Source organism: Cyprinodon tularosa, unplaced genomic scaffold (assembly GCF_016077235.1).
Source record: "Cyprinodon tularosa strain WSP-4 unplaced genomic scaffold, ASM1607723v1 ctg1275, whole genome shotgun sequence".
Taxonomy (NCBI): domain Eukaryota; kingdom Metazoa; phylum Chordata; class Actinopteri; order Cyprinodontiformes; family Cyprinodontidae; genus Cyprinodon; species Cyprinodon tularosa.
The window spans coordinates 1-144179 of NW_024038087.1; the positions used below are offsets into that span (position 1 = coordinate 1).

General features: G+C 39.7%; 2 protein-coding genes and 1 long non-coding RNA gene across 3 annotated transcripts; all 3 read left to right on the top strand.

Annotated features, from left to right (window-relative positions):
* Positions 1–7718: 7718 nt before the first annotated feature.
* LOC119777814 (heat shock 70 kDa protein 12A-like) lies at positions 7719–94872 on the top strand. The gene is made up of 10 exons (XM_038276809.1): positions 7719–7851; positions 21364–21711; positions 33841–34176; positions 39427–39525; positions 66953–67276; positions 72971–73254; positions 88783–89004; positions 89082–89253; positions 92153–92263; positions 93967–94872. Exons 1-10 carry the CDS (start codon positions 7767–7769, stop codon positions 94614–94616), a joined length of 2631 nt encoding a protein of 876 aa, XP_038132737.1. The 5' UTR covers positions 7719–7766; the 3' UTR covers positions 94617–94872.
* Positions 94873–112446: 17574 nt separating this feature from the next.
* Positions 112447–114452, top strand: LOC119777815 (heat shock 70 kDa protein 12A-like). The gene is made up of 2 exons (XM_038276810.1): positions 112447–112666; positions 112776–114452. Exons 1-2 carry the CDS (start codon positions 112462–112464, stop codon positions 113798–113800), a joined length of 1230 nt encoding a protein of 409 aa, XP_038132738.1. The 5' UTR covers positions 112447–112461; the 3' UTR covers positions 113801–114452.
* A 4314-nt stretch (positions 114453–118766) lies between these two features.
* LOC119777816 lies at positions 118767–119519 on the top strand. The gene is made up of 3 exons (XR_005279977.1): positions 118767–118954; positions 119068–119288; positions 119379–119519. It is a non-coding gene; the product is annotated as an uncharacterized LOC119777816 (long non-coding RNA).
* Positions 119520–144179: the final 24660 nt, after the last annotated feature.

Consider the following 144179-nt stretch of genomic DNA (forward strand, 5'->3'; position numbering starts at 1 on the left):
TTCTTTTAGCCTCTAACTTCTCATGATATTTGTTTATCTTATCTTTAACATTTTTGTTTATTGCAACATTAAAAGAACCCTATTTTCTTTGCAATTGACCAAATATTTCTCCTTGGGCAGTTGACAATTCCCTGGAACCTTGCCTTTTGTTCTACTACCATACTGTAGAACTGCAAAACCTTTCCCATTATCTACAGGTAATTTACCGGTTTCCAATATGCACACCATTCCTCTGGTGCCGACCTGGATAACTGGGGGGAGATCCCACTCTAGATTACCGACGTCTCAGTAAAATTAAATGCCTTCTGGTGGCACCTACAACCTTCCTCTCACCCTTAGAGAGAGCCTCACGTTCCTATGCGAGGTCTTTTGGTTCACAGGTGGAACAAAACCCTGAACTGCCTTTCTGCTCCCCAAAAAAGAAAACTATCTGTTATTTCATATTTATAATCTTTAGTATTATACAAATTTTAGTGCATTAAAATGATTAACCTATTAATAAGTTTCTTGCTAGATTATAATTTTAATGTAGAAGAAGAGGACTTTGTTTGAACAAATTTTCCAGTATTTGATTTCTAATTGTCTTTAAATCTGTAAACAACCTGTTGTTTTGTAATTTAGTTTTTGAAATTTAATTTAAACTGTGCCGACAAAAGATAATCTCACCGTCTCAAAAAAATGGTTCGTTTTGATCCTCCTGCTGACCTCCAGGGACCTCGATGTCAGAAGTCCTCACTCCCTTAACCTTCTAACGGGGTATTGAGGCTGGAAGACTGCTTCCTCCAGGTGGTACCTGACACTTCTGACAATCGCTGTCCTCGGAAAAAATCTGTCAAAGAGAAGTGCCTTGACAACGCCAAATTGTCGTGGGAAGTAGTATTCAACTGTTCATCCTAGTTAAATAAACGGAGATCGATGGATTTCACTCAGTCGGCACATTTATTAATATCTTTGCAAAGAGAGAACAGTCATCATGGCACAGCATTCTGCTCTGTTCTGATCTGGGCAGGGTTCGTACCCCCCTAGTTACAACAATCGAAAGCAGTCAGTCATAACAAATTACACACACTTTGCTTAACAGTAACATGTTATGAATAAACCTTGAGAAAGAATCTGGATTGTTATGGGAAGAAGCTATGTCTGGTCTACAAACAACATTCTGCAGGGAATGGTGTGGCCTTGAGAGAGAAACAGACTGAGTGAAAACTTTTATAGTGAGTAAATATGAATATTAATATATAATGAGAGAAAGATATAAATTTTCCCACAACACCCCTCCAGGCTAACGCCGTTTTCCGGGATTGATGATGTGAGCCATGTCTCTGTCAGGATGAGAGCGCAGCAGTCTCTAAACTCCCTCTTTGCTGAGAGCTCGAGTTGAAGATGGTCAGTTTTGTTGTCCAGTGAACGTACGTTGGAGAGCAGGATGGATGGAAGCGATGGTCTGTAGGGGTTAGCCTTTAGCTTGGCTGCTAAACCTCTGCGACAGCCGCATTTCCTCAGCCGACTGCACCGCTTCTGCTTGGCTCTCCTCCAGCGTGAGCTGCTTGACGAGTCCACGGCATCGCAGGCCTCCGGGGCTTGATCCCGGAGCACTCCGGAGTCACATAAACAATCGAGCGTAGTGGTGGTTACAAGTCCAAATAAACTGCATGACCGTAACTCCAGCAGGCGCTGGCGGTCAAGTGATGATCTGCTGGTTTGATAAGTAGTTTGCAGCGAGTTTGGCGGCATTCTTAATGAAAATCTCTGCAAGTTGGTCGGAGCTGTATGCCAGCCGCTGCCACCAGGGGCGCTGCCGGAAGTTCTAAAATCTTTACTACTTCTTACTACTCTTGTGCATGAAAACACTGGTTAACAAAATTTGGAAAAAGACTAAGATAATGAGAGAAAATATTTTCAGTGTTTAAATTTTTAGGGCAAAGATCACCAAATTGCCCCCAGATGATGCCTCCACCCCTTGACAAAATGGCTGAGCCTAGGTACGCTATGGAGCCTGAGAAGAACACCTGAGAGCTGAGAGTGGTTTGACTATATTATTTCTCGTCTTTTCTTTTATAATCTAATTCCCATGTAAGTGGAACCTGTTTAAGGATCGCATTGTAAATTCAAATTATTATTTTACTCATGTTTTTTCTTTCCTTGTGTCATTAACATATAATTGGGGATTGATGCATTTCGAGGAAAAGGACCCAGGAACTCTGTGATGAGAAGGACCTTACAGAGGAATAGAAAAGGTGATGAAGTTTGACTGTATTTATCTCATACTTAGCTGTGTTAACTAGTATTTAAATTACAAGATTCCTGAAATAATTGTGGAGCGATTTGAAGATGTAACACCGATTGCACAGTAGGATTGGACTGCCATTTTCTTTGAGTAAAGTTTTCTCCTGTTTTTGTTATCTTAGGAAGGTAAGATGATTGTAATGTATTTCATGTTTCTTTAAACAGGTAAGATGATTCAACAAAAGATAGACTATTTGTTTGTTGTTTTGGCCTGAGGTCCAATCTGAAGTCCTACAATTGTGTTACATGATTTATTTCATTATTAACAGAAAGGTTAATTTTCTGAGATTTAAATTTTACAGATTATTGGAGGATATTTGGAAATATTAATAATTGCAGATAAGAGAGAAGATACACCAAGAGACAATGGGACATTACTGCAACAATCAAAAGTTCTCTTATTTAATTTGAACATTAATTACAGAAAATGGACTCATGAAAAACAGGATGTGTTACATCTCTAGATTTAGTTTCAAGATACTGGTCAGTTTTTATTTCCTCTCAGGATCACATCTGATAGTGAGATTTAAGGACACTGGGACAAGGACTGCCCTCACTCTGGATCAGCATCAGCCATGGACACATGAACGATATGCGAGGCCCAGGGGGCCAGGACAACCAAGGAGCAGACTGACTGAACTCAAATATTAAGGGAGGTACATCAAAGAGTAATGAAAGGACAAGAGGACCAGCGAACTCTAGCTACACGTCGAAAGAATGCAACTCCAAGGAGCGACCAGCAGATGGATGACCGAGAGGACCAGATGTGATGAAAGCATCACAGGAGGGAATGGGATCCTTCTCCAATTGAATTAGATAAGTCAAACACTACGTACTACAATAGGATTGGAATAATATGAATATTATTTTCTATGATTAGTTGATATTTGCTGATAAGAACACTAATTGTGGTTTATCTGTCTTACTCATTTTGAGAGGATTGATTGTAAAGACCTGTGACCCCAGGCATAAGACTGCAAACCTTCGACTTCCGCCTGCAAAATACTAAAGGCGGGAACCACTGATCCTGTGTTCATGCCTTTAAAAGCCAAGGACAGAGCCCTGAAGTGAAAGAACTATATTTTTGATTTTTTTCAACAGGAAAGAAGACAACACAAGTATCGATTATTCTTGTATTCTGCAAATATAAACCTGATGATTGTAACATGCCATTGCTTTGCATTATAACCTGTATTACTGTTTTATTATTTCACATTGTGAACCATCCATAGCAGGCTGTTTAGAGGAGTACTGACTGACTGACTTCTGACTGACTTTTATTATTAATTATGATACTTAGTAATGGTTAGTTAATGGTTTCATTTAAAGGTCTTTATCTCCCAACTTCCATCCATATAAGGCTGTGTCAGTAACCTTAAAGGCACACTATAGAACATTTTTCAGTTAATTAATGTGTTCCATAACGTTTTGGATGATTAAATGAGTCATTTCAGGTTGAACAAAGGTATTCTCGGCCGCCCTGGTGGTCAGTGGGGGAAATACCGCACTTGCAATTGCAGGAGTACCGACCCGCACCCACAGGCTCAGAAGTCACACGAGAGTCGGTCTTGCTTTACGGCGAGAACTGCTACACGCCCCCAGTAAAAGCATGCTCGTTGCTAGCACAGTGGCGATCTTTGTGCAGTTATGCTACGTTCACACCGGACGCAGCAAAAGCAGCAAAATCGCGTCTGCTGCTTCATTTTTGCTGCTTGTACCACTTAGTTCTGACGCGTGGCTGAAGCAGCTTTGCTGCTATGGCTGCGCGGTGCAAAAGTGTGTCTAACGCGCGTTGGGCGGAGCTTCACTATCCTTTCTCTGCCTTGCAGCTATATTTGCTGTGATCAGTGGGAATAAAGTAGTTTTAATATGTTTTTAAGTGAGAAAATACACCTGAAAACGTAGTCAGTGCAGTCAGTTCATTTAGATTATTATCCTGCCTTACAATATTTTTTCTGTGGGAGCCGCTCAGACCCCCACATACCAGCGGTGCTCCGACAGTAGGGATCCCTTCATCAGCAGCCTGTGGGCGGGTCGCCTCCTCACGGTTCACCGCGGCAGCTGGTAGGTGTTTTTCATCTAAATAATCCAAACTGCAGGCAGCAGGATAATAAAAGCCAACATATTCTGCCGGCAGATTTCTGCATTTTAAGTTAATTTAGGCGTCAATAAACTGTTTAAGAGGAGTGATCATAGCGCTCTGATCATCAGCGCTGTGTCTCTCTCCCTGCCAGCTCCCAGATCAGCTTCTCTGATTGGTTGACGTGGTGCGTAGAGTAGCAAAAATTCAATTTTCCATCTCGAGCAGCAGTGCGTTTGCTGCGCCTTGACGCGCGTCAACCATTGACTTTGCATGTAAACTCGCTGCTTCTGTCTCACCAGCTACGTCCAGTGTGAATGCAGCATTAGTCATTCGTTGCGTTCACCTGTCTGCTAAGCTCAAAACAACCGCGCCTGGCTTGACGGAGAAACCAGGAGAACAGCTGTGCATATTTACGACAGTGCACTTTTACTTTCGCCCTCTGGGGGGAGCCTCGCTGGAAAATCAACACCGGTTGCATAGTGTACCTTTAAAATTTCGTTTTTTCACTTAAACTTCAAACACATGTAAGTGCACTTAGTCGCGTAGTATTCACATCACCATGTAACATCACAAAGTATTTCATCTGCAATGAACTACAGGGGGGAATGGAGTAGCAGTTTTATTGTCTTATATCAGAAATCAGAATCAGAATATATCCTACAACATGGCCCTATACTTACTTAGCAACCAAACTGAAAGGTCAGTTTTGAGTCTTAGTAACACCATGGTCTCCAAGGCTGCATGAGGGGGTTTGGCAAAAACAGAGAACGTCTGTGTAAACACCTCTTGAGGGTCGCAGTGACTTTGACGCAAATCACCACACGTGAATTCCAGTAAGATGTTGACACAATATTCCTGTGCATGTGCAGTTACGTAATGCGATGTGGAAACTATAAAAGGCCGCCCAGAATGGATTGAAGGTGGGGGAATTAACTGAGACGCGACGATGCAGTGCTGAATGTATGAAGTTTTTAAGACAGCTGTATGAATTCGGTTTTGTAAATAAATGTTCCCCCCATTCAAATGATAGAATGGTGTGAATCGTTGGCCTTCTTTCTGTCATAAGGGAATTCTACCAATGAGCTTCCATACTTTAACCTTGACATGTAATAACTTCTAATTTAGCATTACAGCAATCTTTTTTTCTTACAATTCCTATGTAGTACTTCATGGTAAGCAACTTCTGGAATATTGTATGGAAGAGGGTTTTGAATTTCATATTTATTTCATTTGATTATAAAAAATTTGATTATAACTCAGACAGGTTTTAGTGCTGAATATGTCACTAGTTTTAGAGCTAGCTGAAAGATCAAGCTGGTATCCATGATTGCTACAGCACTGATATTGCATCACAATAACTGTGAAGAAACTAAGGACTTTTTGCTCAATTTGGGAACATTTGGCTCTGGTCCAAGATGCCCACACCAAGAAGCATGTTCATTAAAATCCAGTTGTTATTGTCATCTACTTTAATGTGTATTTGTGTGCATCTTATTTCCTGCAATTTTGTGGCTGATGTGTCAATTTCCGATCAATTTGAGCCCAAAAAATTTAAATCTTGCCTCAATTCAAAAGTATTTTGTGGTTGTTATTTAACATTTACAGATATGTTTATTTTCAAACATTGAATTTCTGCTTGGTTTATATAGTCAGAAATTGTAACCAAAAGTGAATCAGGTCTAGCTTTTTGTTTTTGCCTAGTTTTAATCGAGAATTTTCAAATTACAGTGCAGCTCATATAATGACACTTTGATTCACAAAAGTATAACTTTTAACCTCCCTCCCCCTCCCTATCCCCCAGCATCCCTCCTGAACTATCATCTGATTCAGGCAGATGATCATTCCATATATGCAATGTCTAACAAACTGTGCAGCCAATGCTTACATGACATGTCATTGGATGGTTTCTGTGTTTTTGCCAGGAGTTTTGTAGATTACGGTAAGGCCTGCTAGCCATATTTTCCATGTTCCTTCATGAAAACAAAGGTCAATGTCATCATTTAATTAATGTACAAAAGGCTCCAAGGGCAAAGACATTTTAGTTATTGTGTAAAGCTGGTCTATCACTTTAACCAATAATTCCTGAAACGCAGGACATTCCCACACAACATGCAAAAAGGAGCCCATGGTTCCTGGGGAACAGAATGAACAATAGGGATCAGGAACCACCCAATATTATGTCTATAAACAATCAGGTCGAGGTCTGTGATGGACTGGCGACCTGTCCAGGATGGACCCCGCCTCTCGCCCATTGACAGCTGGAGATAGACACCAGCACCCCTCACGACCCCAATTGGGACAAGCGTGTCAGATAATGGATGGATGGAAACAGGTCGAGGTTTGAAGAGTATTTCTCACAGCTTGTCAAAAGTGTTGTGCAGATTTCCTCTGGAAAGGGATCATTAGTTGGGTGTGGATCTGTTGGAGATGTTTTTCTTGTTTGTGTTCTTTTAGTTTCTAGAGAACAAGCTGTAAAGTTAAACAGAAACTTGGCATAAGTAAAGGTGGATCATGTCAGCACATGAACAAGTTTCAGTTTATTCAGGTATTTAATGTCTTCATCACTTTATCACGATATTTCCTCCTAGGTAAACTTTGTGTGTCACTGTCTTGGAGTAATATTATTCATTGTATACCATGTAATCATTTAATTGTTTAGTAAAGGATGACAAAAATAAATACACATAGATAAAGAGAAAAAGAAATTGTAATATATTTCTGTGTTAATTTAAGCATATACCACAACAGTTTCATATGCTCCATATTTTGCTCCACCTAATCAGCTGTCAGTGTATCATTATCTTCTTCTAAAACTGATGAAGTAGAAGCTCAATGTTTGTAATTCATAATGTTGAAAAACATGTGGTGAAGGTAGGAAGAAACACTTTTTTTCAGAATAGGAGCAAACCTGCAACATAACCAAAGTCAAGTGCCTCTAAATGACGCCTGCAATGAGGTTTATTTACAGCACCTATGTGCTGTAAATAAACTGAATGGTGTCGGGCATGAAGGACAGAAAGAGGATTAAATAAAAAAATACACACTGGGACACAAGAGCAACAACAGCAGTTAATTCTGCAAAACACTTTTTAACTTAGACTTTATATGACAAAGAATTAAGATTTTAAACTGATCACAAGTCCTTTCCTTTAGTATTCAGGTTCACATCTACAGAAACATTTTGATATCCAAAGGTATTACCCTGCAACACATATGTATACTGTAGTGAGCTCCACATCAATACCTGTCAGCGTATAACTAGCAGGAAGCAGGGAAACTAAACTGCCAGCATGAAAGTTGCTCAGCTGGTTTATCTACATTCCAACAGCTGCTTCCTTGCTGGAAACAGTCACAACCAAAAAGATCGACTGCCTCTTTGAGGTTATTTGAAAAAGTTATGTTCCTAAGAACAAGAGAAAAAGGTAGCGGTTGGATCTTGAAGAAAACTGAGATGCTTGTTATCTTTTTAATTTTTGTACAAGGTAAGAAATTCTTCTTTTCTTAAAGTTGCCAGGATGATTTTTAACCTTTTCTATTTAACAACCTCTATCAGACTGGTCGTTTAGTTGATGTCTGTGATGATTCCCTGATTTACAACAATAATATTAACTGATCACTTTGCACATATTTTTCTATGACATTTTACAAATCTTTAGAATCATCAAGCTTGACAACTAAAGTGACTAATAATCAAATATGGATTCATTAAATGAATTAATTTTAAAGGACACTATTGCATCAGGATGATTTAAAAATTATTCAAATTAATGATTTTTTAAAATAAATTCATTAACTAATTGAGTAAGATGTATTTTTAAAATAATTTAATAATGCATTCCTTCAATAAGTGTGCTTTCTATATGATGGTCTACCACAGGGTTTTTAGCATTAGATAATCAACATAGAAGATTCCATTCTAGAAAATAATAATCATTGTATTAATGAGAGATAAATTACTGATAAAATACCCAGTGTTTTAGAAGAGTCTCTTGTAATAATAATAATCTCAGCATTACAGGTATTTTGACCTAGTAAAGATGATAAGTTGGTTTAGGGACAGACAAGAAATTAACAATACTCAGAACAGTGAGCCTAATCAATTACATCTAATAGTAAAGTAGTACTTACACGAATATGCTATAAGGTTTCAATCTCAGTGTTCCAGATATTGCCATGTAACAACAAATAACACAGGTATAAGGAGTATAAATTAAGTCTAATGGTGAGGCAAACCCAGTAGGTTTCATATCCCATCTAGGTTTCAAGGGTTTGCCATGCTTACCTGCACTACCTCAGCCTGGAATAAACTATTGCTGCTGTTTTATTACTTTTATTGCTTTTATTGTAATGTCTATACTTTATATTTATCTTATCACTGTTACCTGTCATGTCCCGCACTTTATGTCAGTGTAAATGTCAGTCTTGTATATTTCTTGTATATTTGTATATTCTAGAGAGTAAAAATAATTTCATTTCCCTTGTATGTCTTGTACATATGAAGAAAGTGACAATAAAAGCTGACTTGACTTGACTTCATAAAGGGTCATGCTCAAAATAATCAGCTGTAATGCTATGTTCATACTGCAAGCACACACCAAAGCATCAAAAAAGACTCTGCTGCTTCATCTCTGATGCTCGTCCACATTAAGGTCAGCCTTCCAGTAAAGTGAGTCCAGATGCTTCTGCTGCTCCTGTGTTTGATGCCAGAGAGCAGCTTTGCTATATTAGCTGTGATCAGCGGGTAGAAAGTAGTTAGAATCTATGTTGAAGTGAGAAAGTCCTCCTGAAAACATGGTCTGTGCAGTCAGTTCATCCAGATTACCATCCTGCCTTCAAAGATTATTTCTCTGTGGGAGCCGCTCAGACCCCCACATACCGGCGCTGCGCTGTCACTGGGAATCCCCAGCAGCAGCTGCCTCAGGCCCGCTCGCCTCTCCAGGGTTTTCCCCTCCTGTTGGTGGCGGCTGGAAGTAGATGTTAGCGTTTTTCAGGTCTGTGCTACAAACTGCAGGCAGCAGGATAATAAAAGCCAACATATTCTGCCGGCAGGTTTCTACATTTGAAGTTAATTTAGGCGTTAATAAACTGTTTCAGAGGAGTGATCATAGCGCTCTGCATCAGCAGTGCTGCGTCTGACTCCCTGCCAGCTCCCAGATCAGCTTCTCTCATTAGATGATGAGGTGCGTCCAGCAGCTAAAGTTACATTTTTCCAACTCCAGCAGCTGCATCTGAAGCGCCTCAGATGCTCAGCAGCTCATGAGGTCCTGCTTCAGCTGCTGTAGATGCATTGCAGGACCTTTTGATGATGCCTTGATACATGTCAACCATAGACTCTGCATGTAAACCAGCTGCTTCTGCTGCTAATTTGCATGCAGTGTCTATGTGATTGTAGCATAATGCTGCGTTCACACCAGGCGTTATGAGCATAAAAAAATTAAACATAGAAGTTTGGATGCTGGGTCCAACACTGGTCAGTTCATATCAATTCTATTCAGTGTATTTCTATAGCTCCAGTTCACATCATGTCATCTCAGGTCACTTTCCAGTTCACCAGATCATCCAGTCAGATTGATTCAAAGTTTTCTATCTAAGGAAAACCAGCTGATTGCATCGACTCATTGACTCTTCAGCAATCCCTCACACTAAGCATGCTTGTAACGACAGTGGAGAGGAAAAACTCCCTTTGAACAGGAAGAAACCTCCAGCAGAACCAGGATCAGTGTGAGCGGCCATCTGCTGAGGCCCACTGGGGTTCAAGGAGACAGAAGCAGACATAGAAAAAGAAGCATAGATACAAAAGGAAACTGTTAACCAGCTCAGCACTCTGGGAACAGCCTATTGGTTCAGAAATATCTTTCTGTGTCATAGCCTCTTGCCTGAGGGTGTCAATGATGGCCTTCTGGACAGCAGCCAGGTCTGCAGTCTGACCCAAAATTTGGGTTTTGAGTGATGAACCAGGCTGGGAGTTTTAAATCCACCAGTGAAAAATGAACAATGAGCGCTCAGGAGAGCATTAGAATTTGGGGACGCTGGAAAAAATGGATTATTTCAGCTGCACAGGATGTCAGGTTCTGAGGCGGGCTAGCTAGAACAAAGAGGGATTAGAAAACTCACAATATGGCTGCTACCATAGTGCCGGCAATAAGGTAGCATGAAGGTAATGATGCTAGTCAGTTCAACTGTAGTAGCCTAACTATTCAAAAAAAACTGAAAAGACAAATAAAGCAGATAGCAACACATAGCATGGATGATTCAGTCAGCCTCAGTGAGCATTAACTTCAGTTCTCTCACTGTAAAACCATCAGCAGTTGAATCAGAAACACCTTCAGATTAAAAACAAACAGCACAATTAAAATATCTATTCTACCAATTTCTCACCCAAGCAGAGTTTGTTTGTTCATGGAATGGAGGGTGTGGAGCTTTGGCTCCATCTCAGTTCAGTTGGTTCAGTTCCCTGGAAACACATCCGCTCAACCAACAGGTAGCTCTCAAAGAGGTTTAACCTATTCTAAGGCAAACAAATGAATACGCAGGAAGGGTAGCTTTTAGCAGCAGCTCAGATGGCAGCAGCACAGCTCCAAACTGCAGCCTGACCCAGCAGTTTTACAGTTAAAGACACTGGCAGATCCAATGGGCATGGATCAGCAGGTTATCTAGCTCCTCACAGAACAGCAATTTGGGCCAGATGTTCCATATGTCTTCCAGAACCAGAGATTGTCTCATCCAATTCAGCGGGCAAGTTCAAAAAACACTGCCTTCAATCAGGTTGAAATGCAGGAAAACAAGACAGTACATTCAGCTCCTCAGGTCCATGGGCAGGGTGCAAACTGATTGAACTAATGAATACAAACGTTTCTCCGGAGGGGATTTGGAGACTATGTCGTAGCTTCAATGAAAACCTGGAGTGTGTCTCCTATTTAGAAGTCCAATAGCTGCAGGACAGAGACAGTTTGAATAGAGTTGGTTGCTTAAGTAAACTCTGTCACTGGGATGTGACATCAGGGAGAGTCACTCCTGCTTACATCATTGACATTTGATCCACAAAAAAGGAAGCCAATGAAGAGAAGCCAGGATAGGAGAGATATGATCTCTCTTTTTCATTTTCATCAGAACTCTGGCTGCAGCATTTTGGATCAGCTGAAGGCTTTTAACTACAGTTGTGGACTTCCTGATAGTAAAGAATTACAATAGTCCAGCCTTGAAGTAACAAATGCATGGACTAGTTTCTCAGCATCACCCCTGGACAGGAGATTGCTCTTTTTTGCAATATTCCTCAGATGAAAGAAGGAAATTCTAGAAACCTCTTTGATCTGGGATTTAAATGACAGGTCCTGATCAAAAATAACACCAAGATTTTTTACTTTATTATCTGAAATCAGTTTAATCCCATCCAAATGAAGTGACTGACTAATCAGTTTCTTTTTCAGAGACTCTGGTCCAAAGACTATAACTTCTGTTTTGTCTGCATTCAGAAGCAGAAAGTTAAGAGTCATCCAGGTTTTTCTGTCTTCAGACATGCCTGTAATCTATGTAATGGGTTAGCTTCATCTGGATTTATAGACAGATATAGCTGGGTATCATCAGCATAACAGTGGAAATTAATCCCATGCTGTCTAATAACTCTACCGATTGGGAGCATGTATAAAGTAAAGAGAATTGGTCCTAGCACTGATCCCTGTGGTACTCCACAGGTAACCTTTGATCATGTGGAAGATTTATCATTAACATGAACAAACTGAAATCTTTCATATATACATTTAAATCCGCCTAGTGTTAATCCTTTATTTTCCTATTGAGTAGAGATCACAGATTATTGGACCGCGGTCCCGATCAGCCCCACCTGCTGGCTAATCCGGACCCAAACCTGATTTAAAACATTTACAAATTACCGCATGTTGTCTAAGGACAGTGTTTTAACTTGAGCTGTCAGTCTGGGTTGCTGCTGCTGCTACTTTTAGACACAGCAGGCAAACCTGTGGCAAGCCGGGCGATGGGAAAGAAGGAGAAGACCATGAGAAAAAGAGAGCAGAGAAAGTGTGGACTGCTGGAAGAACTGCGGTGAACTGGTGAAAGAAAAGTGAAATGGCGTGCTCAAAGATGACCCTGCACATTTAGAGGATGTTTGGCTCAACCTGCTGCTGTGAAGCAGGATTCTCCACCATGAACAGAATCAACAATAAATCTGGATCCAGGCTCAAAATGAGCTCCTTGATATGTGCTTGAGAATGGCTTAGTCTCCGGTTAAACCCAGGTTTAAAGCCTTGCAGGGCAGCCTAAAGCCCACTGCCAACATTAAGACAGAAAAAAGAAAGAAAATAACAAACCATCAGTTCAGGGGTTTGAGAAAATATGGGAATCAGGAAATTATCTATAAACCAAACTGAACGATGGTTGTTCTCTACTTCAAAAAAGCTTCAGATTTTAAAATGGAAGAATTTTCTTTTTTCATGTAGTTTTTATTTAAAGATTCAATGTATAACATGGATGCATAAACACCTCATTTTATTTCAGTGTTAAATTCTGTTTAAAGTAACAGATCATAATTAAAAATTTCCCAGGACCTTTACTGGTTGATGATTTTCTTTATTTGGACCCCGATATTTTTTATTTAGTTAACCCTGCTATAGAGTGTTCAAACCTTTCCAAAAAATATCTTGTAACTAAATTTGACAAACAGCACTGAGATCTAACAGAAGATATAAGTCCATTATCTGAGGCTGAGAATGTCATTAGAAACTTTCAAAAAGGATTTTTCAGTGCTATAATAAGCTCTAATATCTGTCTGTAACTCTTCAAAAAGATCTTTGCGGTGTTAGTGGTCACACAACTTCTTTTGAAACTTTTTTAATAATCTATATTAGAAAGAAAAATTATAAATAGGTCTATAATTGACCAAGAAGGTTTCTTAACCTCTCCAAACCAAACGGATCCCCAGCGGCCCATTTTAAAGCATTTAAAACTAATAACTCAGAATGCCAATATAGATATGTTAGACATAATTGGAAAGCTTAGATTCTCAACAATTCAACCACCAAATTCACTTTACAAGTTCATAAGTTCGCAAAATGTAAACATGACAAAGCAGCCACAGCTACATTCCTTTGAAGGCGTCCAAAAGCCATTTTATAAATCCTTTCTTTAATTGTTTATACTCCATTCGTCCATTAGGGTCCACAGAAAAATATTCATAATAAAAATATTCCATGACGAAAAAATTGCCACATAACATCCGGTTTTTGATATCAGAAAAGTTAGCTGGTCATAGCTAATGCTTAAGATCTTAGTAATATTTACCTAGTAATATTTATTTCCTCATTTGTTTACCAATGATGTTTCCTATGCATTTACATCATTTTCTTACCTACAAGAAAAAAGTGTCTGCATCTTTGTATGATTCAATTTGACTCAGGGAGTAGAGCAATATTACGCCTCATAAAGTCCTGCTGTTATTGGTTAATACTGTGTCGGCTATTTGGGTTTTTAACCAATAAAATAAGGTTTCAAACAAGGGTAGACATGGCTGGGTTGCATAAAGCAGAGCCGCGGTACTGGCTTGCATAAGAGTGAAACAGCTGACTCTGAATCGATGCATGCAGATCGAAGCTGAATAATAACAAGGGTCCTATTTTTCTTAAGTTTGGACACTGATTTTTTTTTTTTTTATATTACAATGCCCAAGCCCAAAAAACAAACAAACAAACAAAAATACAGCTCAGACAAGGCACTGGGGCTTTGTAGGGTTTGCACTGCATAGGCAGAAACCTTCTGGACCTAAAATGGCCAGTGAGGCCCAGAAAACACACAGAAAAATAAAAAAAATAAAAAATTTAACTGGATCCAAAAAGTGTACAGGTCTTTATATATATATATATATATATATATATATATATATATATATATATATATATATATATATATATATATATATATATATATATATATATATATATATATATATATATATATATATATATATATATAAAATCTCTCTTCAATCACAGCAGAAAAAAAACAACACCCAGAAAAGAAAAAACACCCACATTTAAACGACCCATTATTCTGAAGTATCAGCCTGTACCATCTCTAAGGGATCAAAACTTAAACATTTCCATTTTCAGTTTAGGAAGAAGTGAACTACAATAAACCTCTAGAGAGAAAAAAAATGAATAAAATATAAACATTTACAATTAACTTAAGCAAACTGAAGCTAAGCAATACTCTGAATCCAAACAAAACCCAAAACATCTCCCATCACTCTCAGTCACTGTGGATTTCCCTTATGAGGCTGATTGGAAACACCAGGTCCTTGTGAGCACTGTTCATGGGCACGCTTCCATGGCAACACCTGACCAGGTAACCTTAGAGACAAAGAGTGTGGTGAGAACCAAAAGAAATAAGTTACATCAATAACAACAAAGACTTTTAACTCCCCCCAATAAGGCTTGGGATCTGCATTGCATTGTGGGACGTGGCGGCCATATTGACGGCTACGCAAACGTAAACATAGCTCTGATACAACGTTGTTGTTGAACGAAGAGGCATTGAAGTAGAGAGAAAAAAGATGTTAAAATTCCGAAAAGGATCTGGAATTTACCGGGACGCGTTAAATAGAGAAGCCAGGGACCGGTATGTTGACAAAATCAGCATTATTAATAATTTGGATCCATATGAAGTTCCAAACAATGAGTGGAGCACCGATGAGTGAGCGCCTATACTTCAAAACAGTTCCCAAGCTACAAGTCCTTGGAGTCTCATATGCAGTTCATGAATGGATGGGTTCAGGAGCTGCAGATCATAAAGCCAGCAAACAGTGGGAACACAGTAATCCGTACGAAGGTAAGCTGTGATCAGACGGGCTCTGGAACCTGCTAGTTTAGCAACTGCTAACCGCTAATGCTAACAACCACTCACGCATGTAATGTACTTTTAACTAGCTGCTATGTGTTTCAAAGGTGTAGTTAGTAACGTTAACTGCCAACCCTCCGGGTTTCTCACGTATTTCAGCCTTTTCCCGCTGCCGTTTTTATTATTTATATTTTTATAAAAGATCCAAACCTTTGAAGGAAAAAAACTAAGTAGGCTATAAAATAAAACCGTGAATCTTTAACAGAATGAAAATGCAGGGAACACACTCTCATTGACATCGGGATACTGTGGAAAGTTATGTTCGTCTTACAGCCGCGATCCAAGCTAGCTGACGACTCTGTGGTTGCGCCTCCAGGCAGGAGAGCGGTGGAAAGTTAACCCATTTTCTATGTTGTTCCCATGGCGATCATGTGTTGCGCTGTTACAGCCCACAATACAGCAACGGTTTACCATGGTTGAAATCAAGTTAAGGTGAAATTAATCAAATTAAAACACTGCTGAGAGGGAGTACAGTATGCGTAGTCATAGGCAGTAGTCTGAGGAGCGGTAAAGGAGGTCATCAAGATGGCGGCGAGAACAAATGTCTCATCATCGGGATTTGCTCCGTGATCAGAGGAAATGTTACTTGGCGCAGAACAGTTGTGAAAATTGAAAGTTCAGTTTAATATAATACAACTCAGTGAATAGTTCCGTCTGAGATTAATGAAAATAGTTGTTTTAATGGTTATTGAGTCAGATATGTGGCGGTAATGTTTGATTTATCTAAAGGTTTTTATCTGTTACTGATTAAATGGGTTTGGCTGGAATTAAAGGACAGATTCTAATATATCTGCAGGGTGGGAACTATAAATCTGATCGTTTTATTTTTTTATTGCTGTTTTGCACAATATGCTTAACTAAGTATTTTTTGTTGTTGAATATTAGAGATTTTGCAGATATATTTTGTAGATACATTGTTTAGATTTACTTATATATTTCTACCCCTTTTATAGAATAGAATAGAAAATCCCTTTATTGTCCCACAATGGGCAGATTTACAGCAGCAGAAAGATTATTGAAAATAGTCACACAAATGAGGACCTTAGAAAAATGTATAAGAATAACATAATAGGGAAGAGTTAAAATATAAACATTAAAATACTGTAAAGTGTTTTAACAATATAAAACTGGAGAATAAATAACCAATATGCAGCTATGGACATTTTTACAGTAATGGATATTTGAAAATAGCAGCAACATCAGAGATGTGCAAAATGACAGCAGCAGGTTATTTAACTGACTAAGGTTTCTATCATTATATTTGATTTGATTAGTTCCTGCTCCCGGTGGTTGGAACCTTTATTCCACTCTGGATTCTTGTGAGTGTAGTCTTTGTTCGCTTTAACTTTTTTTTTTTTAATAAATAAATAAACAAACAGTTTTGAAAACCTCGGTTTTCATTCTTTTCCTGCTTTGTGTGTCAACTTACACGGTTGCTAAGCAACAGAGCATATGCCGGTAAAACCCGCCGAAGGGAGGACCTGTTCGAATTTACAGACAAAACTCTTCTGGCCTCCTCATTTTCAAGGACTTCGAAGGATCCAGTCTAGGTAGACTGCGTCCTTGGAGGATGCAGCCCAGGTTTTTGAACAGAGCCACTGATTAAGAACAGGGCTGCCCGCACTGACGCGGCTCAGGGATTACGTCACACGGAGCGTTGTGCGCAGTGAAATCAGGACATTTCCTCACTTTCTAAAAAAAACCCGGGACGCCCGGGACCGGACGTGAAATACGGATATGTCCCGGGAAATACGGACGTTTGGTCACCCTAGATTTGTTATTGTAGGGTTATAAATGTTACATATTGTAATATACACTGATTCTGAAAAAAAAGTAGAAAATACTTGCTTCATAAATGTTTTGTAGCCATCAAAAGTCTTCAGGGTCAAATGGTTGAGTAAAAGCATTTGGGACAATTTGGCAAATTTGGAGAGATTTGGAAATGCTGGTGTCACCAATTGTCCAAAGTCCCACAGCTCTGGAACTGTTGTAGCCAGAAGTCTGAAATTTTCTGGGTTTGTGGTTGACATGATGAACACTGCAATACAATGAGACATGCCTATTGTCAAACAGGTCTCTATTACTGCTGTTAAAAATACCTATTATTTTTGAAAAAAAAAAAAAAACTTTGAGTAATGTTTGAACTGATGCAGCTTAGGCTTTGATTTACTCACACTATTTTAATTTAGATTTTCAGAAACTAGAACATTTTACCTTTCAAATGATGTATGTAATTTGGGCTTACAGTTCCTCAGTTATTTGGTTTTCCATTTCGATATGCAAAATAGGTGAGGATTACTTCAAAATGAGGTTTAAGTAAAGGTTTAATTACAGCAACCTTAAAGCTGCAGTCTGTAACATTGAGAAGAGAGCAGACTTCGACTGAAAATTTGAAGAAAAACAGGTTTCACGTCACTCCCCCACCCTCTCTGCTTCACTCATGCCCCACCTCCAAGCTCCACCCCTCTCACAGCATCTGCGCGGCTACCGCATGCGACCAGAAGCGTCCAAGCAGCGTACGCGGCATGGAGTGTGAACCGGTAAGAGCGATAACACTCACCTCCAAGCAGCTAGATATAAGATGCTGGTTATACCGAAGTTTGCCGTGTAAGCAGTTGTCGGTAGGGGCAGTAAGGGCAGTTTCTCTTTCACTGGTGGCTGTCGCTCCGCCATGACTTCCACGCGCGTCCTCCTGACTGCAGCAGCCGGGCGGCAGCGGCAGGTTCAGCGGTGAGAGGGAGGGGGCGGGATTCAGCGTGTGTGAGCTGTGATTGACACTCCATCAGCGCTCCTCTGGCTGTGATTGGTTGTTTTGACTCGTCCCGAATTATTCTTTTCAGATTGAAATACAGGCAGTAGGCGGGACCAATTGAAGCAGTTTTTTTCACAGGTTACATATCACATGTACTGCTGTCTGGGCATAGGGACAGTTTTAGCCAATATGACAAAAAAGTGATTTTTAAAAACTTACAGACTTCAGCTTTAAAGGCCTTTGGTACATATCCCTGTAACAGAGATAGATTAATCACATCTAAAATGGAGGAGGAGATCAAAGGGAATACCTCCTTAAATAACCTGGTTGGAACTGGATCTAACATCCAAGATGAAGGCTTAGATGAAGACAATAGTTTTGCCAACCAAGAAAGTTTAACTGGATCAAAGCAGTCTAAACTCGGTTCAGATTCCATGACTACCTCAGATGCTGCCCCACCTTCCAGTGACAAACCAATCATAGTTAGAGGAGTGCTAATGAACTTATTGTTAATAGAATCAATCTTATTTGTAAAAAATCCTATAAAATAATTACTGCTAAGAGCAGGTGTGATGGATATGTCAGGGTTTGGTCGAGGTTTTGAGGAGTCAAATGCAGACGCAGAGAGGCAGAGGTGAGTTCTTGAAGATTTAATTGAATGTTTACAAGCAACTGGGGCTCTCGAGGCCTGCTGAGAGGCTGGGTGTCAGGAGGACGGGTGAGAGGCCAGAGAGGGTTCTACCTGAGTTGAGATGGAAATAGGTTCAGATGGTGGAACTAGGACAATGGGTGGAGCTGGCTAAGTGGCTAGGACACTGGGGGAAGGTAACTGAGGAAAAGGAAGGACTGGTTAACATATGGGTTCTGGCTCAGTGACTGACCCACCAATCAGCTCTAGACCACTAATAGGCTCTAGTTCATTGACTGGCATGCTAGGGGGTTCTGGCTAGGGGACTGGCCCGCTAATGGGCTCTGGCTCGGTATCTGGCCAGCTAATGGGCTCTGGATCTACTGGCTGGCAGGGAGCTGATGGAGGTAGCAGTAAAGGGAAAAGGTTCTCCTTTTCCCCATAAAATAAGTCCCACTAATGAGATTCCCAAAATGAGGGGCTCTGACTGAAGGGGGTGTGATACTTGGACCTGACTTGAGTTTTCTTCTTTGTGAGGCTAGCTAATTGATCATGGCAGTGAAGACTGAGAACACTGGGAAAACTGACCTGGTTGGGAAGTGCCATAAGGCTAGCAGTAGGCTGAGCCATAGGAGTGGCAGCTTCAGGCTGACCCTCCAGAGGGGAAGTGGAGGCCTCAGGCTGACCAACCGAAGAGGAGGTGGCCTTCTTCCCCTGGTGGAGGTGCTTACACCTGGAAGAAGCAACAGCTGGTGTTGATGGAGGCAATAGCAGAGTCGGAAGGTGATGGAGTGATGGTTTGGGTGGTGTAGATCTACTGAAGGGTGGGGCAAAGGCAGCTTGACGGTTACACTCAAACTCTTTGAATAGTTCTGATGAAACTGGGGTAAAAAGGAGTGTGGAGTTAGAGAGGAAAATCTGCTTTAGTTGGCCAGCCGCACTTAGCCTCTTCCAACGCGGGCTGAGAGTGGCTATCGAGTCCAGAGTATTCCCTAGATTGAGAAAGAAGTGCCTCAGGCCATCTGGGCTGGGCTCTGCTGGGTCCATAATGGCTGGTTCCTTCTGTCAGGGTTTGGTTGAGGTTTTAACAACTCAAATGCATCGAGGCAGAGGTTAGTTCTTGAATATTTTATTGAATGTTTACAAGCACCTCAGGCAGGAATCCAAAAATCCAACATAAAAATGTAAAACAAACCAGAACCATGGAGACATCAGGGAAAAACAAGTACGAGGAAAGAGAAGGGAATGACAGATAAAGAAGAGGAACTAGCACTGAAGAACTGCACAGGGAGAGTTTATATGGGAGACTGAACAATGACAGTACTAATGAGATGATTAGGAGCAGGTGTGAAGAGAGGATTCTAGAAGGATTCTAAAAGGAGACCAACACAAAAGGGCAACAAAGGGCCACAAAAAAACATAAGAACTCAAATATATCCAGAAAACACAAAATAGTACTTAAACCAATAAAACTAGAAAACATGGAGCAAAGTAAAACTGAATACACTAAAGAAAACTTAACAGAACCATGACAGTGACAGGACATGTCAACATGGCTCTAGGATTATCTTATTCTCCTCTAATAATAAGGAAAAATATGCTACTCTTGTTTTACAAAGGTTCATTTAATATAGTAGTAAACTGTTTTTCCAGACTAGTAAGAGGTAGAGTGCCACTGTCTCTCCAGTTTCATAATATTATGTTTCAAAGTACACCGCTCTGTATTAAACCAGGGAGCTAAACTTCTTTTTTTAAACTATTTGTTTTCAAACGTGCTATGTTGTCTAAAACAGTACACAGAGAACTATCCAAACTATAGAGAACTACCCATCAACTAAATCGTCAGTATATGAAGAGGATTACATCAAATAAATGGTTGCCCTCTGCAAAGGGAAGAAGAACTCAGTTAAAGTAATTATTAAAGTTACTTAAAAGGGTCAGACGGTACAACGTTGTGGGGAAATATTGTTATTTATTCACAATAAATGCCACATTTCACCACAAAGTCAAATGTCTGAAGATGAGAATGGGTTATATACATCTAGAAAAATGCCAGTCAAGTCTAAGATAGTCTAAGATAGAAATACTTTAATTTCTTCACATCCAATGCCATATTTCACAAGGTCCAAAGTATGAAGATAAGAATGTGTGGGACTTCCGTAAAACTTCAAAAAATATCCACTGGACTTGGTTTCCAAGATTTGAAGACGTTTCGCCACCTCTCCAGGAATGTGTGGGACTGTTCACATTTTGAACAACGCCAGTGGTGTCTAAGATAGCATTAAATGCTGCACTTAAGCTACCAATGTCAGCATAGATGTTAAAATCCCCGATTATGATGACCCTGTAAATATTCAAAACCAAATCAAATAGGAACTCTGAAAACTCATCTAAACAATTCAGAGTAAGGACCTGGTGGGTAATACAAAGTTACAAAAAGAAGAGGTTTTGTGGCTTTGCAAACAAAAACTAAGGGTTAAATGTTCAAAAGAGTTGAAATTATTAACTGCCTTTGGAGCTATCACTAAGTCAGACTTAAAGGTTGTTGCTACTCTTGCCCCTCGCCTACTGGGTGTGTGTTAATTTTTAAATAACTAGTGGGAGGTGGCTCATTTATGCTCACATAATCCTCTTGCTGATGACTGATGCTCCAATTGATTTATGGTAATTGCCATATTTTGAAACATGTCCTATTTTTCTTCCTTTAAGCCTCCTCATATTCTTTGGCCTTTGGAGAATATGTTTTTGAGGGGGCAGACTCAGTTGTCCTGCCATGCCAGTACTCAGGTTTGTTACCTGAGGTAAACCCCACAGTGATCTGGAGACGCCATGATCTTAAACCACCAACTATCCACCTGCGGAGAGAGGAAGACGATCTTCGTGGACAGAATCAACGTTTCAGTGGGCGAACATCAATGAAACCTGATGCTTTAGACTCTGGTGTCTTCAGCCTCAGTCTGAAAAAACCTCACCTCTCTGACAGCGGGATCTACACCTGCAGCATCAGTGATGGCAGAGAAGAAAGAAGTATCACAGATGTTCAACTGGAGGTGAAAGGTCAGTAACTTATGGTACTGATTGAAAGTTCCATAATGCATGGGTGCTCCTAATAATTTACAAACACACAACAAAACATGGGAAAATATATCCAAAACAGTTATCCTACTTGGACACAGTCTTGTTCTTTTCAAGACACTTTATATGTAAGGTTCTTCAAAAAAATCTGCAGTTTGTTCTCAGACTGTTTTTAGTTGTTGATAGACTTATATATTACACTATTTGTCTGCTAGATAAATTAATCCCTATTTTTTTATGTTTGCTGGCCATTGAGATGGCATAGTACAACTATGTTTTGTTTTATTTCTGGAGCTCTGCAAGCAGTAATATACTGGTTGGTTTCAGAAATTTGATTACCTTATCTAGGCCAGCTGACAGCTTTGCCAGGGTCAAGGAAAGCCTTTTTGAGCTTGGAAGAGAATGTTTTAGTTTTGCCAATCATCTTAACTGATAAAAGCAAGACCTGACAATTGCTCTAATTTGCTTTCCCAATCTAAAATCACTGTCCACCTTAAAACCCAAGTTTGTGATGGTTGATTTAAAACATGTGTTTGGGGGTCTTAGGTCCATGATAGTGGACTCATTTCCAGACACTATAACCTCAGATTTCTTAATGTAAAATTAAAAAAGTTCAGGGCCAGCTAGGTTTAAAGGGATCCAAACTGTTCAATAAAGACTTTACTGAAAGACTATCTCCCAGCTTTAGGGGCAAATAGATTTGACAGTCATCAGCATAGAACTGGAAATCAATCCCATCTCAGAATGGAACTGCATGGCAACAAATACAGGGAAAAGAGCAGGGGCCCTAAAATTGAGCCTTGTGGGACCCCTTAGGATAGAGAAGCGCTAGATTATTCGACGTTGCCATTTTAATACAGAAAGATCAGTTGGTCAGATATGATCTGAACTTTTTAAGAGTGGTGTGCAGGATCCCTACCGATTGATTTAGAATATGATTTAGATTCAGAATATGATGATCAACAGTGTCAAAATCAGCCGTTAGATCAAGCAGAACTAAAATCTGCTTAAACTGTGATTCACTACCCGAGTCATAGGTTAAAAGAATATCATTAAAAACTCTTAGCAATTCTGATTCAGTACTACGACAAGCCTTAAACCCAAACTGTAATATTTCAAGCAGGTAATTTTCCTCAAGATAAGGTTTAACCTGAGAGAAAACAATCTTTTCCAATACTTTTTAAATAAATAGAGGTGTAACTACTGCATTTTTAATGAAGCAGGTTTAAGAAATTCCGATTTAAATCCCAACTCTAAATTGATGTAGTCTAAAGTCGGGAACTTTGTTTGGTTTTACAATGGCTGTTATGAATTAGTTCAATTAACTCTAAGTAGGTCCACTCAGAGTTAAGCTTGTGTGCAACAAGTTATCAGTCATTCATTATCATTATCAGTTGAGCACCGATTTGACCAGTGACCATGACATCACCTTATTTCATCACACTGGAACTAGAGATTTTAATGTAGAAAGGCAAAAAAATAAAACAAAAATGCAGAACATATTTGAAAGATAAAGAAACAGTGCTACAGCTGCAAAGGACAGGAAGATGGTGAAGAAGATTGTTACTCGAGTTAATTTATAGTTTATTCAAAGTTAATTCAAAGTTTATATGAAGTGGGCTATAGCAGGCTGTTTTTACATTAATTAAAAGTGCTCCTCTCTGTTTTTCCATTTGTAGATCACTAAAGTAAGATTCTTCCTGATCAAAATCACACTCCTACCCTAGCTGTAATATATTTATAATGTATAATAATATATTTTCTAAATTACATTTTTGTAGCAGAAACTAAATTTAAGAAAGTAAAAAAAAAATTATGCTAGTAGGACACATTTTAAGTGTGTTTATGATATCTGAAAAAGATTTTTTCATAGTCAAAATAATAGAAATGCTGACCAGTAATGTAAGAAATAAGGATATCTGAAATTAATTTCTAGACTTTCCGATTGTTTATTCTAGATGTTGAGAATTTCATTTTGTTTGAAATGGTCATTTAGAAAAAGAAAGAATGGTTTTTCAGATATCAGGAATACAAATTCAGCAAAACTAGTACCGATCAAAACGGCTTGCTATAGCCTGTTGTTACCGCGATAATATTGTAGGATTATTTCTTGAATGGTAGTAGATCAATGTATCTATTTAGGTGAAGTACTCTGTCTGCAGGTGAAGATGAAGAATCTGTTCATCATCTCTGTCATTATTCTATCCAAAGATCTGACCCACATGTAGAAAACCAAACAGAGAGACCAGGGGAAAGTTTAACAGCTTTATTGTGAGTTGGTAGAGAAGAGTCCAGTGCTGCTCTGAAGTCTGGCGAACCGGGACTGAAAAGTGAAGGGGAAGATCCTGCGGTTAGTGCAGGATTAGTGGGAAATTTGTGTCTTTGATTTGAAAAGGGAATAAAGGCAACAGGACTCCCGTTTCCAGAAAAAGGCGTCTTTCTTTAAATCCAGTCGCTGTGGGTTGTTCCAGTAATAGACTTGCTCGTTGGAGGGCGGACAGGGTTTACCCAGGTTGAGGTGTTTCCTTGAGGAACGGAGGAGCTGACTACCACTTAGATTTCCTGCGGTACTTGAACGGTTCCTTGTGGAGATTAATCCCCTGCTCAGAGAGAAGCCCAAACAATCCTTGGGGGAAAATTAGATCCAAACCACCAGTTTGAATCCTCAGCTCAGTTTGACACTAAGACAATCCTTTCAGGGGGCAGAAGGTCCGAAACATCGAGTTAGCAGGATGACTTCCTGCCGAGAGGCAAAAACAAAAACAACAAGGTTAAGACTCAGGTTGACAAAAATTCAGTTTGACTCAGCAAACTGAGGTTTTGTTTTTGGCAGTCAGCAGCTTAAGAGTCCTCAGGTAATAAGGCAAACCATCCGCAGGTGTGTGAGAAAGCCAACGAGAACCAGGCGCCACCTGGTGGTGGAGGAAAACAAACAAAAAAACACAACCCACACAAACTGGATTCCTAACAATCTCATGGTTCCTCCTCATATTGATTTGGTCTTATTTTACACAGTAAAGGGGCTGTTTGCAGTTGCGCTTCAGATTTTATCATCACAATAAAATTTCTTCCTGTTCAAAGGGAGTTTTTCCTCTCCACTGTCACTACAAGCATGCTTAGTGTGAGGGATTGCTGAAGAGTCAATGAGTCGATGCAATCATCTGGTTTTCCTTAGATAGAAAACTTTGTATCAATCTGACTGGATGATCTGGTTGAACTGTAAAGTGCCTTGAGATGACATGTGTTGTGAATTCTATATAAATAAACTGAATAGAATTTAATTAAAATAAATGGTTGTTATTAGCGGCTATCAGTCCCATCGATTGACCTCAGATTGTGCCAGTAGACTCATTAGGTTGTTATCACTGAGTGAATCTTAACCAAGACCCTAAAGTAAATCCTTTCCCCCAACAGAATTAATTAATCTATTTCTTTTCAATTCAGTCGCGCCAATTCACAACACTTTACAGTTCACCAGATCATCCAGTCAAATTGATTCAAAGTATTTGTGTTATCTGAAAATAATTTCAGTAGTTCTTCATGTGCTGTACAAATAACTAAATAAAAAGTAAAATAATCTGCATGTTGCTCATACTAAACAAACCAAAAACAAATAAATCTCGTGCCCATGCAATTGAGTTGTAGAATCCTCTCCCTATAAATATTTAATGCTCTGTGAAAAGGTGCCGATCATTCTTTAATAAGATCCTCCTAAACATGCACATGCAATGTTTGTTTTTAAACCTAATGTGTCTAACCTACTTATTGAAGGATATTTTTTTTTCTATTCACAAAACTACGACCAAAGATTGGACTAAATCAGGAAATAAAACAACATGATTGGCGGTAAGGCAAACAGAGACAGAGGACACTCTGTGTCAGGAGGCTCTAAACCTTGGATCCAATATTCAGACAGACAGAGCTGGAAGAGTTTAACAGACTTTATTTAGTAAGCAGCGTGAAAACGGCGCGTCAGCAGGGGCGGACTTCACGGATCCTCTGTGGAAACAGAAACTCAGGTCAGTGACTAAGAATGGATGGCTGGTGGCAGTTAAGCGCTAAAGTCACTGACCTGGTTCAAAGTTCAGTCCGATCCCAGAAGGAGGGGAGGAATCCACGAAGGAGACGGTCCTCCGCCGCAGATGGGAGCGGCCCCCGAAGCGCAGTGAGGTGAGCGGCGCTGAAGCCAAACGGCGCCGAGGAGCAGGTGTTGCCAGAAAGGGAGATCCAAGCCGAAGTCGAAACAGAACCAAGTTCGTTTACCAGGAGATCTGAGAGCCGATGAGGTACCGATGAGGGAGTCCAAGCCGTGGTCAGGAAAACAGTCCAGGTTCGGTAAGCCAGTTGCATCTAATACACAGTCCAGAGCCGATCAGACTAAATGAGCAGACAGGGGCGTAGCAAAACTCGGGATCCACAAGACAGAAACAGGTCACCATCAGAATAATCAGAAAAGTAGTTTAGTTCTAGTTCTAGTGAGAGTAACTCTCACTAGAACAGCTAGAATAATCTGGCACTGGAAGCTTGAAACCAAACAGTATATATAGGAGCTGGAACCAGGTGGAAGGGATAAGAAATGATGAGAACAGGCAGAGCTAAACAGGTGGGTGGAATAAGCAATCAAGCCACCAGTGCCAAGACCATGACACTCTGATTTTATTGAAGAAAATCTGCTACCAACCAGGTTAGCTCCGGGGAGAATGTTACAACAGTGACAGAAACAGAGGATGAGGAAACTCTCTTTGTGAAACGGAAAAATCAGAGTTTCCCTGTTTTAAGATTTTCGGTAAACCCGCTTCATTAACCGGACCTCAGTTGTTCAAGTGTAGCAAAAAAATCAGTGACTTGTCAGACACTGTGACCCAAGCAGGTGCTACGTGTATCTCAAGATAGACTTATTTAGGTTGAGGTATTAATCCAGTGAGGTTAGGGTTTGTAGATAACAGAATTATGAGGAGATTTTGGTGTAACATAAGTATAATCCCTTCATACATATCAAGATTAATATGATGATGGTGATTACTATTAATGTTGTTGTTATCTCACTTGATTAAATACTAAATAGGCTAATCACCAATATATTGGGAGCTAAAAGTAAAACAACCTAATAAATAAACATTAAACAGATGGTCATCTCTTCCTCCATTATTCTCAGATCATGCAGATCTTTTCTCATTCAGTTTTCCTTTTACTGCCTCTTATTCTTTATAATGAGGAACTTTTATTTATCCAAACTAAGTGATAGAAAAGAGACCTAAGCATGAAAGCCTATGCTCATATATCACAACCATAAAACAGCAAAACAACTTATAACTCTACTTTCAATAACTAAATATCTCGATATAACTAGATAGTTTCATATAACTATTTAGATATAAACTAAAGGTCACCAATCATTTCTACATACATCTTTAGATGAACCCTAGTTGATCCTGGAGAACCACTGAACCAGATTAGCTCCTTATGAGTTTTCAATCATTCTGGTTCATTTTATCTGAGTCTATTTCCTCCCGCAGCTGCAGCCAATGATCTGACTGACTTTTAGTTGATTAACTTGGTTTATGTAACATTGCCGGTTCTAATCTTTAGTAAAATAAACACATCAAAGCCTCTTTTTTAATTAACCAACTACACACCATAACCCACATTTATCACAATGATCAGCCCGATTCAATTCAAATGAACTGATTAACATGCTCACCATAACACAGGCCAGCTGCGACCGGTTCTGATGATGAACCTCCTCATCCGTTTCTGTGCTTAACATGCTCACACACTCTTTCTACCATAATAATAGTCGACACACAACATTTACCCCCACAAGCTTTAGCCGGGGACAGTTGGTCCAAAATGGGGAGTGTCCCCCGAAATCGGGGGGACATCTGGTCACCGTACTGTGAATGCTTCACACAATGGCATGATGCTTTGATGATTTATGCTTTGTTGTAAAAATAAAATAAAACTGCTACCTGTAGCTATTATAGGTTATATTAAAGGACAGGACACTCCTTTCAGACAAGCCAAGCTCCATCTGCTTCTATTGTTGTGTCCTTTGGCAAGACACTTCTCCCACCGTACCTGCTGCTGGTGGTAAGGGGGCCCAGCGGCATGGCAGCTTTTCCTCTATCAGACTCCAGAAGCTTTCCACCATCAGGGAGTGAAAGTCTAAATGCAGACATCCCAATTTCCAAAAACTAATCTCAGGGAGATCCTTATCGAAAGCCCCCCCCCCACCCCACCCGCCCCGACTTCCCCCCAGCCATAGACAACCGACCCGCACCATCCCTCATATATACACACTTTACCGTTCTTCAGCTTCACTAGACGTGGATATACTTTAGCATATTCTGCTGTAAAATGAGTCTTATACTTTTGTTTTATACTGGAGGATTCAACCTATTTCCCAGGATGCACAGCTTTGAGTGGTAACTAGGTAACTGTCAGAGAGTAAACCAAAACTTATTGGCTTATTTTTCTGACAACCAGTTGCCTGGAACGCTCGTTGAACAGAGCATCGCTTTGAATTGTTACGCTGCACAGGTTTCACAAGCAACCTCCTCCTCACACCCCGCTCTCTCTTGTTGTTTGCGCAATCACCGTAGTTCTAATCCGCATATATGCATGATGCAATTATTGTATTGCCTGCACACTCTCACCAACATTTAAAAGAACACCAGCTCCCATAGTCTAAGATCCGGAATAATTTATCCAACTTGCTGTGATGATCCTGGCACTGGAGCTGACTCTGGTTCAGTCTCCACCCCCATTGCAATCATCTCTACTGGTTTCACCTGTCTCCATCTGCATATAAGCTCCATCCTCATGAGTCTCCAGTGCCAGATCGTTTCAAGCCAATTCCGGTGAGAACCTTCCAGCCTTGTTTTTGAAAACCTGCCTGCCTGCCTGTTTTTGCTCCTTTTCTGTCCTCTGATTTTTGAGCCTGCCTTTCCCCTTCTTGGATTTGTCCGCCTGCCTGAGACCAGCTCTGTCTGTCTCTGGATTCCAGAATTATTACCCGTGCCTAAGACCCAAGTCTGTCTGAAAGTTAATGAGCCTGTCTGCCCCCTCTTCGTCCTGTGATACTGGAGATCATATCTGGATCAGGAACTTAACAAACCCGCTGAAATCCCCTCTGCTTATCAGCTGGATGTCTGAATCTACAACTGGACAAACTACCTGTTCCTGTCCGGTCCCTGACCTGTTGTGGTGAATCTTGGTTCCGTATCCGGTTCATTACACTCGCAGGCATCCGTGAACAACTATTGATAGCAGGGAGACTTCGGAACAACCCTGTCCTCTCTGACCACTTTCTAATAACCTTCAGGATTACTTTAACAGAGTTCTCCTCCCCCCAAAGAAGGTTACATTTTTGTAGATCTTTATCAGATAGTGCAGTTATACATTTTAAAGAATCTGCTTCACTTTCTCTCTCCTCTGTGTCGCTGAGCAGTGCTGCAGAGTGCAAAAGCATAGCTTATTTCCCTTCACAGGTTGATGATTTTGTTGATGGGGTTACTAGTTCTCTGCGTTCTGCCTTAGACAACGCAGCTCCTTTGAAAATGAAAACCGTTAAAAATAGAAAGCTTGCTCCTTGGTTTAATGCAGAGCTGCGTACTTTGAAGCAAAATGCTAGGAAACTGGAGAGAAAATATCGCTCCACAGGCCTGCGGGAGTCCTTCCTAGTCTGGAAAAATGGTTTACTGCTGTATAAGAGGACCCTTTGTAAAGCAAGAGCAGCATATTTCTCCTCATCAATAGAGGAGAATAAGAATAATCCTAGATTTCTTTTTAATCCAGTTGCCAAACTCACCCAGAGCCATAGCTCTGTTGAACCGTCCATTCCACCTGCTCTTAGCAGCAATGATTTTATGGGATTCTTTATAAATAAGATTGATCTTATTAAAAATAAGATCATTAGCACTCCTCTATCCGTGATTGTATCTGAGGTAGTCATGGAATCTGAACCGGGTTTAGACTGCTTTGATCCAGTTGAACTTTCAGAATTAGCAAAACTATTGTCTTCATCTAAGCCTTCAACTTGTATGTTAGATCCAGTTCCAACCAGGTTATTTAAGGAGGTATTCCCTTTGATCCGCTCCTCCATTTTAGATGTGATTAATCTATCTCTGTTACATGGATATGTACCTAAAGCTTTTAAGGTTGCTGGAATCAAACCTCTGCTTAAGAAACCGTCTCTTGACCCAGATGACTTGGTCAATTATAGACCTATATCCAATCTTCCTTTCTTGTCCAAAATTCTTGAGAAAATAGTTGCCAAACAAGTTTGCGATCACTTCCACCATAATGAACTTTTTGAAGAGTTTCAGTCTGGCTTTAGAGCTCATCATAGCACTGAAACAGCTCTGGTGAAAGTCACTAATGATATTCTCATGGCCTCAGATAATGGACTTGTATCTGTGCTCGTCCTGTTGGATCTCAGTGCTGCATTTGATCCAGTTGACCATAATATTCTTTTAGAAAGACTTGAATATTTTGTTGGAATTAAAGGAACAGCACTAGACCGGTTTAAATCTGATCTATCTGATCAAATTCAGTTTGTTCATGTTAATGACAGATCTTCCTCATGCTCAAAGGTTACCTGTGGATTACCACAGGGATCAGTGCTAGGACCAATTCTCTTTACTTTATATATGCTCTCAGTTGGTAGAGTTATTAGAGAGCATGGGATTAATTTCTGACTGTGACTAACTGGATGTGCTCTCTTCATCCTCTGACATGGGAGCTGGCTCAAAGCTCGTCTTCCTGGCTGTATGTTTCCTGGACGGGGCCGCCTGTGGACCTGGTATTTGTATCTCTGCTTCTGTCTCCTTGAACCCCAGTGGGCCTCAGCAGATGGCCGCTCACACTGAGCCTGGTTCTGCTGGAGGTTTCTTCCTGTTCAAAGGGAGTTTTTCCTCTCCACTGTCGCTACAAGCATGCTTAGTGTGAGGGATTGCTGAAGAGTCAATGAGTCGATGCAATCAGCTGGTTTTCCTTAAATAGAAAACTTTGAATCAATCTGACTGGAGGATCTGGTGAACTGGAAAGTGACCTGAGATGACATGATGTGAATTGGAGCTATAGAAATAAACTGAATAGAATTGACCAAGCTAAAGAAGACCAAAACCTGACCACTGTTGGAGAAGATACTTAAGAAACGTCAAGGCTGGGCCAAGACATATCTGAAGACTCAAGAAACTGACCAGCCTCCATGAAATGCAAACATAAGTGTTAAGGAAAAGAAGGAAAGGCTTTATTGGTCAGTGATTTATTTTCTAAATGCCAGAAATTTTTTGAGTTGTATGTTTAATATTCTTATTTTAACTGATTATATTAAACAAGACAGTAGCAAATAATCAAACAGACATAGATCCTTTTCAAGCAAAAATCTCACATTTACTTTCTTGAATATTCAGGTTTGAGAGGTTATTAACATTTTGGACCAAGAGTTCTGCAGTTGTTCAACAACAAAATAAATCCTCAAAACTAAAACTTGCGTAATAATTGTGCACATTTTTCAGTTTTTAGAGAAATATATTTGTTCCTTAAATTCAGGTGCCAATATAGATATTGTGAGATGGCTGTAGACGTCCATTCCTAAAAACTTCCTGAGCCATGGAAATTTGCTAGCGTCATTCCCATATTTAACCTATTGTGTTGAAGTGTGGGGCCACACTTACAAAACAAACATTCAACCACTGATTATTATGCAGAAGAAAGCAATACGAGTAACGAATAATAAACATTATAGAGATCACACTCACTGCTTATTCCTAGATTCAAGAGTTCTTAAATTTGTAGACCTGATCGATTTCAAAACTGCTCAAATTCTTTATAAAGCAAGAAATAAATTACTTCCTGCACACATACAAAAATTGTTTACAGATAGAGATGGAAAATATAATCTAAGAGGAAAATTACATTTCAAAACTAAGTGTGTTCGAACAACAAAAAGAACCTTCAGTTTATCAGTTAGTGGAGTGAAGCTCTGGAACAGCTTGCCTGAAAACATTAAACATTGTAAAAGCATCCAGCAATTCAAAAAACAATATAAGAAAAGTATTTTTGATGAATACAAAAAAGAATAATGCACAAAAAGTTATACTGTTTGTCTTACTGTAATCGTCCTTTACCACCATGACTTATGTAACTGAGGGGTAGGGTTTAATAAGCTTATGCTTCATCCTGCTCCTTTTTGAAACATGCTGTATGTTTAGGTAGCATTCTATGCAAACATTGTAAAATCATGTCATGTTTCAAAATAAATGAAATGAAATGAAATGAAATGAAAGGTGGTAACTCTCTTCTGACATCTAATTATCGACCTATTAGCATTTTGCCAACAGTATCTAAAGTTTTTGAAAAACTGGTTGCTAAACAAATCATTAATCATCTTAATTGCAGTTCCTTTCCTTTACACTCAATGCAGTTTGGATTTAGGGTTAATCATTCTACAGAGACGGCAACAAGTTATTTTCTGGAAAAGGTTAAATCCAATATGGACAAAGGAAGGATAGTGGGAGCAATTTTTTTAGACCTTCTTAAAGCTTTTGATACAGTTAATCATTCCATTTTACTGTACAAACTCAGTGCATTTAATTTTTCCTCCAAATTCATTAGCCTCATTAGTTCATACCTTTCATCTCGTTCTCAAAGTGTAAGAATTGACCAATACAATTCCACCCCCTTACTATTATCAACTGGTGTTCCACAGGGATCAATTGTAGGACCAATTCTTTTCAGTCTATATATTAATGATTTACCATCTGTGTGCAAGAACTGTGACACTTTGATGTATGCAGACGACACAGCTATCTTGGCTTATGGAAAATCCACAGAGAAAGTTGCTGCAAAACTAACTGAGGCCATGTCACTGATCTCAACCTGGCTTGAGCAATCCTGTCTGCATCTGAACATATCTAAAACAGTTACCATGTTTTTTTCAAAAAACAACCTCATAAATATAGAACCGGAAATTTTAATATCTGGAGAAAGATTACAGGTCGTCACTGAATATAAATATTTAGGTATTACATATAGATTCGCATCTCAATTTCAAAACTCATATCCAAAAGGTTCATAATAGGATTAAGTTTAGTTTAGCAAACTTCAGATTCATTAGAGATTTTCTTTCAACTGAAGCTGCTAAATCATATTTTTTCTCCATGATTTTATCCCATATAACATATTGTATAATAAGTTGGTCCAATACTCACTCTACTACAATAAAACCATTAGAAACATTATATAAACAAGCATTAAAAATACTGGATAAAAAAACCTTACCACTACCACCATTGTAGTATTCGGAGGAAATATCAGTTACTTACCTGGAACAATCTTATCAAGTTGAAAAACATCTGTTTAATTTATAAAATCAGACATGGTTTAGCACCACCTCCACTATGTGACTTTGTACAGTTCAGATCCAGTGAGGTCAGGGTAACCAGAGGGGCAGTGAGGGAAGACTGCATCATCCCCCAGAGAAAAACAGCCTTTGGTCAGGCTGTCTTCTCCGTAAGAGCATCTCAGCAATGGAACACAGTGCCAGAAACCATCAGAGACTCTTTGTCATTCTCTTCATTTAAAAAGAATGCAAAAAAAATGGCTTGTAGAGAGCCAAATTTGTGGGCACTAAGGTTTTTAGTGTGTATTCAAATAATTTTACAATAAATTTTTAATAATTTTACATACATTTTACTTCTTAACCATAATGTTTTTATGTAATTGGTATTGTAATTTAATCTTGTGATTTTATACTTGTGTTTATTTTTAAGGTTGCCTTTTTAATATCTGGCTGGGGGACTACCGATGAAAATTAGCACTCCTTAGCTAACTCGGGTATATTTACATTGTTTTAATGTTTATTAATGTACACTGTGTCCTTTCAAATAAACAATAAATGGAAATGGAAAAGTATTTTTTCACAAAAGTCACACCATAGACAAATTAATAAGCCTTTTGTACCGAAACAATCCTTATCAATTTTACCGTGTACCCTGATAATACGAATTCAAATATTATTACAGCCTATTGGTAACACTTGTCATAGTCTTTGGAACTACCAGTATGCAATATATATACATGTAAAATTGACTTTTTCCTTTTCAGTTCAACAGGTGGAGGTAAAGGTGGAAGAGGGAGTGGAGTTTGCCATTCTGCCCTGTAAAACAACAGCTTATCTGGAGGAGGAAGACACTGTGGAGTGGACCCGCTCTGAACCAGAATTCATGATCGCCTATGTGTATGGCAATGACAGCAACAAAGTTAAAGATATAGATAAATTATTCTGTGATCGTACAGAAATGAGTAAAGATAAAGTTAAAAGAGGAGACCTCAGTTTGACCCTCAGATACCCCACAGAGAGAGATACAGGAGTTTATATCTGCACAATCTACAGGAAAGGGGACATCGTCAGACAGAAAGTCATTCTTCATCTTTTCAAAGGTTAGTGTGGCAGAATGCTTCAAGCTTATCTGTGGAAGTTTGGGAAAAATTTCCAGTAAACTTTACCTTTTTGAATGGTTAAATAACACTTTCGTTGAATTGAAAAGTGTTCATACATTTGGTCAGTCAAAATTTGCATATGTTAACAGGGACCTATGGTCTGATGAAACTACAGTAGAAATGTTTGACCATAATTAGTATTGCTACATCTGGAGAAAATAGCAGCAATGCTTGTACTATTCCAACTGTGAAGTATGGGTGGCAGTATTGTGTCATGGGGCTGTTTTTCTGCAGAAGGGGAACTGGTCAACTTTCTAGAATAAATGGATCATGAGGAAGGAACATTAGGAAGAAACATTTAAGCATCATCTAAATACATCTGGAAGTTAAAGCTCAGTCTCAGTGGGTCCTTCAAATATCCAATGTTCTTAAGCACACAGCCAGAGGGGTTATATGGAAGCATTGGAACAACAAAGGCAATGCTTTGGCATGGCATCACAAAGCCCTAACCTTTATTTTATGGAGAAGTTGTGGGGAGATCTAAAAAATGCAGGTAAGAACGAAACGTCAATCCAACCAGACTAAGCTCCACCAGTTCTGTCTGGAGGTATGAATCAGGACTTCCGATAAGGAAGGAAAACATGCAGGTTTGACCCAAATCATAAAGTTTAAATGCAATTATCCCAGATACTGACCAAAACAATGTACACTTAAGAATATCAGGAAAGTGACAAAAAATTCTCTAATAAAATTCTTATTAAGTTTTCTGGGATTTAGCAAATAGAAATGATTTTCGTAATTATAACTGGCCTTAAACAAGATAAGTTTGATCTGATTTAATTTCAGACAAAAAAACATGTGTCTTTTATGTGGTGTATGGAAATATAGTATTAAATATACCATTAATTTAATATGACATAATTAAACTCACCATCAGCATCAATCATACATGTTTCTGCCCAAACATTTTATCTTCGTTGTGGATCTTGGTAATGGGGATAAATAGGATCATACAACATTAGTTTGTTCTCTCCTTCCAAACTCAGCATCTCTTCATCTATACCTGCGATAAGAAGTTTCTTTGAAGTTGTCAGATTCACACTTGGTAGTTGTTGTGACTGGATTTGATTAAACCTTTAAGCCTCTCAGTGTAAAATAAATATTTTGATTGAGATGAGAAATCTGCTTCCTGGTATGTTAAAGTACCAATAGTTTGCATCCAATAAATCTGCATTCCTTTCTGGGATTATACAAAATGTATGCTCTAATTGGTAGTTACAGATTTGTCGTTACCATACAGCATTTTAATTTGACAAACCGGATTTTTTCAACATTTTTTTCCTGTTTGGTGCGACCTAGTCAGCTAATAATAAAAACTAATAATACTGATAAAAGACTTATTTGAAAGATAGCAGTCAAAAACAACACTGTCATTAATACATCATTTTGTCACTGTTGTTGTTGACTAACTATGACCAGGTACCTTAAAAGGTACTCCTTGGATTCAAAAGGAACTTCAGGTGGTTTCCTGGTGCTGTGTTCCGGTTATTATTGATTAGGTGTGTTTTAATCACCAAGGAGAAATTATACATGTGAGAGGATGAAAACTCACTAGCCCATTGCTTACAGGGAACATATGTTACTACAGAGAGTCATTTAGATACATCCCAAACTACATACTCAGTAGGTAGAGTGGACCATTGAGCGCTTAAATAGTGAGTCTGCATCCGTGCAGGCTCGCTGTAATTTGGCAGTGGGTGTAACAGCAAACTAATTGCGAGGAAGTGTGTAAGTTCCGCTGGTTTGCTACAACTTTGTCATACTAAAAGAAAATCATAGGAAAAAGAAAAAAACGCCAATAATCCTTAAAGGGAAGGTCCTGGCTCAGGACCCACGCTTGGGAAACAAAATGATCTAAACCACTTGGTCATAGCTGATTTTTTTACTTATTCCTGTTCGCTGGCCCTAATAGTATTCACAGCCAACTATGGGCATCCAAGCTTTCCTGCTTAATTATATTTTTTCAGTTTGTTGCACCTACACATTTTGAATATGTACATGATAATCACATATTCATAGTAAGATACATACAAGTGAGAGCAGAACTGCAGCACTGAGATCCAACAGGACGAGCACAGATACAAGTCCATTATCTGAGGCCATGAGAAAATCATTAGTGACTTTCACCAGAGCTCAGTACTATGATGAGCTCTAAAGCCAGACTGAAACTCTTAAAAAAGTTCATTATGGTGGAAGTGATCGCACACTTGATTGGCAACTACTTTCTCTGGAAAGTAGCTCTATCTGATAAAGATCTACTAAAATGTAACCTTCTTTTGGGGGAGGAGAACTCTGTTAAAGTAATCCTGAAGGTTATTAGAAAGTGGTCAGAGAGGACAGGGTTGTGAGGAAATCCTGTTATTTCTTCACATTCTATGCCGTATGTCAGCACAAGATCCAAAGTATGAAGATGAGAATGTGTGGGACTATTCACATTTTGAACAAAGCCAATAGTGTCTAAGATAGCATTAAAGGCTGCTCTTAAGCTATCGCCTTCAATGTCAGCATGGATGTTAAAATCTCCCACTATGATGACCCTGTCAGTTTTTAATACCAAATCAGAAAGGAACTCTGAAAACTCATCTAAAAATTCAGAGTAGGGACCTGGTGGACGATACAAAGTTACAAAAAGAAGAGGTTTTCTTGCCTTGAAATTTGGTTCAGGGAAATTAAGGGTTAAATGTTCAAAAGAGTTGTAGGTATTAATTGTTTTGGGAGTAATCAGTAAGTCAGACTGGCAGATTGTTGCTACTCCTCCTCCTCGCCCAGAACTTCTGGGGATGTGAAAATTTAAATAGCTTGAAGGAGTTGCCTCATTTATGCTCACATAATCCTCTTGCTGCAGCCAGGTTTCTGTAAGGCAAAACAAGTCAATGTGATTATCACAAATCAAGTCATTATCTAGCAGACTTTTAGAGGAAAGTGAGCTTATGTTAAACAGACCACATTTATTCGTTTTTGGCTGTATTTGACTGGATTATCTGGTGAACTGTAAAGTGCCTTGAGATGACATGTGTTGTGAATTTGGTGCTATATAAATAAACTGAATTGAAAATTGAAATTAGCCAGCAGTTTCAACATGTGACTATGGTCCCTGGTGTCTCTAATGCCACGTTTCTGACTATGGAGCTGCCAATCGCCAGAGTGGGCTTCTCAGTGGGTGTGTCACTGAGTGGGGAAAACCGGTTAGAAACATGAACGGGTTGGTGGTGACCAGTGGGCAGAGATCCACGGCTACGCTTTCTGCGTACAGTTACCCAATCGCCTGGCTGCTCAGGCACTTTAGGAGGACAGCTACGTGGGGGGCCTACTTTAACTCCTGGATGTTCAACAGCCTGAAGCCTGGATTCTAACTCTGACACCCTCGCCTCCAAAGCTACAAATATACTACACTTATTACACATCCCATTATCACTAAAGGAGGCAGAGGAATAACTGAACATCTGACACAGAGAGCAGGAGAGAGGAGAGGAAGAAGGAAGAGTTGGAAAAGAGTCAAGGGAGGGAGAGAGAGAAGCCATAGCAATGCTAAGCTAGCACTAGCCTAGGCTAGCTACTCCTTGCTATCAGAAATAAAACCGTGTGAAACTGACAAGTGCTCAGTAGAAAAGTGCAGCAGAAGGTGCTATGTTTTAAAGTAGTTCTGGTCAGTTAGAGTTACTTAGATACAAAGATATTACAGAAAAATAACTTATTTCAGACGGAGATAGACTGAAAATTAACAACACTGCTCAGTAGTCAGAACAGGAAATGAACACGATACGTCTCACCAACAGCAGCAGTAACACGCTCTAGTGGCAGGAGTAGGCGATATCCTTAGTCCTTAGCCTCAGTATGTAGCAAGGGGAGTTTAAGCCCCCAAAATCTGAAGGATAAATTAACTCAACAGGGAGCTGAGAAAAAACAGACTGGGGGTGATGGGAAGAAGAAGAAGGGAGTACAAAAAGAGGGAAGAGGACGCTGATGGAGACCCAAGCTTAGGAGAGTGAGAACCAAGTTGGAGAACACGCAAAACTGTTCCAGAGTTTTTTGAACATGTGGAATCAACCCTCCTAGTCTACGACTTGTGAGGTGTGTGGAAGCGCGACGGAGATGAAGAACCTGAGATGAGAAGCGGGGCTGATCTGAGGGAGACTGCGGCTGATTGTGTGTGGGTGGGGGGGGGGGGTGGAACTGGTGAAACTATCTTCAAGTTTGCTGAGAAGTTTCTCCGCGGTAAAGGTGGACTAGGAACAACAGAGGGATAATCAAAGCTTCCAGGTGCTGATGGAGCTTACACCTGTTAAATGAGCGTTACTGTCTATGTTAACTGCAGAACTGGGAGAAGAGGACTTCATTTGTTGCAACGCACCCTAGCTTCAACAAGCCTACAACAACTTAATTAAATCGGTACCAAACAGTGTGGGCCCATGCTTAGGTTTTGTAATACATGTAAACATATGGCGTACTGTTAATGCCAAAAATTGGGATTCTAGTTTTGGAAGAAGTGTTGAAGTAGTTGTTGCTTTTAACTGAAAAGAAAAATTGTGTACAGAGTAAAAATGTTCAAACTCTATTATATGTAGGTTTGAGAGATACTGTAGCAACCATTAAAAACAGCCTTTCCCAGTCAACAGCCGAATGGCCAATTTCCAACCCTTCTCCTGTGCATGCATTTTTTTTTTCCTCTGACTCCACCCTTCACTGAATTACAGCGTCTGACCAGGAGATGGCACTTCTCTTTACATCTTAATGTCCATAAATCAGGACAGAAAGAATATTTTAGTACAAATATTGATGTTTAAAAAGGAATCTTAGGGAACCAGACAAGGAACCATCTAGTCATGTGGGGAAATTTTGAATGGCGTCTACTGTAATTAAATTTATTTGATTATTTTTTCTATCAGACTTGATGGCCTGATTTTGTTTTGAATATTTATTTCTATTTTTATATGTATGGTCAATAGTGATCAGAGAAATACGTTTCTGCTAAAGTTAGGTAAATCTACATAGTATACACCGGAATTTAACAAAGCCAAAAGGCACCGCAAAACTTTGTTTGCATTCTGTTCCCATTTATCACATGAAAGGGCAGTGGATGCTACAACAGTAACAAATATGCCTGCTAATAATATTATTCAAACAGATTCCTATAATGGCCCATTAATGTCCAACATTACAGAGATTTTACAAATGTTTGTTTCTCAGCAGAGATATTTTCATCATGGGCCAAAGCTTTCCTGATTCTTCTCATCATCGTACTTGTTTTTGGAGGCCTTTTAGTTCACTTCAGGCAATATCTAAAGTCAGGTAAGTTTTATCTATAATACCTATAATGCTAACAGGTCCTGTTATGGTTTTGTGAGTGTTGTTTTCAGAGAGAATTGTTTCATTCAAAGAGAACAATCACAAATAATTAAAGTTTGCATATATTTATTGAGATCATCCAAAACAGTATCATACTGATCCTATTTGCTGAAATCATTCTGTCCATTTCTGTGTCCTACATTTAAATGTAACTCCTGCAATTTTTTTTACAGTAGGATATTTCAACCTGGAAAGACTAACAAAAAACACAGCAATTAAATTCGGGGAAAAAAAAAATAAATAAATAAAAAAAAAAAAAAAAAAAAAATATAAATATATATATATATATATATATATATATATATATATATATATATATATATATATATATATATATATATATATATATATATATATATATATTCCAATTGATTTTAAGTATCAAACAAACAGTACAATAAAACCAATTCATTATTCAAAATAGTTTTATTATTCAAAATTTCTAGGGAAACCCAGCAGATTATATAGTCAATTACTTGCAGCATTCACTCCTCCTGAACAAGCACAAATCTCCAGCAGAATCAGGCCGCGACTGCCACAATCTTCCCTGCAGGCCTCAGAGTCCTGGAGGCGTACACATCCTCGAGAGATGGAAGATTCCAGCCAATCACCTTCTCTGTAGACCAGATGACACAGCCCAGATCTCAAATGCTCCTCCAGTAATGAACCAATGAGCTGCAGGTGTGCAGGAAGGCTCAACGAGGACAGGGCACCACCTGGTGGTGGAGAGAGAAGAAACACACAGGCTGCATCTCAATTCGCAGGCTGCATACTTGGTAGGACGCATTTTGAGGCCGGTGACGTCACAACGCTGCGTGGAGGCCGTCCCATTTGGCAAAAATTCTAAGGACGCTTAAAATGCAGCCTTAAAATGCGTCCTCCTTTTCCCCGAATTCTGAGGATGCATCGCGACCGTCCTTAGTGGCCTCGCCTCCCACTAGATTTTCCGAGGTGCTTTGCGGGCTTCTTTTTTTTTTTTTTTAGTAGTTGAAGAAGAAGAAGAAGAAAGTCGGATTTTCTTCAAATTACGGACAACCGAAAGCAGCAGCAGCGCCAACAGTAGTGCGGAGAACACCTTTAAATGTAAGTAGTTTGTTTTTGTTTTTTTTTAATGAACATCTATTAAAATACATGACGGTAACGGAGCCACCGGGATGTGTAGGAGCAGCTAAAGCTAAAGCTTAGAGCTAACCTGTTGATACGTGATGTTCATCAACAATTTAAAGCCTTCATACAAATGTCACTATTTTTTATTTTAACCTACATCTTACTGTACTGATAGCCGTATCCCTCACTAATCGGATCTATTTATTCTCAAACAGTTTATTACAAAGGATTAGAACTGTTAAAGCTTAATGCAGCTGAAGAAATAACATTAGTCCAGCTGTACTGGGCTGTTAATACTGTAAACGTTTTGTTTTAATACTCAATAATGTATAGTTTATTTACAGTACAGTATAATAAGGTTTAAAGTATAATTCGCTTGAAGAACAATACAGGCGTAATTATACAGAACAGTTATTCTACCTGTTGACTTAACAGAAATATGCTTTACATGTCATTTTGTTCCAGGGAGCAGACAGAGGAGTGGATAAAATGACCACCTCATCATCGGGACCAAAAATACTGCTGCAGTCAGATGGAGCGAAGAGTTGAGGCAGAATTCCATCTACATGTTGCATTTCTATGTAAAAGTCACACAAGTTAAAATAAGTCCTGTTCAAACACCAACGTACAATTATAATCTTTTGATCACATCAAATGATGCTCAGATGCCACTTTTTGTAAATCTCATATTTGTGATAGAAGTGATCCTTGTGTGGGACAACTTAAAAAAAAAAAATACAAAGTATGTTCAGGTTTGGATAATGTAATGAAACACACACACACACATATATATATATATATATATTAGGGGTGGGACGCGATTAAAATTTTTAATCGCGATTAATCGCATGGCTGTGAAATTAATTAATCGAATTAATCGCATTTTAATCGCATACTTGGATGGATTTTGAATGACAACACATAAGCTTAATAAACAACATATTGTTTATTTTTTTTAAAGAAATATCAACAGGCCAGTGCAAATTTTAAAGTTCAACATATTTAGGAACACTAAACTCAGAAATTCAAGTAGCTCTATAGGTATAGGTAGAGCTTAATACTGCTTTTTAAACGCAAAAATGCAATACTCTCAAGTACATTCAGAACAAAAAGCCTCTGAGGCTTTAACACAATTCGTGGATTTATCAACAGTTCAACTGTTTACAAAAAATAAGTCAGAAATTAAATGAAATTCAGTCCAACTCTTTATAACATTGGCCATTCAGACAGTTCAGTTCAACATAAAGTGACAGTGATTGTCCTCCAATTTTTCCCATTTGAAACGCAACTGGCCAAAGGATACACATTTAACTGATTACTTCCTCTCTTTCAGCCAGTTGCTGAGACATACTAGCCTGTTCACATTTTCGGAGCTCAGGGCTGCCCTCTTCTTTTGAACTATATTACCTGCCAGGGAGAATAATCTTTCGCAGGGTACCGAAGTGGCAGGGCTGCCTAGATACTTGCGGGCCAGGACAGAGAGCTGTGGATGGGCTCTCTCATGAGTGGACCACCACTGCAGTAGGCAGTCTCTTTCACTGATGGTAGGCTCTGCCTTGTAGCGGGCCAAGGCTCCTTTGGGCCCATCTTCATCCTCTGATTCAGAGTCGGAATTATACAGCAGGAGGCTCCTCTTCCTTGCTGGCTCCTCTGTGCGTTCCGGAGTGGCTCTGCCTGGTTGTTGTTGCACCAGTGCCTCAATGCTGGTCCACACCTCTCCTCGCTCTCCTCTTGGTAGACACTTTAGGTCCTTAAGATCAGAATAAGAATCAGAATCAGGTTTGTGGTCACATTAATCAGAGATTTACAGAGTACAAGCTGGATGAAATTCATTAGTATACATGGTTTCCATCATCCAGAATCTCCTCTACTGGTTGTGCCTATGGTCAAGTCTAAACTGTCCAAATTAGAACTGCCCCAACAGCATCTTGTTTTAAAAAGAAATTAAAAATAGCATTATTCTCATCTGCCTTTGGTAATAGTTGGTTAATTATCTTTAATCCATAAAACAACATGGATTATTTTTTTCTGTTTTCATTTTTTTACTCTTTAGCACATTGAATGACAATTATGTATTATAATGTGCTATACAAGTCATGTTGAAGTTGTTATTCCATAAGAGAGGGGAGGGGAGGGAGCCGAGGAAATAAGAGTCATAAGCAATAAAAGAGAAAAATAAAGAAGACCATTACACACCTTAAAGCGAGGGTCGAGTGCTGTAGCCACTTGTAGAAATCTGTGATTTAGGGCATCCTCACACTGAGACAGCCCCTTATCTTCTACCACAGCAATGGGTCTGCAGTCGAGAGCCGCCCAGTAAGCCAGCGCGTTGGTCATTTTCTCGGCCTTGGTCTTGCTTACCCTGCCCTTGAAGCCAGTCAGCTGGTGTAGTGTGGGTTGTTTCGTCTTCCTCCCAGTTGGGCTAGCTTCCACGCTAGTATCTGCCAAGCTAGCTGCTACATGCTTTGCGTTCAAGTGATATTTCAGGCTTGATACGCTGCGGTGATAGGCGAATTCCTTGTTGCATACATTACATATGACCGCGCTCTTATCGACTCTTCCCTCCTGTATTTTAAAACAAAATTCTTCTCTGTTCTTCTTCTTCAGTTTCCGTCCGACGGTATTCTGGCCATAGTTCTAATGCTGCCCCCACAGGTGAAATAATTACTTGGGTGAAATCCCAAACGACTTCCAGGAGACTGTGGTGTGCGATTAAAATGCGTTAATTTTTTTAACGCGTTAATATTTGTGTGATTAATTAATCGAAATTAACGCGTTAATGTCCCAGCCTTAATATATATATATATATATATATATATATATATATATATATATATATATATATATATATATGTATATGTATGTGTGTGTAGGGAAATTTCATCTTTCATTTTTTATATTCATGTTAATTTCCACTTTGAGTAAGCTTGAAAAAGTAATCTCCAGGTTACCATTCCAAAGTCTTTTTCTGTAGAATTTCATCAATCCATCCAAATCATGAAACCTTCCTTTTTTCTAGCTTTAAAGAAACACTACAGAAAATAGCATCTGTTGATACAAATAGTTTTCCTCTACTTTAGGAATGCAAAGATCCTTGGACAGGGGGGTGTCCAAGGAGGCCCTCTGTTGCCCCACCTGTCCTAATTGCCTCCATCCCTGAGGACACACCAAGGCCAGGTGCTGCAGAGGCTGAGCAGCATCAGGGTGAAGATGAGGAAGAGAATGAGGATGAGGGAGGAGGGAAAGGAGGAAGAGAAGAAGGAGAGACGAGTTGGTGGATTTAATCAGGGAGGAGATGGCAGAGGGAGGCGGGAAAGGGTGGACAGATTATTTCATTTATCGGAGAGGATGGTGGACAGATGTTATTATTTTTTTGTGTTTTTTTTTAACAAGTTGAGGTTCTGTGTTGCTGTTATTAAATTAAATTATTAAATTGTTTATCAAAGTTATTGTTGTCGGTGTGTTCTTAAAGTCTTTTAACCTTTTTACATTATCTGTTTCATCACTTCTTTATTTAAGAAAACTTAAAACAACTTCTCAGTGACATCAGTTTATTTTTAGAGAAGCAAGTATTTACTATAAACTATTAAACATTTTTAACTATTGACATTAGATTTTAAAATTAACTACTACAACTATTTACAGAAGATATACAGTAAATATCACTAGAGAACATATATATATATATATATATATATATATATATATACAATTGTCACTGAGCAGGAGTCCCTGGTGGTGCTGCTGGACTGGATGGGATGCCACACAGATGAGCTTGGAGTCTTCTGACTGCGAGTGGGACATCATCTGGGGGGTCGGGGTGCCTCTCTCCACTGCTGATCCAATCGATGGCTGCCATGTTACTAAAAATGTTCAAGAAGACGCAGAAAATAATGACTTTACTAAAACTGTTTTTATAACCCTGAAATGAGAACAGCTAAAATGTGATTCTACTTGCCATCTAAATGTAATGGTGGTCAGGTAGACCCTCCTCCAGGGCAGACCCTCCTCCAGAGCAGACACCTCAGCAGACAGCTGGTCCCTCCATGGAGCACCACTGACTGCCTCCAACACGTTCTCCCCTCCTCATCCTCTGGCATGTCGTCCTGCTCTTCATCCTCTGGGGCTGTTATGACCTGTAGAAAAAAAAAGACAAAAATATTTATTTTTATTCAGTCATCTATCTTTTTTCCTTATCTTTATTACATGATTTATTAGAAATTAAATTTTACTTCATCTAGATCCACTATTATTTAACTTATTTTTTATGTTTTTATATTTAGATTTTTTTTCCTGTATTAGTATTTATATATATATATATATATATATATATATATATATATATATATATATATATATATATATATATATATATATATACATATAATTGCAAATAAAATCAGGCAGTAAGGGGATAACAATTTAGACAAAAATTATTTATTTCTCAACAGTTTGGCTTCTCAACACAACATTAGTGATAGTGAAAGTCAGTGGCGGCTGATGAAAAATATTTTTGGTGGGGCTGATATAGCCTAGTGTATGTCTCCAACTAATCCGGAATAAGAATTCAAATAAACAATTGGACAATACATACAATTTAACAGTAATGATTTAATTTACTATATAATAACAGTAACAGTGATGATTTTGGTCACTGTGACGGGGTTCTTTGGCCTCCAAGAATCCAGTCTCAGTCGGGTTACCGGTGTTGGTGATTTATTGAGCTCAAAAACTCAAAACAGGGTGCAAAAGAAACTAAACATGTACAAGATCCTCTGGGCCTCAGCCTCCCTCCAGTTACCAGCAATGTAACAAAGAAACAGAAAACAAAAATTGCCGCTTTTCTTCCCACAGCCCTCAATAAATAGTTTAAGCCCCTCCCCTCAGGCTCTCTTATTTCTGATTTCTTCTCATTAATCAGTTTTGTCCATATATTACCTCCACAAACAATTGATGTACAAAAACAAATAATTTTTACAACTTAATTCCTTTACACAGATTCGTTGACTTATTCAATTACACCAAACTGGGTTTGAACCCAGCAAAGACGCAGCCAGACTGAAGATGACAAGTCCCCATAGCATAAACACGTACACACCCACACCCCCCACATACCCCGCCCCCCCCCCCCCCCACACACACACACACACGGCTAACCCCACTGAAATATTAAGTGTGCACCCTCAATACGCCAGCAGGTAACCAGGAACAGCTTGTGTGTTTTAAGTTCATGGAGCTACTAGTCTCAGCGCGAGTGTATTGGTCCTCACAAACACAGTATAACAGGAATGTGTGTGTGGCGCGCAAAGTTAGAGGATGTTTTAAGCGACGAGGTGGATTCGTCACAGTCACAATAACCATGACATGAAATGTTCATATCCTACAACAGGAATGTTCTTCTAGCAAACGGGTAGATAAATAAAGATCTCACCGAATTTGGTGGAAGCTGCATCTCGTTCGTTACATTCACCATCTTCCCTTTAATCGTCTGCACCTGCGCTTGGGTTCAGAAGCCTGTAAAAGCGCAGTATTTTCAGAGCCCCAAGACCATAAAGTTGATGAGACGCTGATTGGCCATTAAATTATTAAATTCACCTAGCAAAAGTGCATGATTGACAGATTCTCTGCAAATGTGGGTCTGTCTGATCAGCGCCACCAGAACAGAGACGGTAGGAGTCTGTCTGTGGAAATCCACAAATTAATGGCAGTAGATAGGGAAATGTAGTTTATATAATTAGTTTTGCTTATAGGTAAACACTCTAGAGAGTAAAACTGACATTTATGAGTTAATTTCTAAAAAAATATATATTTTACGTTTCTCTCTTCTCATCAGGGAGGGCGGTGCCCCAGCGCCCCCTATGGGCCGGCCGCCACTGGTGAAAGTAGTGATTTAAGTCAGTTATTTACAGGGTTTGTACACATTTAACTATTCAATTCAAATTACTAAATTACAAACAAATAAATCACAAACTTACAAATAAATATAAAACTTGATATTTAAACATATTCATCAATCTGCTGACAAGCGTTTATTTAATAACTGGTATATTCTGATCATTAGCAGGCCCTGTGGGTTAGAATAATAGCAGGTAGATCTTACCTCTCCACTGCGCTCTGCCAGCCTGAGAAAAATCCAACGCAGGTTTTGCTGCCGTCGAAGCCGTCAAAGCCGGCTCTCCTCCTCCAATATCGAGTAAATAAAAAAAATAAAAATTTCCATATCTATTTTTTTGTTGGTTCTTTCCGTATTTCTCGAGCTGTCGGATTTTGTTTCGCGCTGTGTTTGGGGTAAACGTGATGACGTCGTGTCGCAACCAGGAAGTGCTCCAAAGGCTAGACCGTCCCATTTACCAACGGCTTGTCATGATGGGTTCTCAAAGAGCGACCCAATTATGCAGAACACCACTGACGGACACAGGAATAAAAGTTCAACAAGTTTATTTTGTTACAAGCACACAGAATATACTGGTTCTGGCTCGGGCCTGGACACTGGTTCACCGGAGTCTGCGTGAGAGACAGTTCAGTTAGCGCTGCAAGTTGGGACTTGATTTCCTGATGATAACTGATTGTACCTTGAGGGTTCTTGAGGTTAACTTTGGGAGAGTCACTGTTGGATCTGGAGAGGAGTTGATCAGCAGAGTCCGCTTGCTGCTTCAGCGTCTCACATCTATTAAAGAACAGACCTTGGCTTTGGGTTTTCCAGCTCTTAGTCCTGAGCTGCATGGAAGTTCTCTATGGTTCTTCGGGTTTGGCTCTGAGGGTCGGCTCGGCAGGTTAGCTCTTCCTGAGCTTCACAGAGGAGACACTGGTTTCCTAGAAGACAGAGACAACGGTTAGAATCCGGGCTGGATTCAAAGTCACAAAGTTACACTGAGAGTCTAGGCTTAGGCGCTGACCAACTGGATCAACACTGCGGCGTTGAGGCAAGGTCTGAAGACAGCTTATATAGTGGATCCTCTGATGATCTTGATGGGCTGCAGCTGTGCAGGAGGCTCACTCAGAAGGATCCACGGCGGACTCTGCTGGAGAAAGGTGGAACTTCTCCAGCTCCCAACACGGCTGAGGATCCTCCGGAGCAGCCTACCGAGTCTGGGTCCTCCGGAGGCTAGGTAGGGTTCCACTGAGCGTCCTTGGAAGTACGCAGCCTGCGAATTGAGACGCAGCTAAAAACTGGATTCCTAACAGAAACCTCCAGCAGAACCAGGCTGAGTGTGGGCGGCCATCTGTCGAGGCCAACTGGGGTTCAAGGAGACAGAAGCAGACATAGAAAAAGAAGCATAGATACAAAAGGCAACTGTCAACCAGCTCCACAGGCGGCCCCGTCCAGGAAACACACAGCCAGGCAGACGAGCTCCGAGCCAGCTCCCATGTCAGAGGATGAAGAGAGCACATCCAGTTAGTCACAGTCAGAGAAACAGGACTACACTGGAAAACAGGCCAAGCTCCAACATCTAGAAACAAAGGTGTTGATGGCAGCAGCACAGCTGATATTTCTCTCCAGGATGGAGTCACAGCCAAACAGGAACAGACCAGATGAAGCTACTATGAGAAAAAGCAGAGAGAGCAGAACGTTAGAGATTGAACTAACAGATTCTGCAGAGTGGGAGAATAGAGATAGAATGAAGCAGAATGATGAAAAAGGGGGTCCCTATGTCCTCCAGCAGTCTAAGCCTATAGCAGCAGAACTATAGAGATAGCTCAGGATAACCTGAGCCACTCTAACTAGAAGCTTTATCAAAAAGGAAAGTTTTAAGCCTAGCCTTAAAAGTAGACAGGGTGTCTGCCTCACGGACTAAAACTGGTAGTTGGTTCCACAGGAGAGGAGCCTGAGAACTAAAAGATCTGCCTCCCATTCTACTTTTAGAAATTCTAGGAACCACTAGTAAACCTGCAGATTGAGAGCGAAGTGCTCTGTTAGGAACATCAGGAACAATCAGATCTCTGATATCAGATGGAGCTTGGCCATTTAAGGCTTTATATGTGAGAAGGAGGATTTTAAATTCTATTCTGGATTTAACAGGAAGCCAATGAAGAGAAGCCAGGATAGGAGAGATATGATCTCTCTTTTTCATTTTCATCAGAACTCTGGCTGCAGCATTTTGGATCAGCTGAAGGCTTTTAACTACAGTTTGTGGACTTCCTGATAGTAAAGAATTACAATAGTCCAGCCTTGAAGTAACAAATGCATGGACTAGTTTCTCAGCATCACCCCTGGACAGGAGATTGCTCATTTTTGCAATATTCCTCAGATGAAAGAAGGAAATTCTAGAAACCTCTTTGATATGGGATTTAAATGACAGGTCCTGATCAAAAATAACACCAAGATTTTTTACTTTATTATCTGAAATCAGTTTAATCCCATCCAGATGAAGTGACTGGCTAATCAGCTTCTTTTTCAGAGACTCTGGTCCAAAGACTATAACTTCTGTTTTGTCTGCATTCAGAAGCAGAAAGTTAAGAGTCATCCAGGTTTTTATGTCTTCAAGACATGCCTGTAATCTATGTAATGGGTTAGCTTCATCTGGATTATAGACAGATATAGCTGGGTATCATCAGCATAACAGTGGAAATCAATCCCATGCTGTCTAATAACTCTACCGATTGGGAGCATGTATAAAGTAAAGAGAATTGGTCCTAGCACTGATCCCTGTGGTACTCCACAGGTAACCTTTGAGCATGTTGAAGATCTATCATTAACGTGAACAAACTGAAATCGATCAGATAGATCAGATTTAAACCAGTCTAGAGCTGTTCCTTTAATTCCAACAAAATATTCAAGTCTTTCTAAAAGAATATTATGATCAACTGGATCAAATGCAGCACTAAGATCCAACAGGACGAGCACAGATACAAGTCCATTATCTGAGGCCATGAGAATATCATTAGTGACTTTCACCAGAGCTGTTTCAGTGCTATGATGAGCTCTAAAGCCAGACTGAAACTCTTCAAAAAGTTCATTATGGTGGAAGTGATCGCAAACTTGTTTGGCAACTACTTTCTCAAGAATTTTAGATCAAAAAGGAAGATTGGATATAGGTCTATAATTGACCAAGTCATCTGGTTTAAGAGACGGTTTCTTAAGCAGAGGTTTAATTCCAGCAACCTTAAAAGCTTTAGGTACATATCCCTGTAACAGAGATAGATTAATCACATCTAAAATGGAGGAGGAGATCAAAGGGAATCCCTCCTTAAATAACCTGGTTGGAACTGGATCTAACATACAAGTTGAAGGCTTAGATGAAGACAATAGTTTTGCTAACTCAGAAAGTTCAACTGGATCAAAGCAGTCTAAACCTGGTTCAGATTCCATGGCTACCTCAGGTACAATCGCGGATAGAGGAGTGCTGATGATCTTATTTTTAATAAGATCAATCTTATTTATAAAGAATCCCATAAAATCATTGCTGCTAAGAGCAGGTGGAATGGACGGTTCAACAGAGCTATGGCTCTGGGTGAGTTTGGCAACTGGATTAGAAAGAAATCTAGGATTATTCTTATTCTCATCTATTATTGAGGAGAAGTATGCTGCTCTTGCTTTACAAAGGGTCCTCTTATACAGCAGTAAACCATTTTTCCAGACTAGGAAGGACTCCCGCAGGCCTGTGGAGCGATATTTTCTCTCCAGTTTCCTAGCATTTTGCTTCAAAGTACGCAGCTCTGCATTAAACCAAGGAGCAAGCTTTCTATTTTTAACGGTTTTCATTTTCAAAGGAGCTGCGTTGTCTAAGGCAGTACGCAGAGAACTAGCAACCCCATCAACAAAGTCATCAACCTGTGAAGGGGAATAAGCTATGCTTTTGCTTTCTGCAGCACTGCTCAGCGACACAGAGGAGAGAGAAAGTGAAACAGATTCTTTAAAATTTATAACTGCACTATCTGATAAAGATCTACTGTAACCTTCTTTTGGGGGAGGAGAACTCTGTTAAAGTAATCCTGAAGGTTATTAGAAAGTGGTCAGAGAGGACAGGGTTGTGAGGAAATACTGTTATTTCTTCACATTCTATGCCGTATGTCAGCACAAGATCCAAAGTATGAAGATGAGAATGTGTGGGACTATTCACATTTTGAACAAAGCCAATAGTGTCTAAGATAGCATTAAAGGCTGCTCTTAAGCTATCGCCTTCAATGTCAGCATGGATGTTAAAATCTCCCACTATGATAACCCTGTCAGTATTTAATACCAAATCAGAAAGGAACTCTGAAAACTCATCTAAAAATTCAGAGTAAGGACCTGGTGGACGATACAAAGTTACAAAAAGAAGAGGTTTTCTTGCTTTGAAATTTGGATAAGGGAAATTAAGGGTTAAATGTTCAAAGAGTTGTAGGTATTAACTGTTTTGGGAGTAATCAGTAAGTCAGACTGGAAGATTGTTGCTACTCCTCCTCCTCGCCCAGAACTTCTGGGTATGTGAAAAATTTAAATAGCTTGAAGGAGTTGCCTCATTTATGCTCACATAATCCTCTTGCTGCAGCCAGGTTTCTGTAAGGCAAAACAAGTCAATGTGATTATCACAAATCAAGTCATTAACTAGCAGACTTTTAGAGGAAATAAATGTGGCCAGATTCCTAGAAAGAAGAGCTGCACCATCCAAAGTGGGATGGATGCCGTCTCTCCGAATCAGACCAGGCTTTCCCCACAACCATCTCCAAGTGTTGAGCTCCAGGGAGAGCAACCTGGTGGTGCAGGGATGGTCAACCTTGGACTTGCAGGAGGACTCGTAATATCTTAGATAAGTAAACAATCTTTAGAAGCTTAACAGCCTGATGACTGGAGCTCCAGCAGTGGTCCCGGATACCACAGGTGTTCACCCAAATATAAGCAGTGCAGGATTCCTCAGCTCACAGCCAAGAACCAAAAAAGCAGGTTTTCAAGGCATTGACTCTTGGACGGACATTATTGACTTTTATTGTTGGTGTACAGGGAGAAGAGCAGAGGAGAAAGAACACAGCCCTGGGAGGAACCAGTGCTAATGAGCTGTGAATCAGAGACAGGTTTTCCCAGCTTCCCCTGCTGCTTCTTGTCAGACAGGAAATCTGTAATCCACCTGTGGGTATAGTCAGATACACTCAGCAGGGACAGCAGGAAAGCTAGCAGAGTAATTACAAAACAAACGGTATTCTGCTAAAAATCTTCCCAAAATATGTCCCCACTAATTCAGTAAATATCTGTAACCGGTGTATACTGTCTATGCTCTTTACTGACACCCTGGACTTATTTTAGTGGTCTGCACATTTGAAGAAAAGATCCAGAAAATAGTTTTTGCTGGTTGTTCTTTAATGCAGATTGATAACAGAAGCCTGCAAAAACGGAAATAAAAATGCACAATAACATGCACACACACAGGTTGGAATTCCCTTCTTCTTAGGGAGTGCTAGACTCTGTTGTATGAAAAACTGCAGGTTGGGCAAAAAAGAAAGAGAAAGACCCTGACATTTTAATGATAGAAAAGAACGACTCAGAATCAGAGCAACAACGGAGACAGTTTAGTTAAATCAGGTTTATTGTTAAAGTGCTGGTTATCAGGTGTTGTTGATGTCTGGTTTGGTCGTCTTCTGGTGTGCTTGGAAAGGCAAGGGAAATGGTGAGAAACAGCCTGTAGCTGAAGAGAATGTGCAGAGCACTAAACTCACAGAGTAGAAGGCTTGCCCGGAGCCAGGGACGGTGATGTCCAGGGTCCGGGTGCAAATCCAGTGGCGCTCTCTCTCTCTCTCTCTCTCTCTGGGAGTTTGGTGGTGGAGAGTGTGGCTGAGAGCTTGTGAGTGTTTGGGTGCTTTTGGGGGCCGGTAGGCCGTGTTTCTTGACAGGGATGGCGTCCTCGGTGGCGCCGTCCCTGTCTCTGAAGCATGGGGTGAGGATTGTGCCGCAGCCCAGCACTAGGGTGGAGCAGGTGCTGCTGGCAGTAGGAGAACAGGTGGGACATGGAAACATCTCATATGCCTCACGCATGAATAAGGCAGTGGTTGTGTTTCTAAAAAATCTGAAACATGTCAGTCAGCTCATAGAAAGCGGACTGGTCTTGGTCTTGATGAGTTTTTTCAGGTTTCCCCGTTGGCAGTGCCTTCGGTCCGGATCACCGTATCTGGTGTCCCCCTGTTTATTTCCAACGAGGCTCTGGAGACAGAGCTGAAGCGTTTTGGAAGATTTGCAGGCGGTTTCCGGGTGGTGAGTCTGGGCTGTAAGGACGCCAAACTGAAACATGTTCAATCTCTGCGGAGACAAGTGTTTATGTTCCTAGATTCTCCAACCCAAACGCTGGACGTTTCATTCCGTGTCAAACATGAGCAGGGATACTACATGGTGTACGCCAGTTCTGGAAACATGAAGTGTTTTGAGTGTGGAGATGTGGGCCACAAGCGGGTGGCATGTCCCCACAGACAGAGTGCGGTGGGGCCCGCGGCGGGCGCTGCGGGGGAGGATAGCGGGGAGGGAAGCAGTGGACAGCGGGCGCTTCCCGAGGCTGCTCCTCGTGATAATACTGAGGGAGACTGCTCCGTGGTAGGAACTGACAGTGGCTCAGTGGTCGGGGCTGAGGGTGATGGTTCCCTCCAGTTGACAGACAGTGCTGTAGGTGAGGAAGAGGCTGTGGATAGGACAGGGCAGAGAGCGGATGACCTGGGGAGGTCAGAAAAGGATGCAGAGTGCAGTCCTGTGCAGGATGCAGAGCTTCTGCAGGTGAACCCTGATAGTGAGCCAGATGATCAGATGGAATCCACTCATGGCCATAATGATTCTGATTCTGATAGTTTCTCTATCGCAGACAGCTACTTTCAGAGTGTTGATTTGTATTCTCTGGAGGAAATCAATGGTTTCCTAGATGACACCTTTGGAAAAAAAGTTAATGTAAAAGATCATTTTCCTGATGTGGATAAATTTATTGAATCGGTCACTACTTTGCAGAGAGTTGTTGGTTATGATTTACTGGACAGCAAGAAACGTTTTCGTCTTAAGAAGCACGTCACTGGTCTAAGGAAAACTCTTAAAACAACAAAGGGTAAAATGTCAAAGAAAATGAAACTTTAACAAACAGTAACATGATTGCACAACACTGGGTGTTTCAATTCTGTTGGTTTTCCCTACTGGTCTGTCTCTATTCTCCTTACATGCAGGGTCTAAGAGTGGCCTCTTTAAACATAAATGGGGGTAGAGATGGAAAAAAAGGGCTATATTAACAGATATTATCACACAGAAAAGACTGGATGTAATTTTCCTACAAGAAACACACACTGATAGCACGAATGAAATAGATTGGGGCTTATGGTGGGGAGGGCAGCATGTCCTTAGCCATGGGACAAATCTAAGTGCTGGAGTTGCCATTTTGTTTTCTTCTAAGTTAAATGTAACTGTTATTTCCAGCACAGAGGTGGTGAAGGGCAGAATGCTTATGGTGAGAGCTGAAGTAGAGGGTTTCAGCTTCATTTTCATTAATTTATATGCACCAAACCAAGGCTCTGAGCGGGAAAAAACTTTTAAAATACTGAAGGAAGAACTAAATAATATTGGTACAGGAGAGTTTATTGTATTGGGTGGTGACTGGAACTGCTGCACTGATTTTACATTAGATAGGACCGGAGAGGAGCCACATGTTCAGTCCTCCTTGTTTCTGTCTCAAGTATTAACAAAAACCGATTTGGTTGATGTGTGGAGGATGAAACACCCTTCTGATAGGCAGTACACTTGGGTCAAAATATCTGATGGGAGAGTAAGTGCAGCTAGACTGGACAGGTTTTATCTACCTGCTTCTTTCACTACTAGAGTTCTTAGCTGTCAAATACTCCCAGTAGTTTTTACTGACCACCATCTAGTCTTAATGGAGCTGTTTCTCTCTCCCACTAGAAAACAAACATCTTTTTGGCGTTTTAATGTTAAATTATTAAAGGATCTTACTTTTTGTGAAAATTTTAAATTGTTTTGGGCCTACTGGAGATCCCAGAAAGATGATTTTATTTCCCTGGCTCAGTGGTGGGAGGTAGGAAAAGCTCAGGTTAAAGTTTTTTGTCAGGATTATACAGTTGGTGTCACTACAAAAACCAAGAGAGCTGTGCAGGAGTTAGAGGACCAGATAAGGAACTTGGAAAATGCCCTTAAAGAGAATCAGCAAAATGATCTTTTACGATCAAAAAAGGGGGAGCTCAACTCTTTCCTGCAGGAGAGAGCAAAAGGAGCTTTAGTCCGAGCACACTTCACCAGACTACAGGACATTGATGCACCAACCACCTTCTTTTTTAACCTGGAGAAGTCAATTAATTCAAAAAAACAGATGGTGTGTCTCCGTCTCCCGGATGGGAAGGTGTCCACAGACCCAACAGAGATGAGGAGGCATGCCGTGGACTTTTACACTGACTTGTACAGGGTGGACGCCTGTGATGTGGATGCTGCTGCGGAGCTTCTTCAAGGACTTCCTCAGTTGGATCCAGGAGATCGGGAGGCTCTGGGTTTGGAAATAACTCTGGATGAACTGACTGCTGCTGTGTCTCAGATGACATCTGGAAAGGCTCTGGGAATAGATGATCTGCCTTCAGACTTTTTTAAACATTTCTGGACCATCATGGGACAGGACCTTTTGGATGTTTTTAAAGAGTGTCTTATGAAAAAGACACTTCCAGCTTCTTGTAGGCGTGCAGTTCTTTCTTTGCTCCCTAAGAAGGGAGATTTAGCCCTTTTAAAGAACTGGAGACCAGTAGCTCTTTTATGTACGGACTACAAGATTCTTTCAAAAGTCTTATCAAACAGACTGAAAACTGTTATTGATTTTCTAATTGGTGCAGATCAATCATATTGTGTACCTGATAGGTCTATGTTTGATCATTTGTTTTTAATGAGAGATGTTTTTGATATTTATAAAATTTATGACATTAATGTTGGTATCATATCCATTGACCAGGAGAAGGCCTTTGACCGAGTGGATCATGATTTTCTTTTTACTACCTTACAGGCTTTTGGTGTTGGGGAAGGTTTTCTGTCTTGGGTAAAGCTGTTGTATCGAGATGCCTGTTGTGTGGTGAAGGTGGGTTGAGTGTTCCAGTGCCAGTTAGGAGAGGGATCAGACAAGGCTGCCCCATTTCAGGCCAGCTTTACAGTATTGCCATTGAGCCTCTCCTCTGTCGGTTGAGGAGTAGACTGCGATGTCTCTCCCTGCCAGAGTTGGCTAACATGCCCCCTGTTATTGGATCAGCATATGCTGATGATGTAAACATATTTATTTGCAATGAGGGAGACGTTCAAGAGTTACAAGAAAGTTTGTCCTTGTATGGAAAAGCTTCCTCTGCTAAGGTGAGCTGGGGAAAGCGTGAGGCTTGTTTAGTGGGGGAGTGGGGTGTGGGGAGCATTCCTTGTCTTCCTGGTAACCTTAAGTGGGGAAAAAGGGGTATAAAAAGTCTTGGAGTTTTTATTGGGAATGAGGATTTTCAGAGACAGAACTGGGAGGGAGTGCTGGAAAAGGTAAAAGCCAGGTTGTCTAAATGGAATGGGTTGCTACCTCACCTGTCCTATAGGGGAAGAGCTCTGATAGTGAATAACCTGGTTGCAACATCTCTGTGGCACAAGCTCATCGTGTTGGTGCCACCATCAGGCCTACTGAAAGAAGTGCAGCGGCTCCTGGTTGACTTTTTCTGGTCTGGTCAACACTGGCTGAGGGCATCAGTCTTGTATCTCCCTGTGGCAGAAGGAGGACAAGGACTTGTAGACATTCTGTCCAGAACCGCGGCTTTCAGACTGCAGACGGCACAGAGGCTGTTGTATGGCTGCAGTCGCTGCTGGTTATCCCCTGCTCGACTGCTACTTAGGTGTGATGGACGGCTTGGACTGGATAAGCAGTTATTTCTGCTAAGACCATCTGAAGTTGACCTGACAGGACTCACACCTTTCTACACGTCGGTGATTAATGCCTGGCAGACACTGAAGGTCACAAGGAATCAGGACTCTGGGCCAGGGATGTGGATCTATGAGGAAATTAGTTTTAATAATTTTTTTGTTTGGAGTGGCTAAACTAGCCATTTGGAGAACCAGGAAGAATCAGATGCTAGGTCAGGGTTGGACAGATGTGGTGCAGAGCCTGAATGGTCTGGTTGCAGCTTGTCTGAGAGTGGAGCATGCTTTCTACAAACTGACTAATAATCTGGAGGCTTTTAGTGCTCTGTGGGGGACTAGACATGTTTTATGTTCAGTAGAGGAAGATGGCTCACTGGTTCTTAATATTTAACGTGTGTGTGTTTTTTGTGTGGTAATGGTTGTTTTTTTATTGTGATGATGGAAACAGACTATGTTTTCCTGATGTAAAGTAAATAAACAACGTCAAAGGTCTCTCTCTCTCTGTCTCTCTCTCTGTGTCTCTCTCTCTGTCTCTCTCTCTCTGTGTGTCTCTCTCTCTCTCTCTCTCTCTCTTGTGCGGATGGTTTAGGAGGGTGGACAGGCAGGGAGCTTCCAGGAGGAGGACTTGTGCTGGCAGGCGACCAGAGGAATCCAGCTTCCTTGGGGTTCCAGGCTTGAAGTTTCTCTGGATTTGGTTACTGGTTCTAAAGGGAAACAGAAACATAGTATTTGGTCTGGCTTGGAGTAAACTAAGAATAAAGTTAGTTTGGTCATGTAACACGCTGGAGGCGAGAAACAACTGACGCCCTCCTCCTGGTCTCTGCTCCTTAAGGAGGGCTCTAATTAACAGTGATGAGGAGCACCTGCCCGTCCAGCCCTGCAGAGAAGAGAGACAGAAACACAACCCAGCCCTTGGAGATGATTCATGTTATATATATTTAATCTATCAGCATTTCATAATAAGTGTCTTTTGATAAAAATAATATTTCAGATTTCATGGACATTTGTTCTCACTGGAGAAGCAGAGTTGAAACCCATGAGTTGGGAGATAATTTCACCACAGATAGCCCACTCCACACCCACTAAAGTATTTACAGGGAAGCAGAGATGGAAAGTACAAATACTTTGTTAGTGTACACAAGTAGATTTTTCTGATATTTTTACTTTACTTTACTATTTATTTTTATGGCGACTTTTTACTTCTACTCCTTACATTTTTACACAAATATCTGTACTTTCTACTCCTTACATTTTAAAAAATTGTCTCGTTACTTTAGTTTTGAATCATTTCAATGGAGTTACCGTTATTATTTTTCACGTCATCAATACCAAATTCAATCTAATTGGATGGGAATCTACGTTGCATTTGACGCACCACTACAAGATGAATCGACAGATTCGGCGGTATTCATTGGCGGCAAATCATTGCAGCTTGGTGGCGGTGGAATTAGCATAGTAGCATGGACGACGAGATGATTGAAAATGAACACAACGGAGATCTAGTCCTATTGGCAGACATCCATTTAAAATGTAGGCAACGGCATGAAAAAAGTGGTTTCTACTTTTACTTTTATACTTTAAGTACATTTACAAGCCTGTACTTTGTTACTTTTACTTGAGTAAAGAAGTTTAATCAGTACTTCCACTTTTACCAGAGTATTTTTTAACACAAGTATCTGTACTTTTACTCAAGTACGGAAAGTGAGTACTTTTGCCATCTCTGCAGGGAAGCTACAGTGAGGGGGCCTGAACATAGAAGCAAATTTATGGCTTCATACTCTATGTGCGAGTGCAAGTATGTGCACGGCATTTCGCAGATTCATTCTCCATAAATACTGTAGGTAACCATCTGGACTTAATTGAGTGGTTGGATATATTGCTGTCAGCTGTTGCTTGCGCATAGCCATGCGTAATGTGTACATAGATACCCAGACTGATCTGTGAGTGAACTTGAGTTTGTGAAACCAGGATTTTTCACCTCCAGCATTTTAGACCTTAAAACAATCAATGGATTTGATGACTTTGCCATGATGTGAATTACAAGGTTTAATGATATCTTCATAAAATAGCTTTGAATGAACTCCAGCGTTGACCATCCAGAAGCAGGATACTCAACATTTAAGACGTAACTGCAGCTGATAAAAAGCAGCTACTGTTTGTGAAAACAAAGGTGTGCCCATTACAACATGTTCCTTGAAATTGTGCTGTTATGGTCACACCTTTCTTTCAGACTCTGCAGACGTTGATGTGTCTGAGCAGGTTTAATGAGACTAAAAAGAGTAAAACTGGAAAAGGACAAAATGGAGACAAGTAAAATACAAAGCACTTACATAATGCATATGTGCATAAAATGCTTGCACTGCACTGTGAATAATCTAAATTATAGAACCACATTAAAGATAAAATAAACAGTAATTAGCAGAGACGCCATATTGCTGACACTCTGGTTCATAAGCAATAGCTTGTTACTAATTAAATGTTACGGTTGCTTAACTCATTTCTAGTCACTACAAAATAACAAGTATTGAACAAACATAAAATACAGTTGTGCAAATCACATACTGGTGATGCAACCTCAAAAATGAAAGGCAAATGGCGTCTAAAGATGGCCGACACGTTCGCTGCCATCATCTGCCTGCTGCGCTGCTAAATATGTCACTCCCATGGAAAAACACTCTCTTCAAATTAAAATGTAAACTACCATACCAACTTGACTTGTCCACTAGATGGCACCATAAAAAAATAAGATTAACTAAGTGGAAATATTCAAACTTTTCATAAAATGAAACATTTTTTCAAAGATGAAACAGAAGGAAAATAATTGAAATAAGCCATCCAGAGGCTTTCATCATGACTCCTAAAAATGAACAGATGCAATATTATGTGTTCTGAGCAGTGATGGGACTAACGGCGTTGAAAGTAACAGCGTTACTAACGCCGTTACTTTGTTTTAGTAACGAGTAATCTAACCAATTACTTTGACTGTATAACGCAGTTACCATTGCAGACACCCCATTACTGCGCGTTACTCAGGTCGCACAATGAACCTTTTTTCATGATAGGACTTGTGCGCAGCTGCGTGAAGCTGACACCCCACCCACGTCATGATTAGTGCAAAGTTAGTGCAGATTTGTGCAGAAAAAAATATTGTTTGTGCTACTTTTGTTTAAGAGATATTAAAGATTATTTTTTTAGGTCATCTAGAGGTGCGCGCCTTGTCATGAGAGAGGGGAGGATGAGAATGGCTGATGTATAGTGAGATTCCGTCTGTTCAGTTGGGTAGGTGGGTGTTTCTGCTGGTGGTGTTAACGTACAGCACACACAGAGAGATGGAGAGTGAGGAGGACTCCAGCTGCAAAACAGCGTTTTCCACATGGAAATACCGGTGTTACGTCGAGCTGCGTTTCCCCATCAGATACAGTGGGCGCTGGTTGGAAATGGACACTTCACTCACGCTCCGCGTGTTTCACGTATTGTGTGAAAAACATGTGACTACTATAGCCACTAGGTGGCAGTCTGACTCCATTTCGGCATCCCATGAGTCAGAATTACATAGGTCGAGTAGCAGACTGGAAGCGGTGTCACGGGTTGCGAGTTTATAGCGCAGAGGTTAAGCTGAGTGGTCTTTGGTTCAACAGACTGTGGGTTCAATCCCAGCTGTGGCCGAGTTGCCTTGAATGTTTTTGTTTTTTTTTTTATTATAATTATTATCGCTTTTTTATAAAGTAATGAAAGTTAGAATGTAAAGTAATGAAACCAGGTTTTCTATTTTTGAAACAACAATTGGAGTTATTCGTTGGACATTCACGCATGAGCCTGTATAAAAAGAGGAGCTGACCAGCTCCTTTAGTCAGAGACTTGCAGTAGACACCGTGTCTGTAAGTTTGTGGCCCTGCAGTCAACTGAAAAGCAGGTTTATTGGGGATCTTGGTGTGATATTGTTCTATTTTATTTTGTTTTTGATTAAAATAAAGTTAATGAATTAATTTAACATTGGGACTGCATAATCTTATTTCATGAAAATATTTATAGATAGATTGATAGTAGTTATAGATACACCTCCGATCTTATCTGAGAACTGTTATTTCTATTTATCTGCATCGATATTATTTAATGAAAAATAAAATTAATTAAGTTGGAGCCGGGGATACGGACTGTAGCGCAACCAGAGAAAGGCGACAGAGACAGTGCTGCGGCTGGTGATGTTGAAATTAAAATCATATCCAAAGTTGATTCCTCATTAAGATAAGCCAAAGTTATTCAAAAGGGTATGTAAGAAAATATATTTTCTTTAGTTTTGTAAAATATAAGTGCCGTTGAAAGCTTTGTTTTTGTGTGTTACTTTCTTGCCGTGCAATACGTGACACCCCTCCCAGTCTGGTCAAGTAGCAGACTGGGAGGGATGTCACGTGGTGCGAACTTATAGCGCAGTGGTTAAGCTGAGTGGTGTGTAGACTAACAGCTTGTGGGTTCAATCCCAACTGTGGCCGAGTTGCCTTAAATGTTTTTTTTTTTTATTTTTTATAAAGCATCTTAATGCACCTTTTTCCTCCCTGTTTGCACCTCCAGTAACTTCTATGCCAATATGTGACGAGTGAATTTCTCCGCTGTGAGATCAATAAAGCTCATCTAATCACATCTACTCCAATCTAAATAAATAAATAAATATACACATGTTCAACAAATAAATAAGCATTCAATTAATTACCCCCAATAAATGGTGAAATGATATGTTCTCATAATAAATCATTTATTTAAAAAATGCTGTTATGTTCCTTTTTTTTTAAAATTCCTTTTAAAATGCTTAACTATTTTTATTCTTTTATTTTCTTTCAAAAAATCACTAGATTTTAAAAACACTCATAGGTTTTGAAAGGTATTATATATATATAGAAACTAAAACGCTCGGATCTTTCTGTCATTTTGTGTGCGTGTGAAGCATCTGCAATGTTTTCGTTAAATATTCAAATAAATAAGATGGACTTTAAACTAGCAGACACGTTTGGATTTTTGCCATTTAATTTTTTTATTTAATTTTAAAAACGAAAGAAATGGAAATGGGGTTTGACGAAAACCAGAAATATGGTCTGCCTGCATTCATGAACAACTTATGTTTGTGAGACCCCCTACCCCTCAGGACCCCCGCCTAATCAGTGCAAAAAATAACGACAAATGGCTTTAGCAGGTTATTCAGAGTTGACGCGGTACTTTGCAGACAACTTACTCTCTTGTTCTCTGACAATAGAATTCAACCACCACCATTTACAGAGACCCCCTCCCCCTCACAGCTCAACTTTGTGGTTTCAACACTGCAGCGAAAGTTTCCTGATATGGGGACCGCACATTTCAAGGGATAAAAAGACGTTTATGTGCGCTTATAGTCGTGAAAATACGGTAAATTCTAACACTATCCATTCACAAAAATATAAATCCTACGGGAATGCCGGGGCCCCGGGCTGCAGCCCCGGTAAGCCCCTGCTAAAATCCGTCCCAGACCTGGATATACGGTATAGATGTGAGGGGGAGGGGGTCTCTGTAAATGGTGGTGGTTGAATTCTATTGTCAGAGAACAAGAGAGTAAGTTGTCTGCAAAGTACCGCGTCAACTCTGAATAACCTGCTAAAGCCATTTGTCGTTATTTTTTGCACTGATTAGGCGGGGGTCCTGAGGGGTAGGGGGTCTCACAAACATAAGTTGTTCATGAATGCAGGCAGACCATATTTCTGGTTTTCGTCAAACCCCATTTCCATTTCTTTCGTTTTTAAAATTAAATAAAAAAATTAAATGGCAAAAATCCAAACGTGTCTGCTAGTTTAAAGTCCATCTTATTTATTTGAATATTTAACGAAAACATTGCAGATGCTTCACACGCACACAAAATGACAGAAAGATCCGAGCGTTTTAGTTTCTATATATATATAATACCTTTCAAAACCTATGAGTGTTTTTAAAATCTAGTGATTTTTTGAAAGAAAATAAAAGAATAAAAATAGTTAAGCATTTTAAAAGGAATTTTTAAAAAAAAGGAACATAACAGCATTTTTTAAATAAATGATTTATTATGAGAACATATCATTTCACCATTTATTGGGGGTAATTAATTGAATGCTTATTTATTTGTTGAACATGTGTATATTTATTTATTTATTTAGATTGGAGTAGATGTGATTAGATGAGCTTTATTGATCTCACAGCGGAGAAATTCACTCGTCACATATTGGCATAGAAGTTACTGGAGGTGCAAACAGGGAGGAAAAAGGTGCATTAAGATGCTTTATAAAAAAAACAAAAAAAAAACATTTAAGGCAACTCGGCCACAGTTGGGATTGAACCCACAAGCTGTTAGTCTACACACCACTCAGCTTAACCACTGCGCTATAAGTTCGCACCACGTGACATCCCTCCCAGTCTGCTACTTGACCAGACTGGGAGGGGTGTCACGTATTGCACGGCAAGAAAGTAACACACAAAAACAAAGCTTTCAACGGCACTTATATTTTACAAAACTAAAGAAAATATATTTTCTTACATACCCTTTTGAATAACTTTGGCTTATCTTAATGAGGAATCAACTTTGGATATGATTTTAATTTCAACATCACCAGCCGCAGCACTGTCTCTGTCGCCTTTCTCTGGTTGCGCTACAGTCCGTATCCCCGGCTCCAACTTAATTAATTTTATTTTTCATTAAATAATAGCGATGCAGATAAATAGAAATAACAGTTCTCAGATAAGATCGGAGGTGTATCTATAACTACGCAACCATTTTCATAAAATAAGATTATGCAGTCACTTGACTGCATAATCTTATGTTAAATTAATTCATTAACTTTATTTTAATCAAAAACAAAATAAAATAGCACAGTATCACACCAAGATCCCCAATAAACCTGCTTTTCAGTTGACTGCAGGCCCACAAACGTCACCCTCAGCACGGCAGAGGTCCCAAGCGCCACCTGGTGGTTGTCCGGGTACATTGCAGTTCTTTTTGAAATAAAAAAACTGGCCTCAGGAAATACAACGTGATTCACGAGGGAATCACACAGGAATCACGCAGGAAACCGTCCATTTCCAACCAGTCCCCACTGTACGGTTTCCCCTGCATCTCCGCACAGCGCAGGCGGCACGATTCACCGCACACGCGACAGGAAACGCACATGCTCGCTAAAGGCGCGCAACCGTCGCCCTGTGCTCGCGCCACAGGGGAACTATGGAGAGCGTGAACGATCAAATGAAAGGGAGAAATCTGGATGGATGGATGGATGGATGGATGGATGGATGGATGGATGGATGGATGGATGGATGGATGGATGGATGGATGGATGATGGATACTCTGCCTTTTCAACCTACTGTATTTTTTATTTTAAACATTATTTGATGGCCTTTGTGGCAGTGATGGAGATCCATATTTTATGTCACACACAGAGTATAGATCTAGATAGATAGATGATAGATAGATGTTGCAGTATCTATAACAACCCAAACACACAGGATTTCAGAATTAGACATCCCCAGTTATTAATTTCACCAGATCTGAAAGCCCTGTTAAAAAACTTCCCATGGCGTTCCCCCCCGATGTCATTTACGTTGAGTTGCAATAAATGCAAAACTCTCTGCAGGTTCTTGTCTTTGTCGTCCGCTCTATTCAGCTGGCTTTGAAACACACAGCGAGAAGGTGGGGGCTGGGTGGTGAGGGTTACGGGGGCGAGAAACGCAAAAGTAACGCAATAGTTACTTTTACTAGTAACTAGTTACTTTTATTGTGGAGTAACTCAGTTAGTAACTCAGTTACTTTTTGGGAGAAGTAACTAGTAACTATAACTAATTACTTTTTCAAAGTAACGTGCCCAAAACTGGTTCTGAGGACTGAAATCTGCTTCAGATGGAATGAGATGTATAAATATAAATCTTATAATGATTAGAATTGTTATTATATGTGTGTCATTGGTAACACATATTTGAATAGAGGACAGGACACCCTAACCATGCCCCCTTTACCTTGAATGATGAAGCTTATGTTGCTGCAGAGGCGGAACTTTCTGAAGGACTGGTGTGGACATCCCCACCAATATTGTGCACTTTTGTTCCCCTTTCCACTTATTTGATTTATCCAACAGAAACTTACAACAGGTGCATCTGTCTGTGTTCATTTTCAGTCAACGTTTTTTTCTTGCTCTCCCACTGCTCCAAATTCCCGCGTACTGATGTAACATCTAGATCTGTCCCCGAGCCCTGTAGGTCAGACTCCCAACTCTAACGGCTCTAGATCTGTCACTTTGAGAAATCAGCCTATATCAGTGGCAGTGGCTATTCACTATACGTTCTAGTGATCGGAGACAGCATACAGTAGCAGTACATTTAAACTGGCAGCTACTTCGCATTTTATCTCTAAAGCTTTACGGGATAGGTTGGTTTAAAAAAAGAAAAACAGATGCCACTGAAAATCCCTTTAGATACTTGCAGCTTTAAAAAAAATCAACAGCAACAGAGTGTTTATGCTGCGCAGGTTATTATTATAAGTCATTAAAGATATAGGGGATGATTTTCTTTTTCCAGGTGGATCATCTAAATAACTGGTCCTCCTCACTGTCAAAGGTGATATGTTTACGTAAGGCCGTCCTACGTGTTTGTCCCCATTTACACTTACCGGTGGTGAGTCTGACATAGTGGAAAAATTCCAAACATTCTTTTGCAAAGTAAGCTTGTATGAGAGATGCAAACAGCAACTTCTAAACAGAGCGTGCACGTGGAGAAATGGGCTCATGCACGCTCTGACGCTCATTCAATAGGCATTCCTTCTTGGGAGCGGGTACAGGAAAAATAGTCCGAACAGATTGTTAAGTGGGAAATTCCACCTCCAATCATCCTCTGTTCATCAGTTCATCAGGATTATAATCCCACTATAATCTGCAGTTCTTGTGAGCTCCATTATCCCGCCGGGAAGCAGCGCTGGAAATCCCAGCTGAAAGCTCTCTGCTGCAGCCAGCCTGTGGGGGATTTCCTGTTGCCGCTGGTAGCGGCTGGAAGTGAATAGAAAGAGTTTTTAATCTAATTTAATTACTAAACTATAACTCACAAGAGGGGAATCGGACTCAGCAACATTATTCAAATATGTAGATCACTTACATGTGATGCTGCATGCTCTTGCTCTAGCCTCTTGCTAGCTATAGTATTAACAGATTTAGCTATTTCATCTGGCGACTAGCTGCTGGCAGCTGCCAGTACCTGAAACTGAGCCCTGAAAGTTTCCCCGTCTGATTCATAATCTTATTTAGATTGTTTTTTCTTGTATCCCACATGATCTGGGATTAAACAGGTCAATAGGTGGCAGCAAATTTGTTTACCCCCATGGAGCTGTGTCATGGTCAAATTATGAAAGAGCGAGAGGCAGACCCTCAGTAGTAGTCTGGACCAACTTATCTATGGAACATAGCTCTATCATGGGGCTGACACTTTGGCCAGCCGACCACTACACAGTCCCTGGTCCTTCCTCATTAATCCTAATGCATACTGGAGCATCCATGGTAACGCTGCACTAGAGCAGGACTTATTAAGGCTGTGCTTGCAAACTGGTTTCCTTCTCTTTTGTTCCTTTTTCCTCCAACTTTCTCTGCGCCTTTGACCTGAATATTTTATCAGAACCTTATAGTGCTGTGAATTGTCCTAAATACACATGAATAATACTTTAACCCCACTGATCTGATAGATCAGCAGCGTCTGAATAAAGAAAATCATCAATCAGTAAAGGTCAGGAGACATTTTTTATTATAATCTGTTACTTTAAACAGAATTTAACACTGAAATAAAATTTGTTTTTTATGCATCCATGTTATACATTGAATTTTAAAATACATAAAAAAAATAATATTTATATATATATATATATATATATATATATATATATGGATTCCCATATTATATAAGTGATGGTTTGTTATTTGTCTTAATGTTGGCAGTGGGCTTTAGGCTGCCCTGCAAGGCTTTAAACCTGGGTTTAACCGGAGACTAAGCCATTCTCAAGCACATATCAAGGAGCTCATTTTGAGCCTGGATCCAGATTTATTGTTGATTCTGTTCATGGTGGAGAATCCTGCTTCACAGCAGCAGGTTGAGCCAAACATCCTCTAAATGTGCAGGGTCATCTTTGAGCACGCCATTTCACTTTTCTTTCACCAGTTCACCACAGTTCTTCCAGCAGTCCACACTTTCTCTGCTCTCTTTTTCTCATGGTCTTCTCCTTCTTTCCCATCGCCCGGCTTGCCACAGGTTTGCCTGCTGTGTCTAAAAGTAGCAGCAGCAGCAACCCAGACTGACAGCTCATTGGCTCATTTGGATCACGTGCAGCCTGGAGCCGGACGCTCCCCAGGGCTTTACCTTATTAACAGGAGAAGTTAGACACTGTCAACTGAGCTATGTTGTCAGAACCACTGACTCTTTCGTTTGTGTTTCCTCAGTCTACAAAGTGGAGGTGAATTCAGCACTGCAGTCTGTTACGCTGCCCTGTAAATCAATAACTTGTGTGGCTAAAGATGTCACCATAAGATGGAGAAATAACACCGGCCAGATTGTTCACATTCATCAGGGCAGTTTCACAAAGCTTGAAGAACAACATAAGCTGTACAAAGAGCGAACAGAACTGAAGAAGGGTTTAAAATATGGAGACTTCAGTTTGATCCTAAAGAACCCCACAGACAAAGACACCAACATCTACACCTGCACCATCTCCAACACATGGGGGAAAATTCTGGTCAAGAAAGAAGTGCTGCTCAGTGTCAGAGGTAAGTGCTTTACATTTAAGTTTTATATTTTACCTATCATAATAGGAGAGTTCCTAATTGGCTAAATGTGGTTTTTAAGTAAGAAAACAGAACTATTAGAGGAAATGAGTACCAGATAAAAATATGCCCTAAAACAATTAAATTTTTTTAAAGTGGTATATGAAAATATTTTAAAGAGGTGGTGTCTTTTTTTTAATCTTTATATTGTGTTATAATGTTATAACCTCTTGCTTTTTTGAGAAATCTCCCTTGGCAATCATTCAGTTTTACAGAAACACCTGGGTGTACCCAGCGCTGCCTTCGGGATGAAGCTCCTGTGCAGATTTACTCCTTTCCTACTGGACGAAAAGCCAGTTTAAACCCAACAACAATTGGCTATTAGCGGGGAGCAGTTCACTGACCCATGTAGACTCGGGTCAAACGATTCAACAAGCAACCAGGGTTAAACTTGCATTTAAACCCATCTTCCCTATTCAACCCCTTCACACTGGCCAGCAGCAATTTACTAAACACCTGGTGCAACTGGTGGAGCCCAAAATACTGGCATTTCTTAGTGCAATAGTGTTTGCACTTAGACATTGGTAAAGGATTTGATGACTTTGCCGAGTTGATGTATACAGCATTTTTTACTGATGGTAACATTTGAACTTGATTGTGCTTTAAAAATATTGAATGTCATGGAAAACACATAATACTGACCTTTAAAATGTTGAAGTATAGCTTAGTGATAAGTAATTCTCTCCCTGTACCTCAACAGTGGTTTAGTAGGTAAGTACAGAAGTGGTCTTGCAATTAAGGCAATTTAATGTTATTGTGCCACTGGGAAAGGCAATTATCCCAAAACTGTTTACATATCTGTGGAGTTAAAAATGGGGCCGGTGTGTCTGTGTCGCCGTTTGACTCTCCTGATTCTTCTTTGTATTTTCTTAATTTTAACCTCTGTCACAAGGACCATTGACTCACTGTTGGTGTATAATCGGCTCTACCTGACTACCTGTGTAAGGTAAATGCACCCCTGCCCAAAAAACGCAAACGCCGTGGACGGCAGGTGGGCCGACTGGTAAAGTTGAAAGCCTTGCTGGCTTTCTCTGCTAACACAGTGTGGGCCACCTCTCTCCCTTTGGATTACAGGGATTGTTTTAGCCTCTTTATTTCCCGGCATTTTCTGGCTCCAGTGGGCGTTTGGTAAGTGCCCATTATTGGACAGCAGGAAGATATCTGCACGTTGCGCCCTCATCACCCTTCTTTCCAGATTTCAAGTGGTGTGTGCTTGCCTGATTTATGGCCGCTGAGCCAGGCAGCTCAGCTGACTAACTTGACAATTGCTACCACAAGATGCACACTTGTAAATATGAGATCGGTGGTAAACAAGACTTTTATTCTTCAGGCCCTCTTTACGTCTTGTTGCTTGGATTTACTGTTTTTAAATGACACTTGGATCAAGGGCGGTGAATCCACTGCCTTCTCAGAGCTGCTACCTCTGAACTGTACTTTTATAAACACACCAAGAACCGCTGGTCGAGGCGGGGGTATAGCGGTTGTTCTGAGGAACTGTGTGTATCACAAAGTGATATCTGAGTGGTCTTTCTCATCTTTTGAACTAAGCTTTTTTGAGCTGCGACAAGCTGCCTCAGTACTGTGTGCTGTTGTTCATAGACCGCCAAAATACAACAAAGATTTTATTGATAATTTTTCTAACTTTGTTGCTTTTATGTTGCCACGCTATGACAAGTTTTTAATTGTTAGTGATTTTAATATTCAGGTCTGCTTCCCATCAAAACCCATGGCCAGAGAGTTTTTAGATCTGATTGAGGCTTTTAATTTGACAGAACATAAAAAATATAATATAATTCAATTCTCTTTATTTAACCCATCCCTTTGGGGAGCAGTGTGAGGTTAAGGGTCTTGCTCAGGGACCCCGTGTGGCAGCTGTGGGAGTCAGGGATCGAACTACAACCTCAGGTTTCAAAGCCCTATGCCCTAACCACTAGGCCGCCGAACATGTCACTTGCAGCACGCATGTCCATTAGCACACTTTGGACATTGTTTTAACTCATGGCTTTCTGCTGTTGACAGGAAAATGCCGGTAGTGCGTCATGGTTGGCTCATAAAATCTGACACCGCCATTTCTTTTTCTCACAGTTTTTTAGCTCCTGCACAGAATCTGTTAAATTCTGCTGCATTTGGCACAGAGCCTTCGATTAACTCTTTTATTTCAGATTTGGACTTTGTTGCTCCATGTAAAGTCATGCGTCCCAAGCCAAAGCATGATCCATGGCTCAATGACAATATGCACGCAGCTTGGCGCAACTGAGGTCTCGTACCAGATTCTTAAAGAGAGCTGGAAAATGTACCAGAGGGTGGTTAGGGTTGAGAGAAACAATTATTTTTCTGATCTAATCTTAAATAATCTCAGCAAGCCTTGCATTGTTTTTAAAACGATTGACTCTGTTTTTAATCCTATTCCCTCCACTTCCCTGGAAATGACAGAAGAAACTTGTAGTAAATTCCTTCAATTTTTTATCAAAAAGGTGGATATTATCAGGGCGGATATATCAGCTTTTATTATGAGTCCCTCCGTAGTAAATTGCTGCTCATTTGTCTTTACACAGTTTCAGCCTGTCTCTCTAGCTGTTTTAACAGAAAAATTGTTTGAAAGTTAAACCGTCCTCCTGTTCCACTGATCCGGTCCCTCCTATCTTTTTTATGGACGTTTGAGACACCATTAGCCCCGTTGTTTGTGAGATAATCAACAGAAGTCTGTCTTCTAGAACTGTGCCTTCTTTCTGTAAAAAAGTGGCTGTTTAACCACTGATAAAAAAAAACCTAGTTTGGATACCACAAATTATACCATTTCCAAATTGCTGCTTGTTTCAGAGATTTTAGAGAAATGTGCCTTGGCACAGGTGCAACCTTTTTTAGACAAAGCTGGCATTTTGGATCCTTTTCAGTCAGGGTACAAAAAAATTCACAGTACTGAATCAACACTGTTAAAGGATTTTAATGATTTGTTTTTAACATCTGATTCTGGTAGTTCAGCCATTTTCATGCTTTTAGATCTTACTGCTGCTTTTGACAGAGTTGACCACACAGTTCTTTTAGACCGGCTGAGGGACTGGGTGGGTGTCAGGGGGACTGCTCTGCAATGGTTTAGGTCCTACCTGTCAGAGAGGTCTTTTTCTGTCAGGCTGGCAGACTGCACATTATAGTCTGTCCCCTTTATTGTGGAGTCCCTCAGGGTTCTATCCTGGGATCTTTATCGTTTGCACTTTACCTCCTTCTTCTCAAAGAGATTTTTATCAAACATGGTATAGCGTACCATTTCTATGGTGATGACTGTCAACTTTAGTTGTCAATTGCTAAAAACAGCCACTGCCCCCTGACACCCTTTCATGACTGTCTGGGTGATGTCAAGGCTTGGCTGTCAAAAAACTTTCTGAAGCTTAATGAGGGCAAGACAGAGGTGATGGTGTTTGGAAGTTATATCTCTGACTTGGGACCTTTTGTTCGTTCCAAAGTAAAAAAAAACTGAACGAACAAAAAAATAGCGTTTTAAAATTGTGATTTTAGCATCTCCGTCTTTAATCTAAGGTAAAACCATTTTTATCTTTTAACCTCTTTGAGCAGGTTTTACACTCTTTTATTTCTAGACGTCTGGACTACTGCAATGCACTTTATTCAGGCATACAGCGGCTCCTCTCATAACAGGGACCAGAAAACATCAACACATTACACCAGTTCTTGCGTCTTTGCACTGGCTCCCTGTTTGTTTTAGAATTGATTTTAAGAGTCCTGAATGGGATGGGTCCTCAATACATCACTGACCTCCTCCCGATTTATTCTCCAGGATGTGCTCTGAGGTCTGAGGGCCATCTTAAGTTAATAGTGCCTAAGACGAGGCTTAAAACCAGAGGGGACAGAGCCTTTTCTGTATTTGGCCCCTGACTTTGGAATACTTTGCCCCTGCATATACGGACTGCCTCTACTGTGGAGTGTTTTAGGTTTCGTCTTAAGACCCACTTTTACTCTTTGACTTTTAACAAAGTGTAGTTTGTGTGGTCCTCTGTGTCCTTTTTAGTTTATTGATTGTTGTATTGTGTTCATGTATTGTTGTGTTGCTGTTTATTATTTGTTGAGTAAAGCACATTGGAAACGTTCTGTTGTTAAATGTGCCATACAAATAAAGTGGATTGGATCAGATTATCTGTGTATCATATGTTAATTTGAGTGTGAATAGATAAATATTTCTGTAGTATAAGGTGCTTGGAGTGGTTAGTATGACTGGAAATGCACTATAAATTAAGTCCATTTACAGATTTCTACAGGATTTCTACATTTTTTTGGGTCATTTAGCTCCGGGAATATAGATGACAGATGTCCCAAAGCTAAATTATGGCCCAACAGAATTCTTTCAAAAGCAGACCATTGTGACTGTGGCCATAAAGATTGGGACTTGTATATCAAACTTTATTGGAACTAATTTTAGGAGTAAAATCAAATACAAAAGTGACAGAAAATGTCATAGTGGGGCTGGAGGTTTGACAAGACCCAAATGCAGAGACAAACGCTTGAGGTGGTAACTTAATGTCATGATCTTTTTCAGCGATCTGACCCACATGCAGGAAACCACTTAGAGGAACCGGGGGAAGGTTTAACAGGTTTATTGAAAACAAGTCGAGATGGGTCCAGTGTTACTGTGAAGGCTGGTGAACCGGCACTGGAAGTGAAAAGGGAAGTTCAGTGTTTAGTTTAGGCTCAATGGGAAATTTGAGCTACAATTTGCAAAAGCAGAAACAGCAACTGGACTCACGTTTCCAGAAAAGGTGTCTTGCCAAGAATCCAGTCGGTGTGGGTTGCTCCAGAAATTGGTTGACTCGTTGGAGGGCGGACAGGGTTTACCCAGGTTAAGTTGGTTTCTAGAGGAGCGGTGGAGCTGACTGCCACTTAGATTTCCTGAGGTATTTGAACGGTTCGTGTGGAGATGAATCCCCTGCTCAGTGTGATGCTCAAACAATCCTTTCGGGGGGAGAAGATCCAAACATCCAGTTTTCAGGATGACTTCCTGCCGAGAGGCAAAGACAAAAACAACAAGGTTAAGACTCAGGGAGACAAAAAAAAAAACTCAGTTTGACTCAGCAAAACTCAGCTTGGCTAGAGTACCCAAAACTGGCAAACACTCTGGTGTCGAGGTAGCTTAAGAGTCCTCAGATAATGAGGCAAGAAAAACACTGAGAAAACACTAAAAACACAACCCACACAAACTGGATTCCTAACACTTAAAGGTTTTAATGACAAAAGTTTAACAGAAGCAGAAACCAAAACATAAATCCACAAAAATCCAAAAATGCTCAAAACCAAGAATACTCACAACACTAAGGGGACAAAGTAATGACGACAAACCAGAAAACAGTGAAGGGAGCTGAGGAAAAGGAGACTGACACAGGAGGGCAAACAGGAATATCCAATAACTCAAATACAATCAAAAATACCTGGAACACAAGAATCAAAATAACACCAATGAAAACTCAAAATAAAACTTGAACAAAACCAAAACCGTGACAGAAAGGAAGGTGAAAAAATAAGAGGGGATAAGAAGTAAGGGGAGAGAGAATGAAATAGTGACAGAAAAGAGTGCATGAAAAGAAAAAAAAAACAGATACCGTCAGATTCTAACTTTCTTCTCTCTCCATCCAGCTGGGGTTGACTCTTTCATCATAGCCATAGACATCGGTTCAGCATACACTGGCTATGCTTACTATGTCAATCCCCAAAAGGAAGGAGGTGAGACCCAGATAAAGAGATGGGGTAAGGAACTTGGACTGGAATCCCCAAAGGCTCCAACCTGCATCCTGTTTGATGAAAATAAGAAATTCTTGAAGTTTGGTTATGAAGCAAAAACAGCGTACAACAATATGAAAGAAGAAGAGGCTAAGAAACATTATTTCTTTGAAAATATCAAGATGGGTCTTAATTGCAGGGTAAGTAAAATATATATTTATATATATCTCAGACAGAATAATTTATTTTTTTGTTTTGTACTCTACTGTGTGTGAGACTCAGTTCATTTTGATACCGGATGTTTTTTTTTTGCAACTGAAATCTACACTGGGAGGTGTTTTAGCCATTTCTTATCAGTAGATCACATCTCAATGAGTTGTTGCTGTTTTGTATGACACACAATAAAAGGAGCAAAACAACAACAAAACATGAAAAAAACTGATGTCAGACCGGATGTGTTGTCCGTGGCGATACCAGTATCGGACAGGGCCCCGATACTGCCCTAAAATGGTGGTATTGGTATCGGCGAGTACCAACAAATAGGGCACCGATACCATTTTGAGAGCCATAAGTTTATTCAACTATTGTCACCCACTCCTGGTAGGCAATAAAAAGTTTTTATTGTTATTATCCAGTAGAACTTTTTATTAAAAAGTTCTACTGTTTTTTTTTTTTTTACTATCAAGCATATTACAGTGGGGAAAAGAGCATCAAGCTTATGGCTTCATTACTCAGGAAACTACAGTGGCTAGTGGTGAATCCCATGTGGTCAGACCGTTCACTGCCCCGCCCTCACCCAGTGCTGCTAGATAGAGCTGAGGTGTCAAACAGCAGCACCGCATGTAGAAAGAGGAGCGGTGATCACTGAAGATATAACCAGCTGAACTTTTCTATAAATTGTTATACGGCTGCCAATCAAGTGCTTAAAAGGAAGTCAGAGCTTCTTCTGGATGAACCACAGTGGATCTATTTTTCAGAACTTTTGGAGTTTTCAAAAACTGATGGTCTCCCCAAGGAGATTTTAAAGTTTTTTATAGAGAACAATTCAACAGAAGTCTGTGATGTTAAGGTTCACCTGTGCTTTTATCGTGAAATGCTGACAGGAAATGACAGGGGGTTGCCAGGGGTAACGGTAGGTGAATAGTAGAGGGTTCTAGGAGGCTGAAGATTAAATATTAAATAATCATTCCACTAATTAAGGTCAACATGCCCACTGTTATATTCAGGAATGACATGTAATGATATGCAATAGCTTTTTATCAGGAAACAAAACAGCATTAACGTTTGCTGGGATGGTGACATCATCAGCTGTAATAAAAAATAATTAATGTAAAACAAATCAGCAGAAATGACAGTTTCACCTGCAGAAATAAAGCAGCCCTGGGAAAGTGGGCTAGATCTTTGTTTTTTAATATTTTGGAGCTTAATGAGGGATCGTTAACCTCTGGGTGATCTAAAAAGATAATCTTTATTATCTCTAAAACAGCAGCAGCACATGTGATCATTCTTCTTTTTTTTTGGCTAATGACCATTTAAAATGCTCAAAACTTGCTCTATAGAAGCTCTAACCATAGAGTTTATTCACTGAGTTTTTTTTCCACATCAGTGGGGTTTCAGCCTCATGCAGCTGAAGCTCCTCCTATTTGACGATGCGTTTTAGGGTGTAAAACTGCATCTGAATGCAGAGCAGAGAACTACCTGCGGGGCCAATGGAAATCACAGAGGACACCGCGCATGATCTGAATGCACCATTACAGAGCATGCTACACAAACTGGTGTCATCTTGTTTTGGGACTTATGGCTCTTTGAACATGACCAGCTTTTGAGGATCTGTTCACTTCAAAGTTGTCCAAATAATCTATTATTGGAAATATAAACTTTCCTAAGAACACACTATTTTATCCTTAAAATATTTTTATTTTGATTGTCTTTGTGAGTGAATTTAATCAATACTAATGGGATGGTGCGATATAAACTACTTGATGTAGTTGGTATTGCTGCATATGTAAATTTCATGTTAAGAAATAACACAGCCTTTTTGTAGGAGGTTGTTTAGGCAGGTCAGACTTCCGTCCTCTGTAAAAGAGTATGGTACATGGACATAATATTAGAGTATACTCCACATTTGCCTATGAGCGCTGACGTGATATGGTGCCGCCATCATGGGACTTCTGTTTGGCAGGAACCGAATCAGTTTTCAGATCATATTAAATGCAAGAAACTGCAGGAAAAATAAAATTGGTTGTCATGACTCTTTTAAGTAAAAAAAACAAAAATACATTTTTACAAGTACACAGTATGTTCTTGTAGAAAGATGTAAGTTTAAATTTTCAAAAAATACTACATTTCAAAATGTAAATGTCAAATATCCATGTAGTATCCTGTGCTTTGTTGAAATTTTTAATATACAGATCATATAAAATAGAAATATAACAATCATATAAAATAGAAATATTGTAATGATCCAGTCAGAAGACCCAAAGTTTCAGCCAGAACACAGAATAAGGATTTAAACAGTTTATTAAAAACTCATCAGACATCAGGAGCACATCCACCGTGGGTCAGGGATTTCTTAAAAGAGTCCTCCCTTCAGCAGCATGAATAGAGCAGATTTCTCCTTAAAACTGTTGTTGGGTGGCCAACAGTTGGGTGGCTTGGAGCACAGAGGCAGGAATAGGTCCAGGAAGCCAGACTCAGGCTTTAGTGAACAGGGAGCTTGGCAGGAGGCAGAAGTCAAGAGGCAGAAACAGGGTCGTTGTCCAGAGGGCAGAGAAATCCAAAAAGGGCTAGGCAAAAAGGGAAAATCCGTGAAGCAAAGACTTGGTCAGGTAACTTTAAGTGCTGGATACTGCTTGCTAGTTGGTTTGCAATTATCTGGCCCTGTCTGCCTGCCACAGGCTGTCTTATAACTGCTTGAACACAGGTGAGAGACATTCTGCTGATTGCACTGCAGTGCAGCAGGCAGCAGCTGGAGATGATTGCTCACAGGGAGAGCAGAGCATGTAGACAGGCCAGAATCATAACAGTACCCCCTCCTCAAGGTCCGGCTCCGGACGGACCACCAGGCTGATCAGGGTGGAGGTGGTGGAAGTCCCTGATGAGAGTCCGGTCAAGGATAAAACGGCCTGGAATCCAAGTCCGTTCCTCTGGTCCATATCCTTCCCAGTCCACCAGATATTGGACCCCCCGTCCCCGCCTCCTGGATCGGAGGATACGGCGGACCGTGTAGATAGGGTCACCATCCAAAAACCGGGGCGGAGGAGGGAGGTCAGAGGTGGGCCCAAAGCGAGGTGGGACATAGGGCTTCCACCCGGGACACATGGAATGTGGGTGTAATCCGCATAGACCGGGGTAACTGGAGACGGACAGCCACTGGGTTCACAACCTTGGCAATTGGGAAAGGGCCGATAAAGCGGGGTGCCAACTTACGGCATTCTACCCGCAGGGGAAGGTCCTTAGAGGACAACCAGACCTTCTGGCCCACCTGGTAGTCGGGAGCGGGTAGACGATGGCGGTTGGCAGACCTGGACTGAACCCCAGACATCCTGATCATGGACCTCCTGGCCCTCTTCCAGATACGTTGACACCTGACGGCAGCGGCGTAGGCAGAGGGGACTTTGGCCTCCCTTTCTTGAATCGAGAACGTCGGTGGCTGAAAACCATAAACAACATAGAAGGGGGAAAGACCAGTGGTACAGGACGGGAGAGCGTTGATAGCCTGCTCCACCAATGGCAAGTTGTGAGACCACTTGGTTGGGTCAGACTCACAGAGAATGGGAAGCTTGGTTTCGATCTCTTGGTTGGCCCTCTCCGTCTGTCCATCAGTCGGAGGAAGATAAACTGACAGATATGCCCAGTATGGAGCAAAACTCCCTCCAGAACCTGGAAACAAACTGTGGTCCTCTATCCGAGACAATGTCCTTGGGCAGGCCGTGAAGACGGAAGACCTCACGAGCTAAGACCACCCCCATCTCCTTAGCAGATGGTAGTCCCTTGAGGGGCACCAGATGAACCATCTTGGAGAACCTGTCGATGACAGTCAACAGGACAGTGAAACCATTAGAGGGGGGCAGACCTGTGACAAAGTCCATGGCGATTTGAGACCAGGGACGGCATGGGATCGGAAGGGGTCGCAGCAACCCCGAGGGTGGGCGGCGGGAGGGCTTAGCTTGGCAACATCTTTGACAGGTAGCAACAAACTCCTTGACATCCTTTGTCAGGGATGGCCACCAGAACTGCGAGCGGACCACCTGTATCGTCTTACTGACTCCTGGGTGACAGAAAAGACGGGAGCAGTGGCACATGTCCAGTACCTTGGGGACCAGGCGGTCTGGGACAAACAGTCGATCTGGAGGACATGAAGTGGGGACCGGAAAGTCCCTTATGGCATCCCTGACCTCTCCTTCCAGTTCCAACATAGTAACAAACAACCGGACTGCCTCTGGGAGAATGAACTCCCCAGCTCCACTGGTCATCAGCTCAGAAGGTTCATGAATTCTGGACAGGGCATCCGGTTTCATGTTTTTGATTCCGGGTCTGAAAGAAAGGACAAAGTTAAATCGTCCGAAGAACAGGGCCCATCTGGCTTGCCTGGAGTTAAGGCGCTTAGCAGACTTCAAGTACTCCAGGTTCTTATGGTCAGTCCAGACCAGAAACGGTTCCTTTGACCCTTCCAACCAGTGCCTCCATTCTTCAAGGGCTAATTTAACTGCCAGGAGTTCCTGATTCCCCACATCATAGTTACGCTCAGCCTGTGACAATGTCCTAGAAAAAAAGGCACAAGGGTGAATCCGACCATCCGAGGTCCTCTGGCTCAGGACCGCACCTACCCCAGTGCTAGAGGCGTCAACCTCCACTATGAATTGTCTCTCAGTATCAGGGGACCGGAGAACTGGGGCAGTGGTGAACAGTGTCTTGAGCTTGGTGAAAGCCTCCTCTGCTTGACTACCCCAAACAAACTTAACCTTAGATGAGGTTATGGCATGAAGAGGGGCGGCAACCTGACTGTAGTTGCGGATAAAACGGCGGTAGAAATTAGGAAACCCCAGGAACCTTTGTAGTTGTTTACGATTAGTAGGGGTGGGCCATTCTAGAACCGCCGTAACTTTGCAGGGATCCACAATAACCTTATTGGGAGAGATGATGAAACCAAGGAAGGAAGTAGAGGTGGTATGAAACTCGCACTTCTCTGCCTTGACAAAAAGGTGGTTCTGGAGTAGGCGCAGGAGGACTGACTGAACATGCCTTTTGTGGGTCTCAAGATCCTGGGAGTATATCAAGATGTCATCTAGATATACAAAAACAAATTGTCCCACCATGTTCCTCAGGACGTCATTCACCAAGGCTTGAAACACTGCTGGGGCATTGGTCAGCCCAAAAGGCATGACCAGGTACTCATAATGGCCAGTTTGGGTGTTAAAAGCTGTCTTCCACTCATCTCCCTCTCTGATGCGAACCAAATGGTAAGCATTGCGTAGGTCCAACTTGGTAAAAATCTGGGCTCCTTGAATCTGGTCAAATGCAGAATTCATGAGTGGGAGGGGGTACCGGTTCTTAATAGTGATTTCATTCAGCCCCCTGTAATCGATACATGGTCTCAGGGACCCATCCTTCTTATCAACGAAGAAGAATCAGGCCCCAGCAGGAGAGGAGGAAGTTCGAATTATCCCAGCCTTTAGGGAGTCCCCCACATATTTCTTCATAGCTTGGTTTTCTGGAACAGATAGAGAGTAAAGACGTCCCCTAGGGGGTGAGGTACCTGGAAGAAGCTCGATGGCACAGTCATAAGGTCTATGAGGTGGGAGGGCTGTGGCTCTAGACCTGTTAAAAACCTCCTTGAGGTCATGGTACTCTGACGGAACCTTGGACAAATCCGGGTAAGTCTCTTCCATGGCGTAGTCTGGAAGAGGCAAAAAATTAGCAGACGATAAGCAGGTGGCTGAACAGGACCTGGACCAACCCAGGATCTCCTTAGCTTGCCAGTCAATGTGGGGATTGTGCTTCTTAAGCCATGAAGCTCCCAGAATAATGGGTAACTGGGGGGAGTGGATAACAACAAACGTAATCTCCTCCAGATGATTTCCCCCCAAAGTTAGCTTAACCTTCTCAGTGACCTCATTTGAGGTGTTTATTTGGTGTCCATCCAGAGCGAGGACAGTCTGGTTAGAAGGTGCGGGGAGAAGTTTGATGCCATGGTTCTTGGCAAAGGATTTATCCAAAAACTCAGTATCTGCTCCTGAGTCAATAAATACTGAGACCTGGTGGGAAACAGAGGAGACCAACATGTTAGCAGGGAAGGAGAGTGAGGAGACAGTCATAGAGCCACGGCTCAGTAGAGAACCCCTCACCTCTACTGAGCCTGGCCTTTTAGCGGGCATTTGGCAGCAACATGACCCTGTCCCCCACAGTAAAAACACAGGTTTAGTTGCTTACGACGAGAACGCTCCTCCAGAGAAACCTTAGTTCTCCCCAATTGCATGGGCTCTGGATTGGGTGTTTGGGAAGCAGGAGGAGAGCTTCTCAGCCAGGGGTGAGACCCTGAGTGGGAGGCTGGGGTAGACAAAACCTCCCTATGTCGTCTCTCTCTTCTCCTCTCAGTGAGCCGGAGATCAATTTGAGTAGCCAAATCTTCCAGTTCCTTCAGTGACTTGGGATACGCTTGGGTAGCCAGTTGATCCTTGATGTTATCATTTAGTCCTTCCATAAAGGCATCCATTAATGCCTCCTGATTCCAACTGCTGTCGGCAGCTAGCACATGAAAATCAATGATAAACGAGGTCACACTCCTCTCCCCCTGCCTTAAGGAATACAACCTCCTGGCGGCCTCACGGTTAGGGAGAACAGGGTCGAACACTCTAATGAGCTCCTTAGAGAATTCAGAGTAAGAAGAACAGGAAACAGAGTTATTCTGCCATTCAGCTGTGCCCCATTGTTTAGCTTTACCTGACAATAGTGAAATGACGAATGCCACTCTGGAGCGCTCAGTAGGGAAGGAGGATGGTTGCAACTCAAAGTGTATCTCACACTGAGTCAAAAAGGCTCGACACTGCTCCGGGTCTCCTTTAAATAATTCTGGAGGGGTCAGCTTTGGTTCCTTAACCATGGTAGAAACGGTATGGGGATTAATGGCAGCTGGCTGTGGTGGGGCCTGAACAGAGACAGGAGACAAGGTGCGTAACATGGAAATAATTTCATTCATTCCTGCATCAAGACGAGCGATGGAATTATCCACACTGCTACGCCACTGCTGTGCTGGCGAGGGGTCCATTTTTTGGCCAGATAATTCTGTAATGATCCAGTCAGAAGACCCAAAGTTTCAGCCAGAACACAGAATAAGGATTTAAACAGTTTATTAAAAACTCATCAGACATCAGGAGAACATCCACCGTGGGTCAGGGATTTCTTAAAAGAGTCCTCCCTTCAGCAGCATGAATAGAGCAGATTTCTCCTTAAAACTGTTGTTGGGTGGCCAACAGTTGGGTGGCTTGGAGCACAGAGGCAGGAATAGGTCCAGGAAGCCAGACTCAGGCTTTAGTGAACAGGGAGCTTGGCAGGAGGCAGAAGTCAAGAGGCAGAAACAGGGTCGTTGTCCAGAGGGCAGAGAAATCCAAAAAGGGCTAGGCAAAAAGGGAAAATCCGTGAAGCAAAGACTTGGTCAGGTAACTTTAAGTGCTGGATACTGCTTGCTAGTTGGTTTGCAATTATCTGGCCCTGTCTGCCTGCCACAGGCTGTCTTATAACTGCTTGAACACAGGTGAGAGACATTCTGCTGATTGCACTGCAGTGCAGCAGGCAGCAGCTGGAGATGATTGCTCACAGGGAGAGCAGAGCATGTAGACAGGCCAGAATCATAACAAATATAACAATCAGAGACTGACTGTTCCATAGTAGATTACTGTAACTTAGAATAAAACAGTAGGCCTATCACATTGCATAGTCATTATGAAGTCAATTAAGTCTATAAATCATGTAATATAACATAATATACAAATTAATCACAATAAAATCAATGTGGTAATGGAGAATAATAATACAGATGAGACAAAAACGCTAAATTGATGTTGACTCTTGTTGGGTTCCAAAATTTAGGTTTGTTAAAGAAGAACTGAAATACACAGTAAGGGATTTTCAAACAGCTTCCTGCAGGAGGACAGACAGAGCTGCCCCCAAGACTCAAACACTCTCTCTCTACCGGTCCTCCTCTGCAGAGCGCTTTATTAACAGAACATAACACATGGTTACAAACAGAGTATTGTTCTGACAGAACAATTGATCAGTTCATGAAGACAGGATGCTCCACCAGAATCACAAGGCAGGATGGTCTCCTGACTGAATCACAAGACAGAGTGTAGCATCCCTTGCACAAATGTTTCATAAGCACACATAGATTTATTTCATAATCATCATTGAATAAACCTAACATTTCCCTCCTGTTGTGCATATAAAAATTAGTAAGTAGCACTTCTAGAAAGATTTTTACTACACACATCATAAATGCATTACAGATAGGGAATTCAATAATCAAAGATCAATATGCAAAAAAACAAGAATATGTCATGTCCGGATTAATGTGTCTAAGCCACATGCAGAACACTCGGAGGCACAAGAAAAGTTCAAAGATTTATTTACAATAAATGTACACAGTTTGATCAGATCCAAGAGGGGGCTTGACTGGTCAGGATTGGGTTCACTGCTGAGGAGGACAAAGAGATTAGTGGAGGTCCAGGTATTTTGCAGGTTGAGAGTGTTCAGGTCAGTACCTGTTCTGGAGTGGAGCAGAGCTGCAGAGGGGGGGGACCTTGAGGGGCCAGAGGTTGTCGGCAGGCTGAGGGCAGAGGCGGAGGCAGACCTTACTGAGTGCAGGCAGATCTCAGATTGAGTTTCCTTCCAGTAATCCTCTGAGAGCGGGCAGGCAGATACTTGACAGAGACAGCTCTCCAGAGTCCTACTGAGAACGAGCAGACAGATCACCGGCAGAGAAACTCTCCAGAGTTTCAGGTATTCAGGCAGGATCAACCTGGGAAGCAGAGAGGAGGAAATGGGATCAGGTTTGGTTCACAGAAGTCAGAGATCACAGACAGGCAGGTTGGCTCAGGCTTGCTAACCGTTACTGGCAAACACGCTGGCACTGGAGAGAAGCCCTCCGCCTCCTTAAGTACAGATCTCCTGATGAGCAGATGGGAGACCGGTGGTGCGGTCGGCTCAGGCTCCAGGAGATCTTGTACGCCCTCTGGTGGAGAAAGTGGACAAACCTCCAGATCCCAACAGAATATGAAAAACATTAAAATATAAAACTTAAGCAAAAATGTAAGATTTATCAAGAATGTAAAAAGCTTAAAAAATCTGTCCCTTGAGTAGGCAAAACCTCTCCAATAGAGGGAAAATTCATACCCGACCCCTCCCTAGGAGGCGATCATTATCCCTGTAACAGATTACACAGTTGCCACCATATCATCAGTATCTTCACCAGCATCTTGGCGGAGTTGAACATAAGTTACAGCTGAATACTGGATTAGATTGGATCCTATCATTCTCTGAGTCATTGACTGGATACATGGTATTAAGCAACAAATAAAAAGGAAAAATATAAGGAACAATCCTACAAATGGTAAAGCTATCCTCATCAGCACCTGCCACCATGATTCCATGGTGAACAAACTTTTCCGTGGTGCTGAACTTGCACCGGAGGTGTGATGTTCAACATACCTCTTTAAATCTTCAACTCATCCAGAGCGGTCTGTATGAGTACAAACATAAGAGTCTGTTTTACTCAAACCTTCAGCAACGTGCTTGGAATGCTGCCAGCACATATTGGAGCCGTAGGGATGACTTGCTGTGGATCCATCAAAAACCATTCTGGTTTTCCTTTGTTTCAGGTGGTCAGTTTGAGTCCCTAAGAGCACCAGTCCAATGGTCACCATCAGGCAGCAGAGCTACTTTAGTTTTCCCATCTTAAACCAGTCCCTCCAAGGAAGCACCCACTAACCAGGACGCTAAGAGACTGGGTTAGGTTGGTTTCTTCACCAGCGCTGAGACGAAAATCTCTAAATTGCTAAACCCCTTTGTAGCTGGGCTTCACCACAGATCCCTACCTTAGTTATGGGGTCCCTGTGAAGGTAATTGGGCTTCTTGCTGAGGAAAATCTTTAATCAGCTTACAATGACTCTGGTGGATCCAAGTGTATCTCTCTCCTGGATCTTCACAGCAGTTGGAGTTGCTAGTTGCACAATGTAGGGTCCTTCCATCTAGGAGCTGCCCAATTTTCCCCTTGATGATTTTAATCAGCACTTGGTCTCCAGGCTTCAGGCCTTCCTGTAGGGAAAACGAAAGGAGCTTTGGGCAGATTACATGTTGTTCACAACATGTGAGACATGCTCTGCAAAAATTTTTGAAGTAGTTATTTAATCCTGCAGTTGGATTAAATACTTGTTGTATTATACTCAATATCCCACCTGTGGAGACATGATAAACACATGGCTCAAAATAGCTGCTGCTTTCAATCAGAATCAGAAATAGTTTAATTATCCCAGAGGGAAATTACTTTTGTTACACACTTCAGTTACAGTTATGTATATATATGTGTATATATATATATATATATATATATATATATATATATATATATATATATATATATATATATATATATATACACACACACACATCCAACTACAAAATATTATAAAGATAAAAAATAAGAATATGGGGAGCTACTGTTACCACGGGTCCCCTTTAACCCTTAAGAGTAGGACACTACAGGTTTGAGCTTATCACCATGAGGCTTTAGCAACACAGCTCGGTCATATAACTTGCTTAACCATCAACTGTTTGGATGAACAGTTTTTGATAATTTGGTAGAGCTAAGGCAGTTGCTGAGAAAAGTTCTACTTGTAGCTTTGTGAATTGCTGTTCTGCTCCTGGGGTCCATTAGATTGTCTCTGACATAGCTATTGGTTTGTCATAAAAAAAACTTAAGAAAAGCTGAGTTTTTTTCTCATAATGTGGATTCTAAGCCCTGCAGTAATTGCACAATTCTAAAAAAGACATTTGTTATTTAGTTACTGGCTTAGCTCTCTAGCTATTAGTTTTTAACTCTTCTTTTTACCTTCTTCTGAAATAACATGGCCCAAGCAACAGACTTGTTTTTGCACCCGCTAAAATTTTATAACTGGATTTATACTTTCCTTTGCTTCACATTATAGCAGATATTGTTTTATCTTTGACCTGTATTGTGATTTAGGAACTATTTTAACTGGATCTACAGTTGTCAACAGACCTACGTAAATTTTTCCTGTAGACCACAAAGCATTTGGAATATCTTTGAAATCATTTTCATTAAATTGTGATAGCAAAGAATGCTGAGTTATTTTAACACATGCTAAATCTTGAACCTGGGGTTTTACATCGAACAGAATTTTATAAGGCTGTTTCCATAGTTGGAACAGATACACCATTACATTACAGTAACACCATTACATGTTCTATTCGTACAGCCTTCATTCCCCCCAGCATGGGGAAAATTGAAATGCTTAATTTTCCATCAAGTCTCACCCTAACAGATTAATGGGGTGAGTTGGTGATATTACTACAAAAACATGCAACCTTTTTCCTGTTTGAATGTCTTCTATTTCTATTGAATCACAAGGCAGGGTTGTCTCCTGACTGAATCACAAGACAGGATGGAGCATCCCCTGCTCAAATGTTTCATAAGCACACATGCATTAATTTTAATCATCATTGAGAAATACAACAAACACTAGAAAAACGACAGCATCATCCATTTAACAAAGAATTACTACATTGACATTTCACAGTGAATTACTTTCTATTTACTTCAATCATCGATTTTCCATCACGCTTATCCCTGCTGGGGTGGTGAGGGGTGCTGCTGCCTATCTCCAGCTAACTCAGCCAATGTCTTCCAGTCAGTCTGAGATAGCCAGACTAATGTTAGTCTTCAGACTAAACTATAGGATCCGTCGGCTATAGATGGATTTATTGCTTAGTTCATCCACTGACTGGGAAATTACCTCTGGAACGTCTTCCTGCAGAGAGAAAACTGCTGGTTTTGCAGCCAATGTGCTCATACATCCAGCCCCATATTCTATTTTCTTTCTTTGCCAATTAAATACATATTATTTTTTATTAAAAAGAAAATAAAGGCTATTTTAGTGAGCAAGGAGCATGGTAAGCAAGCAACAAATAAATAAATAAAGAAAATAATTTTTCAGAACAAAGGAGAATAATTAATTTATAAAATAAAAGAAGCTGAATATCTAACAATTTAATTCAAATAGAATACAACAAAAGATATTCAGAAGCTTAAATATACACTTATACACACACACATATATATATATATATATATATATATATATATATATATATATATATATATATATATATATATATATATACATACTCTAAAAACATAAATCAAAATTTATGTTTTTTTTTCTATTTATTGGTATAATAAAGCTGATAATAAGTATTTGAACACCTGAGAAAATCAATGTTAATATTTGGTTCAGTAGCCTTTGTTTCCAATTCCAGAGGTCAAACATTTCCTGTAGGTTTTCACCAGGTTTGCACACACTGCAGGAGGGATTTCGGCCCACTCCTCCACACAGACCTTATCTAGATCAGTTGGGTTTCTGGGTTGAGAAACACGGAGTTAGCGCTCCCTACAAAGATTCTCTGTTGGGTTTATGTTGGGAGACTGGCTAGTCCACACCAGAACCTAGATCTGCTTCTTCCAGAGCCTCTCTTTGGTTATTCTGGCTGTGCTTCGGCTCATTATGATGCTAGAAGACCCAGCCTCCATCCATCTTCAGTGTTCTAACTGATGGAAGGAAGTTGTTCCCCAAAATCTACCAATATATGGACCTGCTTATGGCAGAGAGACAGACACAGCACTGCTGATGCACAGGGCTATGGTCAACATAGATTCAAACTACTTTTTAACGCACTGATCACAGCAAATATATCTGCCATTGTTCCAGGCAAAGAAAGGTTAGGGTAGCTCCGCCCAATGCGCATCAGACCCACTTTACTACCGCGCAGCTGAACTAAACTGGTACAAGCATCAGAAATGAAGCAGCGCAAGCATTTTAGCTGATCCTGCTGCTTGCGGTCTGAACGTAGCATTAGATGGGAGTGAATCTGAGAGGCAGCTGCTAATTCAGGTAGAAAATGTTGCAGAGGTTATTTTTTTGTTTGGATTTGACCCATGTTTTTTTCAGTTTGGGAGTGATTATTGCAGTTTTAAAAATGGAAGGAAGGATTTCAGAGGTGAGGAAAATCCTTACCATCCTTATGGTGGTTATGGTTGGAGGGTAAGGCGAGAGAGTGGAAATTTGTCTTGTTGCTGTCCTCTTCTCCGCCCTCTACCCATGCATTCTCATTACATGCTGCTGCTATTTGAGCCTCTGGGTCCCAGCCTTTGGTCCCAGATTATTTAAGCTTTCTAGCAAGACTAACTGTAGTCTTCCCTTTGTTTGGTTCTGCCGGTTCCTGATCTGTTTTCTGCCTGCAGACTTTCTAAATTTTCGATCCCCCGTTTGCTCTGTTTACCTGTTCTGTTTGTTCTGGACTGTTACCTGGATTCCGCCTGGTGTCGACCCTGGACCTGTCTTCTGACCACAGTTTGGATTACCCTCTTGGCTCTTTCAGCTCCCATGCATTCTTAGATTGCTGAAGGACGCTGCTCCTCTTCTCTCCTGGATCTCTGGTGCCAGCTCCGTAAAAAGCAAAGGATTTCCGCTGCTCGGGACAAGACTATTATCCATAGTTTGAGTTTTGAAGTCACTGACCTAAGCCTTTACTCCTGCGGAGTTTCCAGTGAGCCCTACGCAGCAGACGAGCAGCTGCACGCTTAATTTATAAACTATTTTTTGTATATACCACTGTCTGTCTCACCTGAATTCTGGGTCCTATGTTCTGAGTCTTCTGACACTGCTAGCCTGATCTGCCAGATTTAACCGAACTTGGGCCTGTCTTCTGACCATGGCTTTGATTCTCCTCTGGTACCTCCTTGGTTCTCTGATCTTCTAGTCCGGTAACCAGGTTCTGCTATGAGTCCAGCTTTGGATTTCCCCCCACAGATACTCGGCGTCAGCTCCTAGTTATCTGCCTGCTCTGCTCATAACTTGGAACTGTGGGGGTGGCTCCCACTGCAAGTGGAAAAACCTCCCTTTTGGGTTCAACTCCTTGCTCCGGGGCTAAAAGTAACTCAGAACCAGATTAGTGACTTATGCTCATAGTCATGGCCCGTCTAGGATTCAAAGTCACTTACCTTAGTTTCTATCTCTACAGAGTATCCAGTAAATCCGCCCCATCATCGCAGCTGCATGTTCACTTTTTATAAACTTTTGTTTTGAAATCACCCTGTTCTGTCTGCTTGAATATTGGGTCCTAAGTTCCAAACTCCTGACAGTATTTCTTGTATCAAGTTCTGTGTTTAATAAGGTCTGGTCGTTGGTGTAGGATTTTTTATTTGTTGGTTGGAATTATTTATCTAAGCCAGTGCAGGATTTGCAATAGATATGTGGAATACTACACATTTTGGTATTGATCTGATACCTAGTAAATACAGGGCCTGTCATGATGGGTCTCTGTGATTAAACCCACATGCAGAACACCACACGAAGCAGGGTAAAAGTTTAACAGTTTATTAAAGAGATGCAAAAACACAGAGTATCAAAGCACTGGTTCTGGTACTCTCTGTAGAGAGGGATAGTTTGGTTAGCCAGGCAGCAGTGATAGCTTGGCAGAGTTTTGGATCTTGGTTTGTACCTGATGAGGTTCAGACTGTTCAATAGAGAGAGGGAACCAGTTGGGTCCAGAGACTGTGGTACCAGCAGAGAGTTCGGCAGCGACAGAGCTTAGCTTCAGGCTAGCGAGGTTCAGACCATGAGTTGTTCTTCTAGTTCTCTCTTGAGAACTGGTTGGAAGATTCAGGCTGAGGATCGGGCATTCAGGCAGGTTTCCAAACATTAGCTCCTCCAGAGCTACTGAGTTCAGTCGGGTTTTCCTGTGAGCAGAGAGAACAGAGACTGATTAGGATCAGGTTACTCTCTAGAGCAGACAGAGATTCTTAGCTCAAGCTGAGGCTCAGGTTCCGCTAACCAAAACTGGTCAACACTCCGGCGCTGAAGACAGGTCTGGTCGCTGCTTAAGTAGGGAGGTCTCCTGATAGGCTGATGATCCTCAGGTGTGTAGAAGGCTCCAGCTCAGGAGCCCCACAGCGCTCTCTGCTGGAGACAGGTGGCAGATCTCCAGATCCCAACAGGGCCAGTACCACCAATACTAATACTTTCATGGTTTTGGTTCTGTTTCAGTTTTCTCTTTGAGTTTTCATTGTTTCATTTCCATTTTGTGGTGTTTTCTGGTTGTATTTGAGTTCTTATGTATTTCTTGTTTGCCCTCTGTTGGCCCCTTATGTCATTCTCATTCCCCAAGCTTCTGTCTAGATTCTTCCATCCACACCTGCTCCTGATAAAGTATTAATTGTGATGTACAAAGAACATTACAGGCCTAAGTGATTGTAGCAACAACAGCTTAACTGACTCTGATTATCTTCATAAAGTGTATGATAGTATGTTAGGTTGTAGTCTTCTTTAAATCAGACGACTTAATCTGTGTGTGAAACCAGTCTAACATATTAAATATATTATATATATATATATATATATATATATATATATATATATATATATATATATACTCAGAACCCAGTGAATCAGACAGCTAAAGCAGCCAATGGGAAGTCAATGAAGGCCTTCAAGGTGTTTACAGAAGTTCTAAGATATCTGAAGGACGATGCTCTGGACACCATCTCAGCCCATGCCACAGTGGAAGAGTTTGAAGTCTCTGACTTCACCTGGGTGCTGAATGTTCCTGCCAGCTGGGGTCCTGAAGCTAAACAGTTTTTAAAAGATTCTGCAATGCAGGTAAAGTCATGCTTTCACAGAGCAGCATTGTTCTGAAATGTTCCTAAGAATGAAACTCTTCATTTCTCTTCTTCTAGGCTGCTCTTGTAACTGAAGGAACAAAAAGCAAACTGACATTTGTTTTGGACTCAGAAGCAGCTTTGGCCTGGTGTTTGAAGCCTCCTCCTGATAGGTTCATCAAGGGGAGCCACAGCAGAGACTCACTGGATCAGTCTGCAGAAATAAGACCTGCGGATCTCAGCAGTGGAGGTACAGTTCGGATTACTTTTAAAGTCTGTTATGTTCACATTGATCAATGTTTGCTGTGACAATTGCAAGGTCTACAGTTGTATATTATGTTCACTGATTTGATTTGTTCAGTAGGGTATCAGTGATTAAACTGGAATTACATAAAAAATTCAGTTTAAAAAGAATAAAATGGCCAAAACAGTTGTTAGCAGCTAAAACTCTGATCCTGTATTTATGATCAAAGTCTACAATGCTTCAGGTGTTGTTTTGGGATCTTCTTGGAAGGTTTGAGAAAGTCAGACTGCTACAGAATATCCTTCCTGACTGCTGCTTTCAACACCTGCAACAACTGTTAATAAAAATAACATATAAGTTACTGCAACATTTCATTTACCTTTGGAATTAATATTCCAAATATTCACTGAGGCTTTATGCCCACTCATAGGTGGAGGCCTTTCTAGATTAGAAAAAGAAAATACTGCATCAGGTAAGCAGAAGGGAAAAAAGAAAATTTCACTAATTAGTGGGTTACAGTTTGAGTTTGCAAACACACACAGAGAAAAAAGGTGCCTAGAAATACATTATTTATATGAATGAAATAAGTTCTTTGGTGCTTGGAAAGCTGTAGAAGACATGTTGCTCTTAGATTTCTTAAGTTTGTATGAATAACTTAGGAAGAGGATTAGAGCAGACTTCACCCTGGGGCCAGACACTGTTGTTGGAATAAATCAGAGGATGAGAGGGTCTAAGAATGCTCTATAACCTCTTCTCCACTGTAATTAGAGGGTTAATGCTTGCAGAGTCGTTTGACCTGAGTAGACACGTGTGAGTAAGCTGTTCCACTGCCACTGAAAGCCCATTGTTAGCGTGTTTTAACAGGTTTTTCTGCCAGTGGGAAAGGGTTATAAGAGTGAGGGAGGAGATGGGATGGAGGTGGGTCAAAGTTTGGTTGAATGGGGAATCATAGCCTTTGTCTTAATGAAGAGCATCTTAAGTATCGACTGGCTTCGGAGAGGGTACAGACTAGGGGTGTAAATCACATCGATCATGGCGATTCAATTCAGTATCGATTTCCTGACCCAACGATTCGATTATTTTCGATACTCAAGAATACACCACGATTCGATTCGATTCGATTAATCGATTAATTGGTTAATTTTTTTTTAATTTTTTTTTTTACACCTTAGAGGCTAAACAAAGTTTCAAGTTTGAAATAAATCAATGAAAGCTGTAATATCATTATGCATTTTCTTTAGAAACAACAGCAAATAACAGAAGTAGAAAAGTTGCATCAAAAAATACTGCAAAAATACTGCACAATATCAGTGTAATGAGTTCAATGCAATACCTCGGCTCCAGAGAAACTGTCCAACATATTTTTTTAGAATGTAATAAATATACTCAGGAAAGAGAGATGTTGCCTAGAGAGTTAGACAGGAATAAAAATAAACTAGATATAAGGGAATTGTTTCAAAGGTCATCTGGGGATGTAGTTTTTGGGAGTATTTTTAATTTTCTAAGAAGAACGGGTATTTTAGGGAGAATATAATAGTTTGTCTGGTCCATACTCCATTCTGGAAGGTGGCGGTAATGCACCTATAAGTTGTTTGCCAACCGCCATTAAAAAAAAGAAGAAGAAGAAGTGACAACGTCACCGCCCCTTGAGAGACGCTCTGCTCCTCCTCTCCCAGATTGTAGCTGACCGCAAACAGCACCAGACAGGAGGCAGGCTTGTTTTGTTTTTATGACCGAAATTGCGGAAAACAACTCGTGAAGTTTGACCCGCTAGAAGAGCGAGGTGCGCGAGAACGCTGGGACCCTTTTTCCAGCTGAATCTCCGCTCTTTTTGCCCTCATGTCCCTCCGTCGTCGGACTAAACTCGCCCCCACTTCCTCACCGCCTCGGCCGTATCTAGACCCACAGTGTGTAGCACAGACCACGCTTCAATATTGAGCATAATTTAAAAATGTCTGCATCAAGCTCACTGCAACACACTGCTGTAAGAGTATAACCAGGAAGCGAAGTAGGAGGGCAAAATAGGTTTAGTGCCACCGCAGCACGGGAGGGAGAATTACGCCCAGGAGCAAATGGATAAAAATAGACCGGAGGAAAAAAAACATGAATCGATTCTCTTGCGGACGTGTCGATGCATCGGATCGTCGGCTTTTGGATCGATGCATCGATACAAAACGATTATTATTTACACCCCTAGTACAGACCATCGTTGATTGGTTGAAGCTTGAGAGGCACGTCAGCAGGTGTTCCAGGTAAAACTGATTAAGAATTTTCCAGGGTGAATTTCTAGATGGATATATGAGGCACAAAAAGTAGAAGTCTGTCTACCTGAGCAGTGGATTGAGTAGTTATCAACTGCTATGTTGTCATTGGCAGGAATCTCTTCTGCTTTAGTGAGATAAATATTTTGCAGCCCAGTAGTGAAATTAATTATTTGTCTTAATTTTTTATATTATAAAATATATAAAATATAATAAAATATAATCAATCTTATCATACTATACTGTTTCTGATTACAAATTCTTGCAAAAATATGACATTTTACATCATTATGGCATATTTCCAAAAAATCTAACAACAAATTGGAAAAATATGTTTTTGTTGATAGTAACGAAAAATATTAAAATCCTTCCAAACATCTCACTATGTTAGCGCAGGTACTCCCACTATTTGTTTTTAATTATTTGGGGGAGTGACTGATTTCATTGTTGGGTAAAATCTAAACCAAAAGCTGTTTTTGATGTTCTTACCTTAAACCTTTGAGCAATCTGCACCAACAGAATCTGAAGAGCTTATGTTGCAAACTGGTGGTGTTGCTGTGGAAGCAGCCATAGAAGGAGATTTTACCACCAACAGGGAGCATATTTCAGATAACAAGCCTGTCGCTTTCTTTGTTTTTTTACAGACCCATCCAGAAGTCAGGCGACAGTAAACATTGAGATGGAACCAGACGAATCTGCAAACCTGCTGAAGAGAAAAACAAATATGAAAAGAGTTGTTGTTGTCGACTGTGGAGGTAAATGTGGTAAACTTTTATTCAAACACATTCATAACCTGGTTTATTTGTTTGTGAACACAAACATTATGTTGACTTTGGTTCAGCTTTGCTCATAACTAAGATATTTCATTATACATATCTAAAAAAAGCAAACATTTAAAAGAAAAAAAACTCTTGTTTGTGTATAAATATTAAAAATATTTATACACATTACATCCAACATCTTAACACCACTCTACAGTTTATATCACAACTTAATTGCAAATTCTATTAAACCAAATTACTTCCTTCAAATTCTAAAAATAAATTCCCCATAATGAAAATCTTTCTGGGGATGTTTCCAGATTTATGAAAAACAATAGAAAACCAAGAAGTCACCTTTAGGTAAACATGTGCAGTGAAAACAGCTCAACATGGAGCTCTGTCCACTGATCATCCCTCAGATGTTTCTACAGTTTAAATGGAAGTTTGCTGCTGATTAGAGGTGATTTGGAAACACTTACACTTTTCTATATAAGGTCCTACTGTTGACAGAACAGGTCAGAGTTCAAACAAAAAGCATGAAACCAACACAAACATTTCTACCGCTTTGAACGTTCCGATGTTATCAGTGGTTTTCATTGTTGGTAAATGGACGTTTGGAACCAGCAGGGTTCTTCCTATCTATCCGACCGTTTAAAATGATGAGGAGAAAGGAGCCTTTGTCAATGCGGTTTCCATCGGTTTGATCGTCACTCGGCCAGAGTTCCAGCTTTCCTCTGTGGGGAGTGGAAAACCTTCCAGAAGGACACAAGTCTCTCCAGCAATCCACAAATCAGGCATCTATGGTAGAATTAACAGAGAAAAGGCTTGAGGGAGCCGGTCAGGGGTTTACCAGGAAATAATTCTCTACTCTACTCTGATGAAACAAACACTGAAATGTTTGGTGTATATACCAGATGCAATGTTTGGAAGAAATGCCTTCATACATACAGAGAAGCATGGTGGTGGCAGTATGATGCTATGAGGATGTTTTGCAGCTGCAGGGACTGAAGACTAGAAGGAAACCATAGGAAAGATGAATGCAGCAATGTTCAGAGACAGACTGGATGAACAGCTGTTCCAGAGCTGCTCTTGATATCAGACTGGAGTGATCATGTTTCAGCAGGACTGTGACCAAAAGCACATGGCCAAGATCTCACAGGCTTTATAACCACTCAGACCTGAAGAGGCCAAGCCAGAGTTCAGACCTGAACATGGCTACATAGCCAAACTGATAGAGAAGTACGTCAAACAAGGATTAGTAAAACTACATAAACATAGGAGAGCTGAGCTCTTGGCATCATACTGAAAAACATCAAAGGCTGTAATTGCAGCCAAACAAGGATTAAGTCTGTAAATGTGATTTACTGGTTTCCTATTTTTATAATTTGTGGCAATCTCAAAAATATTTTTCCACATGGGCTTTAATAGGTATTAGTTTGTATGATTTTAAAAGAGATTAATTGAACACAACTTTGAGTAATGCTTAAACATAAACTGTGTGACATAAAGTTCAGCTCTGTGAAAATTTTCCAGATGCAGTGTCTAAAGTTATTATTGAAAAAAGAAAGACAAAGCTGAACAATTGCAAAGGACACACAAAACTACATGTATTTTGATCTTTTTCTATATTAGATATTAAACATTTTTACCTAAATGAATACATAAATCAATTTTATTCTCTTACTGTTTGTTAACAGATGAAACGATTGACTTCACTGCTCATGAAGTCCTGGAAGGAGGAGTCCTGCAGAAGCTGTTTGAGTTCCCCGGAAATGAAAAAGGGGGAAAAAATGTGCTTAATAAATTTAAACAATTTCTGGGAGAAATATTCTGTGATGGAGTCTGGGATGAATATGAAGAAAAATATCAGAGAGAGGTTCAAAGGATGCTACATGATTTTACCAGTTTAAAACGGGTAGATGAGGAGATTCTGATCAGATGTCCATATAGCCTAGTAGAGCTGGCCAAGAAAAAGAAAAACATTGAAATGTTCTTTGAATCAGTAGATGGAGCTTCCTGGGATGATGATGGATCCATCAGAATCACCAGAGAGAAACTGAGGTCTTTCTTTGCTGAGAGTCTCCAGGGCATCACTGAGAGTCTCAGACAAATATTTAACAGAGATCATAGCATTGGGTCTATTGTGTTAGTGGGGGGGTTGGCTGAGAACCAGATAATACATCAGCACATCATTGATCAGTTTGGACAACAGCATAAGGTCCTGGTTCCTGAAAGACCCCAGGAAGCCGTCCTGAAAGGAGCTGTAGAGCTGGTGAGAAACCCCCAGTGGGTGGAGTCTAAGAAAAAAGGCCCAGCTTGGTTAAAATGTTTCTCTGAGAAATTTTAAAGAATGAAAAGTCAGGGAACATCTTTTACATTCTGGGTAAAATCCACAATATCCCCATAGTGGGACAATAAAGGGATTTATCTATTTTTATTCTAAAGGATGGGTAGAGAACTTTTTTTGTCAACCTCTTCATTAACAAGCTAATCTTTCAGACTTAATGACCTGGTGTCACTGAAGATCCACAGAATTCAATCTGTCCACTTTCTATTTTACACTGGAGACCTGCTACAGATTATTAAGACTTTCTCATTTATAACAAAAGCTATATTCTTAAAAACAATTCTCTTGATGTATTTGCCTTTGTTGGTCAAACCTTTTATTATGTCTAAGGCTACATTCACACTGCAGCCTGAAGTGACCCAATTCCGATTTTTTTGCCCATATGTGACCTGTATCTGATCTTTTTATGACAGTCTGAACGACACAGATCGGATTTTTTTCAAATGCGACCCAGGCCACTTGGATATGTGGTCCTGAATCTGATACGTATCTGATCTTTTCAAATGCGACCTGTGTCTGTACGGCCAGGTCGCATTCATCCGACCTACACGTCATTGATACTTGACAAATGTTACTAAACGTTACTAATCTGCGTCCTACTAAGCGGAGGTGGGAAAAACTAACAACCATGGCGGAAGATAACACAGAGAGCAGTCAATGGAGAGAAAGTGAGGTTGCTGACTTAATTCATATTTGGAAAGGTAGCTCGATTCAGACCAAACTCGAAGGGTCTTACCGGAACCTGGCTCTCTTTCTTTTTGATCTTCTTAAAAAGATTTCGTTCGTAATGTGCCTGCTCCTGTTGGAGAAGAACTTAAAGAACGCAATATACGCTGCGGTATTACGAGTCATGTTTACTTCCGCAAACACTGAGGACGCTTGCTACATGTGACGTCATCGCGTCCTCGAGTGCGCATGCGGGACACTTCGGTTGAACGCTTTCAGTACACACATTAGATCACATACAAGTCGCATATACTTGGAAGTGTGAACGGACACGCAAAAAAATCTGATTTCACAAAAAAATCGGAATTGAGCATTAAGGCCTGCAGTGTGAACGTAGCCTTAGTAAATTCTGCAAACCTGAATAACTGATTCTTTAACTTCTTGATGAACTTGATGCGACATGTTATGATTTGAAGGTTTTTTCTCCAGCAATAAATAAAAGAAGTTTGAAATATTTATTTGTAAGTGATTTTTTGTTGTTTTTTTATTTGGTAAAGGCATAAACCATTTATTTACAGAATTTCATAAATTGTTTACATATATTGTATATTGTATTGTTTCCTTTCCCAAACGTGTTGATTTATAAATACAAACAAAAAATTACAAAAGCCAAGACAAATACAAATACATAATTGAGAAAAAATAAATAAATTATAAAAGATTTAGAAAAAAAAAATTATAAAAAAAAGTTTAGAGAGGACACTTTAATATTTCAATCCGTACATTTTTTGGGTATTCCTAACCCTTTCCCCAAAAGATAAAAAATTATTACAGTTAATTTTCTCCGGGGCATTTAAAGGTTTTTTATCTCCTTAAGAAAAGGTTGGGGTTTGGGTCTCTTTGAAAACCAATTTTTTTCTTCAAAATTTAATTTTTGCTTTTTAATTTTTTTTCCGCCCCAAGGTCGGGTTTGGAGGGGGGGGTGTGGCTTTAGCCAGAAGAATTGTTATCACCCCTTTTTGGCTATAAATCCAGTATTTTAAAAAATTAAGGTAGTGTTAAGGAAGGAAGAAAATTTTTCTAAATGGGTTAACCTTTGGGAAAAAAGGGGTTTTTGGCCTTTTTCTCTTCCTTTCCCGGTTTGGGGCCGGGCCCGGAGCTGCGTGTTCCCCAAGGAAAAACCAGAAAGGGCATGCGGAGTCACAAAAATTTCAAAAAATTTAAATCCCAACAAGAAAAAAAAGTTTAGGGGAATTTTAAACCCAACAAAAGGGCAGGAACAACAGAAAACATAAAAAATTAAATTTTACCTGCCCATGGGGGGAAAAGGGAAAAAGAAAGAAAGACGTAAAAGGGAAAATTTTTGGGAAAAAGGAGTTTTGCAAAGAGAAAAATTTGTTTCTGAAAACTTTCAAATGTAAAAAAAGTTTTTCCTTTTAATTTTTTTAATTTTTTCAAATAAGGGGGCCCTTGGCCCTCCCCCCCAGAAGCCCATCTCTACCTCCCTAGAGTTCACCTAATTTACGGGCAAAACTTTCTGGGGGTCTTTTGGGCTTCTTTTTTTTTTTAAACAAAAAAAGGCGGGGGGGAAAAGCTTGCCCTGGCATTTTAGAATTTTTTTTAAGGGTCTAAAAAAACAAGTAAGCTTCCACAGAATCAATGGGGAATGGGGGGGCCTTTTTTCCTGTTTCAGTTTCAACCCCATCCCGGGTTGGGTTTATTCTGGGAAGACTTTTGCCTTCGGGGAAAAACCCCAAGCGGGACCTCTTCCAAAATGGGGCTCAACGGTTTTTCCCCCCCCCGGGGAGTTTATTTCATTTTATGGCCGGGTTTGCTTTTAAAATACTTACCCCCCCAATAGCCTGTTTTAAATCATTAAACACAACCTTGTTAACCCCATTAAAAAATATTGAAAAAGGGGGAGAGTTTTTACCATCCCAAAAAAGGTTTTAACTTTTTTTAAAAGCCCTTAAAAAATTTAAATTCATTTTTCTTTCAAGAACAGCCCCTTTGTTTTGAGGTCTGAGACACCCCAGCCCTTTCCCCAAAAAAAAAATTGTTTAAACCCTTTTCCTAATAAGGGAAAACCCAAAAAATTATTTAGTATACTAAAAAAACTTAAAACTTTTAGGCCCAATTATATAAAGTCCCCTTTTTAGACAGAACCTCCTAGCTCCATTTGCAGGTATGTTTTCTAAAAGCTAAAACCCCATTATTAACTTATCAAATTTTATTTTGGGGGCTTGTCCAACTTTAATATCCCCTGTAAAAACCCACAAAAATTTTAACCCAGTAAAAAACAAAAACAAAAAAATACATTTCCTTATAAAACATAAAAAAAATCATAAAACTCAGTTATTTTCAATAGATAAAAACCCAACAATGGGGAAATATCGGGCCCAAGTATAAAATTAGAAAAACCATTTTGGGGTTTAAGATATCTGGGAAATTATAAAAAAATCCCCCGGGAAAACTTAAAAGAAAAATTACTCCCCAACAAAAATTTTCAATTTGTTTTTTAACGAAACAATAAAAAAACTTCCCAAAAAAGAAAAAAAATTTTTTTAACCAAAAAAAAAAAAGGGACAAAATATCCTTTTTTTTTTTTTTTTTGGTTTTATGAATTCTTTTTTCAGGTAACAAATCCAAAAAAATACGCGCAAAAAGAAAAACGAATGTTTTTTAAAAGGGGTTTCGAAAAAAAAAACAAAAACACGCAAAAAAAGGGGAAAGTTTAATGGTTAATGATGATCTTGTAGCCCTGACCCTTTCCCGGGCGTTCCCCCTTTCCGGGTTTGTAAACCTCGGGTTTTTTACCTGAGTGTCCTTTTGCTCACGAAAATTGGGAGTTTTTGGGGCCAAAAATTATAACATTTGGGGGTTTAAGGAAAAGGGTTTGCCAAATCTCCCTTTTGTTTAAAGGGAGAGAGGACACCGGAGGGGGAAATTATAGGGTTCCCCTTTTTTTGGGCCCCTTTTAAATGCCTTTTATTTTTTCCCCGGGGTAAAAATTTAAGTGGTTTTTTGGGTCCCAAGGAATCCCCTGCCATTTCCTGCCCTGGAAATGCAACCCCCCCTCTTCCGCCCCCCCTGTTGAAATTGCCCCCTTCCCAAAGACACCCCCCCTCGGCCCCCCCCAAATTTGGGCCCCCTTGTAGATTCCCCTTCCCCCTTTTTGAAGGGCCCGTGAGGGCCCGTGGTTCCTCAGCTGCTTTTTGGCATGACCCCAATGGAACCAAATGTCCCCTTTTTCCCCTTGGGCAAAGGACGGATCGGGGAAATTTTTTTGGAGGTTTTGGTTTTCTCCACGACGGGGGGTTTTGGTCTGGCAAAAGGGGAAGGTTCGGGACCATTTTTTTTTTGGGGGACCCTTTCAGGCGCACCCGTCAAATTTCCCGAACTGACCCCGACCTTTTGGACGTTTCCTTTTGTTTTGGGGTTTTTGTAAAATTTCCGCTCCCAGGCCCCTTTTAACTCTTTAAAAGAAAATTTTTTTGAGATAAAAATTTTGAAGTTCCCTTTTTCCATCCTGGAATGGGGTTTTGGTTTTTTAGCAGGCCCTTTGGAAAAAAATTCCGTCCGGGTCTGGAGCTCATATGGGGGGGAAAACCCTGTTAAAAGGGGGTTTTAATAAATTTGACCAAACACTTTGGGGAAAAAGTTTTTCCCGGGTTTTCCCTTTTGGGTATCTTTTAAATTTCTATAACTTTGGGGGGATTTTGGTATTTTAAAAAAAAAAAAAAAAAAAAAAAAAAAAATGGTTTAAAAACCCTTTCCTTTTTTTATAAAAAGGCCTAATGAGAAATGAAATTTTCCCCTTATCTTTGTTGGGAACCCCAAAAACTTAAACGGGTTTTTTAGAAGCAGTTCCTTTAAATTTTTTAATTTGAAAAATCCCCAATTTTAGCCCCAATTTTAAAATTTAAAATCTTTCTATTTTTTTATTTTTTAAAAACCTTAAAGAATGATAAATCCTGTTTTACATGGGGAATTTTTAAACCTTTTTAAACAAAATTTAAAAAAAATGACTACTTTTTTCCCAATCATAGTTTTTAAACCCCCAAAAAAATTTAAACCCATTTTTCCTTTTAAACCATTTATTCTTTTGGGAAAACCAATTTATAAAATTTTTAAATTTTGAATAATGTATTACCCCTTTTTTTTTATTGTTTATCAATTTATAAATTTGCCTTTTCCGGGGGTTTTGGAGAGAAAATTCCCAATACAGCAAAATTTTAAATTAAATGATGTAAATCTTTAGTTTTGGGCCCTTTCCCTTTGGTTTGTTTAATTTAAAAAACAACTTATTTTAAAACATAGGGAAAAAAAAGGAAGGGGCAAAAAACCCAAAACCAAACACCTTCCTTGGGTTTAAAGTAACACACTTTTTTTAGGGTAATTATTTAAATAGGCAATATTTTTTTTTAGTTTTATTAAAATTTATAAGTTTTTCTTATTTCATTTTCCAAAAAAGTTGGCTCATTTTTTAATTCTGTTTTAATAACCGTAAAAACTTTTAAATGTATTTTGTTTTAAAACTTCAAAAACCTTCTTTTTTCCGAAAAGGAAAGGGGGAATTTCCCCAAACTAAAAATTTTGTTATTGGGTTTAAATTTTCCTTTCTTTTTGTCCCCCTGTTTTTTATAACAGGAAAAAAAATGTTCTGTCATTAAAATTTTCCCAATAAAAAACCCTTTACAAAAACTCATTGGGGATCCCAATCCCCCTTATCCCATTTAATTTTTCCCTCATGTAACCCATTTGGGAAACCCAAATTTAAACATGGTGTCCCAGATGCTGTTAAAAAATCTCCCACACCTAAATCAAAAAATTTTCCTAAGTTTGTTTTAAAATTTTAGAAACCCAAAACAGAATTTTGGTTTGTCTTTGGGGCTCAGTAAGCTCTATGGGACCCCCATCAATCCCCTTTCCCATTTAAAATTTCAAATTCCTTTTAAATTTTTTAAAATTTTATTTTTTACTGAATGATAGCCACTGTACAAATTGCAAATAAAAATTTTGGGTCATCTTCCTTAGTAGGATAAAAAAAGGGGGTTTAAAAACCCCAAATTGCAATTAAAGTTTATGGGTTAGAAAAAAATATTTTAAATTGCAAAAAATTAGCCCCTGCCCTTTGTTTTTGCGGGCGGGAAAGGGGAAAAAAAAAAACACATTAGCATTTTGTGAAAACAAAGAGTGAATCATGGGGGGAAAGGAATCCCCAAGGGTGTCGTAACAGGGGGGTGACCCCAAACCCCTTTCCCAAAAATTTCCCCTTTTTGTAAAAACTTTTTGGACCCCCCAACAACTTAGGGATTCCCCATTTTGCAGGGGGTTTTCCCGGGGAACGGGGAAGAAAAAACGGGGGCGCATCAGTGCTATAACCAAAAGTAAGAAAGAAAACAATGGCATTCACAAAAACCAAAAAAAATTTAAAAAAAAATTTTTCCTTATTACCATTTAATCAAGTTTTGTTTGGAAACCCCCCATTTCGTCTCCCAAACCTTTGCCGGGGTGTAAGGAGAACCCCCCAGGAGGGGGGCCTTTGGCGCCCCGGGTTTAACATAAATTCAGAGGGTGGAAACCCAACGATCAAAAACCGGGGAAAAACCCCACAAACCGGCCCAACCGGGGGGGGAAGCAAACTTGCTTGGCCCCCAATTCTTTATCCGCGGGTTAATAAAGGGGAAGGTTGCCAAAATTTAGCATTTATTTCCCAGCGGTTGCCGGGAAAAAAATTTGGGGTCCCATTTCCCGCTTTGTTTAATTTTTGGTCGGGCCGGGTCGTGGTCAAACAGAGAGGAGGGGGTAAAAACCCAGCGGGACCAGGTCACCCTTTTAAAAAAACCCCCGGGGTTGGGGTTTTGTCTTTTGACCTTTTGTTGGGTCCCGACTCAGGGGCGGGAATTCCCCAGCCCATAGGGGATCCCCACAGAAAAACGTTGAGTCCCCTTTTGTTTTTAGCCAGGTAAGGGAAAAGCAAAAAACTAAAAAGGTGAAAACCCGTTGCCAGGTCCTGTGGCAGGCACTTTGCCCCTTCACGTGGGACGGGGCAGGAGAAAAACAGGTTCCCTTTTCCCTCTGGTTTCCCTTGTAATGGGTTTAAAACCAGCTTTTGGGGTTTTTATAAAAAATTTTGCCCCGGGGGCAAAATGATGGCACCGGGGTGCAAATCATCAGGGTCTTTGTTCGGGCAAAAACCCCAGGCGGCCTGTTTGGGGGTTAAATCCAAGAAAAATTTCCCCCTTTCCAAATACACTTCCCTTGTACCTTTTTAAAAGCTTTTAAAAGGGGCCCTCTTCCCGCCCAAGAGGGGCCATAAAAGCCCCAAGAAGGAAGGGGAGGAAAATTTTCCCCCCGGGAGAAAAAAAAAATTTAAAAGTAAAAAATTTAAAAAGGGCAAAACCCTTTATTTTTTTTGCCCAATTTGTGGTTTGGGTGTTTTACTATTTAAAAAATTAAAAAATTTTTCTTTGGGGAATCCCATTTCCCGTGTTGGCTTTTATGATTTTTGTTGGGGTTTAGCACAAAAGGGCCCCCAATAGGGCCCCCCAAAATCCTGAACTCCCCCAAAAAAGGGAAACCCAAATAGAAATTTTTGGAAAAATAGCCCCGATCAAAAATGTGGTCCAAAAAATTTTAAAGAAAATTAAAATGAAAAAAAACTTTAAGGGTTCAAAATCAAATAAACGAAAATTTCCTCGGGATGGCCCTTTTCCCAACTCTTTGTGGGCCAAAAATTATCAATTTAAAAAATTCAAAAAAATCAAAACCCACAAACTCATTAAAGAATTAAAAAGAAAAACTCTAGAATGTCCTATTTACTGTTTTCCCAATAAAAGGGTTGTGATTGAATTGCACTTGGTAAAATTTTAATTAAAAATTTTTCTTTTTGTTTTCCCTAAATCCCCAAAACTTTCCTTATCTTTGCCCCACGTTTTCAAGCCCCAAAGGTTTTCCTAGATTTTTAAAATTTCAAAAATAGTTTTTCCCATTTTAAATTTGTTTTCCATAAGCAGTTTTAAAACCAAATTTGTTTTCCTCCTAAAATTTATTAACCAATTTTACACCCAAACTGTTTTTAAAATAAAAGTCACCCAGGTGATGAAAAAACCTTATCAAAAAATTTTAAAATTTGTAAATTAAACATGGAAAAGGTTGTTATTTGAAAAAATTTTTCAATTTTAGGTTTTGATCAAATCTAATTTAGAATAGAAAGCTTTCTATATCACATACTTTCATTTTTTTGGGCAAAGCAGGGAAAGGGTTTATGATTCTATTTTAAAAGGTAAAACCCTTTATTTTATTTTGGGAATGAATCGAAAAAAAAAAAAATCAAAATTTTTGGATTAACTTTAATTAAAATTAAAACTCCATATCCAAAAAATTTACCAGGTTTTGAAAGGGTCCTGCTTGTCCCTTCTCCCCCTGTTAAATATATAAAAAATTTTTTCATTTTAAAAACCCAATTTTGGGGTAATTTATGTATTTTTTATTAATGTAATTTGGCTAAAAAAAAAACAAAATTTTATAGGTTTGCCACCCAATTTTTCTTCCAAAAATCTTCCATTATAATATTCAAACTAGATGAGAGGGAGGGTAAATTTTAAAAGTTTTCCATCTGTAATTTTTTTTTTAAAAAGAAAAAAACTTTCCCCCTGTGTTTTCTTTTTTCCCCAAAAAAAGAAAAAAAATTTTAGAGGGGGAAAAAAAACCAAAAAGGGGAAGAACTTTCCCCCATTATCTAAAATTTCAACATTTTAAAAAATCAGTTACCCATAAAAAATTTAAACCAAAAGTTTATTTAGTTAGAATTTAGGTTGGGTTGTGGGGTATTGTTGGTAAATTTGGATAACAAAGTTTCCTAAAAAATACATTTTTTTTCTGCTTTAACCCAAAGGGGCTGAATTTCTTCGTTTTCAAAATTTAAGTTCACTGCACAAGCAGATGATTAGTTTAACCAGATTGTGACCCCAAAATTTATGTAATCGTCTTTCCCTTTAAAAAATTTGGGTCCGTAAAAGCGTTATTAAAAAAATAACTATATTGCCAAAAGAAATTTCCCTCACCTCCCTTTGACTCAATTGAGTTTAAGGGGACACCCCGTTCCAAATTTTCCATGGGGTTTCAATATGAGGGGTCGGTCCCCCCTTTGCAGTTTGAACAGCTTCAACTCTTCTGGGAAGGTGTCCAAAAAGGGTTTTTTGGAGTGTGTTTTGGGGGAAAATTTTTGCCCATTCTTCCAGAAGCGCATTTTTTGAGGTCCCCCACACTGTGTTGGACGAGAAGGCCTGGTCCCCAGTTTTCCGCTTTAATTTCCCCCAAAGGTGTTCTATCGGGTTGGGGGTCGGGAAATTTCTGTGCAGGCCTTTAAAGTTCATCCCCACCGGGACTTTTGTCATCCATGGTCTTTTTGGGACCTTTGCTTTGTCCCACTGGTGCACAGTTAATGGGAAAAGAGGAAGGGGCCCAGCTCCAAATGTTCCCCAAAGTTGGGGGGAAAAATAAATTTTGCCCCAAAAATTTTCTTGGTATGGGGGAAGCATTCGGAGTTCCTTTCATTTGGAACTAAGGGGCCAAGCCCAAAGCTCCTTTTGAAAAAAAACCCCCCACACCATAACCCCCCCCTCCACCCAAATTTTTTACACTTGGCACAATGCGTCAGACAATTTACCTTTCCCTTTTGGCAACCCGCCAAAACCCCAGCCCCGCCCTTTCCAGATTGCCAGTTTTGGAGAAGCCCCGGGGGATTCGTAACTCAGAGAACGCGTTTTTCCCTGTTTCTAGAGTCCAGTGGCGGCGTGCTTTAAAACCACCGAAATCAAACGCTTTGCATTGAAATTGGGTGTATGGGTTTGGGTGCAGCTGCTCGACCATGGAAAACCCCTTCCATGAAACTCTCTGCGCATGTTTTGAGCTTTAAACTGAAGGCCCCCATGAAGTTTGGGAAGGGGCTGTGTGATTTACTCTGCAAAAAGGGTTTGGGGACCCCTTCGCACTATGCGCGTCAGCCCTTTCCCCTGACCCCCGCTCCCGGGGGGCCCGTTTACGTGGGGGTACCACTTCGTGGCTGAGTTGCTGTCGTTCCCCAAAAAATTCCATTTTCTTATAATACAGCTGACAGTTGATGTGGGAAAAATTTTAGGAGCGAGGAAAATTTCCCCGATGGATTTGTTGCCCCAAGGGGGGTTTTTCCCTTTACAGTTCCACGCTGGAAAATTACTGAGCTCCTTGGATTGAAACGACCCATTCTTTCACCAAAGGGTTTTTAAAAACAGTTGCATTTCCTGGTGCTTGGGAAATTTTTACACCTGTGGAAAGGAAGTGATTGGAACACCCGATTCCAATAATTTGGATGGGGTTGGGGCAAATTTTTTTGGGCCAATGTGTTTTATGAAAACAAAACCCCTTTTCTGTCCCTAAATAGTTTTTTAAAAAAAAAATTTTCACCCCCGGGTTTCACAAATAAACCTGAGGTAAAAATTTACCCTTGGGGCATCCTTTAAAAACCCCTTTAAAGGCCATCTGCCTACCATTCCTCTCATTCACACTCAAGCAGACTAAACAACACCCCATTGTAAAAAAGATGCAGGATGTTACCCCAGATTTTCAACCAAAAATTGTCCTGGGGAAAGTCTTAAACACAAATATTATAACACCATGGTTGAAAAAAATAAAAAAGACATAATTATCCAATAGTTCTAATATTGTTCAGTTTTGAGTGAACCTTTTTTTTTAAAAACTCCATATTATACACACAACCGTATTTCATGATAGCCCACTGTTATTAAATGGCTACTTAGACCCCCTGTAGGAAAACCCAAAAACCGTTCATGTGGTCATGTAATATGCAAAATGGGCTGCACACGAAGATCGTCCCACAAGAAACAAAGTCATTCATTAGTGTTTCAACATGTCCCACATTAACAGTGTAGAAAACACTGTCAAGCAGAAAAACATCCATATGTTCTCATTTTTGTTCTCCTGTTCCAGTCAGTGAGGGTGTTCCATCCTGTGTCAGGAAACCTAGAAATTGAAGTGATTGTCAATGTTACAGTATTATAAAAAAAAAAATAATTGGATCATTCCAGTGCTCCAGCCTGGAACTGATGCAACACATTTCTCCCACTGAGAAAGTAAAAACATCTGTAAATCTGTTATTTTGTACTTTTCATTTCAACACAAAACACAGTTCTAAGAGTAATTCACATTAAAATCCAAGAATCCTGAAAGCGTGAGCTGGAAATAGCACAGAACTGAAGCACTCCCAAAATGCAAATGGGGGGGTCAATCAATCCCCCTGCTGTGAAACAAAACTTGCATCCAAAACGGAGACACCTCTGTCCCACAGAAGCACATTTTAACAGAAAGTTAGTAATACAACATCCAGCAAAAACATTTGACAATATTTCATAACACAATCTTGAAACACAAATCACATCTGCACAATCTCAGCACAATTCAGACACAGACAGACGAATAGACAGCAGCGCGTGGTGGAACATAGACCTACAGTATAACGGGGGAAGACAGACACACAGCCATAGATCAACCCGCAGCCAAGCACGCACACAAACACAAAGAAACGTACAAAACACAGAAACACAGACAACGTTGTAGTTCAGTCAAGAAAAGACAGAAAAGAAAAGAAAATGTCAGGTGCCGGCTAAAAGAATGTATGACGCATCTTTTAATTTTCCAATTTCACTTTTACAAATCCCTTTTATTCTCATTTCAACTTCTCAGTCCTTCAAGGTGATCCAACCTGCTCTCAGTCCTTTAAGGTGATTCAACCTGCTAAATTTAGTATTCTCAGTCCTTCATTCTCTTTAGCAACTCGCTTCAGAGTCCTAGAGAAGGCGATACATCCTATAACAGACTTCTACTAACGACGACTCTCAGCCCTTTTCTTTCAACGAGTGATACAACTCGTTCCAATTAACCTGCTATTAGTCCTTATTCCATGAGTGATACAACTCGGTCCAATTAACCCAAATAATTATAAGTCCACTGGAGATGAGTCGAAATCTCCGGCTGATACAAGCCAAAGCTAACCAATACACAACCACCCGAAATTCTTTTTTTGAGGCACAGGCATGAATCCTCAAGGTAAGAATATAATTAAAAAACCCAGCTTAAATCAGAGTTAACGTAAAGGCTCTGTTTGAACTAGCCACAGTTCCCTGTAATGTGTATTTATTCAAATCCTTAAACAACCGACTCTTTTAGGAGGGATTCTATCTACCTCTCCAGCTTCTGAATTCTGTGAGGCCGCACACAGCAAATCAGCCCCGGTCAGACCACACGGCGCTTCAGACAACTGAAAAATAAAAAATAATCAAATACTGTCTTACCACACCGAAGTCGGGCTGAAACGGATCAATCAGGACCAAACAGCCGCCCGCCGAGATTCCAGAACCGGCACGAGCCCCCAATTGTTAAGGAAGAAAATATTCAAAATAGTTAACTTTAGAAAAAGGTTGGCTTTTTCTCTTCCTTTCCCAGGTGCGCTCGGCGAGCTGCGTGTGGCCCCAAGGAAAACCAGCATGGCATGCGGACGTCACAGAATCACAGAATTTAATCCAACAAAAAACAGCTTATGAATTAACAACAAAACTGCAGAACAACAGAAACATACATTCATTTACCTGACATAGGAGGAAAAAAAAGAAAGCAAAGACGTACAAGACATCTTTGGAGAGTTTGCAAGAGCAAATCTGATCTGTAACTTCTATGTAGAAAGTTTTATCCTCTTGTATTTAATTTATTCAAATAAGGCTGGCCCTTGGTCCTCCAACCAGAAGCCATCTCTGACACTGCCTAGAGCAGTGGTCTCCAACCCTGGTCCTCAAGATCTACTGTCCTACAGATTTTAGATGCATCCCTGCTTCAACACAGCTGAATCAAATGATTGATTACATTTTCAAGCCATTAATTTGATTCAGCTGTGTTGAAGCAGGGATGCATCTAAAATCTGTAGGACAGTAGATCTTGAGGACCAGGGTTGGAGATCACTGGCCTAGAGCTTCACCTAATTTACTGCAAACATCTGGGGTCATTTGCTTCTTTGTTTTAACAAGAAAAGGCGGAAAGCTTGTCCTGGCATCTAGAATTCTTAAGGTCATGAAACACAAGATAAGCTTCCACAGAATTGATGTGGAATGCGGGGGCCTTTTTCCTGATTCAGTTTCACACCATCCCTGGTTGTTTATTCTGGAAGACTTTTGACCTTCTGTAAACCAAGCAGACCTCTCCACTGAGGCTCAACTGGTATTCACCCCCCAGGAGATACTCATTTTATGGCCTGGTGCTTTAAATACTTACCCCTCAATAGCCTAGTTTTAAATCATTAACACAACCTTGTTCAACATTAACAAATATGTTCAAGTGAGAGTGTTTACACATGCCATAAGATTAACTCTATTAAAGACTAAAAATAATAATTTTTCTTCAACAGTAGTAATAATAGTAAATCTAGGTTCAATTTTTCTTTGCAAATAGTTTCAATCTTTTTCCTTACATCAATCCAATATTCTACTCTTCTTTATCTGCAGGGCTTTACACAACTTTGAAATTACCTTTTTAGTGTTAAAGTTTGTCATTAAGATCTCCTCTAAACAATTTGGTTTCTTCAGAATATTTTCCCAATCTTTATGTTTGGTCAAGTAACCTCTAATTTGTAGAAATTTATAAAAAATCTTTTGTAGTTAAATGAAATTCATTTTTTAGCTGTTGAAAATATTTCATATGTTCATTTTCAAAGAGTTGTCCGATATAAACCAAGCCCTTCTCTTGCCACTTTTCAAATCCCCCTTCCATTGAGGGTTTAAAGTCTGGATTTGATGCTATTTTAGTAGCTCTACAAATTAAACTTGACATATTTAACTTTCTTTTAACAATTGCCCATATTTTTAATGTTGCTTTAACCCATTCATTTGCAATTTTTGATTTATTTTGAATATTCTTTCTTACAAATGGCAACGATTCGGGGGGACGGGTGTCTTCGGGCACGAGTTTTGTTCAATTTCCCTCCATCCTGTTCGCTATTATCTAACCATATTTTTATTACTTTTAAATGCGATGCCCAATTATATTTTTTAATATTGGGTAGGTGTAAACCTCCTTTTTCTTTTGGGCTTTGCAATAATGTGTACCTTATTCTTGTTTTTCTGTTTCTCCATATAAATTTTAATATCATTTTGTCAAGTTTTGTAAACATGTTTTTCAGAAGAAGGATAGGCAGGGATTGAAACAGAAACAATAAACGTGGCAGAACATTAATCCTTACCACTTCTATTCGTCCAACTAATGTGAGAGGAAGTATATCCCACCCTGTCAAATCTTTTCTGATTTCACCTATGATCTTAGTCAAATTTGCTGTAAAGAGATCAAATAGTTTTGGTGTTAAAATAATGCCCAAATATCTGAATATTTTGTCCATTTGAATTGAACCTTTTTTATGTTTAATGGAACGTTCCCTGTAATAACCATAGCAATTGATTTTGATTCATTAGTCACATAACCTGAAATAATCCCATATTCCTTTAAAATGTAATATAGAATTTGCAGTGTTGTTTCTGGTTCACGTATAGAAGAATATCATCAGCAAACAGGGAGATTTTTGACTCTACATCTCCCTCATCTCTGATTCCTTTGATATTTCCATCTTGTCTAATATATTCAGCTAAAGGTTCTATACTTAATGCAAAAAGTAGCGGCTTAAGCAATCACCTTGTCTTACTCCTCTTTTCAGGAAGAAGAATTCAGAGCATTATCTGTTAACCCTTATTCTAGACTTGGGATCTTTATAGACCAGTTTAATCCAATCAATAAACTTTGGATTAAATCCAAACATGGACAAGACTTAATATAAATATTTCCATTTTACGCTGTCAAATGCTTCGTACTTGCACGTGATTTGGCACATGACATGAGATTTATAGCTTTTCTGATGTTGTTAGAGTCCTGTCGCCCAGCTATAAAACCTGTTTGATCCGGTTTTATTCAGTTTTGTATACCTTTCTGGATTCTATTTGTCATTAAACTTAATATTTTTAAGTCATTACACACTAAACTAACAGGACGATAACTTCCACACTGACTGGGGTCTTTTCCTTCCTTGTGCCAGACAGAAATGACAGCCTCTGACCATGATTCTGGTACATTCCCTGATTCTAAAACATAATTGAAGGTTCTTTTTAATAATGGCGTTATATCTTCAACAAAACACTTATAAAATTCCCCCTGAAACCCATCAGTTCCTGGACTCTTGTTACTCTTTAATTTTTTAATAGTGTTAAGTATTTCTTCTAATGTAATTGGTTCTGTTATTTCTCGTGCTTGTTCTGAAGCCAATGTTAGTAAATTTAACTTGCTCATAAATTCCTTTGTTTTGGTAGGATTATTGTCTTCAACATCATATAAAATGTTATAATAGTCTGCAAATGCTTCCACAATATCTTTTGGTTTCATCTTGATTTCTTTAGAAATGGGATGACTTGTGTTAAGGAAGAAAATATTCTAACATAGTTAACTTTGGAAAAAGGTTGGCTTTTCATTTCTTCCCTTCCCGGGTCCACTCGGCGAGCTGCGTTTGGTAATAAAAACCAACATTGCGTGTTGACATCACAGAATTACAGAGTTTAATCCAATATAAGACAATGCATACACTTAGAAATAAGACAATGCACAAACCTACACCAGAAATTGCAGAACAACAGAGACATACATTCCATTACCTGACATAGGAGGAAAGAAAGCAAAGACGTACAAGACATCTTTGGAGAGTTTGCAAGAGCAAATCTGATTTTTTACTTCTATGTAAAAAGCTTTATCCTCTTGTATTTAATTTATTCACATAAGGCTGGCCCTTGGTCCTCCAACCAGGAGCCATCTCTGACACTGCCTAGAGCTTCACCTAATTTACTGCAAACATCTGGGGTCATTTGCTTCTTTGTTTTAACAAGAAAAAGCGGAAAGCTTGTCCTGGCATCTAGAATTCTTAAAGTCATAAAACACAAGATAAGCTTCCACAGACAGCTTGTGGAATGCGGGGGGCCTCACCATAAATTCTCAGGAACAAACTTAAATTTAGTAATCTGGTTCAAGGAAAGGTTATCTTCACAAACTTGTTCAAAATAAGAAATATGTTCACAAGGAGAGTATACAACATACCTTTTACACATGCCATAAGATTAACTGTATTAAAGACTAAAAATAATCATTTTTCTTTAACACTTGCTTTTGTTACTAACATTTCTGACTGTTTCTTTTTTAATTGATATGCCAATACCTTAGATGCTCTTCTAACCTCACAGATTTGTCTAACTTTTTTACATGTTCCTTGTCCAATTTTTTTGTATCTCTCTAACTGTTAGGGTTAGAGAGATACAACCCTAACTGTGTTGTTCATATTCTCTTGTTCTTTTCATGCGGGATGTAATTTTAATGATTTTCCTCTAATTACTGCTTTACAGCAGTCTCTCTCTTTATGAAGGCTAATTTATTTATTTATTTATCATCTTTTTATTTGTTATGAATGTCTTTCTTGGTGCCAACTTACCTCTCCAGTTCTTTCCTACGTCTTCTGTAATGTCACCACATTCCAGCGGCTGCTCTGCAGATCTTTCTTTAACTTTTCCGTCTCGTCCTCCTCTTCCGTGGAGATGCCCATTTCTCTTAATATTGCTGATGCCTCCTTCAAATGTGTGAACGACTTCATCCCTCCATCCAGAAAAATCTTCAGTTGAGCTGGGTTCTGTATTTGCGGCTTAACGTTAGGTTCTTTAAGTTTCTTGATGACACCCGGACCCTGACTCTTTGCCTCTGTATCTGTCTGTATAGTCCAGTCTGAAATATATATCCTGTCCACGTTTCTTTGTTTCCATGCTGTTTGAGTCACTTTCTCCTTCACTTGATAGTTCCAAAAGCGTACAAGGATTGGTCTCGGAGCAGCAGTGTGAGACGCGCTGGCCCTCATCTGTGCAGTGTTGCTGATCCCATGTGCTCTTTCAATATCCATATCCCGTTTCAGCTGAATTTCAAACATCTCTGCACCCTTCTTTCATCTTTGTATTTTGTTTTCTTTTCTCCCTCTGTCACGTTTTCATCAGGTTTTCTGAATTTTTATGGCCTTCGGTATCATTTAAGGAGCTATTTTGTAGTTGGGTTTGTAGCAGCTTTTCCTCTTACTGCATGTTCCTACCGGAAACGGAGGTCCAATTTCTCTGACTGTAAGTAATTTTTATGATATACCCGATTGGAGATTGAAAACAGAACACCCTGATTGGATTGGATTGGATTTGTGAATGGATGGATAAATTGATGAATTGATTGTTTGATTGACTTTATTGATCTCACACTGGAGAAAGTTCCTTTTACTACCTACTTGATGTCAAGAGTTAAGTGGAGGTTTTTGAGGACTTGTCAATTTCTTGAAATAACTGAGGGAATCTTCTCCTGCGCAGCTATGAATCCCTTATGTAATTCTGAAAATTGAGACCCCTCCATATATCAGTGGGTAAAAAGTAGTTAGAATCTCTGTTGAAGTGAGAAAGTCCTCCTGAAAACATGGTCTGTGCAGTCAGTTCATCCAGATTACCATCCTGCCTTCAAAGATTATTTCTCTGTGGGAGCCGCTCAGACCCCCACATACCGGCGCTGCGCTGTCACTGGGAATCCCCAGCAGCAGCTGCCTCAGGCCCGCTCGCCTCTCCAGGGTTTTCCCCTCCTGTTGGTGGCGGCTGGAAGTAGATGTTAGCGTTTTTCAGGTCTGTGCTACAAACTGCAGGCAGCAGGATAATAAAAGCCAACATATTCTGCCGGCAGGTTTCTACGTTTGAAGTTAATTTAGGCGTTAATAAACTTTATAAACATACATGTTTATAAAGATTTTTCATATAATTTCTATATTTTAGAAGAATACCAAGGATCTTCAGATTAAAGCAGCAAACAATAAGGAAATTATGGCTCTGACGGTTTTCTCTGAATCCCTGAGATTTCTGAAGGATTATGCCCTGAAAACCATCAGATTAAATAGAGTAGGTACGGAGTATTTAGCCTCTGACTTCACCTGGGTCCTGACTGTTCCTACCATCTGGGATGAGTCAGCAAAACAGTTCATGAGAGAAGCTGCTATATAGGTAACAACATGTTTAACAGAAAGTAAAGAAGCTCTGATATGAAATGTTTTTACCTTATAATCATCTTCCAGGCAGGTATTGTAACAGAAGGAACTGAAGATAAACTGGTGATCGCACTGGAACCAGAAGCTGCTTCAGTCTGGTGTAAGAAGCTTCCATCAAATGGTTTCATCACACAGAGCCAGAGCAGAGACGCTCTGGATCAGACTCCAGGAACTCAGTACATTGTTGTTGATTGTGGAGGTAACTGTCTGATGCCGTCTGTAGTAAAAAGCTGTGACATTATTAATGAGGAAGACTAAGAGGTGATCTGCAATGATTTGAAAGCTTTATCAAACTCTGTGCATTTCAGGAGGAACCATCGACATCACAGTTCACAGAATCCTTATAGGAGGAGCTCTGAAGGAGCTGCACAAGGCCTCTGGAAACAACATGGGAGGACAGACTGTGGACAGAAAGTTCAAAGAGTTCCTGAGGGAAATATTCTGTGATGGAATCTGGGAGGAATATGAAGAAAATTATCAGAGTGATGTTCAAAAGATGCTCTATGATTTTACCTTTCTCAAACGGGTAGATGATGAGATTCTGATCAGTTGTCCGTATAATCTGGGAAAACTGGCCCGGAAAAAGAAAGACATTGAAAGGTTCTTTGAATCAGTGGATGGAGCTTCCTGGGATGATGGATTCATCAGAATCTCCAGAGAGAAACTGAGGTCCTTCTTTGATGAGAGTCTGCTGGGCATCACTAAGAGCCTAAGGGAAATATTAAACAAAGATCTCAGCATTGATTTCATCCTGTTAGTGGGAGGTTATGCAGAGAGCCAGATACTCCGTCAGCACATTAATGAGCAGTTTGGAGAAGATTATAAAATCCTGTGTCCTTTTAGACCCCAGGAAGTGATCCTGAGAGGAGCTATAGAGTTTGGAAGAAACCCAAAGATGGTGACGTCTCGGAAAAGCCGTTTTACTTATGGGGTAGCCGTGGTTAGAAGATTTGATGAGTCTACACATAAACTAGAGAAGAAATATACAGCAGGTGGAAACGATTGGTGTAAGGACATTTTTAAAACACTGGTGCGTGAAGGTGAAGATTTGGGCTGGGATGAAACCAGAGAGCATGAACTGAGTGCAGTAGATTCTAATCAGACGGGGATGAGTGTTCGATTGTTTAGGAGTGAAAGAAAAGATCCACAATATGTAGATGACTGGGGGGTAGAAGAAGTGGGTTCATTAATAGTTAAATTCTCTGATTCTAACAGCAGCAGAGAACGTAAAGTTAAGCTGGAGATTAAGTTTGGCTCCACAGAGATAACAGCTACAGGGACCGACATGGGAACTGGAGAGGAATATACAGTTAAGTTTGAGTTTAAGACCTAATAAAGTTTCTTTCTGTCCCATTGAAGCTAAAATGAAGACACATTTCGAAGCCTGTTTTATTTTACAGGCCATATAGTCATTATAGCTTATTTAAATATCTGGAATTGGTTTGCCTTTAATTTCAGATGTTTGTTTTTTCACTTTTATATAATGAGGTTTTATTGTAGAACATTATATTGAATTATTAAATTACTTTGATTATAACTTTGTCTCTTGTTTGCTGCAATGTATTAATAAACCATCATTTTAATCTTTGGAAAACTGTCTTTGGATTATTTTCTCCTTTTGGAAGATTGGTTTGTCAAACGAGTGAATCTCCATTTCTTTGTTTATTGTTGGTTACCAGGTTTTATTAGTCATTGATTCCCATAGGAGGCTACCTGTTAGTGTGAGCACATCTATGCACGTGGATGAGTGTTTTTATCAAATTTTTCTCAAAGATTAACTGATGACCTGTCAAGGTGAACTTTAGCTCATCCTGTGCTGCAGATCCTCCACAGGTTAACTTCTGCTGGAACCAAACTGACAATTAAGTTGTTAAGCACATCTAGACACATCTTTTTTAAAACATTTTACTCCTTTTATCTTTTGCCCAGTTGTATTGATTTGATTGAGTAAATGTTATTTTTACATATGTTTTAGCTACTCTGTTTTTATCTGTTTTTTTAATTTATTTTCTGTACAATACGTTTGTCAGCTGTGGTTGTTTTTAAGTGCTTAACAAGCAATTAAAAACAAAGCAATTAACAGGTTACATTTGAAAATGTAAAAATATAATAATGTTGCAACAGTTAAGATGATGATTGTAAAACTTTTGTAGTTATTTATGGAACTCCACAAAACAATATCAAAGATTTTTTGTTGTTTCTCCTTTGGTTTGTTGCATCTACATAGATTCAAAACTTTTGTCTGAGCGACAAGAATCAAAGATTGGTTGAAATTAGAGACTTTTGTCTCCTTTCACTATTTTCCTTCATTATATAACAGAAGTTTTATAGTATAATACTCTAATACATGCAGAGCTGATCTGGAAACAGCAATCAGAGAAAGTTGAAGCCAGATTGATGAAGAGTCCTGTTTGTCACTCATTAAGTCCATGACTCAGAGACTGCAAGCTGTTAGAGGCCAGAGGTGGTGCAACTAAATACTAGTGATGTGATGGAGCGTTCTTTTGTATTTCATCATTCCATAATTTTTTCTGCAGAATTGAGTGATTCCATATTGTTCACTCTGATTGGTCTAAAATAATAACTGTTACTGACTACCACATTTTATTTCTTGATTTCTTTTAGTATTTCTTAAAGCCAGACAGTTGCCATTTGGAATGACTTTAGTTTTATGTCATGTCTGTTATATGGAGCCTAGGCAGAAGTTCTACTGAATAAATAGATTTCTCACCTTTTTCCGCCTACGACACCGCCAATCAGCTTTGAACCACGCCTCCACCAAAGCCAATCAGCAACCAAAGTTCATCTTTAAAGGCCTCCGATCAGCAACTTGTCTGCAGTGGTTGCGCTGTGACTTCATTCAGATGATTCATCCCCCCTCACGCCCCTCCTCCACCATTGTAGCTAAAGCTTAATGAGAGTTTCAGTCCTCTCGGACTCTTACTGCGTCTCATTTCAACTGGTCTGGCAGATGACCGCCATGTTGAGCCTGGTTCTGCCAGAAGTTTCTTCCCAATGAGAAGTTTTTCCTCTCCACTGTCGCTTCATGCTTGCTCATCATGGACAGGTTCTCTCAACCTGTATTATCCAGCTGGACTTCCATCTTCCAGGTCCCTGAGTGAAGCTCTAGAATCAGCTCACGCAGTCCACTGGATCTCCCCATAAAGCTCAGCAGACCGTCTCTCCAACCAGCAGTCTACAGACTGACCAACTCCATCTATCTCCACTCCACCACCATTTTCAAGCCCTGGGGGGGAATCAGTAGAGTAGAAAATGAAGGCTAATCATGTTTTGGGTGTACTATTCCTTTAACAAACTCGTAAGCAAGCTTAATAAGCTTAATAATGTTGTTTTCATGTCGCTAGCAAGCCATTGATTGTAGATTGATTCATTTTGAGTGGTTTATTGTTAAGCAGTGTTTAGAACGTTTTCACTGAATCCCGTTCACAATGAACTGGTGTTGTAAAATGTTTAAATATGAAACTCCCAGAAAGACAGCTTTTGAAACACTACAGGCTGCGACATGTGCATTGTGCGCAAATTCTGCCTTGTATTTATTGGGAATGCTATTGCTCTTTCAAAACATGGGCCAGTCTTAAATCACACATGACAAGAAGTCATTCATCTTATAAAGCGGCAAATTTGAAAGATGTCTTGTCTTTTAAATGTCCATGTTGTACCCTAAGCTCCATCACCACAGAGAGGGAGTACTTTGAGCATATCGGTCTCCGCCAGTCACGTGACATTTGTTGCTAAGACGCCATTTTTGGTGGAAAAGGCGTAGTGTAAACAACCGCAGCATAGCTAAACGAAGGACTAAAGGATTGAGTTTGTTTCTCTGACTATATGGAAAACAGTAAGCAGAATGCGAAATTACCGTACCGGTGTCGTGCCAAGGTAGTTATCCCTGCGAAAATTTGTATCCCCTCGTCGGGAGCGTGCACGGAGTAGGAAGATCAACCCGACTTAACTCCGCTTCAATTCCAACGTGCAGAACTTGAAATTTGAAAGGTTTTACGTGTATGAAAGTTGAGCTTTACTGTTTTATTCTTTACTTCACATGTTATAGCGGAATATCGCCAGTGATATTGATCTAAAACTAATAATAAAACACAAAAGTTTGCTTGAAAGCTAGTCGCTGACAGCAGTGTCTACTCCTCCCTCTGAAAGCAAACAGATCCTTGTTCTTTTCCTCACGTTCCTTAAAAAAATCTCTCATTGTTTCACAGTGTCCAAATGTTCTCATCCCATTGAAAACTGTTGTAAATCATATACTTGTAATAAAAATGAAATAGAAAATGGAGTGCACGTGTAATCATTAAAGACTATATGCAGAAGGAAAATAATTTTTTCCTGGTTGAAATTTAGTATTTAAATCTATATTTGTGTTTATAGTAACGTACAATTTATCTATGTTGTACTATCCTTAAAAAACAGTTTGTGTTCTTTAATCAGCCGTTTTATTTCATCCCATATTGGGATCGTAAAGTCGCTCGTGATTGGTTGGCATATATATATATTTACATATAAATTTACATATATATATTTATTCATATATATATATATATATATATATATATATATATATATATATATATATATATTTATTCATTCATATATTTCTTCATTCATATATTTATTCATTCATATGGTGTGTATTTATGTTATCCTACACTACTACACAATTATTATGCTACCATCAAGGACATGAATGAATTTATACAGGAAATTAACATTTGCCAGGAAGCTGTTTATGCAAAGAAAGAGCTTTATTGAAACACACACAACTATATACAACGCATATCCAAACACATGCGTTTCTAAAAATTAAAACTCCGTGAACGGTCCGTTTGCTTCCTCGGGGTTGGAGGTAACTGGCAGCATTCCCTCCGATGCAGGTCCGATGTGCAGACTCCTACTGTGCGTGGCTCTGTACTTTGGCATCGCTTCTAACCGGGACTGCAGCTTAACACAGAGTTCAGTGAGATCCGGCCTACGAAATGGCGGCGACCGTACAATCCATCCAGACACCGCCGACAACGGCGGACTTCCAGAGTTCCACTTCCTCATCTGCTAGCACACTCTGCCTCGCTTTCAGCAGCTGAAAAAAAAACAATGAATCAGCGCACTGCGTATTGACACAACACATCTATTAATGCACCTGAAAAAAGAAGACACAAATATCCTAGTTAAACCTGTCCATCTAGTTAAATACCTCTTACTGTACGCTTTGTTTCACTGATTAGATCTAGTGCTCAGACTGTTCTAAAGTCAAACTCACTCTAGTTAGAATTTGTCTCAGAACAACATGGTTAGATCCACTCTGTATTTGTTTTTGTTCATTTGTTCTTTAGATAATTTAAAAAACACACATTTCAGAAGGTCCTCTGGTGATATCACACCAGGCACGAGACAACAGACCAGTTCTTATCATTTTTATTATCATTTTCTTTCACTTTGTGCGTCTTTTAAAGTATATTTAGTTTTAAAATATTTTATTTTCATTTTTAAAGCTGTACAAGGTGAGCTGTATTTGAGAACAGAAGATTGACTTCAAGAAAAAATTAACATTAAAAAAAGAAGTGGTTCTTTGTTAAGGGGTTTGTCTGGAATGGTCAGAATTTATTTAAATAGAGCTTCAGTGATTCTTTTATGGAAAATTATAAAACATTGTGAGATTGTTGATATATTTTTTTTATGTTAGAGGTGGTGTGTGTGCAAAAAGTAAAACTTGCAGTATCTTAATAAAATAAAGTTTTTTTGTTTTTTTTTTAGGTATTTGTAAATTATATATAGTTTCTTTGATTTAAAATCCGTGCTGTTTTTAGCCAAATATTTGTATAAAAAATGTATGTTTCTAAGTTTGCTTTAAAAACAACACTCTGTAAGCTTGATCCAAGCGTGAGATTAGGTTGGGTTACATTAAATGATTTTCTTCAGGTCAATATACAGCTCTTGGTACGTATTGCTGCACCGTGCAGGCTACGTTTCTCATAAACTCACCTATGTTACTGAAGAGGGTTGGATCACCAGGTTCTTTGCCAGCACATTTCAACGTAATGGACCTTCATGCCTAAAGTTGTCACCATTATGCTGAAATTATGCTCATTTTTTAGGAGCCTATGAGTCCTAATAATTTTATGGTCGCTATCAGACATATACTAAAAGTTATTTGGTATTAATTGTTTGTCTCATGCAATTTTTTTTGTTTAAATTGTTTTTAAAAAAAGTGAATATTACAGTAATTTATGTTAATTATTAAATATATTATGACAAAACGATGTGCTCTCTCTAGTTGCAGCCAAACCAAGTAAACCTAAAGCGATGGAGCCCCTCACGCCAGCAGCCTACAGAGGCCCCGTCCCCATACCGCCACAAAGGCCGACAAAGACCGCTAACAGCTTTCCTAGTGGAGACAATCAAGCTAAAAGTATCAAAGCTCTAGTGTCCAACCTCAATAATACAGCAGCAAATCATAATTCTACAGGTAACACAAAGATCAACATGTTTACAAATGAAATTTTTGTTTTCAATCTTACAATTAATCTTTTCTTGCTTTGTTCATCTTTGCTATTCATTTGTGTTTACTTATCCAACAAGATTATGCATATGTGGACAGTTTAAAGAACACTGTTAAAGTGGAAGAGGAATCAACAGAATCGCATTGTTGCCTCCAGGGAACCGCCTCCTATCCCGACTCTACCTCCCCGTAAAGCATCCTTCCCTCCATCCAACCCTCTTCCTCCTGCACCCATCCCAAAGGAGTCCTCTGCAGCCCTACAGGCCAGAGGCAGCTCCGTTATACCCAACACCAAGTCAGAGTAAGTCAGGCTGGACAACTTTATGGTCGGTGTAATTTTTCTGAATTTTTATTGTCTTTTCAACATCTCAACTCTTTTCCCATCCATTAGGTTCAAGTCTGAGTTTGGCTACTCAGACAGGCCAACCTCTTGGTGTGAGAGTCCGTCTACCAACAGCATGAGACAGGCCATGTTCTCTAGCGAGGCAGGCGAGAGAGAAAACCTCATCAAACTTCGCCTGGGGAAAAAAGAGAAGGAATAAGTGGACCTCCAGCCCTTCAGGTGAGGGGAGCTCCCTCATACTGGGAGTTGAAATGGGAATGGATGTCGCTAACTGGTGCTGAACTATAATGCTTCCAGAATAAACCAGGAATCAATGGGAACAATAAGTTATGACTTATGACTTTTCTTGTTTCCTAGCCAGATCTAAGAGGATTATTATAAACATTTTTAATAAAAAATGTATAAATAAAAGCAGAGACATAACAGTAGTTATAGCAAAGAGTGTAAATGAAAAATCAAGCAGAAATATAGTTCCCAAATTATTAGGAATCAGATGGAATTATTTGATCTTTATAGGTAGACTATGCCTATAACATTATCTCTATGAAATTGTCACGGATGACAAAACTATAACACAATATCCTGTTCTACATATACATTAGAAAAACAAAAAGATAATAAAATGTAGGAAACAAGACATTTTCAATTGTGCCTACACTCATCTGCTGATTTTCACTGATTACTAGAAAGGCTACATTTAATAGTGTGTCATTTTAAGGACTTTTGTGATCACTTAAACTGCTACTTAAAAAACTCTGGAAAACATGGCTTCCATTGGGTGTAATTGAACAGGGGCTTCCAACATCCTTTTGCACCTGCAGCACATAACCTGATTATAGTTTTATTGCATTTCTGGATTTTGCCCCTATTTCTTCTAACCAGGGCTTAGCTCCCTTTTACCAGGTAAAAGTTGAATCACAGGAAGACTCTCACATTCAGAGAAAAATAAAGCACCTGCAGGCACTCATTTTGACTCACCATTGAGAAGTTGGGTCACATGAGCGACCACTCTAGAGACATTAAACTACCACCATTAGAGACCTGAAGCATTGATTCAAAGTTAAAACGGTTCCATAATTTAGCCCCTCCAAAGTTGGACTTTACCATCTGCATGTTGCAGTAGAAATCAGGCCAGGTAGTGTTTTTATTATCTGTAATTGTCCAGTTTCAGTTTCCCTTTCAAGCTGAAGCGACCGGCTTGTTTTATTACTTTCTGCTGCTTTAGCTGATGTGTCTCAAAGCTTTAGGGGTTTTAAGTTTTATTGGTGGTATTTAGCATTCCTTGTTTTTAGTGATGCTGCTACTGTTGCCCTTTCTTCCATCTTGAACCAACCTGTTCATCATCTGACAGCAAGTTTTCATTCTCACCATTTTCTATAATCCCAGCTGATCAGTAGTTGCTTAAATATTTATAGTAGGCTGTCTTGAATGAGGACCAGGCAACGTTTGAGGCTCTTAAATTAGTTTTCTTTCCAAAAAGAGTTATGCACCATATGAGAGAAGGATGTTCCTCTTTTCAGTGTGATTCCTAAAAACGAAATGTAAAGTGAATCCAATTCCTCTCTCTGCTTTTTTCTTTACCATTTCACAAACGGCCATGAGCTCAGGCCACTATTTTACATCTGGTGTTTATAAAAGCAGCTAGACTCCATCCTACTGGCCAGATATATCATTAATATACAGAGTGGTTATATAAATTTGTCTTTTGTGATCCTACAAGCACTGATACGATAACAGTTGCATTTCAGAATAATGTGGAGCTTCAGTCCATTGTTTACAGAGGTAAATTTCTCCAATGTGAGATAAATAAATTTTAATTATTATTATATTAAATTGTTTTGATTTAAAAAAAGGTGCTCATGCTTGAGTTTACCAAACTCTACATCTTGCTTTGACAGTTTCTTTATCGGTACCTGGAATGTTAACGGGCAAACTCCAGACAGCAGCCTTGAGCCCTGGCTGTGCTGTGACTCGGATCCTCCTGATATTTATGCCATTGGGTCAGTAAGCAACACTCTAAAGAATAAAGCATGGGGGTAGTAAATTCAGCTAAAATAAATGCGCAATTTCAATATAAACATTTAAGTTTGCAGCTTTTATTTGTTAAACTAAGTAACCAGCTTGATTAATCTAAATAAACCAACTTGAAAAATAAGAAAATATCCAGACTCATTTTCCTGTGTAATTTGAATGCATTAAAGCGCATCAGCTCAATTTGTCGCAAATTTTAAGTTGGTTCAGCTCAAAAAAAATTTTTGAAACTTTTTTTGAAACGGGCGTGGATACTCAAGCAGCAGACGATACTCAACGTGCACCCGGTTGGGAAAGTCGACGCACTCGTGTCTGCTTGTTTGTACAGAGCTACTATCTGCGTTGGAATTTCATTTTTTGCGCTTTGGAACAGCTGACAAGTTATATTTGGGGATCTTAATCATTGCTGGAGGACCATTAACCTACAACGTGGCTGCCCATGCCACTTTGGTAAGTAAGCCTTCCCGCCGCCATAACAGTCGCTCGCTACTTGTGCAGTGTTTTGCTAAATTGTAACAGATCAAATAAAAACTTCTTAAAGTACTTTTTAAATTCTTAAAGGAATAGTACACCCAAGACATGATTAGCCTTCATTTTCTACTCACCCCCATGCTGAACAACACTCTGGAGTACTTTTTTGATATCTCAAATGCATCTGGAGATCTGGGAGGCTTCTTGCTGTCTGCTGACATTCAAATAATGGAGGTCTATGGCGCCCGAGGCAGAAAGGTCCATAAAAGTCCACAAAAAACGTGTCAATATTCCTCCATACTGCTCGTCCAATGTATTCCAAGTGACCTGAGTGGGTAGCGTCCAGAATTTACTCGAAACAAAGTCATTTAGAATGTTTTTAGAGCATAAACAGTAGTGTATAGGATTTCCTGAAAGCGTGTTCACGAGTCTACGGAAACCGCGGCAGACCAAACCAGATGAAAGTGCGCATTCAGCGTCTGCTCTGCCGATAATGCAAGCGTAGAAAAAGAAATGTGCTGTTTACCTGTGCAAAGAAAGAAACAACAAAAGAAAAATGTCTGAGGACTTCAGTGTTGAGGAAGAGCATGAGTTCTTTGCCGAGCTGAATGCGCTGGTTTGGTCTGCCGGCTTCCGTAGCGTTGTGAAAGCGCATGTGCGCGCTTTCAGGAAATCTTATACACTACTGTTTATGCTCTAAAAACATTCTAAATGACTTTGTTTCGAGTAAATTCTGGACGCTACCCACTCAGGACACTTGGAATACATTGGACGAGCAGTATGGAGGAATATTGACACGTTTTTTGTGGACTTTTATGGACCTTTCTGTCTCGGGCGCCATAGACCTCCATTATTTGAATGTCAGCAGACAGCAAGAAGCCTCCCAGATCTCCAGATGCATTTGAGATATCAAAAAAGTACTCCAGAGTGTTGTTCAGCATGGGGGTGAGTAGAAAATGAAGGCTAATCATGTTTTGGGTGTACTATTCCTTTAAGTTGTAAAATTCTAATCCATCCGTTAATGGTAAATCTGCTGTACTTAACTCTTAATCTCCCCTTTTTGAGGCAGAGCTAAACTACAACTACCTAAACAGAACAGTCCAGAACAGTCAGCTTGTTTTCTTGTGTTTTATCACCATCATTTATATCAGTTGCTCCATATGAATCACAAAATGTTTTCCATTTCCTGAATGAAATGATGTTGTTTTATTTATTAAACTAAGGAATTCATGTTTAACACAGTGGTTACTGTATTTTCTTAAAGATCCCATGTTATGGAAAATTACATTATAAACATTTTGTAAGTGTGAGATGTTTCCTGAAGTCTGTGTATGAGGTTCACAAATTAAAAATACCTCTTTCACCTCCTCATCACCTTTCTCCACCTCTTAGCTACCAGTGTTGGGCACGTTACTTTGAAAATAATTAGTTATAGTTACTAGTTACTTCTCCCAAAAGGTAACTGAGTTACTAACTGAGTTACTCCATACTAGGAGTAAAGTGTTAACTTAGCAGTCCAATAATAAAGTTGAGAAAACAGAATTGGTTTTATATCCGTCTTCTATGAACAAACTCCTTTCCATGATCGACTATTGCTTTTCCTGGATCCCTTTCATGTTTTCTCTTTTTAGCCTCAGAAGGTTAAATCTGTTTCCTTGCCTCAGCCATGACCAGTAGTCCAACAGGTGCAAAAATAGTAGAGCTAAAGCCTTAGCTCCATGACTATATAAGAGCCTGTAACCACAAAGCCATACGTTCTTCCAGGTCACATGACCTGACCAACGACGCCGCGTCTTCAACCAACTACAGTGGGCGCTGATTGGAAATGGACACTTCACTCACGCTCCGCGTGTTTCACATATTGTGTGAAAAACATGTGACTACTATAGCCACTAGGTGGCAGTCTGAGTCCATTTCGGCGTCCCATGAGTCAGAAGTAGATAGGTCAATTAGCAAACTGGGATGGGCTTTACATGTTCTGGGCTGTTGGTGTAGAGGTTAGAGGGAGTAGTGTGCAGCTTTGAAGGTTGAGGGTTCGATTCCAGCTATGGACGAATATTTTTCAAATTTTTTTTAAATCACTTTTTTTATCACATTAGACCATAGGGATTATCATTCTACATTTTTATCTTACTGTATATATAGGTATATTATATTGCATGCCTTATAGCCACAGTGTTTAGATATTTTTATAATTGTATTTACCCTATTCCATATTATATGTGTCATGGTCTGGCGGTGTTTGTGAATGAGAGATGGTGTGGCTCATGTTCACGTGAAGCAGCAGATATGCAGCCCAGATGAGGAATTACTCGCAGTGAGTTTAAGACTTTATTATCTGCCGCGGGAGTTTGGTCACGTGATCGTGCTGTGCGTTTCCAAAGCGTGGTAAACAAGTTTCAGACTAGAGTCTGAGACGGGAGTGGATTTTCACTCCTGTCCCATCCCGCTCCGGAAGCAGTGATGGTTTTTGGGTCGTGTAGTTTTTTTGACTCGCATTATGGTGTAGGCTTCAAGGAAAAAAACTACAAAATGGCGGCGCCGCGCCAGTACTGAATTTTTTTTCTTTCTATTTAATTTTATTTTTTGGCATCGATCCTAGTTTTTTTTTGTTATTATTGGTTTGCTCCCGCTCCCGTCTGCTCCCGTTAGTGTTTAATACTGTACCGTCCCAATCACGTGATCGTTACTAATACTGACTCCCATCCCACAATACTTCAATGTCTTTTTAAAATTTTTTGACAATATGATCATTAGACGGGTAAAACTTATGAATTATTTTTAAATGATATTGCTTTAATTTTGGTGGTCAGCAAACATCGGTTGGGTAAGAGCCAGACCTTCTTCCAGTCAATGTTTTGCACAAATGTATTAAGAATGCAGAATGCAGGGCCGGATTTAGGAGGATGGGGGCCCCTGGGCTGGAGTCAGGATGGGGGCCCCTGGGCTAGAGTAAAAAAAAAAAAAAAATAATATATATATATATATATATATATATATATATATATATATATATATATATATATATATATATATATATATATATATATATATATATATATTGTATGTGTGTTTGTTTTGTTTTAGAGGATAAATAACGTGCAAATACCAGAAGAAATTGCTCCAAAGACTTAGGCATAATCTATAGGAGACATAGGAATTTTGTATTCTTCTAGAAACTCTTTATAAGAGTAAAGAAGACCCTCTTTGTTAAATAATTGGTCAACCAAAATAATGTTATTATTAAACCAATCAATAAATAAGGATTTATGTTTAAACAATATGTCTTTATTGTTAGATTTGTTAGAACAGACTTCTTCACTCTGCTCCACTCTCCCCACGCTCACACAATACGTCACATGCAACCAGGAATAATAAAAGACTGGACCTTTTTTATGCAAATGTTAAGGATGCATACACCTCTGCCCCCCTCCCCCGCTGGGTCGTTCAGATCACAACCTTGTCTACCTGCCCCCCCATTACATTCCACTGGTGAGAAGGACAATTGCACAGTCAGTGAAAGTTTGGTCGGATGACGCCACTGAGGAGCTGAGGGATTGTTTCAGCACCACAGACTGGAGCATGTTCAACAGCCTGACTGAATGCATCACTGACTACATGACCTTCTGTGTGGAGAGCATTGTGCCTACACCAAGTTTGCAGATGAGTTAAACAGCTTCTTCACCCGGTTTGACTCCCCTCAAACTAGTCCCCTCCCTGCCCTCAACTCTCTACACACTTTCAACCACCAGCCCCCCAGAGACCTTTCCCCCCCACCGCCGCCACTCCCACCAACCCCAGACCCATCCACACCTCTAGTCGTGCCTTCCTCCCCCCTCACAGTAACACCAATGCTAGAGGAAACTTATTTGGAAAATTTCTGAAATGTTTGCATTTCTGGCCTCTAATAGTATCTTTGATTCCAATTATCTCTAAAAGTAATAAAGCCAAACACTTTAAACTTGGTAGATCTATGGAGGGTCCTAAAAATATTCAATCCCTAAAATATCGGCCGGATTGGAGCAGTGGTTCAAACTTATTTGGAAAATTCCTGAAATTTTTGGCCTCCAATACTAGCATCTTTAACTTCAATTATCTCAATAAAGCTAAACACTTCAATTTTCACAATCGATACAAACATTCCCACATATGTCCAATGTGAAAGATTATGAGGATATGAGCAATTGTTGTGAAGAAATCTTTATCTAAAAATCTAAAGCAGCTTTGTTTCCAACACAGTGCTACTTAAACAAGTACACAGCGGGATTTAATTTGTCATATTGATAACATGTCAGGTTTAGATTATGAACAAAATTAAAAACAAATATGTTGCATATACTCTATATTATCCTAATTATGTACAGCATTATAAAACAAAATTACAAGCAGGTTTATCAATACAGAAGATCCAACAATAACTGCCTTGCTCTTTCTCCGACATTGTATAGTGAGAGAAGTGGTTTTCACAAGTCTCACCATGCTCACTGCACTAAATATTAATATTAAGAAAATATTTACAAATTCTACAATGTCTAATAAGGCATCATTATGAATGTCAATGATGGTTACAATGGCTGCGTCTCAATTCGCAGGCTGCCTACTTCGGAGTGTATGTATGTATGTATATGTATGTGTGTTTAGGGAAATAACATCTTTCATTTATTATATTCATGTTAATTTACACTTTGAGTAAGCTTGAAAAAGTAATCTCCAGGTTACCATTCCAAAGTCTTTTTCTGTAGAATTTCATCAATCCATCCAAATCATCAAACATTCCTTTTTTCTAGCTTTAAAGAAACACTACAGAAAATATCATTTAAATTGTTTTCCTCTACTTTAGAAATGCAAAGATCCAGGGACAGGGAAGCCCACTGCTGTCACCTGGCCCTGGTTTGTCCTCATGGATGAGGTATTAGGACAGAGGCCGTCTTTTGCCCCACCTGTCCTAATTGCCTCCATCCCTGAGGACAAACCAGAGCTAGATGATGCAGAGGCTGAGCAGCACACAGATGAGCTTGGAGTCTTCTGACTGCAAGTGGGACATCATCTGGGGGGTCGGGGTGCCTCTCTCCACTGTTCACCACAACGTCCATCAGGGTTTGCAGGGCTGACCCAATCGATGGCTGCCATGTTACTAAAAAAGTTTAAAAAGACGCAGAAAATAATGACTTTACTAAAACTGTTTTCATAACCCTGAAATAAGAACAGCTGAAATGTGATTCTACTTGCCATCTAAATGTAAAAGTGGTCGGGTAGACCCTCCTCCAGAGCAGACACCTCGGCAGACAGCTGGTCCCTCCATGGAGCACCACTGACTGCTTTCAACACGTTCTCCCCCTCCTCATCCTCTGGTGCCGTGATGTCACCGGCTCCCAGGAAGCTAATGCCGTTATGACCTGTAGAAAAAAATAGACAAAAACATTTACTTTTATTCAGTCATCTATCTTTTTTTCATTATCTTTATTACATGATTTATTAGAATATAAATTGTACTTGATCTAGATCCACTATTTAACTTATTTTTTCCTTTTTATATTTAGATTTTTTACCTGTATTATGTTTTGTTATATATATAATTGCAAATAAAATCAGGCAGTAAGGGGATAACAATTTAGACAAAAAATGATTTATTTCTCAACAGTTTGGCTTCTCAACACAACATTAGTGATAGTGAAAGTAGTGATTTAAGTCAGTTATTTACAGGGTTTGTACACATTTAACTATTTAATTCAAATTAGTAAAGTTACAAACAAATAAATTACAAACCTACAAATAAATATAAAATTTGATATTTAAACATATTCATCAATCTGCTGACAAGCGTTTATTTAATAACTGGTATACAGTGATGGGCAGTAGCTCCGCTACATGTAGCGAAGCTATTAGTTTAACTACATTTTCCAGTAGCTTGACCGTAGCGTCGCTGCTTTATTTATCAAGTAACTTTCCAGTAGTGACGTTTTTGTTTTTATCAAGTAGCGACGTAGCGTCCACAAACACTACAAAATCGAGGGCATAACTAAGAAATGAAACCAGGTTTTCTATTTTTGAAACAACAATCGGAGTTATTCGTTGGACATTCACGCATGGGCCTCTATTCTGCCTCTCCTGTCTGTATCTACAAAACATGCGCATGCGCACTGCAGTGGAACTCAATGAATGACACCCGCAGACACAGGATGCAGGAGGAGACAGGAGCAGAGCGCCTTATCTCCAGAGATTTTGAAACTTGTTGAACCCTCTGATAAAAAGTACGTGTTCAAATTTCGGTTCTTGGCCATAGAGAGCTCATGTGGCCAAGACTAGCCATTTGTTTTACATAGCCAAACACTCATAAAAACAAGCAACTGCAGTCAATTTTTTGAAATAAAAATGAGAAAAATATATCAGCTTTAACTTTATTGGCGCCTTTAATTTCCAGATAGTTCAATCTGATGAGGGCCACTAAGATATTCTCATTAGAGAGCAGTAGCCAAACTTAGATATTGTATTTTCATGGCCTAATTTACCAGACAGGATGTTTACATATATCTGTTTTAAGGCTTATTTGCAGAGATAAGATTTTTTTAGGTATGGAGGAACAGATCTCCCATAATATAAAAATAAATACAAAATAAATACATGCTCAATAAATAAATAAGCATTGAATTAATTAACCCCCAAAATACAATGAATAAATATGTAGGTAGAAATTAAATTATACAGTGAGACATAAATGTATTAGGGCTGCAACAACGAATCGATAAAATCGATAAAAATCGACTTTTAAAAGCGTTGGCAACGAATTTAATCATCGATTAGTTGTGTCGCGCGATTAATGCGTCATCCGCCGCCGCCGTCATCCGGGGGAAGAAAAAAAATATGGCGGAGCGAGTCAGCGCCGCAGTTGCAGTGTTGCCAACTCAGCGACTTTTCAGACCCCTCCAGCGACTATTTTTCAAAAAAGCGACTAGCGACAAATCTGGCGACTTTTTACGGTGTCACTGGCGGCTTTTGCCTGCCGTTGGGCGCCTCCCCAATCCCAACCCCTTTCTCCCTCTCCCACAGGAATCCCTCTCAGCGCTGCAGTCAGAGCCGCAGGATATTAGTGAGGAGTTTACCCTCAGCGTCCAGACTGCAAATGAAGCGCACATGCGCCTGGATTGACGGAGCAAATTGATCACAATAATTAAAATAGCCTGCGCTTTTTAAAGTGAAAAAAGTCGTAACATGCAACTTTTGTAAAAACAAATAAACATGGCACGGAAGCACCACTGTTATGACGCAGCACCTGAAAAGAAAACACGTTGGAGCCTTCAATGGCAGTGAAGAGAGCTGATCAGCAGGATGAGCGGCCATGTTTGTTTGGTTTTAAAGTGGGGAAACGTAACGTTAGTTTCTCAGGTAGCTCATCTGATGCTTTCCTTACCGTGTTAGTAGGTTACAGACAGTGATAAGGTTGGCTACTTATTTTACTTTTAATTTCATTTGAATTAGCTTAAGCAGCGTTTATATTTTCTTTAAAAGTAAATTAACTTGCAAATTATGAGGGCAAGGCTTTTAAAGTTAAAATCTTCTGGCAAAGATAAAGTAAAGAAGATCCTGCAATTTATGGAAGTAAAGGATAAAATCCAGCAAGATCAGTAATATGTCAATTAATTATCTGCTACATTCCCATGTAAATATCTGTCTTTGGAGGATGTGTTTTTTAGCACCCCTAGTTCTCTCATTTTTATTCCAAATACAATTTATAATTTGAATCACAGGGCTATTTTTATCTCTATGGTTCAGTATTTTCTCAAGTAGCAACTTTAACTGCTATACTTTCCTGTCTTAAAAGGCAGAACTCTTCTAGTCTAAAAAAAACTCATTTGTTGAAATGGGGGGGCCTATTGTTTGAACCCCTTAGGGGCTTTAAAAAACAAAAATGCCTGTCTCTTTTTTGTGCTTTATGAAACAAAGTACCCTATATTTTGTGGATGTACAGCTACATTTCTCATGTAAGTTTGCGTAGTTTTAAAACAAACATTTATTTTTCATATTGCACCAGGACAGTTAATGAGCAACCTGTACTTGTGTGCTTGTTTGTTCTGAATAAAATGTTTATTTTGGAATAAAGAGGTTAATATAAAAAATATTTTTTGTCCGATTCATCGATTAATCGAAAAAATAATCGGCCAATTCATCGATTTTTAAAATAATCTTTAGTTGCAGCCCTAAAATGTATATATATCTCTTAATTAGCTTCTTTATTTTTTCACCTTCTTTGTTAAAATATTTATTAAAGATCAGCCAATGACATAACACAGTGTAAAAATTGTTTTATGATCAGCATAATAAAAAAAACTAAAGTATTTACTAGTAGATAAACAATCTGATGTTATTAGAGCCAAATTAAAGGTGCTGTGTTGTGTTCTACACATGGAGACATGGCTATGAGTTTGCATTCAATGGACATCTCTAGGGAAAACAAAACCCTACAAAAGGCATCTTATTTCTTTAGGGTCTCCCTTAGAGAAAACTTCTTCAGACCTCAATTAAACAGTCGATTCAAGTAAGAAATGAAACTGTTTACAAAAAAGGTGAAAAAATAAAGAAGCTAATTAAGAGATATATACATTTATGTCTCACTGTATAATTTAATTTCTACCTACATTTTTATTCATTGTATTTTGGGGGACAATTAATAGAATGTTCATTTATTTATTGAACATTTATTTATTTATGTATTTATTTTTATACATGGGAGAGCTGTTCCTCCATACCTAAAAAAATCTTATCTGTGCAAATAAGCCGTAAAACATCTGAACACGTACTTTTTATCAGAGGATTCAACAAGTTTCAAAATCTCTGAAGATAAGGCGCTCTGCTCCTGTCTCCACCCTGTGTGTGTGGCTGCGGGTGTCATTCATTGAGTTCCACTGCAGTACGCATGCGCATGTTTCATAGACACAGACAGGAGAGGCAGAATAGAGGCTCATGCGTGAATGTCCAGCAAATAACTCCGTTAAACTATTAGTTAAACTAATAGCTTCGCTACATGTAGCGGCGCTACTGCCCATCACTGACTGTAACATTCAGTAACCGCACATGCTTTACATATAACGCTACAGCGATACATTGCTGACAAGCATATGAAAGCCAGACATCTTTTGCTTCGCGGTAAAAGTAACTTACCATTGTTGCGGAGTCTCGCGTGTTCAACAACCTTCTTCTCCGTCTAGAAGGTGATGTCGGTTGGGGGGAGGTGGGCGTGGCTAAATTTGTTTATTTCCGGCTCTACGGTGGAGGTGGCCTGTGACAGGCGCCTGCAGCGGAACTGGTCTGACAGCTGCGGTGCTGCAGCCAGACCGTCTTGATAAATAGTGGTGTTTCAATGCTGTTGTCAGAGATGGCTTTGATCAACGCTCAAGTCAGTGAGCTGATTGGATACCGAGATACCGGTGATGGAATGACGTTGCATGAACCCCCCTCCCTCCCGAATGGACGGATGATCCACGGACCTTTATTGATTCAGTTATTTGTTTTGCCAAAAGATTAATTATAATAATTTTTCATTAAATAATAGAGATAAATAGAAATAAACAGTTCTCAGATAAGGTCGCAGGGTGTATCTATAACTGCTTCCATACAGTATGCAACAATTTTCATGAAATAAGATAATGCAGTCACTATGTTAAATTAATTCATTAACTTTATTTTAATCAAAAACAAAATAAAATAGAACAATATCACACCAAGATCCCCAATAAACCTGCTTTTCAGTTGACTGCAGGGCCACAAACGTACAGACACGGTGTCTACTGCAAGTCTCTGACTAAAGGAGCTGGTCAGCTCCTCTTTTTATACAGGCTCATGCATGAATGTCCAACGAATAACTCCAATTGTTGTTTCAAAAATAGAAAACCTGGTTACATTCTAACTTTCATTACTTTATAAAAAAAAAAAAAAAAACATTTAAGGCAACTCGGCCACAGTTGGGATTGAACCCACAAACTGTTAGTCTACAGACCACTCAGCTTAACCACTGCGCTATAAGTTCGCAACATGTGACCCAGTCTGCTACTTGACCAGACTGGGAGGGGTGTCACGTATTGCACGGCAAGAAAGTAACACACAAAAACAAAGCTTTCAACGGCACTTATATTTTACAAAACTAAAGAAAATATATTTTCTTACATACCCTTTTGAATAACTTTGGCTTATCTTAATGAGGAATCAACTTTGGATATGATTTTAATTTCAACATCACCAGCCGCAGCACTGTCTCTGTCGCCTTTCTCTGGTTGCGCTACAGTACGTATCCCCGGCTCCAACTTAATTAATTTTATTTTTCATTAAATAATAGCGATGCAGATAAATAGAAATAACAGTTCTCAGATAAGATCGGAGGTGTATCTATAACTACGCAACCATTTTCATAAAATAAGATTATGCAGTCACTTGACTGCATAATCTTATGTTAAATTAATTCATTAACTTTATTTTAATCAAAAACAAAATAAAATTGAACAATATCACACCAAGATCCCCAATAAACCTGCTTTTCAGTTGACTGCAGGCCCACAAACGTCACCCTCAGCACGGCAGAGGTCCCAAGCGCCACCTGGTGGTTGTCCGGGTACATTGCAGTTCTTTTTGAAATAAAAAAACTGGCCTCAGGAAATACAACGTGATTCACGTGGGAATCACACAGGAATCACGCAGGAAACCGTCCATTTCCAACCAGTCCCCACTGTAACATAGTCGGTATTTGAAGAGGGGAGCTCCGCTGGTAGCATTGAGTCGGGGGAGATGAGAAAGCTTACAGGATGTGGAAAGCAAATTCTGATTGGAAGAAAAGGTGGTCCTCTGCCCCTGGAACCAACTCATACCAGTTTATTCAGGGATCAAAATGGCTACATGTCTCTCTGTCCCTAACACAGACAGCCCCCATCAGAAAACTGCTTTCAAGAAATCCCTTTAGTTTACAAGATGCTTTCATTCTACATTCTATAACCTACAAAGAATTAGATCTAGCATGCTACAACACACAACATTGAATTAGTAACATTAAAAAAATAGTTTTCTTCTGTTATTAATACACAAACATATTTATTTAGATGCTGGTAAAAATACGTAGCTAAAAGAACATTGTTTAAAACTATTTTCCTAACCCTTCCTATCAAAGACTATATAACTGAAGTCATCAAGTAGTTTCCTATGGCTTCTTGTCAAACAGTTGTGAGATCCCCTATGGTCTTCCTCAGGGTAGTCCCCTCAGCCCTCTCTTTTTCTCTTTTTATTCTAACGACTTGCCTCGTGTATTACACCAATCTTCTGTGTCATCCATGCGGATGTCTCAACATTGTCTTATTCACAATCACATAACTCTGAGATATAATCTGTGCTGGAAAATGAAATTGGTTTACTTATGAAATGGACAAATATAAATAATATCATAATGTTAGCAAAACTAGATCCATGTTTATTAGAATTAGACAGTGATTGTACAATAACACAATCATGCTTTAAACTCAGTGGATCATCAATTTTCATGTTCTTACCTTCTTTTAAAAAAGCACAGAAACCCAATGTTTTAAGTTTAAGTTCATGTATGTAAATATGTTGTCAGATTAATTATATCCCATATTTTTGTCAAATAATCGTAAATGCTGTATGAGTAATGCTTGTGTAACTGATTTAGTGGAAATTATTGGGATCCTTATAAATAACCAAATAAACATAGACTCTGCAACTGTTCTAAAATAAATGTGTATGAAATATCCAGAAAACAAGGAAACATGTCACATCTGTGAAGTGAATCATTTATTAATCTCAACAGAATTTGTTTCAGAGAAGAAAGCATCTGTAAAAAGGCCACTGATCATAGATAATAACCCTAACTCGTCTGTGACGATGTGAAAAACATTCTATAGTCATGCATCAGTTGAGTTGATCTCAGGTCAGGGTTAAAATGAAAGAACAGTTGTGGGTGTGATAGTCCTGCTGAGCCTGTTTCTGGCATTCTTTAGTTGTTTTCCTTGGCGTTTCCAGAGAACATCCTGTCAATCAAAAACAGAAACTCCCCTAAGGGGAATTCTTTGTTTGTTCTACAGAACATGAAGGAGAGTCATTATCCTGATCTTTGTCTCCTAAGCTTTGATGGTTACATCTATTGGCAACATTCGTCCTGCATGACTTTTCATAACGTCTTTTCATAATTCTGCAATCTTCTTGTTTTATCTTCATTGTGTTTAATGGCTTTCTAACTCCTATAATTATTGTGTGAGGTTGTACTTTTTTCGTTTTTTTTTTTTGGTCATAATCCACAGGTGTTTCTGGGTTGATCCTCTTTGCTCATTTTAACTGTATTATAAGAGTTTTCATTGTGGACTGCAAAGGGACCAAAAAAAAACACCTGCCCTCCAAGTGGGACACTTTTTCTTTAAAGGGCAAAATCCTCCTTCAACCCACATAGGAGGAAATGTATATTTGGATATTATGAGCTGACAGCATGATGCACTTCAAATAGAAATTATCTTTGGTTCAGTTCAAATCAGTCTACAGAGAACCAACATCTGTTCTGCCCATAGATTTTCACTAGTTTATCTCACCATCATTAAACTGCAGTACGTGTCCAGGCCTGTTTGTTATGTTCCACCAACTGCTGTCATCCAACCTGGTAAATTAAAAACTGGTTTAGTGACGGATCTTAGAATAACTGAATAACACCAACGCCATGTAAAAGAAGCTCCAGAGACGCCTCCACCTCCTAAGGAGGATGAGATCTCTTGGACTCTGTAGTAGCCTCGGATCTGCTCTGTTGTCTGCTGGGCCCCTGGCAGCGCAGAGCGGGACAGAAAGAGACTGAACAAACTGGTCAGAAGGGCCATTTCTGTCCTAGGCTGCACTCTGGACTCAGTGGCTGAGAGGAGGGAGCTGTCCAAGCTTCCATCCATCATGGACGCCACCTTCCACCCTCTGCAGCAGACTGAGAGGAGCTGAGCAGCTCCTTTAGTCAGAGACTTAAGGCTGATTTACACTGAGAAACCAGGTCGTCTGCATGCTTGTTGCAGTGAACGCAGATAAGCCCCGCCCCTTCCACAGACACTCTGCTGCACCTCTCCCAAATTGCAGGTGAGAGCAGACAGGAGGCCTCTGATTGGTCAAATCTACATCCGCTCTACTCTATGCGTATTTCCTGTTTGGTTTCTTACCGGCTTGTTTTGTTTGTCTGACCGCCAATGTGGAAAACGACTGGTGAAGATGGAACAGCTAGAAGAGCGAGGTGCGCCAGAACACTGGGACCCTTTTCCCACCTGGATCCCCGCTCTTTTTGGCCCTCATGTCCCTCTGTTGTCTCCTCACCGCCTCGGTCGAATCTAGACCCACAGCTAGTTCCTGATTGGCCCTCTGGCGTTGTGGCGTGAAATAGCATAGCGCAGACCACGCTTCAATATTGGGCAGAAATCAAAAATGTCTGCGACACACTGCTGGTGGAGGATAACCAGGCCTTTATACAACCGATGTGTAATAAGGGTCGCTACCGCAGGTCATCCATCTCTGCTGCCATCAGACTTTACAATGCCACTGCACTATAACCTGGTGTAATAACACTGCAATAACTTATACTATTTATCTATTTAACAAACCAGAAACCACACTTTACGTGCCACCACTTTACTGTACATAAGACATATTTTGTGCACCTTCTGTTTGTTTATGAGTGAATGTCACAAGTGAATTTCTCCATTTTGAGACCAATAAAGTTCTATTCTATTCTATTCTATTCTAATCTAATCTATTCTAACAGCATGCGGGTTCCTCAGGAACCATGCTGCCACCGTTCCTCTTCATCCTCTACACTCTCCATCAACTCTGGTCCAGCGCCTAAAAAAGTTCTCTCAGTGATTTTTAACCAGTGTGCCCAGAGACACAATATTGGGCCCTGAGAGACCCCTAACCCTAACCCAGTGTTTTCTAAATATTCTCATTGCACTTAATTAACCATTGTCAGGCGTCTGGGCTTTAAATAAGTGTAATGTTATAGTCTTCTTTTTCAGTGGGTGGCAGCAGAGGAGGATACATTTCTGTAAAGACAATGGAGTAGCAGGGAATGTTTGGGATCCCAGTAAGACAAGTAAGTGACAGTGATGGAGAGGTTTTTGACAAAAGAAAATGCAAACACCGAACAGGGCCCAGGATAAAATTCTGACCCAGATGAAGGTCCTGGTATGAGTGGTTGACAAAAGAAAAAAGTCAAGGGGGTGAGCGCAAGGGAATACAGCAAAAGCTATCTATTTACTTTCATGGTGGATATGACAGCGCCAACTCCGCTATGCTTGGTGTTTGTTGAAACCCAACCCAACATCAGTACCACCAGTTTGTAAAGCCATTTTAAATGAGATGGTTGGTCCTGATGCGGCCAAAGAGATAACTGAAAGATCTGCCTCCCATTCTACTTTTAGAAATTCTAGGAACCAAGTGTGCCACCAGGGCATAGCCCAGGGTTGCCGGTGCCACCCCACTGACCCCCCCCACTGACCAATGAAAATTGTAGTAGCATTGGTTTAGCGTTTCACCCCAGTATGCACCCAGCAAAGCTCCTCCCCTACCTGATATTTGCTTGCACATGCGCAAATGAGCTACCGGTACAGATCAGGCGCTCACATCGCTCCTGTGCGCTCAGAGAACTACGGCTCAGCCCGCTTTAACAGTGAGAAAGCGTATAAAACTAAAAGTAAATAAGTCAAATCATTTGTTTGTGTAAGAAAAGGGGGAAATATGAACTGTAACATTATACTGTTAAAACAGCTTTTAGTTTGTTTCTGACAGAGTTATGTAGCTAACTGGATGAGTTGGTGATTGTGGATGGATGGACAATTTACAGACATGAAGAGAGGAGGAGAGGATGAGGAGAAGAGAGAGGAGGAGAAGAGAGAGGAGGAGGAGAGAGAAAAGGAGGAGAAAAAGAAGGAGAATGGAGGAGAGAGAGAAGGAGAGAGAGAAGGAGAATGGAGGAGAGAAACAGATCCAGCAGCATGATGAGGACACAGAGCAGCATTAGTAAAGAGCAGTGATGAGGAAAAGCATCAACCAGCAGCAGATCAGGGACAGTTTGTCATGATTTGTTTGGAGGTTTTTGTGAGGACCCAAATGCAGAGGCTGGCAGGCACGGGTGAGTTCTTTAAATATTTAATGAAATATCAGGCAGCAAAAACAGGAATCCAAAAAATCCAACATAAAATAAAACACAAACCAGAACCATGGAGACATCGGGGGAAAACCATCAAGGAGCCAGGGTGAGAAAAAGTAAGACGAGGAACCAGCAAAGAGGGACTGCAGAGGGAGTGTATTTATGGCTGACTGAACAAAGGTAGGACTAATGAGCTGATAGGGAGCAGGTTTGAGTAGAGCTGACGAGGAAGCCAAGAGAAAAGAACACAAGGGGGCAGCAGAGGACAGACAGTAAAACCTAAGAAACTTAAATGAATCTAGAACACACTAATAAAGCTAGAAAACAAGGAAAAACCTGGATGAACTTGAAACTGAAAACTTAGAGAAAAACCAACAGAACCAAGATTATTACACAGTCAGCAGCTTTGATGACAGAAGCGGCAGAACTCAGTGAAAGCAGGTGTTCCACCTGTTCCTGGACCCGCAGTCATTTTTTGTTTTAAAAAAAACAATAAATGTACAACTTATTTCAAATATAAATAAAACACAACTATCGTTCAACTCCAAATGTTTACTGGTCTATGTCTGCGCACATTAGATCAGTAGTAAGATTAATAATCACACAATAAGCCAAAAGATGTGAGTAGGTGTTTACTGAGATCTTTAGGATAGTTTTCCACAGGCAGTTTTACCACAGCAGTAGAATAAAACTCTGAAATGATGTTTCTTTTTGCCACCCCAAGAATTTAAGAGGCCCCATCTGGCCCCCACTATGAAACATTTCTACAGGCGCCCCTGCTAGGAACCACTAGTGAACCTGCAGATTGAGAGCGAAGTGCTCTGTTAGGAACATAAGGAACAATCAGATCTCTGATATCAGATGGAGCTTGGCCATTTAAGGCTTTATATGTGAGAAGGAGGATTTTAAATTCTATTCTGGATTTAACAGGAAGCCAATGAAGAGAAGCCAGGATAGGAGAGATATGATCTCTCTTTTTCATTTTCATCAGAACTCTGGCTGCAGCATTTTGGATCAGCTGAAGGCTTTTAACTACAGTTTGTGGACTTCCTGATAGTAAAGAATTACAATAGTCCAGCCTTGAAGTAACAAATGCATGGACTAGTTTCTCAGCATCACCCCTGGACAGGAGATTGCTCATTTTTGCAAAATTCCTCAGATGAAAGAAGGAAATTCTAGAAACCTCTTTGATATGGGATTTAAATGACAGGTCCTAATCAAAAATAACACCAAGATTTTTTACTTTATTATCTGAAATCAGTTTAATCCCATCCAAATGAAGTGACTGGCTAATCAGCTTCTTTTTCAGAGACTCTGGTCCAAAGACTATAACTTCTGTTTTGTCTGCATTCAGAAGCAGAAAGTTACGAGTCATCCAGGTTTTTCTGTCTTCAGACATGCCTGTAATCTATGTAATGGGTTAGCTTCATCTGGATTATAGACAGATATAGCTGGGTATCATCAGCATAACAGTGGAAATTAATCCCATGCTGTCTAATAATTCTACCGATTGGGAGCATGTATAAAGTAAAGAGAATTGGTCCTAGCACTGTGCCCTGTGGTACTCCACAGGTAACCTTTGAGCGTGTTGAAGATCTATCATTAACATGAACAAACTGAATTCGATCAGATAGATCAGATTTAAACCAGTCTAGTGCTGTTCCTTTAATTCCAACAAAATATTCAAGTCTTTCTAAAAGAATATTCTGATCAACTGTATCAAATGCAGCACTAAGATCTAACAGGACGAGCACAGATACAAGTCCATTATCTGAGGCCATGAGAATATCATTAGTGACTTTCACCAGAGCTGTTTCAGTGCTATGATGAGCTCTAAAGCCAGACTGAAACTCTTCAAAAAGTTCATTATGGTGGAAGTGATCGCAAACTTGTTTGGCAACTACTTTCTCAAGAATTTTGGACAAGAAAGGAAGATTGGATATAGGTCTATAATTAACCAAGTCATCTGGGTCAAGAGACGGTTTCTTAAGCAGAGGTTTAATTACAGCAACCTTAAAAGCTTTAGGTACATATCCCTGTAACAGAGATAGATTAATCACATCTAAAATGGAGGAGGAGATCAAAGGGAATACCTCCTTAAATAACCTGGTTGGAACTGGATCTAACATACAAGTTGAAGGCTTAGATGAAGACAATAGCTTTGCTAACTCAGAAAGTTCAACTGGATCAAAGCAGTCTAAACCCGGTTCAGATTCCATGACTACCTCAGGTACAATCGCGGATAGAGGAGTGCTAATGATCTTATTTTTAATAAGATCAATCTTATTTATAAAGAATCCCATAAAATCATTGCTGCTAAGAGCAGGTGGAATGGACGGTTCAACAGAGCTATGGCTCTGGGTGAGTTTGGCAACTGGATTAAAAAGAAATCTAGGATTATTCTTATTCTTCTCTATTAATGAGGAGAAGTATGCTGCTCTTGCTTTACAAAGGGTCTTCTTATACAGCAGTAAACCATTTTTCCAGACTAGGAAGGACTCCCGCAGGCCTGTGGAGCGATATTTTCTCTCCAGTTTCCTAGCATTTTGCTTCAAAGTGCGCAGCTCTGCATTAAACCAAGGAGCAAGCTTTCTATTTTTAACGGTTTTCATTTTCAAAGGAGCTGCGTTGTCTAAGGCAGAACGCAGAGAACTAGCAACCCCATCAACAAAATCATCAACCTGTGAAGGAGAATAAGCTATGCTTTTGCACTCTGCAGCACTGCTCAGTGACACAGAGGAGAGAGAAAGTGAAGCAGATTCTTTAAAATGTATAACTGCACTATCTGATAAAGATCTACAAAAATGTAACCTTCTTTGGGGGGAGGAGAACTCTGTTAAAGTAATCCTGAAGGTTATTAGAAAGTGGTCAGAGAGGACAGGGTTGTGAGGAAATACTGTTATTTCTTCACATCCATCCTTGGTGCAACACATTCGAATCAAATGGCTGAGTTACAGTCAGTTCCTCTAAATCATCTATTTATTCTAACCCCAGTGGGCCTCAGCAGATGGCCGCTCACACTGAGCCTGGTTCTGCTGGAGGTTTCTTCCTGTTCAAAGGGAGTTTTTCCTCTCCACTGTCGCTACAAGCATGCTTAGTGTGAGGGATTGCTGAAGAGTCAATGAGTCGATGCAATCAGCTGGTTTTCCTTAGATAGAAAACTTTGAATCAATCTGACTGGATGATCTGGTTGAACTGGAAAGTGACCTGAGATGACATGATGTGAATTGGAGCTATAGAAATAAACTGAATAGAATTGAATTTCTACAGCCCTGGAGCAACTGCTGTTACAATTAAATGTGACATCTTAGTGACATAGTACCTGTTTTTTGGATACACCCCCAATGGAAGGTGCTGCACCCATACCTAGTCTCCTACTCCACAATAAAAATGTAATTAGACTCTCACACATTTGGATCCTGTGCTAGTACACATAAGTAAAGGTATTGACTAGTGGTCAACGGTAGTGTGAAAGAGATAAATAATACTTCATAAAAAATAAAAGAGATGAAAGAATCCAGTATCGAGAATCCAGTTCTGTCTTAAAAAAGAGACACACCTTGCTTATATAGTATCTCAGAGAGGAACTGGTTGCTGCTCTGCCAGTAGCTTTCTGGTTATATGGCGCCATCTGCAGACTGAAATAATTGTAGACGTGGTTGTGATTGTGTGATGTGGTTAAAAAAAAAAAAAAAAAAAAAAAAAAAATATATATATATATATATATATATATATATATATATATATATATATATATATATATATATATATATATATATATATATATATATATATATATATATATATATATATATATATCTTTCCTCAAAACTACAGACAGACAGCAACATGGTGAACAAAAAAAAAAAATCCTATATATGTAGGAGAGAGAGAACATGAGCTATGGGGTTCGAACCTGCACTGACTCAACTAAGGGCCGGATCTATCAAAGGTTTGCGTGTATAAAAACGTGAGCTATTTCACTGCGCACGCTAAAAAATGTACAAACTGATCTATCAACAGCGTGCTAAAAGGATTTGGTCTTTAAAACGTGCTAAATAGCGCCTCTTATCCATTTAGTACTTTTTCTGCTATGAATATGCAATTTGTGGCGTTTACACGCAAAAGTGCGTCTTGTGGGAGGAGAACATGTAAATATATTAATTTAGCACTCGCAAAGTGATTTATCAAACCTGAAAGCAATTTTGCTAACGGTATCTGACTCTATATTTAACTCGTTTCAAAAGAAGGTGCAAATGGTCTGTATGCGTAATTGCGCACACATGGCAGCGGTTATTGTCGCAAGAAGGAGACATCGAAATGAAGCAAGGAGACGCAGAGAACGCATTTTTTCACTCCGTGTGAATATTTTTGGAATGAACGAGGAAACGATCATCAAAACATTTTGTTTATCCAGCATTGCCATTTTGGAGCTGCAATTCCAGTGATTTGCTCCTCACAGAGCGTCAGCTGTACTTGTTCCTCAATGCTGGTCAGAGGCATCTAATCTACTGTGCCCCCTCCTCTTTTGTTCGCAGATGTTTTGTTATATGCCAGTTTTTCTTTGGTTCGCCTTCTAATATCCTGGTATCTTCTTTTTACTTCATCCACTGTTCGCAAGGTTTCACCAACAGCGTTTACTTTATTACATATTTGTTCCTATATAGCGTTCCTCTGTGATAGTCACACTTCTTTGCTGTAGTTCACTTAAATGTTTGTTGGCTTCATCCACCAATACCTCCATTTCCATGGGGTCAAATTTCCTTTTGCGCTTTCTGCTGTCCAAACTCGCCATGCCGCAAACCACAAAACGCGCAAAACCATCATTTAAATAGGGCGTCTCCAACAGTTTTGCACTTGTCACCAGTTACGCAATCGCTCTTGTTAAATCACCCGCAAATCATGGTTCAGCCCCTCGCGCAAAATTCCAGTTTGCGAGCGCAAATTACTGCACGCAAAATTGGATCTTGATAAATCCGGCCCTAAGTGTTTTCTCATTGCACTACTAACACTTTGAATCAGAAATTTTCCCGTCACATTTAATTGTAACAGCAGTTGCTCCATGGTTGTAGAAAGCATTATGAGCTTAGGAAAAGGTTAGTGATATGCAGGAAAACATACAGAAAACAAGTCAGACAGACACATTTTCTGGAAGACAAGTGGCCCCTTTATTGGCATTTTATTAGAACAATGTAAAAAGTTTTTACTTGACAGAATGCATGGCGATGGATCAAAAACGACAGTGAAGTAGCCTAAGTTTATGATTATATTCTAAAAAAAAACCTACGAAACGTGCTTAGTTAGAGACAAGAGACAAAATAAAGGGAAAAGTCGAACTGCCTCAGCCTCGAACCTGTATTGAAGCAAAAAAAGTGCATTGTATGCAGTCACTTTAACCACTTCTCCACCTCTCAGTGACAAGTAATGGTGAACTGTCAATGCAAAACGTTTTTAGTTGAAAATAGCCATGGAAAATAACAGCAAATAGGGACATGTAGGGACATGAGGGCTAAAAAGAGCGGAGATCCAGGTGGAAAAAGAATCCCTGTTTGTTCACTGTGACACCTACGCAGACGACTTAGTTCTGAAGTAAATCAGCCTTCATTCACATTAGATACAGATGCGCTTTTGCCATCTTCTGGCCTTTTTTGGTATTGGATTTTCAAAAGTCAAATTCAGTCTTCAATCATTCATGCAATCTCTGATCCCATGCCCCCACACCACCCAGACATTGCTTGAATATACATACACGTGTGTGTATATATATATATATATATATATATATATATATATATATATATATATATATATATATATATACACACTACCGTTCAAAATTTTGGGGTCACATTGAAATGTCCTTATTTCTTAAGGAAAAGTGCTGTACTTTTCAATGAAGATATTTTTAAACTAGTCTTAACTTTAAGAAATACACTCTATACATTGCTAATGTGGTAAATGATTACCGTATTTTCACGACTATAAGGCGCACATAAACGTCTTTTTTTTCCCTCAAAATGTGCGGTGCGCCCTTTGGTGCGGTGCGCCCTATCTGTGTTGTTACTGCAGACTTTTGAGACCACCTCATTGAGAAGATGATGAAAGAGTGGCTGAATGTAAGGAGACCAGGTGTTTTTTTCCACTCATCACCATCGCTGTTAATCTGTGACTCCATGTGTGCCCATCTCACAGCCAATGTGAAAAACATAGTGAAACAAATGAACACTGTGCTCGCTGTTATTCAACCGCTCGACATCGGTGTGAACTGGACGCAGCAGGCGCAGCAGAAGCAGCGAGTTTACATGCAAAGTCAATGGTTGACTTTGCATGTAAACGGTATAGGCGCAGCAAAAGGTCCCACAGTGCGTTTTGAGCAGCAGACGCAGCGCGTCGGGAGCGTTTAAGCGTTCATTTCTTGTTCTTAGAAATGAAGGCTATTCCATGTGAGAAATTGCTAAGAAATTGAAGATTTCCTGCAACGTTTTGTACTACTCCCTTCAGAGGACAGCACAAAAAGGCCACTGCGGGTACTATTTAATGAAGATGCCAGTTAGGGACCTGTGAGGCGTCTCTTTCTCAAACTAGAGACTGTAATGTACTTATCTTCTTGCTCAGTTGTGCAACGCGGCCTCCCACTTCTTTTTCTACTCTGATTAGAAAATTATTATGTTTGTGCTGTCCTCTGAAGGGAGTAGTACACACCGTTGTAGGAAATCTTTCATTTCTTAGCAATTTCTCGCCTGGAATAGCCTTCATTTCTAAGAACAAGAATAGACTGTCGAGATCAAGATGAAAGTTCTCTTTTTCTGGCCATTTTTAACGTTTAATTGACCCCACAAATGTGATGCTCCAGAAACTCAATCTGCTCAATGTGACCCCAAAGAGAGAGAGAGAGCTAGATATATTTAAATTTATATATATATATATATATATATATAAAAGGATATTATCCTTGTGTAATCGATATTATAAAAAAGGAAAATTTATGAATATAAAAAACTAAGAAACTAAAATTGTGAGTATATGTAGCTAAAATCTACAAAACTAAAATAAAAAAAATAAAGAAAAAAATAATGATAATTAAAAAAAATAATAAATCAAAAATCAACAACTGCATTAAGTCGGTGGACAATGTTAAATGATTATAATAGATATAATAGATGGAAAAGATAATGATAGCTAAAATATGT

Excerpts from the sequence above, each read along its gene's own strand:
- LOC119777814 (XM_038276809.1), top strand. The coding sequence starts at position 7,767 with ATGTTCCTAAGAACAAGAGAAAAAGGTAGCGGTTGGATCTTGAAGAAA. Across the intron at positions 34,177-39,426 it reads CATTCTTCATCTTTTCAAAG|AGATATTTTCATCATGGGCC; the intron begins GTTAGTGTGGCA and ends GTTTCTCAGCAG. Across the intron at positions 89,254-92,152 it reads TGCGGATCTCAGCAGTGGAG|ACCCATCCAGAAGTCAGGCG; the intron begins GTACAGTTCGGA and ends GTTTTTTTACAG.
- LOC119777815 (XM_038276810.1), top strand. The coding sequence starts at position 112,462 with ATGAAATGTTTTTACCTTATAATCATCTTCCAGGCAGGTATTGTAACA. Across the intron at positions 112,667-112,775 it reads CATTGTTGTTGATTGTGGAG|GAGGAACCATCGACATCACA; the intron begins GTAACTGTCTGA and ends TGTGCATTTCAG.